The following is a 144,179-nucleotide window of genomic DNA, read 5'->3' as shown; positions in this document are numbered from 1 at the left end:
TTATCGATCAATCGAATGTGTGGTACCTATAAATCGAATGTGCGGTACCGATCAATCGAATGTGCGGTACCGATAAATCGAATGTGCGGTACCGATAAATCGTAAGTGCGGTACCGATAAATGGAATGTGCGGTACCGATAAATCGAATGTGCTGTACCGATAAACAGAATGTGCGGTATCGATCAATCGAATGTGCGGTACCGATCAGTCGAATGTGCGGTACCGATCTATCGAATATGCTTTAACGAACAATCGATTGTTCCGTATCGATAAATCGAATGTGCGGTATCGATCAATCGAATGTGCGGTACCGATAAATCGAATGTGCGGTATCGATCAATCGAATGTGCGGTACCGATAAATCGAATGAGCGGTACCGATAAATGGAATGTGCCGTACCGATCAATCGAATGTGCGGAACCGATCAATCGAATGTGCGGTACCGATCTATCGAATGATGCGTAACCGATTTATCGAATGTTCGGTACCGATCAATCGAATGTGCGGTATCGATCAATCGAATTTGCGGTAGATCAATCTTATTTGCGTAACCGATTTATCGAATGTTCGGTACCGATCAATCGAATGTGCGGTACCGATCCATCGAATTTGCGGTACCGATCAATCGAATGTGCGGTGCCGATCAATCGAATTTGCGGTACCGATCAATCGAATCAGCGGTAACGATCAATCGAATGTGCGGTACCGATCAATCGAATGTGCGGTACCGATAAATCGAATGTGCGGTACCGATCAATCGATTGTGCGGTACCGATCAATCGAATGTGCGGTATCGATCAATCGAATGTTGCGTAACCGATTAATCGAATGTTCGATGCCAATCAATCGAAGGCGCGGTACAGATCTATCGAATATGCGGTATCGATCAATCGAATGTGTGGTACCGATAAATCGAATGTCCGGTATCGATCAATCGAATGTGCGGTACCGATAAATCGAATGCAACATACGCAACCCACGGCACATTCCATTTATCGGTACCGCTCATTCGATAATGCGATAATGCGGTACCGATCAATCGAACGTGCGGTATCGATCAATTGAATTTGCGGTACCGATCAATCTTATTTGCGTAACCGATTTATCGAATGTTTGGTACCGATCAATCGAATGTGCGGTACCGATCAATCGATTTTGCGGTACCGATCAATCGAATGTGCGGTGCCGATAAATCGAATTTGCGGTGAGGATCAATGGAATGTGCGGAACCGATAAATCGAATATGCGGTGCCGATCAATCGAATGTGCCTTATCGATAAATCGAATGTGTGGTACCTATAAATCGAATGTGCGGTACCGATCAATCGAATGTGCGGTACCGATAAATCGAATGTGCGGTACCGATAAATCGTAAGTGCGGTACCGATAAATGGAATGTGCGGTACCGATAAATCGAATGTGCTGTACCGATAAACAGAATGTGCGGTATCGATCAATCGAATGTGCGGTACCGATCAGTCGAATGTGCGGTACCGATCTATCGAATATGCTTTAACGAACAATCGATTGTTCCGTATCGATAAATAGAATGTGCGGTATCGATCAATCGAATGTGCGGTACCGATAAATCGAATGTGCGGTATCGATCAATCGAATGTGCGGTACCGATAAATCGAATGAGCGGTACCGATAAATGGAATGTGCCGTACCGATCAATCGAATGTGCGGAACCGATCAATCGAATGTGCGGTACCGATCTATCGAATGATGCGTAACCGATTTATCGAATGTTCGGTACCGATCTATCGAATGTGCGGTTGCGATCAATCGAATTTGCGGTAGATCAATCTTATTTGCGTAACCGATTTATCGAATGTTCGGTACCGATCAATCGAATGTGCGGTACCGATCCATCGAATTTGCGGTACCGATCAATCGAATGTGCGGTACCGATAAATCGAATGTGCGGTACCGATCAATCGAATGAGCGGTACCGATAAATGGAATGTGCCGTACCGATCAATCGAATGTGCGGAACCGATCAATCGAATGTGCGGTACCGATCTATCGAATGTTGCGTAACCGATTTATCGAATGTTCGGTACCGATAAATGGAATGTGCCGTACCGATCAATCGAATGTGCGGAACCGATCAATCGAATGTGCGGTACCGTTCTATCGAATGTTGCGTAACCGATTTATCGAATGTTCGGTACCGATAAATGGAATGTGCCGTACCGATCAATCGAATGTTCGGTACCGATCAATCGAATGTGCGGTACCGATCAATCGATAATGCGGTACCGATCAATCGAATTTGCGGTACCGATTAATCTTATTTGCGTAACCGATTTATCGAATGTTCGGTACCGATCAATCGAATGTGCGGTACCGATCAATCGATAATGCGGTACCGATCAATCGAACGTGCGGTATCGATCAATCGAATGTGCGGTACCGATCAATCGAATTTGCGGTACCGATCAATCGAATCAGCGGTAACGATCAATCGAATGTGCGGTACCGATCAATCGAATGTGCGGTACCGATAAATCGAATGTGCGGTACCGATCAATCGATTGTGCGGTACCGATCAATCGAATGTGCGGTATCGATCAATCGAATGTTGCGTAACCGATTAATCGAATGTTCGATGCCAATCAATCGAAGGCGCGGTACAGATCTATCGAATATGCGGTATCGATCAATCGAATGTGTGGTACCGATAAATCGAATGTGCGGTATCGATCAATCGAATGTGCGGTACCGATAAATCGAATGCAACATACGCAACCCACGGCACATTCCATTTATCGGTACCGCTCATTCGATAATGCGATAATGCGGTACCGATCAATCGAACGTGCGGTATCGATCAATTGAATTTGCGGTACCGATCAATCTTATTTGCGTAACCGATTTATCGAATGTTTGGTACCGATCAATCGAATGTGCGGTACCGATCAATCGATAATGCGGTACCGATCAATCGATCGTGCGGTATCGATCAATCGAATGTTTGGTACCGATCAATCGAATTTGCGGAACCGATTAATCGAATGTGCGGTACCGATCTATCGAATGTTGCGTAACCGATTTATCGAATGTTCGGTACCGATCAATCGAATGTGCGGTACCGATCAATCGATAATGCGGTACCGATCAATCGAACGTGCGGTATCGATCAATCGAATTTGCGGTACCGATCAATCTTATTTGCGGTACCGATAAATCGAATGTGCGGTACCGATAAATCGATTGTGCGGTACCGATCAATCGAATGTGCGGTATCGATCAATCGAATGTTGCGTAACCGATTTATCGAATGTTCGGTACCGATCAATCGAATATGCGGTACCGAACAATCGAATGTGCGGTACCGATCAATCGAATGTGCGGTACCGATTAATCGAATGTGCGTTGCCGATCAGTCGAATGTGCGGAACCGATCAATCGAATGTGCGGTACCGATCTATCGAATGTTGCGTAACCGATCAATCGAATGTTCGGTACCGATCAATCGAATGTGCGGTACCGATAAATCGAATGTGCGGTACCGATCAATCGATTGTGCGGTACCGATCAATCGAATGTGCGGTATCGATCAATCGAATGTTGCGTTGCCGATAAATCGAATGTGCGGTACCGATTAATCGAATGTGCGGTACCGATCAATCGAATGTGCGGTATCGATCAATCGAATGTTGCGTAACCGATTTATCGAATGTTCGGTACCGATCAATCGAATGTGCGGTACCGAACAATCGAATGTGCGGTACCGATCAATCGAATGTGCGGTACCGATTAATCGAATGTGCGGTACCGATCAATCGATTGTGCGGTACCGATCAATCGAATGTGCGGTATCGATCAATCGAATGTTGCGTTGCCGATAAATCGAATGTGCGGTACCGATAAATCGATTGTGCGGTACCGATCAATCGAATGTGCGGTATCGATCAATCGAATGTTGCGTAACCGATTTATCGAATGTTCGGTACCGATCAATCGAATATGCGGTACCGAACAATCGAATGTGCGGTACCGATCAATCGAATGTGCGGTACCGATTAATCGAATGTGCGTTGCCGATCAGTCGAATGTGCGGAACCGATCAATCGATTGTGCGGTACCGATCAATCGAATGTGCGGTATCGTTCAATCGAATGTTGCGTTGCCGATAAATCGAATGTGCGGTACCGATAAATCGATTGTGCGGTACCGATCAATCGAATGTGCGGTATCGATCAATCGAGTGTTGCGTAACCGATTTATCGAATGTTCGGTACCGATCAATCGAATATGCGGTACCGAACAATCGAATGTGCGGTACCGATCAATCGAATGTGCGGTACGGATTAATCGAATGTGCGTTGCCGATCAGTCGAATGTGCGGTACCGATCAATCGAATGTGCGGTATCGATCAATCGAATGTTGCGTAACCGATTTATCGAATGTTCGGTACCGATCAATCGAATGTGCGGTACCGAACAATCGAATGTGCGGTACCGATCAATCGAATGTGCGGTACCGATTAATCGAATGTGCGGTACCGATCAATCGATTGTGCGGTACCGATCAATCGAATGTGCGGTATCGATCAATCGAATGTTGCGTTGCCGATAAATCGAATGTGCGGTACCGATAAATCGATTGTGCGGTACCGATCAATCGAATGTGCGGTACCGATCAATCGAATGTGCGGTACCGATTAATCGAATGTGCGTTGCCGATCAGTCGAATGTGCGGAACCGATCAATCGATTGTGCGGTACCGATCAATCGAATGTGCGGTATCGTTCAATCGAATGTTGCGTTGCCGATAAATCGAATGTGCGGTACCGATAAATCGATTGTGCGGTACCGATCAATCGAATGTGCGGTATCGATCAATCGAGTGTTGCGTAACCGATTTATCGAATGTTCGGTACCGATCAATCGAATATGCGGTACCGAACAATCGAATGTGCGGTACCGATCAATAGTGTGTGCGGTACGGATTAATCGAATGTGCGTTGCCGATCAGTCGAATGTGCGGAACCGATCAATCGAATGTGCGGTACCGATCTATCGAATGTTGCGTAACCGATCAATCGAATGTGTGGTACCGATAAATCGAATGTGCGGTATCGATCAATCGAATGTGCGGTACCGATAAATCGAATGCAACATACGCAACCCACGGCACATTCCATTTATCGGTACCGCTCATTCGATAATGCGATAATGCGGTACCGATCAATCGAACGTGCGGTATCGATCAATTGAATTTGCGGTACCGATCAATCTTATTTGCGTAACCGATTTATCGAATGTTTGGTACCGATCAATCGAATGTGCGGTACCGATCAATCGATAATGCGGTACCGATCAATCGATCGTGCGGTATCGATCAATCGAATGTTTGGTACCGATCAATCGAATTTGCGGAACCGATCAATCGAATGTGCGGTACCGATCTATCGAATGTTGCGTAACCGATTTATCGAATGTTCGGTACCGATCAATCGAATGTGCGGTACCGATAAATCAAATGTGCGGTACCGATGAATCGAATGTGCGTTGCCGATCAGTCGAATGTGCGGAACCGATCAATCGAATGTGCGGTACCGATCTATCGAATGTTGCGTAACCGATCAATCGAATGTTCGGTACCGATCAATCGAATGTGCGGTACCGATAAATCGAATGTGCGGTACCGATCAATCGATTGTGCGGTACCGATCAATCGAATGTGCGGTATCGATCAATCGAATGTTGCGTTGCCGATAAATCGAATGTGTGGTACCGATTAATCGAATGTGCGGTAACGATAAATCGAATTTGCGGTACCGATTAATCGAATGTGCGTTGCCGATAAATGGAATGTGCGGTACCGATTAATCGAATGTGCGGTAACGATCAATCGAATGTGCGGTGCCGATCAATCGATTGTGCGGTGCCGATCAATCGAATGTGCGGTGCCGATAAATCGAATGTGCGGTATCGATCAATCGAATGTGCGGTACCGATAAATCGAATGTGCTGTACCGATCAATCGAATGTGCGGTACCGATCAATCGAATGTGCGGTATCGATCAATCCAATGTGCGGTACCGATAAATCAAATGTGCGTTGCCGAAAAATCGAATGTGCGGTACCGATCAATCGATTGTGCGGTGCCGATCAATCGAATGTGCAGTGCCGATAAATCGAATGTGCGGTATCGATCAATCGAATGTGCGGTACCGATAAATCGAATGTGCTGTACCGATCAATCGAATGTGCGGTGCCGATAAATCGAATGTGCGGTATCGATCAATCGAATGTGCGGTACCGATAAATCAAATGTGCGTTGCCGATAAATCGAATTTGCGGTGAGGATCAATCGAATATGCGGTGCCGATAAATCGAAAATGCGGAACCGATAAATCGATTGTGCGGTACCGAACAATGGAATGTGCGGTACCGATCAATCGAATGTGCGGTACCGATAAATCGAATGTGCGGTACCGATAAATCGAATGTGCTGTACCGATCAATCGAATGTGCGTTGCCGATCAATCGAATGTGCGGTGCCGATCAATCGAATGTGCGGTACCGATCAATCGAATGTGCGGTACCGATTAATCGAATGTGCGTTGCCGATCAATCGAATGTGCGGAACCGATCAATCGAATGTGCGGTACCGATTAATCGAATGTGCGTTGCCGATCAATCGAATGTGCGGTGCCGATCAATCGAATGTGCGGTACCGATCTATCGAATGTTGCGTAACCGATCAATCGAATGTTCGGTACCGATCAATCGAATGTGCGGTACTGATAAATCGAATGTGCGGTACCGATCAATCGATTGTGCGGTACCGATCAATCGAATGTGCGGTTTCGATCAATCGAATGTTGCGTAACCGATTAATCGAATGTTCGATGCCAATCAATCGAAGGCGCGGTACAGATCTATCTAATATGCGGTATCGATCAATCGAATGTGCGGTACCTATAAATCGAATGTGCGGTATCGATCAATCGAATGTGCGGTACCGATCAATCGAATGAGCGGTACCGATAAATGGAATGTGCCATACAGATCAATCGAATGTGCGGAACCGATCAATCGAATGTGCGGTACCGATCTGTCGATTATGCTTTACCGATCAATCGAACGTGCGGTATCGATCAATCGATTGTGCGGTACCGATCAATCGAATGTGCGGTGCCGATAAATAGAATTTGCGGGACCGATAAATCGAACGTGTGGTGCCGATCAATCGAATGTGCGGTGCCGATCAATCGAATGTGCGGTACCGATTAATCGAATGTGCGTTGCCGATTAATCGAATGTGCGGTGCCGATCAATCGATAATGCGGTACCGATCAATCGAACGTGCGGTATCGATCAATCGAATTTGCGGTACCGATCAATCTTATTTGCGTAACCGATCAATCGAATGAGCGGTGACGATCAATCGAATGTGTGGTACCGATCAATCGAATGTGCGGTACCGATAAATCGAATGTGCGGTACCGATCAATCGAATGTGCGGTACCGATTAATCGAATGTGCGTTGCCGATAAATCGAATGTGCGGTACCGATTAATCGAATGTGCGGTAACGATAAATCGAATGTGCGGTACCGATCAATCGATTGTGCGGTTCCGATCAATCGAATATGCGGTGCCGATAAATCGAAAATGCGGAACCGATAAATCGATTGTGCGGTACCGAACAATGGAATGTGCGGTACCGATCAATCGAATGTGCGGTACCGATAAATCGAATGTGCGGTACCGATAAATCGAATGTGCTGTACCGATCAATCGAATGTGCGTTGCCGATCAATCGAATGTGCGGTGCCGATCAATCGAATGTGCGGTGCCGATCAATCGAATGTGCGGTACCGATTAATCGAATGTGCGTTGCCGATCAATCGAATGTGCGGTACTTATAAATCGAATGTGCGGTACCGATCTATCGAATGTTGCGTAACCGATCAATCGAATGTTCGGTACCGATCAATCGAATGTGCGGTACCGATAAATCGAATGTGCGGTACCGATCAATCGATTGTGCGGTACCGATCAATCGAATGTGCGGTTTCGATCAATCGAATGTTTCGTAACCGATTAATCGAATGTTCGATGCCAATCAATCGAAGGCGCGGTACAGATCTATCTAATATGCGGTATCGATCAATCGAATGTGCGGTACCTATAAATCGAATGTGCGGTATCGATCAATCGAATGTGCGGTACCGATCAATCGAATGAGCGGTACCGATAAATGGAATGTGCCATACCGATCAATCGAATGTGCGGAACCGATCAATCGAATGTGCGGTACCGATCTGTCGATTATGCTTTACCGATCAATCGAACGTGCGGTATCGATCAATCGATTGTGCGGTACCGATCAATCGAATGTGCGGTGCCGATAAATTGAATTTGCGGGACCGATAAATCGAACGTGTGGTGCCGATCAATCGAATGTGCGGTGCCGATCAATCGAATGTGCGGTACCGATTAATCGAATGTGCGTTGCCGATTAATCGAATGTGCGGTGCCGATCAATCGATAATGCGGTACCGATCAATCGAACGTGCGGTATCGATCAATCGAATTTGCGGTACCGATCAATCTTATTTGCGTAACCGATCAATCGAATGAGCGGTGACGATCAATCGAATGTGCGGTACCGATAAATCGAATGTGCGGTACCGATCAATCGATTGTGCGGTACCGATCAATCGAATGTGCGGTATCGATCAATCGAATGTTGCGTAACCGATTTATCGAATGTTCGGTACCGATCAATCGAATGTGCGGTACCGAACAATCGAATGTGCGGTACCGATCAATCGAATGTGCGGTACCGATTAATCGAATGTGCGTTGCCGATAAATGGAATGTGCGGTACCGATTAATAGAATGTGCGGTAACGATCAATCGAATGTGCGGTGCCCATCCATCGATTGTGCGGTGCCGATCAATCGAATGTGCGATACCGATCAATCGAATGTGCGGTGCCGATAAATCGAATTTGCGGTGAGGATCAATCGAATGTGCGGTACGGATAAATCGAATGTGCGGTATCGATCAATCGAATGTGCGGTACCGATAAATCGAATGTGCGTTGCCGATAAATCGAATGTGCGGTACCGATAAATCGAATGTGCGGTACCGATCAATCGAATGTGCGGTGCCGATCAATCGAATTTGCGGTGAGGATCAATCGAATATGCGGTGCCGATAAATCGAAAGTGCGGAACCGATAAATCGATTGTGCGGTACCGAACAATGGAATGTGCGGTACCGATCAATCGAATGTGCGGTACCGATAAATCGTATTTGCGGTACCGATCAATCGAATGTGCGGTACCGATCAATCGAATTTGCGGTAAGGATCAATCGAATATGCGGTGCCGATAAATCGAAAGTGCGGAACCGATAAATCGATTGTGCGGTACCGAACAATGGAATGTGCGGTACCGATAAATCGAATTTGCGGTACCGATAAATCGAATGTGCGGTACCGATCAATCGATAATGCGGTACCGATCAATCGAACGTGCGGTATCGATTAATCGAATTTGCGGTACCGATCAATCTTAGTTGCGTAACCGATCCATCGAATGTTCGGTACCGATCAATAGAATGTGCGGTATCGATTAATCGAATTTGCGGTACCGAACAATGGAATGTGCGGTACCGATCAATCGAACGTGCGGTATCGATCGATCGAATGTGCGGTACCGATCAATCGAATTTGCGGTACCGATCAATCGAATGAGCGGTGACGATCTATCGAATGTGCGGTACCGATCAATCGACTGTGCGGTACCGATAAATCGAATGTGAGGTACCGATCAATCGATTGTGCGGTACCGATAAATGGAATGTGCGGTACCGATTAATAGAATGTGCGGTACCGATCAATCGATAATGCGGTACCGATCAATCGAACGTGCGGTATCGATCAATCGAATTTGCGGTACCAATCAATCTTATTTGCGTAACCGATTTATCGAATGTTCGGTACCGATCAATCGAATGTGCGGTACCGATCAATCGATAATGCGGTACCGATCAATCGAACGTGCGGTATCGATCAATCGAATGTGCGGTACCGATCAATCGAATGTGCGGTACCGATCAATCGAATGTGCGGTACCGATAAATCGAATGTGCGGTACCGATCAATCGATTGTGCGGTACCGATCAATCGAATGTGCGGCATCGATCAATCGAATGTTGCGTAACCGATTTATCGAATGTTCGGTACCGATCAATCGAATATGCGGTACCGAACAATCGAATTTGCGGTACCGATCAATCGAATGTGCGGTACCGATCAATCGAATGTGCGGTACCGATAAATCGAATGTGCGGTACCGATCAATCGATTGTGCGGTACCGATCAATCGAATGTGCGGTATCGATCAATGGTATGTTGCGTAACCGATGAATCGAATGTTCGATGCCAATCAATCGAAAACGCGGTACAGATCTATCGAATATGCGGTATCGATCAATCGAATGTGCGGTACCGATAAATCGAATGTGCGGTATCGATCAATCGAATGTTGCGTAAACGATTTATCGAATTTTCGGTACCGATCAATCGAATGTTCGGTACCGATCAATCGAATGTGCGGTATCGATCAATCGATAATGCGGTACCGATCAATCGAATTTGCGGTACCGATAAATGGAATGTGCCGTACCGATTAATCGAATGTGCGGTATCGATCAATCGAATTTGCGGTACCGATCAATCGAATTTGCGGTACCGATCAATCGAATGTGCGGTACCGATAAATCGAACGTGCGTTATCGATGAATCGAATGTGCAGTACCGATAAATCGAATGAGCGATACCCATAAATGGAATGTGCCGTACCGATCAATCGAATGTGCGGAACCGATCAATCGAATGTACGGTACCGATCTATCGAATGTTGCGTAACCGATTTATCGAATGTTCGGTACCGATCAATCGAATGTGCGGTACCGATCAATCGATAATGCGGTACCGATCAATCGAACGTGCGGTATCGATCAATCGAATTTGCGGTACCGATCAATCGATAATGCGGTACCGATCAATCGAACGAGCGGTATCGATCATACGAATGTGCGGTACCGATCAATCGAATTTGCGGTACCGATCAATCGAATGAGCGGTGACGATCAATCGATTGTGCGGTACAGATCAACCGAATGTGCGGTATCGATCAATCGAATGTTGCGTAATCGATTAATCGAATGTTCGATGCAAATCAATCGAAGGCGCGGTACAGATCTATCGAATATGCGGTATGGATCAATCGAATGTGCGGTACCGATAAATCGAATGTGCGGTATCGATCAATCGAATGTGCGGTGCCGATAAATCGAATGAGCGGTACCGATCAATCGAATGTGCCGTACCGATTAATCGAATGTGCGGAACCGATCAATCGAATGTGCGGTACCGATTAATCGAATGTGCGGTAACGATCAATCGAATGTGCGGTACCGATCAATCGATAATGCGGTACCGATCAATCGAACGTGCGGTATCGATCAATCGAATTTGCGGTACCGATCAATCTTATTTGCGTAACCGATTGATCGAATGTTCGGTACCGATCAATGGAATGTGCGGTACCGATCAATCGATAATGCGGTACCTATCAATCGAACGTGCGGTACCGATCAATCGATTGTGCGGTACCGATAAATCGAATGTGCGGTATCGATCAATCGAATGTTGCGTAACTAATTTAACGAATGTTCGGTACCGATCAATCGAATATGCGGTACCGAACAATCGAATGTGCGTTGCCGATAAATCGAATGTGCGGTACCGATCAATCGAATGTGCGGTTCCGATCAATCGAATGTGCGGTACCGATAAATCGAATGTGCGGTACCGATCAATCGATTGTGCGGTACCGATCAATCGAATGTGCGGTATCGATCAATCAAATGTGCAGTACCGATAAATGGAATGTGCCGTACAGATCAATCGAACGTGCGGTATCGATCAATCGAATTTGCGGTACTGATCAATCTTATTTGCGTAACCGATTTATCGAATGTTCGGTACCGATCAATCGAATGTGCGGTAACGATCAATCGATAATGCGGTACCGATCAATCGAACGTGCGGTATCGATCAATCGAATGTGCGGTACCGATCAATCGAATTTGCGGTACCGATCAATCGAATGAGCGGTGACGATCAATCGAATGTGCGGTACCGATCAATCGAATGTGCGGTACCGATAAATCGATTGTGCGGTACCGATAAATCGAATGTGCGGTATCGATCAATCGAATGTTGCGTAACCGATTAATCGAATGTTCGATGCCAATCAATCGAAGGCGCGGTACAGATCTGCCGAATATGCGGTATCGATCAATCGAATGTGCGGTACCGATAAATCGATTGTGCGGTATCGATCAATCGAATGTGCGGTACCGATAAATCGAATGAGCGGTACCGATAAATGGAATGTGCCGTACCGATCAATCGAATGTGCGGAACCGATCAATCGAATGTGCGGTACCGATCTATCGAATGTTGCGTAAACGATTTATCGATTTATCGAATGTTCGTTACCGATCAATCGAATATGCGGTGCCGATAAATCGAAAGTGCTTAACCGATAAATCGATTGTGCGGTACCGAACAATGGAATGTGCGGTACCGATAAATCGAATTTGCGGTACCGATAAATCGAATGTGCGGTACCGATCAATCGATAATGCGGTACCGATCAATCGAACGTGCGGTATCGATTAATCGAATTTGCGGTACCGATCAATCTTAGTTGCGTAACCGATTAATCGAATGTTCGATGCCAATCAATCGAAGGCGCGGTACAGATCTATCGAATATGCGGTATCGATCAATCGAATGTGCGGTACCGATAAATCAAATGTGCGGTATCGATCAATCGAATGTGCGGTACCGATAAATCGAATGAGCGGTACCGATAAATGGAATGTGCGGTACCGATCTATCGAATGTTGCGTAACCGATTTATCGAATGTTCGGTACCGATCATTCGAATGTGCGGTACCGATCAATCGATAATGCGGTACCGATCAATCGAACGTGCGGTATCGATCAATCGAATTTGCGGTACCGATCAATCTTATTTGCGTAACCGATTTATCGAATGTTCGGTACCGATCAATCGAATGTGCGGTACCGATCAATCGATAATGCGGTACCGATCAATCGAACGTGCGGTATCGATCAATCGAATGTGCGGTACCGATCAATCGAATTTGCGGTACCGATCAATCGAATGAGCGGTGACGATCAATCGAATGTGCGGTACCGATCAATCGAATGTGCGGTACCGATAAATCGATTGTGCGGTACCGATAAATCGAATGTGCGGTATCGATCAATCGAATGTTGCGTAACCGATTAATCGAATGTTCGATGCCAATCAATCGAAGGCGCGGTACAGATCTGCCGAATATGCGGTATCGATCAATCGAATGTGCGGTACAGATAAATCGAATGTGCGGTATCGATCAATCGAATGTGCGGTACCGATCAATCGAATGTGCGGTACCGATCAATCGATTGTGCGGTACCGATCAATCGAATGTGCGGTATCGATCAATCGAATGTTGCGTAACCGATTTATCGAATGTTCGGTACCGATCAATCGAATATGCGGTACCGAACAATCGAATTTGCGGTACCGATCAATCGAATGTGCGGTACCGATCAATCGAATGTGCGATACCGATAAATCGAATGTGCGGTACCGATCAATCGATTGTGCGGTACCGATCAATCGAATGTGCGGTATCGATCAATGGTATGTTGCGTAACCGATGAATCGAATGTTCGATGCCAATCAATCGAAGGCGCGGTACAGATCTATCGAATATGCGGTATCGATCAATCGAATGTGCGGTACCGATAAATCGAATGTGCGGTATCGATCAATCGAATGTTGCGTAAACGATTTATCGAATGTTCGGTACCGATCAATCGAATGTTCGGTACCGATCAATCGAATGTGCGGAATCGATCAATCGATAATGCGGTACCGATCAATCGAATTTGCGGTACCGATAAATGGAATGTGCCGTACCGATTAATCGAATGTGCGGTATCGATCAATCGAATTTGCGGTACCGATCAATCTTATTTGCGTAACCGATTTATCGAATGTTCGTTACCGATCAATCGAATGTGCGGTACCGATCAATCGATAATGCGGTACCGATCAATCGATCGTGCGGTATCGATCAATCGAATGTGCGGTACCGATCAATCGAATTTGCGGAACCGATCAATCGAATGTGCGGTACCGATCTATCGAATGTTGCGTAACCGATTTATCGAATGCTCGGTACCGATCAATCGAATGTGCGGTACCGATCAATCGATAATGCGGTACCGATCAATCGAACGTGCGGTATCGATTAATCGAATTTACGGTACCGATCAATCTTAGTTGCGTAACCGATCCATCGAATGTTCGGTACCGATAAATCGAATGTGCGGTATCGATTAATCGAATTTGCGGTACCGAACAATGGAATGTGCGGTACCGATCAATCGAATGTGCGGTACCGATAAATCGAATTTGCGGTACCGATCAATCGAATGTGCCGTACCGATCCATCGAATGTGCGGTGCCGATCAATCGAATGTGCGGTGCCTATCAATCGAATGTGCGGTACCGATTAATCGAATGTGCGTTGCCGATAAATCGAATGTTCGGTACCGATAAATCGAATGTGCGGTAACGATCAATCGAATGTGCGGTAACGATCAATCGAATGTGCGGTACCGATCAATCGAATGTGCGGTACCGATCAATCGAATGTGCGGTGCCAATAAATCGAATTTGCGGTGAGGATCAATCGATAATGCGGTACCGATCAATCGAACGTGCGGTATCGATCAATCGAATTTGCGGTACCGATCAATCTTATTTGCGTAACCGATCAATCGAATGTTCGGTACCGATCAATCGAATGTGCGGTACCGATCAATCGATAATGCGGTACCGATCAATCGAAGGCGCGGTACAGATCTATCGAATATGCGGTACCGATCAATCGAACGTGCGGTATCGATCAATCGAATGTGCGGTACCGATCAATCTTATTTGCGTAACCGATCAATCGAATGTTCGGTACCGATCAATCGAATGTGCGGTACCAATCAATCGATAATGCGGTACCGATCAATCGAACGTTCGGTATCGATCAATCGAATGTGCGGTACCGATCAATCGAATTTGCGGTACCGATCAATCGAATGAGCGGTGACGATCAATCGAATGTGCGGTACCGATCAATCGAATGTGCGGTACCGATAAATCGAATGTGCGGTATCGATCAATCGAATGTTGCGTAACCGATTAATCGAATGTTCGATGCCAATCAATCGAAGGCGCGTTACAGATCTATCGAATATGCGGTATTGATCAATCGAATGTGCGGTACCGATAAATCAAATGTGCGGTATCGATCAATCGAATGTGCGGTACCGATAAATCGAATGAGCGGTACCGATAAATGGAATGTGCGGTACCGATCTATCGAATGTTGCGTAACCGATTTATCGAATGTTCGGTACCGATCATTCGAATGTGCGGTACCGATCAATCGATAATGCGGTACCGATCAATCGAACGTGCGGTATCGATCAATCGAATGTGCGGTACCGATCAATCGAATTTGCGGTACCGATCAATCGAATGAGCGGTGACGATCAATCGAATGTGCGGTACCGATCAATCGAATGTGCGGTACCGATAAATCGATTGTGCGGTACCGATAAATCGAATGTGCGGTATCGATCAATCGAATGTTGCGTAACCGATTAATCGAATGTTCGATGCCAATCAATCGAAGGCGCGGTACAGATCTGCCGAATATGCGGTATCGATCAATCGAATGTGCGGTACAGATAAATCGAATGTGCGGTATCGATCAATCGAATGTGCGGTACCGATCAATCGAATGAGCGGTACCGATAAATGGAATGTGCCGTACCGATCAATCGAATGTGCGGAACCGATCAATCGAATGTGCGGTACCGATCTATCGAATGTTGCGTAAACGATTTATCGAATGTTCGGTACCGATCAATCGAATGTACGGTACCGATCAATCGAACGTGCGGTATCGATCAATCGAATTTGCGGTACCGATCAATCTTATTTGCGTAACCGATTTATCGAATGTTCGGTACCGATCAATCGAATGTGCGGTACCGATCAATCGATAATGCGGTACCGATCAATCGAACGTGCGGTATCGATCAATCGAATGTGCGGTACCGATCAATCGAATGTGCGGTACCGATCAATCGAATGTGCGGTACCGATAAATCGAATGTGCGGTACCGATCAATCGATTGTGCGGTACCGATCAATCGAATGTGCGGTATCGATCAATCGAATGTTGCGTAACCGATTTATCGAATGTTCGGTACCGATCAATCGAATATGCGGTACCGAACAATCGAATTTGCGGTACCGATCAATCGAATGTGCGGTACCGATCAATCAAATGTGCGGTACCGATAAATCGAATGTGCGGTACCGATCAATCGATTGTGCGGTACCGATCAATCGAATGTGCGGTATCGATCAATGGTATGTTGCGTAACCGATGAATCGAATGTTCGATGCCAATCAATCGAAGGCGCGGTACAGATCTATCGAATATGCGGTATCGATCAATCGAATGTGCGGTACCGATAAATCGAATGTGCGGTATCGATCAATCGAATGTTGCGTAAACGATTTATCGAATGTTCGGTACCGATCAATCGAATGTTCGGTACCGATCAATCGAATGTGCGGTATCGATCAATCGATAATGCGGTACCGATCAATCGAATTTGCGGTACCGATAAATGGAATGTGCCGTACCGATTAATCGAATGTGCGGTATCGATCAATCGAATTTGCGGTACCGATCAATCTTATTTGCGTAACCGATTTATCGAATGTTCGTTACCGATCAATCGAATGTGCGGTACCGATCAATCGATAATGCGGTACCGATCAATCGATCGTGCGGTATCGATCAATCGAATGTGCGGTACCGATCAATCGAATTTGCGGAACCGATCAATCGAATGTGCGGTACCGATCTATCGAATTTTGCGTAACCGATTTATCGAATGCTCGGTACCGATCAATCGAATGTGCGATACCGATCAATCGATAATGCGGTACCGATCAATCGAACGTGCGGTATCGATTAATCGAATTTACGGTACCGATCAATCTTAGTTGCGTAACCGATCCATCGAATGTTCGGTACCGATCAATAGAATGTGCGGTATCGATTAATCGAATTTGCGGTACCGAACAATGGAATGTGCGGTACCAATCAATCGAATGTGCGGTACCGATAAATCGAATTTGCGGTACCGATCAATCGAATGTGCCGTACCGATCCATCGAATGTGCGGTGCCGATCAATCGAATGTGCGGTGCCGATCAATCGAATGTGCGGTACCGATTAATCGAATGTGCGTTGCCGATAAATCGAATGTTCGGTACCGATAAATCGAATGTGCGGTAACGATCAATCGAATGTGCGGTAACGATCAATCGAATGTGCGGTACCGATCAATCGAATGTGCGGTACCGATCAATCGAATGTGCGGTGCCAATAAATCGAATTTGCGGTGAGGATCAATCGATAATGCGGTACCGATCAATCGAACGTGCGGTATCGATCAATCGAATTTGCGGTACCGATCAATCTTATTTGCGTAACCGATCAATCGAATGTTCGGTACCGATCAATCGAATGTGCGGTGACGATCAATCGAATGTGCGGTACCGATAAATCGAATGTGCGGTATCGATCAATCGAATGTTGCGTAACCGATTAATCGAATGTTCGATGCCAATCAATCGAAGGCGCGGTACAGATCTATCGAATATGCGGTATCGATCAATCGAATGTGCGGTACCGATAAATCAAATGTGCGGTATCGATCAATCGAATGTGCGGTACCGATAAATCGAATGAGCGGTACCGATAAATGGAATGTGCGGTACCGATCTATCGAATGTTGCGTAACCGATTTATCGAATGTTCGGTACCGATCATTCGAATGTGCGGTACCGATCACTCGATAATGCGGTACCGATCAATCGAACGTGCGGTATCGATCAATCGAATTTGCGGTACCGATCAATCTTATTTGCGTAACCGATTTATCGAATGTTCGGTACCGATCAATCGAATGTGCGGTACCGATCAATCGATAATGCGGTACCGATCAATCGAACGTGCGGTATCGATCAATCGAATGTGCGGTACCGATCAATCGAATTTGCGGTACCGATCAATCGAATGAGCGGTGACGATCAATCGAATGTGCGGTACCGATCAATCGAATGTGCGGTACCGATAAATCGATTGTGCGGTACCGATAAATCGAATGTGCGGTATCGATCAATCGAATGTTGCGTAACCGATTAATCGAATGTTCGATGCCAATCAATCGAAGGCGCGGTACAGATCTGCCGAATATGCGGTATCGATCAATCGAATGTGCGGTACCGATCTATCGAATGTTGCGTAAACGATTTATCGAATGTTCGGTACCGATCAATCGAATGTACGGTACCGATCAATCGATAATGCGGTACCGATCAATCGAACGTGCGGTATCGATCAATCGAATTTGCGGTACCGATCAATCTTATTTGCGTAACCGATTTATCGAATGTTCGGTACCGATCAATCGAATGTGCGGTACCGATCAATCGATAATGCGGTACCGATCAATCGAACGTGCGGTATCGATCAATCGAATGTGCGGTACCGATCAATCGAATGTGCGGTACCGATCAATCGAATGTGCGGTACCGATAAATCGAATGTGCGGTACCGATCAATCGATTGTGCGGTACCGATCAATCGAATGTGCGGTATCGATCAATCGAATGTTGCGTAACCGATTTATCGAATGTTCGGTACCGATCAATCGAATATGCGGTACCGAACAATCGAATTTGCGGTACCGATCAATCGAATGTGCGGTACCGATCAATCGAATGTGCGGTACCGATAAATCGAATGTGCGGTACCGATCAATCGAAAGTGCGGTACCGATAAATCGAATGTGCGGTACCGATCAATCGATTGTGCGGTACCGATCAATCGAATGTGCGGTATCGATCAATGGTATGTTGCGTAACCGATGAATCGAATGTTCGATGCCAATCAATCGAAGGCGCGGTACAGATCTATCGAATATGCGGTATCGATCAATCGAATGTGCGGTACCGATAAATCGAATGTGCGGTATCGATCAATCGAATGTTGCGTAAACGATTTATCGAATGTTCGGTACCGATAAATCGAATGTTCGGTACCGATCAATCGAATGTGCGGTATCGATCAATCGATAATGCGGTACCGATCAATCGAATTTGCGGTACGGATAAATGGAATGTGCCGTACCGATTAATCGAATTTGCGGTATCGATCAATCGAATTTGCGGTACCGATCAATCTTATTTGCGTAACCGATTTATCGAATGTTCGTTACCGATCAATCGAATGTGCGTTACCGATCAATCGATAATGCGGTACCGATCAATCGATCGTGCGGTATCGATCAATCGAATGTGCGGTACCGATCAATCGAATTTGCGGAACCGATCAATCGAATGTGCGGTACCGATCAATCTTATTTGCGTAACCGATTTATCGAATGTTCGGTACTGATCAATCGAATGTGCGGTACCGATCAATCGATAATGCGGTACCGATCAATCGAACGTGCGGTATCGATCAATCGAATGTGCGGTATCGATCAATCGAATGTTGCGTAACCGATCAATCGAATGTGCGATGCCAATCAATCGAAGGCGCGGTACAGATCTATCGAATATGCGGTATCGATCAATCGAATGTGCGGTACCGATAAATCGAATGTGCGGTATCGATCAATCGAATGTGTGGTACCGATAAATCGAATGAGCGGTACCGATAAATGGAATGTGCCGTACCGATTAATCGAATGTGCGGAACCGATCAATCGAATGTGCGGTACCGATCTATCGAATGTTGCGTAACCGATTTATCGAATGCTCGGTACCGATCAATCGAATGTGCGGTACCGATTAATCGATAATGCGGTACCGATCAATCGAACGTGCGGTATCGATCAATCGAATTTGCGGTACCGATCAATCTTATTTGCGTAACCGATTTATCGAATGTTCGGTACCGATCAATCGAATGTGCGGTACCGATCAATCGATAATGCGGTACCGATCAATCGAACGTGCGGTATCGATCAATCGAATGTGCGGTACCGATCAATCGAATGTGCGGTACCGATCAATCGAATGTGCGGTACCGATAAATCGAATGTGCGGTACCGATCAATCGATTGTGCGGTACCGATCAATCGAATGTGCGGTATCGATCAATCGAATGTTGCGTAACCGATTTATCGAATGTTCGGTACCGATCAATCGAATATGCGGTACCGAACAATCGAATTTGCGGTACCGATCAATCGAATGTGCGGTACCGATCAATCGAATGTGCGGTACCGATAAATCGAATGTGCGGTACCGATCAATCGATTGTGCGGTACCGATCAATCGAATGTGCGGTATCGATCAATGGTATGTTGCGTAACCGATTAATCGAATGTTCGATGCCAATCAATCGAAGGCGCGGTACAGATCTATCGAATATGCGGTATCGATCAATCGAATGTGCGGTACCGATAAATCGAATGTGCGGTATCGATCAATCGAATGTTGCGTAAACGATTTATCGAATGTTCGGTACCGATCAATCGAATATGCGGTACCGAACAATCGAATTTGCGGTACCGATCAATCGAATGTGCGGTACCGATCAATCGAATGTGCGGTACCGATAAATCGAATGTGCGGTACCGATCAATCGATTGTGCGGTACCGATCAATCGAATGTGCGGTATCGATCAATGGTATGTTGCGTAACCGATTAATCGAATGTTCGATGCCAATCAATCGAAGGCGCGGTACAGATCTATCGAATATGCGGTATCGATCAATCGAATGTGCGGTACCGATAAATCGAATGTGCGGTATCGATCAATCGAATGTTGCGTAAACGATTTATCGAATGTTCGGTACCGATCAATCGAATGTTCGGTACCGATCAATCGAATGTGCGGTACCGATCAATCGTTAATGCGGTACCGATCAATCGAATTTGCGGTACCGATAAATGGAATGTGCCGTACCGATTAATCGAATGTGCGGTATCGATCAATCGAATTTGCGGTACCGATCAATCTTATTTGCGTAACCGATTTATCGAATGTTCGTTACCGATCAATCGAATGTGCGGTACCGATCAATCGATAATGCGGTACCGATCAATCGATCGTGCGGTATCGATCAATCGAATGTGCGGTACCGATCAATCGAATTTGCGGAACCGATCAATCGAATGTGCGGTACCGATCTATCGAATGTTGCGTTACCGATTTATCGAATGCTCGGTACCGATAAATCGAATGTGCGGTACCGATAAATCGAATGTGCGGTACCGATCAATCGATTGTCCGGTACCGATCAATCGAATGTGCTTTATCGATCAATCGAATGTTGCGTAACCGATTAATCGAATGTTCGATGCCAATCAATCGAAGGCGCGGTACAGATCTATCGAATATGCGGTATCGATCAATCGAATGTGCGGTACCGATAAATCGAATGTGCGGTATCGATCAATCGAATGTGCGGTACCGATAAATCGAATGAGCGGTACCGATAAATGGAATGTGCCGTACCGATCAATCGAATGTGCGGAACCGATCAATCGAATGTGCGGTACCGATCTATCGAATGTTGCGTAACAGATTTATCGAATGTTCGGTACCGATCAATCGAATGTGCGGTACCGATCAATCTATAATGCGGTACCGATCAATCGAACGTGCGGTATCGATCGATCGAATGTACGGTACCGATCAATCGAATTTGCGGTACCGATCAATCGAATGAGCGGTGAAGATCAATCGAATGTGCGGTACCGATCAATCGAATGTGCGGTACCGATAAATCGAATGTGCGGTACCGATAAATCGAATGTGCGGTATCGATCAATCGAATGTGCGGTACCGATAAATCGAATGAGCGGTACCGATAAATGGAATGTGCCGTACCGATTAATCGAATGTGCGGTATCGATCAATCGAATATGCGGTACCGATCAATCTTATTTGCGTAACCGATTTATCGAATGTTCGGTACCGATCAATCGAATGTGCGGTACCGATCAATCGATTGTGCGGTACCGATCAATCGATCGTGCGGTATCGATCAATCGAATGTGCGGTACCGATCAATCGAATGTGCGGTACCGATCTATCGAATGTTGCGTAACCGATTTATCGAATGTTCGGTACCGATCAATCGAATATGCGGTACCGATCAATCGATAATGCGGTACCGAACAATCGAACGTGCGGTATCGATCAATCGAATTTGCGGTACCGATCAATCTTATTTGCGTAACCGATTTATCGAATGTTCGGTACCGATCAATCGAATGTGCGGTACCGATCAATCGATAATGCGGTACCGATCAATCGAACGTGCGGTATCGATCTATCGAATGTGCGGTACCGATCAATCGAATTTGCGGTACCGATCAATCGAATGAGCGGTGACGATCAATCGAATGTGCGGTACCGATCAATCGAATGTGCGGTACCGATCAATCGAATGTGCGGTACCGATAAATCGAATGTGCGGTACCGATCAATCGATTGTGCGGTACCGATCAATCGAATGTGCGGTATCGATCAATCGAATGTGCGGTACCGATAAATCGAATGTGCGGTATCGATCAATCGAATGTGCAGTACCGATAAATCGAATGAGCGATACCCATAAATGGAATGTGCCGTACCGATCAATCGAATGTGCGGAACCGATCAATCGAATGTGCGGTACCGATCTATCGAATGTTGCGTAACCGATTTATCGAATGTTCGGTACCGATCAATCGAATGTGCGGTACCGATCAATCGATGATGCGGTACCGATCAATCGAACGTGCGGTATCGATCAATCGAATTTGCGGTACCGATCAATCCATAATGCGTAACCGATTTATCGAATGTTCGGTACCGATCAATCGAATGTGCGGTACCGATCAATCGATAATGCGGTACCGATCAATCGAACGAGCAGTACCGATAAATCGAATGAGCGGTACCGATAAATGGAATGTGCCGTACCGATTAATCGAATGTGCGGTATCGATCAATCGAATTTGCGGTACCGATCAATCTTATTTGCGTAACCGATTTATCGAATGTTCGGTACCGATCAATCGAATGTGCGGTACCGATCAATCGATAATGCGGTACCGATCAATCGATCGTGCGGTATCGATCAATCGAATGTGCGGTACCGATCAATCGAATTTGCAGAACCGATCAATCGAATGTGCGGTACCGATCTATCGAATGTTGCGTAACCGATTTATCGAATGTTCGGTACCGATCAATCGAATGTGCGGTACCGATCAATCGATAATGCGGTACCGAACAATCGAACGTGCGGTATCGATCAATCGAATTTGCGGTACCGATCAATCTTATTTGCGTAACCGATTTATCGAATGTTCGGTACCGATCAATCGAATGTGCGGTACCGATCAATCGATAATGCGGTACCGATCAATCGAACGTGCGGTATCGATCTATCGAATGTGCGGTACCGATCAATCGAATTTGCGGTACCGATCAATCGAATGAGCGGTGACGATCAATCGAATGTGCGGTACCGATCAATCGAATGTGCGGTACCGATCAATCGAATGTGCGGTACCGATAAATCGAATGTGCGGTACCGATCAATCGATTGTGCGGTACCGATCAATCGAATGTGCGGTATCGATCAATCGAATGTGCAGTACCGATAAATCGAATGAGCGATACCCATAAATGGAATGTGCCGTACCGATCAATCGAATGTGCGGAACCGATCAATCGAATGTGCGGTACCGATCTATCGAATGTTGCGTAACCGATTTATCGAATGTTCGGTACCGATCAATCGAATGTGCGGTACCGATCAATCGATGATGCGGTACCGATCAATCGAACGTGCGGTATCGATCAATCGAATGTGCGGTACCGATAAATCGAATGTGCGGTATCGATCTATCGAATGTGCGGTACCGATAAATCGATTGTGCGGTACCGATCAATCGAATGTTGCGTAACCGATTAATCGAATGTTCGATGCCAATCAATCGAAGGCGCGGTACAGATCTATCGAATATGCGGTATCGATCAATCGAATGTGCGGTACCGATAAATCGAATGTGCGGTATCGATCAATCGAATGTGCGGTACCGATAAATCGAATGTGCGGTACCGATAAATCGAATGTGCCTTATCGATCAATCGAATGTGCGGTATTTATAAATCGAATGTTGCGTAACTAATTTAACGAATGTTCGGTACCGATCAATCGAATATGCGGTACCGATCAATCGATCGTGCGGTATCGATCAATCGAATGTGCGGTACCGATCAATCGAATGTGCGGTACCGATAATTCGAATGTGCGGTACCGATCAATCGATTGTGCGGTACCGATCAATCGATTGTCCGGTACCGATCAATCGAATGTGCGGTATCGATCTATCGAATGTTGCGTAACCGATTTATCGAATGTTCGGTACCGATCAATCGAATGTGCGGTACCGATCAATCGATAATGCGGTACCGATCAATCGAACGTGCGGTATCGATCAATCGAATTTGCGGTACTAGTCAATCTTATTTGCGTAACCGATTTATCGAATGTTCGGTATCGATCAATCGAATGTGCGGTAACGATCAATCGATAATGCGGTACCGATCAATCGAACGTGCGGTATCGATCAATCGAATGTGCGGTACCGATCAATCGAATTTTCGGTACCGATCAATCGAATGAGCGGTAACGATCAATCGAATGTGCGGTACCGATAAATCGAATGTGCGGTACCGATAAATCGAATGTGCGGTACCGATCAATCGATTGTCCGGTACCGATCAATCGAATGTGCGGTATCGATCAATCGAATGTTGCGTAACCGATTAATCGAATGTTCGATGCCAATCAATCGAAGGCGCGGTACAGATCTATCGAATATGCGGTATCGATCAATCGAATGTGCGGTACCGATAAATCGAATGTGCGGTATTGATCAATCGAATGTGCGGTACCGATAAATCGAATGAGAGGTACCGATAAATGGAATGTGCCGTACCGATCAATCGAATGTGCGGAACCGATCAATCGAATGTGCGGTACCGATCTATCGAATGTTGCGTAACAGATTTATCGAATGTTCGGTACCGATCAATCGAATGTGCGGTACCGATCAATCTATAATGCGGTACCGATCAATCGAACGTGCGGTATCGATCGATCGAATGTACGGTACCGATCAATCGAATTTGCGGTACCGATCAATCGAATGAGCGGTGAAGATCAATCGAATGTGCGGTACCGATCAATCGAATGTGCGGTACCGATAAATCGAATGTGCGGTACCGATAAATCGAATGTGCGGTATCGATCAATCGAATGTGCGGTACCGATAAATCGAATGAGCGGTACCGATAAATGGAATGTGCCGTACCGATTAATCGAATGTGCGGTATCGATCAATCGAATTTGCGGTACCGATCAATCTTATTTGCGTAACCGATTTATCGAATGTTCGGTACCGATCAATCGAATGTGCGGTACCGATCAATCGATAATGCGGTACCGATCAATCGATCGTGCGGTATCGATCAATCGAATGTGCGGTACCGATCAATCGAATTTGCAGAACCGATCAATCGAATGTGCGGTACCGATCTATCGAATGTTGCGTAACCGATTTATCGAATGTTCGGTACCGATCAATCGAATGTGCGGTACCGATCAATCGATAATGCGGTACCGAACAATCGAACGTGCGGTATCGATCAATCGAATTTGCGGTACCGATCAATCTTATTTGCGTAACCGATTTATCGAATGTTCGGTACCGATCAATCGAATGTGCGGTACCGATCAATCGATAATGCGGTACCGATCAATCGAACGTGCGGTATCGATCTATCGAATGTGCTTTACCGATCAATCGAATTTGCGGTACCGATCAATCGAATGAGCGGTGACGATCAATCGAATGTGCGGTACCGATCAATCGAATGTGCGGTACCGATCAATCGAATGTGCGGTACCGATAAATCGAATGTGCGGTACCGATCAATCGATTGTGCGGTACCGATCAATCGAATGTGCGGTACCGATCTATCGAATGTTGCGTAACCGATTTATCGAATGTTCGGTACCGATCAATCGAATGTGCGGTACCGATCAATCGATAATGCGGTACCGAACAATCGAACGTGCGGTATCGATCAATCGAATTTGCGGTACCGATCAATCTTATTTGCGTAACCGATTTATCGAATGTTCGGTACCGATCAATCGAATGTGCGGTACCGATCAATCGATAATGCGGTACCGATCAATCGAACGTGCGGTATCGATCTATCGAATGTGCTTTACCGATCAATCGAATTTGCGGTACCGATCAATCGAATGAGCGGTGACGATCAATCGAATGTGCGGTACCGATCAATCGAATGTGCGGTACCGATCAATCGAATGTGCGGTACCGATAAATCGAATGTGCGGTACCGATCAATCGATTGTGCGGTACCGATCAATCGAATGTGCGGTACCGATCTATCGAATGTTGCGTAACCGATTTATCGAATGTTCGGTACCGATTAATCGAATGTGCGGTACCGATCAATCGATAATGCGGTACCGAACAATCGAACGTGCGGTATCGATCAATCGAATTTGCGGTACCGATCAATCTTATTTGCGTAACCGATTTATCGAATGTTCGGTACCGATCAATCGAATGTGCAATACCGATCAATCGATAATGCGGTACCGATCAATCGAACGTGCGGTATCGATCTATCGAATGTGCTTTACCGATCAATCGAATTTGCGGTACCGATCAATCGAATGAGCGGTGACGATCAATCGAATGTGCGGTACCGATCAATCGAATGTGCGGTACCGATCAATCGAATGTGCGGTACCGATAAATCGAATGTGCGGTACCGATCAATCGATTGTGCGGTACCGATCAATCGAATGTGCGGTATCGATCAATCGAATGTGCGGTACCGATAAATCGAATGTGCGGTATCGATCAATCGAATGTGCAGTACCGATAAATCGAATGAGCGATACCCATAAATGGAATGTGCCGTACCGATCAATCGAATGTGCGGAACCGATCAATCGAATGTGCGGTACCGATCTATCGAATGTTGCGTAACCGATTTATCGAATGTTCGGTACCGATCAATCGAATGTGCGGTACCGATCAATCGATGATGCGGTACCGATCAATCGAACGTGCGGTATCGATCAATCGAATTTGCGGTACCGATCAATCCATAATGCGTAACCGATTTATCGAATGTTCGGTACCGATCAATCGAATGTGCGGTACCGATCAATCGATAATGCGGTACCGATCAATCGAACGAGCGGTATCGATCAATCGAATGTGCGGTACCGATCAATCGAATTTGCGGTACCGATCAATCGAATGAGCGGTGACGATCAATCGAATGTGCGGTACCGATCAATCGAATGTGCGGTACCGATAAATCGAATGTGCGGTACCGATCAATCGATTGTGCGGTACAGATCAACCGAATGTGCGGTATCGATCAATGGAATGTTGCGTAACCGATTAATCGAATGTTCGATGCAAATCAATCGAAGGCGCGGTACAGATCTATCGAATATGCGGTATCGATCAATCGAATGTGCGGTACCGATAAATCGAATGTGCGGTATCGATCAATCGAATGTGCGGTACCGATAAATCGAATGAGCGGAACCGATAAATGGAATGTGCCGTACCGATTAATCGAATGTGCGGTATCGATCAATCGAATTTGCCGTACCGATCAATCTTATTTGCGTAACCGATTTATCGAATGTTCGGTACCGATCAATCGAATGTGCCGTACCGATCAATCGATAATGCGGTACCGATCAATCGATCGTGCGGTACCGATCAATCGAATTTGCGGAACCGATCAATCGAATGTGCGGTACCGATCTATCGAATGTTGCGTAACCGATTTATCGAATGTTCGGTACCGATCAATCGAATGTGCGGTACCGATAAATCGAATGTGCGGTACCGATCAATCGAATTTGCGGTACCGATCAATCGAATGAGCGGTGACGATCAATCGAATGTGCGGTACCGATCAATCGAATGTGCGGTACCGATAAATCGAATGTGCGGTACCGATCAATCGATTGTGCGGTACAGATCAACCGAATGTGCGGTATCGATCAATGGAATGTTGCGTAACCGATTAATCGAATGTTCGATGCAAATCAATCGAAGGCGCGGTACAGATCTATCGAATATGCGGTATCGATCAATCGAATGTGCGGTACCGATAAATCGAATGTGCGGTATCGATCAATCGAATGTGCGGTACCGATAAATCGAATGAGCGGTACCGATAAATGGAATGTGCCGTAAAGATTAATCGAATGTGCGGTATCGATCAATCGAATTTGCGGTACCGATCAATCTTATTTGCGTAACCGATTTATCGAATGTTCGGTACCGATCAATCGAATGTGCGGTACCGATCAATCGATAATGCGGTACCGATCAATCGCTCGTGCGGTATCGATCAATCGAATATGCGGTATCGATCAATCGAATGTGCGGTACCGATAAATCGAATGTGCGGTACCGATAAATCGAATGTGCGGTACCGATAAATCGAATGTGCCTTATCGATCAATCGAATGTGCGGTATTTATAAATCGAATGTGCGTTGCCGATAAAATCGAATGTGCGGTACCGATCAATCGAATGTGCGGTACCGATCAATCGAATGTGCGGTACCGATAAATCGAATGTGCGGTACCGATCAATCGAATGTGCGGTACCGATAAATCGAATGAGCGATACCGATCAATCGAATGTGCCGTACCGATCAATCGAATGTGCGGAACCGATCAATCGAATGTGCGGTACCGATCTATCGAATGTTGCGTAACCGATTTATCGAATGTTCGGTACCGATCAATCGAATGTGCGGTACCGATCAATCGATAATGCGGTACCGATCAATCGAACGTGCGGTATCGATCGATCGAATGTGCGGTACCGATCAATCGAATTTGCGGTATTGATCAATCGAATGAGCGGTGACGATCAATCGAATGTGCGGTACCGATAAATCGAATGTGCGGTACCGATCAATCGATTGTGCGGTACCGATCAATCGAATGTGCGGTATCGATCAATCGAATGTTGCGTAACCGATTTATCGAATGTTCGGTACCGATCAATCGAATGTGCGGTACCGAACAATCGAATGTGCGGTACCGATCAATCGAATGTGCGGTACCGATTAATCGAATGTGCGTTGCCGATAAATGGAATGTGCGGTACCGATTAATAGAATGTGCGGTAACGATCAATCGAATGTGCGGTGCCCATCAATCGATTGTGCGGTGCCGATCAATCGAATGTGCGATACCGATCAATCGAATGTGCGGTGCCGATAAATCGAATTTGCGGTGAGGATCAATCGAATGTGCGGTACCGATAAATCGAATGTGCGGTATCGATCAATCGAATGTGCGGTACCGATAAATCGAATGTGCGTTGCCGATAAATCGAATGTGCGGTACCGATCAATCGAATGTGCGGTACCGATCAATCGAATGTGCGGTGCCGATCAATCGAATTTGCGGTGAGGATCAATCGAATATGCGGTGCCGATAAATCGAAAGTGCGGAACCGATAAATCGATTGTGCGGTACCGAACAATGGAATGTGCGGTACCGATCAATCGAATGTGCGGTACCGATAAATCGTATTTGCGGTACCGATCAATCGAATGTGCGGTACCGATCAATCGAATTTGCGGTAAGGATCAATCGAATATGCGGTGCCGATAAATCGAAAGTGCGGAACCGATAAATCGATTGTGCGGTACCGAACAATGGAATGTGCGGTACCGATAAATCGAATTTGCGGTACCGATAAATCGAATGTGCGGTACCGATCAATCGATAATGCGGTACCGATCAATCGAACGTGCGGTATCGATTAATCGAATTTGCGGTACCGATCAATCTTAGTTGCGTAACCGATCCATCGAATGTTCGGTACCGATCAATAGAATGTGCGGTATCGATTAATGGAATTTGCGGTACCGAACAATGGAATGTGCGGTACCGATCAATCGAACGTGCGGTATCGATCGATCGAATGTGCGGTACCGATCAATCGAATTTGCGGTACCGATCAATCGAATGAGCGGTGACGATCTATCGAATGTGCGGTACCGATCAATCGAATGTGCGGTACCGATAAATCGAATGTGAGGTACCGATCAATCGATTGTGCGGTACCGATAAATGGAATGTGCGGTACCGATTAATAGAATGTGCGGTACCGATCAATCGAATTTGCGGTACCAATCAATCTTATTTGCGTAACCGATTTATCGAATGTTCGGTACCGATCAATCGAATGTGCGGTACCGATCAATCGATAATGCGGTACCGATCAATCAAACGTGCGGTATCGATCAATCGAATGTGCGGTACCGATCAATCGAATGTGCGGTACCGATCAATCGAATGTGCGGTACCGATAAATCGAATGTGCGGTACCGATCAATCGATTGTGCGGTACCGATCAATCGAATGTGCGTTGCCGATAAATCGAATGTGCGGTACCGATCAATCGAATGTGCGGTACCGATCAATCGAATGTGCGGTGCCGATCAATCGAATTTGCGGTGAGGATCAATCGAATATGCGGTGCCGATAAATCGAAAGTGCGGAACCGATAAATCGATTGTGCGGTACCGAACAATGGAATGTGCGGTACCGATCAATCGAATGTGCGGTACCGATAAATCGTATTTGCGGTACCGATCAATCGAATGTGCGGTACCGATCAATCGAATTTGCGGTAAGGATCAATCGAATATGCGGTGCCGATAAATCGAAAGTGCGGAACCGATAAATCGATTGTGCGGTACCGAACAATGGAATGTGCGGTACCGATAAATCGAATTTGCGGTACCGATAAATCGAATGTGCGGTACCGATCAATCGATAATGCGGTACCGATCAATCGAACGTGCGGTATCGATTAATCGAATTTGCGGTACCGATCAATCTTAGTTGCGTAACCGATCCATCGAATGTTCGGTACCGATCAATAGAATGTGCGGTATCGATTAATCGAATTTGCGGTACCGAACAATGGAATGTGCGGTACCGATCAATCGAACGTGCGGTATCGATCGATCGAATGTGCGGTACCGATCAATCGAATTTGCGGTACCGATCAATCGAATGAGCGGTGACGATCTATCGAATGTGCGGTACCGATCAATCGAATGTGCGGTACCGATAAATCGAATGTGAGGTACCGATCAATCGATTGTGCGGTACCGATAAATGGAATGTGCGGTACCGATTAATAGAATGTGCGGTACCGATCAATCGAATTTGCGGTACCAATCAATCTTATTTGCGTAACCGATTTATCGAATGTTCGGTACCGATCAATCGAATGTGCGGTACCGATCAATCGATAATGCGGTACCGATCAATCAAACGTGCGGTATCGATCAATCGAATGTGCGGTACCGATCAATCGAATGTGCGGTACCGATCAATCGAATGTGCGGTACCGATAAATCGAATGTGCGGTACCGATCAATCGATTGTGCGGTACCGATCAATCGAATGTGCGGTAACGATCAATCGAATGTTGCGTAACCGATTTATCGAATGTTCGGTACCGATCAATCGAATATGCGGTACCGAACAATCGAATTTGCGGTACCGATCAATCGAATGTGCGGTACCGATCAATCGAATGTGCGGTACCGATAAATCGAATGTGCGGTACCGATCAATCGATTGTGCGGTACCGATCAATCGAATGTGCGGTATCGATCAATGGTATGTTGCGTAACCGATGAATCGAATGTTCGATGCCAATCAATCGAAGGCGCGGTACAGATCTATCGAATATGCGGTATCGATCAATCGAATGTGCGGTACCGATAAATCGAATGTGCGGTATCGATCAATCGAATGTTGCGTAAACGATTTATCGAATTTTCGGTACCGATCAATCGAATGTTCGGTACCGATCAATCGAATGTGCGGTATCGATCAATCGATAATGCGGTACCGATCTATCGAATTTGCGGTACCGATAAATGGAATGTGCCGTACCGATTAATCGAATGTGCGGTATCGATCAATCGAATTTGCGGTACCGATCAATCGAATTTGCGGTACCGATCAATCGAATGTGCGGTACCGATAAATCGAACGTGCGTTATCGATGAATCGAATGTGCAGTACCGATAAATCGAATGAGCGATACCCATAAATGGAATGTGCCGTACCGATCAATCGAATGTGCGGAACCGATCAATCGAATGTACGGTACCGATCTATCGAATGTTGCGTAACCGATTTATCGAATGTTCGGTACCGATCAATCGAATGTGCGGTACCGATCAATCGATAATGCGGTACCGATCAATCGAACGTGCGGTATCGATCAATCGAATTTGCGGTACCGATCAATCGATAATGCGGTACCGATCAATCGAACGAGCGGTATCGATCATACGAATGTGCGGTACCGATCAATCGAATTTGCGGTACCGATCAATCGAATGAGCGGTGACGATCAATCGATTGTGCGGTACAGATCAACCGAATGTGCGGTATCGATCAATCGAATGTTGCGTAATCGATTAATCGAATGTTCGATGCAAATCAATCGAAGGCGCGGTACAGATCTATCGAATATGCGGTATGGATCAATCGAATGTGCGGTACCGATAAATCGAATGTGCGGTATCGATCAATCGAATGTGCGGTGCCGATAAATCGAATGAGCGGTACCGATCAATCGAATGTGCCGTACCGATTAATCGAATGTGCGGAACCGATCAATCGAATGTGCGGTACCGATTAATCGAATGTGCGGTAACGATCAATCGAATGTGCGGTACCGATCAATCGATAATGCGGTACCGATCAATCGAACGTGCGGTATCGATCAATCGAATTTGCGGTACCGATCAATCTTATTTGCGTAACCGATTGATCGAATGTTCGGTACCGATCAATGGAATGTGCGGTACCGATCAATCGATAATGCGGTACCTATCAATCGAACGTGCGGTACCGATCAATCGATTGTGCGGTACCGATAAATCGAATGTGCGGTATCGATCAATCGAATGTTGCGTAACTAATTTAACGAATGTTCGGTACCGATCAATCGAATATGCGGTACCGAACAATCGAATGTGCGTTGCCGATAAATCGAATGTGCGGTACCGATCAATCGAATGTGCGGTTCCGATCAATCGAATGTGCGGTACCGATAAATCGAATGTGCGGTACCGATCAATCGATTGTGCGGTACCGATCAATCGAATGTGCGGTATCGATCAATCAAATGTGCAGTACCGATAAATGGAATGTGCCGTACAGATCAATTGAACGTGCGGTATCGATCAATCGAATTTGCGGTACTGATCAATCTTATTTGCGTAACCGATTTATCGAATGTTCGGTACCGATCAATCGAATGTGCGGTAACGATCAATCGATAATGCGGTACCGATCAATCGAACGTGCGGTATCGATCAATCGAATGTGCGGTACCGATCAATCGAATGTGCGGTACCGATCAATCGAATGTGCGGTATCGATCAATCGAATGTTGCGTAACCGATTTATCGAATGTTCGGTACCGATCAATCGAATGTGCGGTACCGAACAATCGAATGTGCGGTACCGATAAATCGAATGTGCGGTACCGATCAATCGATTGTGCGGTACCGATCAATCGAATGTGCGGTATCGATCAATCAAATGTGCAGTACCGATAAATGGAATGTGCCGTACAGATCAATTGAACGTGCGGTATCGATCAATCGAATTTGCGGTACTGATCAATCTTATTTGCGTAACCGATTTATCGAATGTTCGGTACCGATCAATCGAATGTGCGGTAACGATCAATCGATAATGCGGTACCGATCAATCGAACGTGCGGTATCGATCAATCGAATGTGCGGTACCGATCAATCGAATGTGCGGTACCGATCAATCGAATGTGCGGTATCGATCAATCGAATGTTGCGTAACCGATTTATCGAATGTTCGGTACCGATCAATCGAATGTGCGGTACCGAACAATCGAATGTGCGGTACCGATCAATCGAACGTGCGGTACCGATTAATCGAATGTGCGTTGCCGATAAATGGAATGTGCGGTACCGATTAATAGAATGTGCGGTAACGATCAATCGAATGTGCGGTGCCCATCAATCGATTGTGCGGTGCCGATCAATCGAATGTGCGATACCGATCAATCGAATGTGCGGTGCCGATAAATCGAATTTGCGGTGAGGATCAATCGAATGTGCGGTACCGATAAATCGAATGTGCGGTATCGATCAATCGAATGTGCGGTACCGATAAATCGAATGTGCGTTGCCGATAAATCGAATGTGCGGTACCGATCAATCGAATGTGCGGTACCGATCAATCGAATGTGCGGTGCCGATCAATCGATCGTGCGGTGAGGATCAATCGAATATGCGGTGCCGATAAATCGAAAGTGCGGAACCGATAAATCGATTGTGCGGTACCGAACAATGGAATGTGCGGTACCGATCAATCGAATGTGCGGTACCGATAAATCGTATTTGCGGTACCGATCAATCGAATGTGCGGTACCGATCAATCGAATTTGCGGTAAGGATCAATCGAATATGCGGTGCCGATAAATCGAAAGTGCGGAACCGATAAATCGATTGTGCGGTACCGAACAATGGAATGTGCGGTACCGATAAATCGAATTTGCGGTACCGATAAATCGAATGTGCGGTACCGATCAATCGATAATGCGGTACCGATCAATCGAACGTGCGGTATCGATTAATCGAATGTGCGGTACCGATCAATCTTAGTTGCGTAACCGATCCATCGAATGTTCGGTACCGATCAATAGAATGTGCGGTATCGATTAATGGAATTTGCGGTACCGAACAATGGAATGTGCGGTACCGATCAATCGAACGTGCGGTATCGATCGATCGAATGTGCGGTACCGATCAATCGAATTTGCGGTACCGATCAATCGAATGAGCGGTGACGATCTATCGAATGTGCGGTACCGATCAATCGAATGTGCGGTACCGATAAATCGAATGTGCGGTACCGATCAATCGATTGTGCGGTACCGATAAATGGAATGTGCGGTGCCGATCAATCGAATGTGCGATACCGATCAATCGAATGTGCGGTGCCGATAAATCGAATGTGTGGTACCGATATATCGTATGTGCGGTACCGATAAATCGAATGTGCCTTATCGATCAATCGAATGTGCGGTACCTATAAATCGAATGTGCGGTACCGATAAATCGTATGTGTGGTACCGATCTATCAAATGTGGCGTAACCGATTTATCGAATGTTCGGTACCGATCATTCGAATGTGCGGTACCGATCAATCGATAATGCGGTACCGATCAATCGAACGTGCGGTATCGATCAATCGAATTTGCGGTACCGATCAATCTTATTTGCGTAACCGATTTATCGAATGTTCGGTACCGATCAATCGAATGTGCGGTACCGATCAATCGATAATGCGGTACCGATCAATCGAACGTGCGGTATCGATCAATCGAATGTGCGGTACCGATCAATCGAATTTGCGGTACCGATCAATCGAATGAGCGGTGACGATCAATCGAATGTGCGGTACCGATCAATCGAATGTGCGGTACCGATAAATCGATTGTGCGGTACCGATAAATCGAATGTGCGGTATCGATCAATCGAATGTTGCGTAACCGATTAATCGAATGTTCGATGCCAATCAATCGAAGGCGCGGTACAGATCTGCCGAATATGCGGTATCGATCAATCGAATGTGCGGTACCGATAAATCGAATGTGCGGTATCGATCAATCGAATGTGCGGTACCGATCAATCGAATGAGCGGTACCGATAAATGGAATGTGCCGTACCGATCAATCGAATGTGCGGAACCGATCAATGGAATGTGCGGTACCGATCTATCGAATGTTGCGTAAACGATTTATCGATTTATCGAATGTTCGTTACCGATCAATCGAATATGCGGTGCCGATAAATCGAAAGTGCGGAACCGATAAATCGATTGTGCGGTACCGAACAATGGAATGTGCGGTACCGATAAATCGAATTTGCGGTACCGATAAATCGAATGTGCGGTACCGATCAATCGATAATGCGGTACCGATCAATCGAACGTGCGGTATCGATTAATCGAATTTGCGGTACCGATCAATCTTAGTTGCGTAACCGATCCATCGAATGTTCGGTACCGATCAATAGAATGTGCGGTATCGATTAATCGAATTTGCGGTACCGAACAATGGAATGTGCGGTACCGATCAATCGAATGTGCGGTACCGATAAATCGAATTTGCGGTACCGATCAATCGAATGTGCCGTACCGATCCATCGAATGTGCGGTGCCGATCAATCGAATGTGCGGTGCCGATCAATCGAATGTGCGGTACCGATTAATCGAATGTGCGTTGCCGATAAATCGAATGTTCGGTACCGATAAATCGAATGTGCGGTAACGATCAATCGAATGTGCGGTAACGATCAATCGAATGTGCGGTACCGATCAATCGAATGTGCGGTACCGATCAATCGAATGTGCGGTGCCAATAAATCGAATTTGCGGTGAGGATCAATCGATAATGCGGTACCGATCAATCGAACGTGCGGTATCGATCAATCGAATGTGCGGTACCGATCAATCTTATTTGCGTAACCGATCAATCGAATGTTCGGTACCGATCAATCGAATGTGCGGTACCGATCAATCGATAATGCGGTACCGATCAATCGAACGTTCGGTATCGATCAATCGAATGTGCGGTACCGATCAATCGAATTTGCGGTACCGATCAATCGAATGAGCGGTGACGATCAATCGAATGTGCGGTACCGATCAATCGAATGTGCGGTACCGATAAATCGAATGTGCGGTAACGATCAATCGAATGTTGCGTAACCGATTAATCGAATGTTCGATGCCAATCAATCGAAGGCGCGGTACAGATCTATCGAATATGCGGTATCGATCAATCGAATGTGCGGTACCGATAAATCGAATGTGCGGTATCGATCAATCGAATGTGCGGTACCGATAAATCGAATGAGCGGTACAGATAAATGGAATGTGCGGTACCGATCTATCGAATGTTGCGTAACCGATTTATCGAATGTTCGGTACCGATCATTCGAATGTGCGGTACCGATCAATCGATAATGCGGTACCGATCAATCGAACGTGCGGTATCGATCAATCGAATTTGCGGTACCGATCAATCTTATTTGCGTAACCGATTTATCGAATGTTCGGTACCGATCAATCGAATGTGCGGTACCGATCAATCGATAATGCGGTACCGATCAATCGAACGTGCGGTATCGATCAATCGAATGTGCGGTACCGATCAATCGAATTTGCGGTACCGATCAATCGAATGAGCGGTGACGATCAATCGAATGTGCGGTACCGATCAATCGAATGTGCGGTACCGATAAATCGATTGTGCGGTACCGATAAATCGAATGTGCGGTATCGATCAATCGAATGTTGCGTAACCGATTAATCGAATGTTCGATGCCAATCAATCGAAGGCGCGGTACAGATCTGCCGAATATGCGGTATCGATCAATCGAATGTGCGGTACAGATAAATCGAATGTGCGGTATCGATCAATCGAATGTGCGGTACCGATCAATCGAATGTGCGGTACCGATTAATCGATTGTGCGGTACCGATCAATCGAATGTGCGGTATCGATCAATCGAATGTTGCGTAACCGATTTATCGAATGTTCGGTACCGATCAATCGAATATGCGGTACCGAACAATCGAATTTGCGGTACCGATCAATCGAATGTGCGGTACCGATCAATCGAATGTGCGGTACCGATAAATCGAATGTGCGGTACCGATCAATCGATTGTGCGGTACCGATCAATCGAATGTGCGGTATCGATCAATGGTATGTTGCGTAACCGATGAATCGAATGTTCGATGCCAATCAATCGAAGGCGCGGTACAGATCTATCGAATATGCGGTATCGATCAATCGAATGTGCGGTACCGATAAATCGAATGTGCGGTATCGATCAATCGAATGTTGCGTAAACGATTTATCGAATGTTCGGTACCGATCAATCGAATGTTCGGTACCGATCAATCGAATGTGCGGTATCGATCAATCGATAATGCGGTACCGATCAATCGAATTTGCGGTACCGATAAATGGAATGTGCCGTACCGATTAATCGAATGTGCGGTATCGATCAATCGAATTTGCGGTACCGATCAATCTTATTTGCGTAACCGATTTATCGAATGTTCGTTACCGATCAATCGAATGTGCGGTACCGATCAATCGATAATGCGGTACCGATCAATCGATCGTGCGGTATCGATCAATCGAATGTGCGGTACCGATCAATCGAATTTGCGGAACCGATCAATCGAATGTGCGGTACCGATCTATCGAATGTTGCGTAACCGATTTATCGAATGCTCGGTACCGATCAATCGAATGTGCGGTACCGATCAATCGATAATGCGGTACCGATCAATCGAACGTGCGGTATCGATTAATCGAATTTACGGTACCGATCAATCTTAGTTGCGTAACCGATCCATCGAATGTTCGGTACCGATAAATCGAATGTGCGGTATCGATTAATCGAATTTGCGGTACCGAACAATGGAATGTGCGGTACCGATCAATCGAATGTGCGGTACCGATAAATCGAATTTGCGGTACCGATCAATCGAATGTGCCGTACCGATCCATCGAATGTGCGGTGCCGATCAATCGAATGTGCGGTGCCTATCAATCGAATGTGCGGTACCGATTAATCGAATGTGCGGTGCCGATAAATCGAATGTTCGGTACCGATAAATCGAATGTGCGGTAACGATCAATCGAATGTGCGGTAACGATCAATCGAATGTGCGGTACCGATCAATCGAATGTGCGGTACCGATCAATCGAATGTGCGGTGCCAATAAATCGAATTTGCGGTGAGGATCAATCGATAATGCGGTACCGATCAATCGAACGTGCGGTATCGATCAATCGAATTTGCGGTACCGATCAATCTTATTTGCGTAACCGATCAATCGAATGTTCGGTACCGATCAATCGAATGTGCGGTACCGATCAATCGATAATGCGGTACCGATCAATCGAACGTTCGGTATCGATCAATCGAATGTGCGGTACCGATCAATCGAATTTGCGGTACCGATCAATCGAATGAGCGGTGACGATCAATCGAATGTGCGGTACCGATAAATCGAATGTGCGGTATCGATCAATCGAATGTGCGTAACCGATTAATCGAATGTTCGATGCCAATCAATCGAAGGCGCGGTACAGATCTATCGAATATGCGGTACCGATCAATCGAACGTGCGGTATCGATCAATCGAATGTGCGGTACCGATCAATCTTATTTGCGTAACCGATCAATCGAATGTTCGGTACCGATCAATCGAATGTGCGGTACCGATCAATCGATAATGCGGTACCGATCAATCGAACGTTCGGTATCGATCAATCGAATGTGCGGTACCGATCAATCGAATTTGCGGTACCGATCAATCGAATGAGCGGTGACGATCAATCGAATGTGCGGTATCGATCAATCGAATGTGCGGTACCGATAAATCGAATGTGCGGTATCGATCAATCGAATGTTGCGTAACCGATTAATCGAATGTTCGATGCCAATCAATCGAAGGCGCGGTACAGATCTATCGAATATGCGGTATTGATCAATCGAATGTGCGGTACCGATAAATCAAATGTGCGGTATCGATCAATCGAATGTGCGGTACCGATAAATCGAATGAGCGGTACCGATAAATGGAATGTGCGGTACCGATCTATCGAATGTTGCGTAACCGATTTATCGAATGTTCGGTACCGATCATTCGAATGTGCGGTACCGATCAATCGATAATGCGGTACCGATCAATCGAACGTGCGGTATCGATCAATCGAATGTGCGGTACCGATCAATCGAATTTGCGGTACCGATCAATCGAATGAGCGGTGACGATCAATCGAATGTGCGGTACCGATCAATCGAATGTGCGGTACCGATAAATCGATTGTGCGGTACCGATAAATCGAATGTGCGGTATCGATCAATCGAATGTTGCGTAACCGATTAATCGAATGTTCGATGCCAATCAATCGAAGGCGCGGTACAGATCTGCCGAATATGCGGTATCGATCAATCGAATGTGCGGTACAGATAAATCGAATGTGCGGTATCGATCAATCGAATGTACGGTACCGATCAATCGAATGAGCGGTACCGATAAATGGAATGTGCCGTACCGATCAATCGAATGTGCGGAACCGATCAATCGAATGTGCGGTACCGATCTATCGAATGTTGCGTAAACGATTTATCGAATGTTCGGTACCGATCAATCGAATGTACGGTACCGATCAATCGATTATGCGGTACCGATCAATCGAACGTGCGGTATCGATCAATCGAATTTGCGGTACCGATCAATCTTATTTGCGTAACCGATTTATCGAATGTTCGGTACCGATCAATCGAATGTGCGGTACCGATCAATCGATAATGCGGTACCGATCAATCGAACGTGCGGTATCGATCAATCGAATGTGCGGTACCGATCAATCGAATGTGCGGTACCGATCAATCGAATGTGCGGTACCGATAAATCGAATGTGCGGTACCGATCAATCGATTGTGCGGTACCGATCAATCGAATGTGCGGTATCGATCAATCAAATGTTGCGTAACCGATTTATCGAATGTTCGGTACCGATCAATCGAATATGCGGTACCGAACAATCGAATTTGCGGTACCGATCAATCGAATGTGCGGTACCGATCAATCAAATGTGCGGTACCGATAAATCGAATGTGCGGTACCGATCAATCGATTGTGCGGTACCGATCAATCGAATGTGCGGTATCGATCAATGGTATGTTGCGTAACCGATGAATCGAATGTTCGATGCCAATCAATCGAAGGCGCGGTACAGATCTATCGAATATGCGGTATCGATCAATCGAATGTGCGGTACCGATAAATCGAATGTGCGGTATCGATCAATCGAATGTTGCGTAAACGATTTATCGAATGTGCGGTACCGATAAATGGAATGTGCCGTACCGATTAATCGAATGTGCGGTATCGATCAATCGAATTTGCGGTACCGATCAATCTTATTTGCGTAACCGATTTATCGAATGTTCGTTACCGATCAATCGAATGTGCGGTACCGATCAATCGATAATGCGGTACCGATCAATCGATCGTGCGGTATCGATCAATCGAATGTGCGGTACCGATCAATCGAATTTGCGGAACCGATCAATCGAATGTGCGGTACCGATCTATCGAATGTTGCGTAACCGATTTATCGAATGCTCGGTACCGATCAATCGAATGTGCGGTACCGATCAATCGAATTTGCGGTGAGGATCAATCGAATATGCGGTGCCGATAAATCGAAAGTGCGGAACCGATAAATCGATTGTGCGGTACCGAACAATGGAATGTGCGGTACCGATAAATCGAATTTGCGGTACCGATAAATCGAATGTGCGGTACCGATCAATCGATAATGCGGTACCGATCAATCGAACGTGCGGTATCGATAAATCGAATTTGCGGTACCGATAAATCGAATGTGCGGTACCGATCAATCGATAATGCGGTACCGATCAATCGAATGTGCGGTATCGATTAATCGAATTTGCGGTACCGAACAATGGAATGTGCGGTACCGATCAATCGAATGTGCGGTACCGATAAATCGAATTTGCGGTACCGATAAATCGAATGTGCCGTACCGATCCATCGAATGTGCGGTGCCGATCAATCGAATGTGCGGTGCCGATCAATCGAATGTGCGGTACCGATTAATCGAATGTGCGTTGCCGATAAATCGAATGTTCGGTACCGATAAATCGAATGTGCGGTAACGATCAATCGAATGTGCGGTAACGATCAATCGAATGTGCGGTACCGATCAATCGAATGTGCGGTACCGATCAATCGAATGTGCGGTGCCAATAAATCGAATTTGCGGTGAGGATCAATCGATAATGCGGTACCGATCAATCGAACGTGCGGTATCGATCAATCGAATTTGCGGTACCGATCAATCTTAATTGCGTAACCGATTTATCGAATGTTCGGTACCGATCAATCGAATGTGCGGTACCGATCAATCGATAATGCGGTACCGATCAATCGAACGTGCGGTATCGATCAATCGAATGTGCGGTACCGATCAATCGAATTTGCGGTACCGATCAATCGAATGAGCGGTGACGATCAATCGAATGTGCGGTACCGATCAATCGAATGTGCGGTACCGATAAATCGAATGTGCGGTATCGATCAATCGAATGTTGCGTAACCGATTAATCGAATGTTCGATGCCAATCAATCGAAGGCCCGGTACAGATCTATCGAATATGCGGTATCGATCAATCGAATGTGCGGTACCGATAAATCAAATGTGCGGTATCGATCAATCGAATGTGCGGTACCGATAAATCGAATGAGCGGTACCGATAAATGGAATGTGCGGTACCGATCTATCGAATGTTGCGTAACCGATTTATCGAATGTTCGGTACCGATCATTCAAATGTGCGGTACCGATCAATCGATAATGCGGTACCGATCAATCGAACGTGCGGTATCGATCAATCGAATTTGCGGTACCGATCAATCTTATTTGCGTAACCGATTTATCGAATGTTCGGTACCGATCAATCGAATGTGCGGTACCGATCAGTCGATAATGCGGTACCGATCAATCGAACGTGCGGTATCGATCAATCGAATGAGCGGTGACGATCAATCGAATGTGCGGTACCGATCAATCGAATGTGCGGTACCGATAAATCGATTGTGCGGTACCGATAAATCGAATGTGCGGTATCGATCAATCGAATGTTGCGTAACCGATTAATCGAATGTTCGATGCCAATCAATCGAAGGCGCGGTACAGATCTGCCGAATATGCGGTATCGATCAATCGAATGTGCGGTACCGATAAATCGAATTTGCGGTATCGATCAATCGAATGTGCGGTACCGATCAATCGAATGAGCGGTACCGATAAATGGAATGTGCCGTACCGATCAATCGAATGTGCGGAACCGATCAATCGAATGTGCGGTACCGATCTATCGAATGTTGTGTAAACGATTTATCGAATGTTCGGTACCGATCAATCGAATGTGCGGTACCGATCAATCGATAATGCGGTACCGATCACACGAACGTGCGGTATCGTTCAATCGAATTTGCGGTACCGATCAATCTTATTTGCGTAACCGATTTATCGAATGTTCGGTACCGATCAATCGAATGTGCGGTACCGATCAATCGATAATGCGGTACCGATCAATCGAACGTGCGGTATCGATCAATCGAATGTGCGGTCCCGATCAATCGAATGTGCGGTACCGATCAATCGAATGTGCGGTACCGATAAATCGAATGTGCGGTACCGATCAATCGATTGTGCGGTACCGATCAATCGAATGTGCGGTATCGATCAATCGAATGTGCGGTACCGATAAATCGATAATGCGGTACCGATCAATCGATTGTGCGGTACCGATCTATCGAATGTGCGGTATCGATCAATGGAATGTTGCGTAACCGATTAATCGAATGTTCGATGCCAATCAATCGAAGGCGCGGTACAGATCTATCGAATATGCGGTATCGATCAATCGAATGTGCGGTACCGATAAATCGAATGTGCGGTATCGATCAATCGAATGTGCGGTACCGATAAATCGAATGAGCGGTACCGATAAATGGAATGTTCCGTACCTATTAATCGAATGTGCGGAACCGATCAATCGAATGTGCGGTACCGATCTATCGAATGTTGCGTAACCGATTTATCGAATGTTCGGTACCGATCATTCGAATGTGCGGTACCGATCAATCGATAATGCGGTACCGATCAATCGAACGTGCGGTATCGATCAATCGAATTTGCGGTACCGATCAATCTTATTTGCGTAACCGATTTTTCGAATGTGCGGTACCGATCTATCGAATGTTGCGTAAACGATTTATCGAATGTTCGGTACCGATCAATCGAATGTTCGGTACCGATCAATCGAATGTGCGGTACCGATCAATCGATAATGCGTTACCGATCAATCGAACGTGCGGTATCGATCAATCGAATGTGCGGTACCGATCAATCGAACTTGCGGTACCGATCAATCGAATGAGCGGTGACGATCAATCGAATGTGCGGTACCGATCAATCGAATGTGCGGTACCGATAAATCGAATGTGCGGTACCGATCAATCGATTGTGCGGTACCGATCAATCGAATGTGCGGTGTCGATCAATCGAATGTTGCGTAACCGATTTATCGAATGTTCGGTACCGATCAATCGAATATGCGGTACCTATCAATCGAATGTGCGGTACTGATCAATCGAATGTGCAGTACCGATTAATCGAATGTTCGATGCCAATCAATCGAAGGCGCGGTACAGATCTATCGAATATGCTTTACTGAACAATCGATTGTTCCGTATCGATAAATAGAATGTTTGGTACCGATCGATCGAATGTGCTGTACCGATCAATCGAATGTTCGATACCGATTAGTCGAAGGTGTGGTACCGATCAATCGAATGTTCCGTAATCTCCTGTCGTCTTTGGTGCTCATAGCATGAACATTAATGAGGTCACAGGGTCAAATGTGAAAATCTTCAACTTGTGTTAACTCAGCAACCGGATGTAGGATTGCATTCAAATTTGGTGTGATGATGGTGAGTGATAACAGGTACACGGTGGTGTATGTTTAATTCGTTCTCATGAATGTTTTCGAGGTTGTGCTGCAAGAAAGCTTGGTGGGGATCCCAGACAGAACTGGCATATTCCAATACTGGCAGGAGGAGACCTTTATACGCAGCCAATTTACATGTTTTCATGATGTGATTGGGGAATTCCAGTTGACAAGATTGCATAAAGGATGAATAGGATTAATCAGTGAAAGGTTATTTAGGCTTTTCTATGGAGGTGGTGGTGGCATAGGCGTACGAGGCGGGGGGGGGGCAGGGAAGCAGACTGCCCCCCCCCCAAATTTCCAGAGGACAAGAAATTCGGGCAAAAGTCCTGAAAAATTCGGGCAGCCTAAGAGGAGAAAAAATATATTTATATATATATATATTTTTCTCCTCTTAGGCTGCCCGAATTTTTCAGGACTTTTGCCTGAATTTCTTGTCCTCTGGAAATATATATATATAAATATGCAGTAGCTTGCCCGAATCTTTTTCAAATTTTTGCCCGACAATTCTATGATTTTCGTTACTAAGCATCATGATGCCCGAATATTTCCGTGTAACACCACCGTAAGCGCAGTTCATCTGGGCTACCACGCTTTTTGCACGATCATTTTTTTTTCTAACTAGTCAATTGTATAACCTGGACCAAGGGCGGCGGAACCGGGGGCACAGGGGGCACGTGCCCCCCCCACCCACTTTTCCTCAGGTTAAAAATGTGCCTTTTTTCTACATAAAAATTGAGGTGCCTCAAGTTAGCAAGAGGCCAGGGAACCAGAATGAACACTCGGGAAGGGCCGTTTCCGGCCATCTGAGGGGTTTGTAACATGAGTGTATATAAGAAACATTTTCCTTTTCATGGATGGTGGGGGGGGGGGGGAAGTGCCTACAAGCCTAGAAGTACAGGGTTATCATATTCTTTGTTATATTTTATACTTTTTTGTGAGACAAATTGCAGTCTCACCCGACACAGCGACATTATCCCGCCTACGTGTCGTTGAACAATGTATGTTTTTCTGGAGGTAGCTGAGTACTGTGTTAAAATAATAAATAAGGTAACTAAATAGGAGCTTAAAAAATATACTGTCCCATTTTCAGGCGCGTATCCAGGGGGGCGTTGGGGGCGCGCGCCCCCCGGGTAAGAAAAAGAGGAGAGAAAAAAAAGAGAAGAAAAAAGGAAAAAAGAGGGGGAAAAGGGAAAAACGAGGGGAAAAAAGAGGAGGAGGAGAGGAAGGAAGGGAAAAGAAAAAGAAGGAGAGAAAAAGGAGAAAAAGGAGGGAGTATAAGATAAACGCCAAGACACCGGGAAGAGAAAGAGGAACAGTGACATCATTACAGCGCTGAACCCTATTATATACACATGGCCGGGTAGCCAGTGACGGATTTCGGAAGGGGCGTGCGACTCACCCTACCCCTTACTCCGACAACTCCATTTTTGACGTTTCCATTTTTCCTCTCTCACTAATGTATCTATATATATATACTATATATGGTCTATCATAACGCGCGTGTGTGTGTATGGACGCCTTAAACAATTGTGCTATGAAACCAACTGTGGCTGGTCTCGAACTCGACCGAGTCGTCGAGGAACATGACGCATTTCGGGAATGGGGCGACCGCCGCCCCCCCCCCCCCCGAGCATATTTTTTTTTGTGATATCGCTAGTAAATTCAAAATAGAAAATGCTTAGATGCAACTTACAAGGCATGGGAAGTGTCATTTCCAGCGATCTGGGAGGCATTTTCGGCCAAAATTTTCTTGTACGCTTCGCGCCAACTCATGGTGGCGCTACGCTTAGATAGTTTGCCTACAGGCTTCGCCCCTCCCTTGGCAGATTATTCGCTACGCGCGTGTTCGAATTTGTAAAGCAAACAGCAGATATCACATCATATCAGTAAGCATGAAAATGGCGTTCCAGGCAGAACAGCCTCGAAACTGTCTATGTGTGTAGTCAAAGGCGAAGGAGCCCAATTTGATTTGGGGAGCTGTAACGACTTGCCCGAAAAATATAACCAACATTTTCGCGCGTTCCGCGCGCGTTCAACATGTTAATGTCAATACCATATAAGCAAGCATCGGTTATTACATCGCATGCCATTATGTACCGAACGGTCACTGAAAGTTGCGCAGTATACCGCGGGATGCTCATATAAACAACGAATTGTCCTATGTAGATGGAGAGAAGGCATGGAGGTCCAACTATGTCAAAATTCTCTTTTACATTAGTAATGGCGAATAAGTCGGCCAAGCTTAGAACTATATTTTAATTACCAAGGAGATAATTTTTAAACTATTCATTTCCTTTAGCTACATCATTGCAATGTATTTTTCTTTCAGTATAGGTGCCCGAACAATTCTCAGCATATTGCCCGAATTTTCAGAAAGAAATATTTCGTTAGCCCCCCCCCCCCCCCGCCTCCTTGACCTATGTGTGTAGTGTTCGGAGGTTTCAATACTTGTTCACAAATAAATTAACTGTGTCTGAATTTTCGAAAATTTCTTGACCAACATTCTTTTATCATACTTCCCTCTACTCGTGCAATTTTGACCAGTCTGTTAGGGGTTCAAGGAGGTTTTTCTATATTGGTTGTCCATAGATGAAAATTTTGGCAACATTATGGGTATGTTTTGAAGTGAGTTTAATCACGAGAAATGTGAATTTTGAAATTCTGAACAAAAAATGGGCTTAAAACCTTCAAAAGTGGGGCTGTCGGGTATTGAGGGCCGCGACGTAGAATCACCTACAAAAAGCAATGATCCACAGGAAATGCGATGAGGTCGAACATGATGTGTGACTGGTGACAATCTTCAAAAAGGTTATGGATGGGACAAAAGACTATTGGGAAATACTTGGTTCTCAGGCAAAAGTGTACATCTGGTTGGTCATTTTCAAGCCCGAGAAGTGTCATTTCCGGTGATCTAGTGTGGTTAACCCCCCCCCCCCCCCCCGCTTAAAAAAAGAAATAAAAAAATACCTGAAAATCAAGCTTGTAAAAAAAATGGAAAAGAAAGGTTTTAGGAGCTATTTAAAGCTTATTACCAAAACTTTTTGGATGAGGGTCTTAATACTATCCATGACCATTGTGGCAGCACTGCAGTTCGCAACGTCAGAGAGTGTTCAGCTACAGTGCAAGCTGTTTGCACCACCCCCCCCCCCCCCTTCACGATTTGTTTTATGCAGAGGCACGTGAATGCAGGCATTGTCACTGAGCATTCTAAAGATGTCTGAGTTTTGCCATTTGGAATCTTAACAACATTTTTGTATTGATTAGTTTATTTATTTATTTTTCGAAGTCATGACTGAGTACATACTACACACTGTTCCATCAACTGGAAGACAATGTATTACTTGACATCTGCGACGAATTTGATCTTTTCTGTCTGCACTATGTGTTAATCCCTGAGATCAATCACCGTCTTAATTCATTTAAAGAGACATACATACACCACAAGATCAGAACAGCTGGAAACAAGACCACCCTTCAACTATGGACAGCTGGAATGTGCAATGGGTCCCCAATTGATTTCATTAATGAGGTAATTAATACAGTTTTGTTCATGCCAACACTTGTAATTTGGATAATCCTTCATGGTATATTACAAATACAGATATCTAGCATACTTTACATTTACAAATTTTGCAGTATGCCATTGGAGGAGGATGTGATCATCCATATTTCATGCTATTGGCCTGCAATAATTGTCACATATTTGTGCAGGATATTGATGAATGAAATTGTGACAAAGTGGTCTTGTATGGGCAACCATATCAAATGATTTTTATGTCAAAGGTCCTTCAATAATTTGTGTCATCAATCAATGTCTACACTCAAAACCTCCTCCAATAGTAATGCTAGGAAGCAATTAAATGTGATGTTGAGCTAAAGATTTCCATTCCCTTGATCTGGGATCAATTGTCGCATACTGCTGTATGGTGTTGAGACCAACATATTACTCTGGATGGTAAGGGATCACAAAGACTGTTTAAGGTCAATAATCATTTGTAGTTAATGAGAAATTAAACCTAGTAAGCATACTTAACACATGGAACACATCTTTCATGTACATGTTGTTGGTTGAGGACTATTTGAATAGTAGTGGGAACATATATATTTAACAATTTTGTCACCAACTTTCGCGAGTTCCTGCTTGCGGAAAGATCACTATACATACATACATACAAGCATACATACATACATACATACATACATACATACATACATACATACATACATACATACATACACACACCCATACATACATACATACATACATACATACACACATATATACATACCATTTCACCACATCTTAATGCATTTGTATTGTGACCAAGTATGAAAGATCCATTTTTTTTGGCAATGTCAAAGCCTTTCATATATATGCCTCAATAGGCGCTATTAGTTGCTACAATCATACAAATATGGTCTAATTCTTTACAAATAAGGCAATTGAATTTATGGTATGAAAGCTCATGGAGGCTTTTAGTCATAACTAACCATGGAAAGCATTGCAAAACCTTTTGGTGAAAGGGTAATCTCAGGCCTCAAAACCCTGATAAGTGCTTTTAACTGTTTAATTGTGAATATTTCCATGTGTTATAATCTGACTGCAACCCATTTCATTAGTTTCATAATGTTAAAAATTTAATTAAATTGTTCATCTTGTAGGAGACAGCAGCTGATTATGGCATTGATCATCTTGATGAAGCAAATGAAGAAGATGATGTTGGTAAAGTCCACTTTTGCCTGGACTGTTATTATTGTTTTCTTTTATGTACTTACTTTGTTTATCTGTTTAACTCGTATATATATGTATAATTGTACAGTAAGCAAGTCCTCTAACCTATAAGGAGATAGTTTGTTTACGTGCTACTGTACGATTGCGAAATATCATATTGATATTTCGTCATGTTTGTTTTCCATCTACATGTTCCAATGCTGAAAACCTTCCAATAAGAAGCAGTGATTAAATAAACACTTTTATTGTTTTTGAAGCAAACTACAGTTACGTGTTTGACTATTTAATCTCTTCTGGAATCGTTTTATACTTCTTTTAATGCGACAAAGTTTCAGTCAACTAGTCGTTTTTGTTGTCTCTGCGTTCATCTCTGCCAATAGGTTATGGGCCCAGACTGCGTGTTAACGTGAGTACGTAGCGTATCAAACTAGTGTGACGGTTAACCATTGCTGTGTGCTATTTAAGTGGTTTCGCTGAACTGCTGTACTCCCTTTGTGAGTGAAGATGTCGTCAGACGTGAAATCTTCGATTGTAGTTGCGTTGAATGGGTCGAATTATGCGACTTGGAAGGTGCAGTGTAGAATGACCTTAATGAAGGATGGACTTTGGAATATTGTTAATGGTGATGAAAAAGCTCCCCCTGCGAGTGATGCTGTTAAACTTGCTAGCTTTACAGCTAGGGTGGATCGAGCATTGGCAATTATAGTTCTGTCCATCGAGCCATCATTGTTGTATTTGATTGGGGACCCAGTGGATCCAATTGCTGTCTGGGGGAAACTGGCGGAACAGTTCCAAAAAAAGTCATGGGCCAACAAATTGGAACTCCGACGAAAGCTCTATTCTCTGCGACTGAAGTCTGGTGGTTCAGTTAATGAACATATCAAGGCGATGACTGATATTTTTGAGTCACTCTCGATAATTGGTGACCCAATGTCTGAAGAGGACAGAGTTGTCCATATCCTTGCTAGTTTACCAGAATCATTTAACATGTTGGTGACCGCTTTCGAGGCCAATCCTGAAGTCCCCAAGATGGAAACTGTAACAGAGAGATTACTTCACGAGGAGCGTAAGATGCAAAATCGTGACCTGTCAAGCCCAAAGGCCGAGATGGAAGCAATGTTCGCTAAACAGCAATCAAGGCAGAACTATAAAGGTCCGAAGTGCTATAACTGCGGCAAATATGGGCACATTCAGCGTTACTGTAATAGTAATGATAAGGGTAAAACTCAAACGAGTAAAAAGAGTGGTAAATCCAGACCTAGAGGTGCTAAACATAAGGTTAATAATGTTAAGTCTAAGAAAAGAGAGAGTAGTAGCTCCGATAGTGAGAGTAGTAGCTCCAATAATGAGAGTGTGGGTCTTGTAGCCCGCCATGCACTCTCAGCTAGTGTCATGGGTTCACATGATAGCTGGATTGTGGACTCCGGAGCAACTTGTCACATGTGTAATGATGAGAAACTGTTCACTGCACTTAGTGGTTTAGAGCAGCTAGTGACAGTTTCATTGGGTGACAATCACTCTCTTAAAGCCCTTGGTCATGGAACAGTTATGCTTAAGATGAACCTGTCAAATGGCAAGACACAGATATGCAAATTGCATAATGTTTTGTATGTTCCTAAACTGTCATACAACTTGCTAAGCGTAGCTAAGGTATCAAAAGCTGGCAAAATGACCAGATTTAGTGAGGCAGGTTGTGAAATTCTTGATGAGGACCTGAAACTAATTGCTGAGGCACATAAGGTAGGGAACCTATACTATCTGAGTTGTCAAACTGCTCATGCAAAAGTTAATGCTGCTAAAGGTGTCAGTCGAGAATTTCAGGACATATGCCCAGACAATCATGCAAAGGTTAATGCTGCTGAAGGTGTCAATCAAGGGTCAACAGAAAATCTTTGGCATAGGCGCTTTGGTCATCTTGGTGTACAAAATCTAAAAAGGCTGGCCAAAGAAAGTATGGTTGATGGTTTTAACTATGGAGTGTCTAAGGGGGTTGATTTCTGTGAACCCTGTGTTCAAGGTAAACATCATCGTAGTCAGTTTCCAACCAGTAGCAACAGAAAGTCTAAGCAACCTCTTGAGTTAGTCCATAGTGATGTGTGTGGAAAAATGAATGCGCAATCACTTAGTGGGGCTGAATATCTGTTAACATTCATTGATGATTTTACACATTATGTTTGGGTGTGTGTCCTCAAATACAAGAGTGAAGTGTTCAGTAAGTTTCTTGAGTGGAAAGCCCTTGTTGAAAAATCCTCAGGGTACACCTTGAAAACCTTACGCACTGATAATGGTGGTGAATTTGTATCAACTGAGTTCGAAGATTATCTAAAGAAAGAAGGAGTTAAGCATCACCTAACTGTGGCAAAAACTCCAGAACAAAATGGGGTAGCAGAGAGAATGAATCGCACTCTTGTTGAAACTGTGCGATCAATGTTGTGTGATGCAAAACTTCCACAGCGCTATTGGGCGGAAGCTGTATCTACAGCAGTGTACCTACGTAATAGAAGTCCAACAAAGGTTGTCAAGGGAATGACACCCTTTGAGGCTTGGACTGGGGAGAAGCCAAATGTTTCCCATTTCCGATCATTTGGGTGTGTTGCATATGCTCATGTCCCAAAGGATGAACGCCAAAAACTTGACTCCAAAGCAAGAAAATGCATCTTCTTGGGATATGGTACTGAAACAAAGGGGTATCGACTTTACGATCAGAAACGTTCCAAAGTGTTCTTTAGTCGAGATGTTCAGTTTAATGAGCAGATGCATGGAGTTGAGAAGGAGTCCACTGACTCGCATGAGGATCGTCACATACTGATTGATAGTATGAGTAATGACAAGTTAGTTGCCGATGATGGAGCTCCAGAGGCACAACTTAGGCGATCAGAAAGAGATCGGAGACCTCCTGATCATTTTGGTGAATGGGTAAACTTTGTTGGAAGTAATCCAAAAGAGCCATTTACTGTAAGTGAAGCTCTAGGTAGATCTGATAAATCAAAATGGGTGGATGCCATGGAGAAAGAAGTTCAGTCTCTCCATGATAATAATGTTTGGGTCTTAACTGAGCTGCCAGAAGGTAGAAAAGCAGTTGGCAGCAAATGGGTGTTTAAGGTTAAGTCCTGTGCTGATGGGTCAGTCGAACGGTATAAAGCTCGACTGGTAGCCCAAGGTTTTTCTCAGAAGTTTGGTGTTGATTATGATGAGACGTTTTGTCCAGTCATACGTTTTGAGTCTGTACGAAATGTTTTGGCACTAAGTGTTCAAAATAACTTGAAAGTTCATCAGATGGATGTAGCAACGGCATTTCTTAATGGTAACCTCAACGAGGAAGTCTATATGAAACAACCAGAAGGTTTCGTTGTCGAAGGCAAAGAGCACCTTGTATGCGAACTCATGTATTGTCCAACCGAGGACATGGTGGCTGACTTGCTAACGAAAGGACTGAGTAAACAACGGTTTGAAAAACTAAGACAAATGTCTGGGTTAAAAGAAATGTTTTAAGTCCAACTGCAAGTGAGAAGGAGTGTTGGTAAAGTCCACTTTTGCCTGGACTGTTATTATTGTTTTCTTTTATGTACTTACTTTGTTTATCTGTTTAACTCGTATATATATGTATAATTGTACAGTAAGCAAGTCCTCTAACCTATAAGGAGATAGTTTGTTTACGTGCTACTGTACGATTGCGAAATATCATATTGATATTTCGTCATGTTTGTTTTCCATCTACATGTTCCAATGCTGAAAACCTTCCAATAAGAAGCAGTGATTAAATAAACACTTTTATTGTTTTTGAAGCAAACTACAGTTACGTGTTTGACTATTTAATCTCTTCTGGAATCGTTTTATACTTCTTTTAATGCGACAAAGTTTCAGTCAACTAGTCGTTTTTGTTGTCTCTGCGTTCATCTCTGCCAATAGATGATGCTATCATTGTCAACATACCAGAAACTAATGCTCTTTCTGGAAATCAGCTGCAAGAGCTAACTGCAAACCTAACCACACCTAACCAGAAATTAAGAGATGCTAATGAAGCATGTGAAAATTATAAAATTGTAAGAGACTTTTTAAAAGCACTACAATAAAAGTAGTTAATTTTTGCTTTTGATGAAAATTGTAATCTTTGCATTCAAGTTTGTGTGTGTGTATGTATGAGTGTGTGACGCATGCTGAGTAGGTGATGAGTGACACTGTTTATTCTTCCAAGAGCATAGCAGAATTGAAAATAAGCTACATGTCCATAAACCATATCATTCAGTCCTGTTTTTATAATAGTAGTGTACAATTCCATGGTGTAACTTATACCACAGCCATGTCCACAAATATTCTATAAGCAGAACAAAGTGTTGAATGGAAATAGTCAGCAAATCTTGCCCACAGCAATTCATGTTCCACAAGGACAGGGAGTGTTTAAAGTGATGGGAGGAGGAAGCAGTTATTGTAGAAAAGAGAGGATCAATTTAAACAAATTGTTGACAGACAGGATAGATGGATGGCAACATAAATAGATATATGATCTAGAAGGAATTGTGGGTGATCACAAAATAGCTCAACCAGCATAGCATACACACATACAAACACTCACACGCCATCATGATTGCATAGGTTTACGACTTCATCGAAACCAAAAATCTTAATGTACACTGAGGTTTCATACGTTTGTCTGAAATCAGGAGCTTTTCTTTGAAATTTATTTTAGGGCGCTCCAAAGCGCCTACTGAATTGTTTAGCATACTTCTTTCTGTGGCTGTACGTCCTTAGGTATTGAAGCGATTCTGGTCAGTGTGGTGAATACAAGTTTAGTTTCAACATTTACAGCTGTGTTGCCAGTTTGAGCTTTAACCGACCAAAACAGTGGTGAAACAGTCGCCCCACTCCCTTATTGGGGGTTTTACCAAAAATTGTACAACCTAAACATACATAAGGAGATGGAAATAATAGCCCATCTAGCATCTAAGCCACCATTTTCCATAGTGGACCCCTTCGCTTAGAACCCTCACCAGGACAACAATTTTTTAATAGCTGTGCCCCCCTTTTAAAAATCCTGAAAACAGCACTGTGTAGCTGTCAAAATTTGTCACTGATGAGGTAACCTCTTGAATCGTTAACTCCAGAAAAAGCCTTGGTTGTCCAAAGAGTAACTAACTGGTATATCAATAGCCATGCTGGGGCCCAGGACCCTCAGTGTAGGCTTCAGTTCCCAATGCTTCCCCATTTCTCAAACCAAAAACTGCCATTATCGTTGTGCTCCCTGTGTTATTATAGTGCATGCTGCACCCTTCAGACGTTGTGACCCCTCCCCATACCTTTTGACATGTTGCTACACCCCTACTAGACATCACTCATATTAAACAGGTTGCCTATTGCATGCTTTGAGCAGTTTGCACATAGTATACTACATATGCAGTGCAAAATTATGAAATGCAATTCTAAGCTCTTTTTTTTGTATATATCTTACAGTGCTTTTCATCTACACCGGCAGGTATCAAATGAATATATATTTTACTACTGCTGTTTAACATACTCATTCACATAATATAATCAAATCAGATTTTGTGTTTAGAATTAGTATATTTGCAAATAAAATATAGAAAATACAAAAGCAAAAGGCAAGAAGTAATGCTAGCCTTCAGCTGATAATATGAAAAAACATAATATGAAGGGTTTTTCTTATTAGATATGAAGATAAGATGAAAAGTACACATTTGCATGAAAGACTCATCTTAAACATATAAATATACTGCACTGAACATTCACTGGAGTAACTGGCAAGAATACAAATCTGTCTACCTGGAAGAAGTAAATGTATGCATAAATACTAGAATTGAAACTAAAACTAAGTGAAAACAAAAATAATAGTCTTATGGACAGATCTACTATGATGAAGGTATTAATATGTATGTTTGGTGTACTTAAAAATAAATAACAAGTTGTGAAGTTTCAAGGTGTAATGCTATCTTCTTATGGCAAGAGCTTGAATACCAGTCCCCCCACCCCCGCCTCCACATATACAAAGAATTAAGTGTGAACGTTCTTACTAATCCAAGTTAGCATCATCCGGATATGCTTAACTAGTGAGAATTTCCCAAGAGGTTTTGCTGTCCCAAAAGCCTCCTGAATACTTACGAGATGGAATAACAACATTTAATTTAGTACTTGATATTTTACAGAATGGAACTATGGGACAGACTATAACTAAGATCATTCAACATCTTCCATGCAACCAAGACAACATACCAACAATGACAATAAAAACTTTCAAAACCATCATTTCAAACTCACATGCAGCCCTACTCCCAAGTCAAACAGTTTTAGATTCTACGGATGCCCATAAGCTCATTACCAATTGCCAATAGCCTCCTATTCGTATGAGGCGTAACGCACATGTTATCTGATAGGCTGGTATGTGGGAGATACGGTAGCTAATAAAACAATGTTTCAACAATTTGGCATCTGGTGACTCCAACTGACATTTGACCTCAATAAAATCTTGTACTGAACGTGTACCAACTACATACTATATATGAGATTCGTCCAACCTTAATTCCCTTCTTGAGTAATCGTGTTTACAAGATTTTCACAATTTGACCTCTATAGTGACCCCAAATAGAATAGGACCTCCACCAAAAACAATAGGGATCTTGTACTCAATGTGGTACTCCTTCACAAGAAATGCGAGATTGATCCAAGCTTTTCTTCTTAAGATATCGTGTTTACAAGGTTTACTCACTTTGACCCCTGGTGACCCCAAATGACCTTTGATCTCCACAAAAAAAATAGGGACCTTCTACTCAGCGTGGTACTCATATACACTAGATATTAGATTGGTCTAAGCTTCCCTTCTTGAGATATCATGTTTACAAGCAAGGCGTCACACACTCTCCGCCTGCATGAATGCATAGTTTACGATTATCATCGAAACCAAAAACTAGAAATAAAGCCACAAAAAAAAAGTAATGGAAGGATGTACTATCATGAAAGTATATGTTTGGTGTACTTAAAAATAATAAATAACTTGTGAAGTTTCAAGGTGTAATGCTACCTACTTATGGCAAGAGCTTGAATACCAGCCCCCCCCACCCCTGCCTTCCCCAACACAAACATGGGTAGCGATCATGGGGGGACATGTCCCCCCAATATTTTAGGTGGGGGATATAGTATCTAATATCCCCCCAATATTTGGTGGCATAGTTTGTTGATCGTATTTTTGGTTTATGATATTGCTAGTAATTTCAAAATAGAAAATACTTAGATGCAACTTATAAGGACTTGGAAGTGCCATTTCCAGCGATCTGGGAGGCATTTTTGGCCAAAATTTTCTTTTACGCTTCGCGCCAACTTATGGTTGCGCTAAGCTTAGATAGTTTGCCTAAAAGCTTCGCCCCTCCCTTGTCAAATTCCTTGCAAGGCGCCTGTCTAAGACCGTGTCACAATTTGTTACTAAATATCACCATAAAATGTCACAGACTTTCACCTAAAGTAGTTTTTACCTTTTTTTTCCAAATTTCCTTTTTGCTTAAATTTCGTCGCCAATGATGGTGGTGCACGGCCTAAGTGACGTATAAGCTTCAGTTGTACATCACCATATAAATTCTTCTATCCGTCCTCCCTAAATTTACACACGTTCATTAATTGTTTAGATGCAACTTAAAGCCTATATGGGAGTTAATTTTACCGATCTAATGGCACCTTTTATCAAAAATTTTGACGCTCCTTGCCAACCAATGATGGCGCTCCGCTTAGATAGTGACGTATAACAAAAGTTGTACATCAACATCTGACCATATGTTGTACTATCAATCCTCTTCAAATTTTTAAACGATAATTGACTATCTAGATACAATTGCAGTTCATGCAGCTTAGAGCACTCGGGAAGTGCCGTTTTCAACCATCTGGAGGGTTTGCAAAGCCAAAAATAATTCTTGTATGCCCCGCGCCAACCGATGGTGGCGCTCCGCTTAGATAGTCTTGCTGGCAGGTTTGCCCCCCCCCCCACCTTTTACAACTCAAATCCTGCCCCTGGCGCAAACAATTTTTGGGATGAAAATTGCTACACGCCTGCACCAAAGCAAATGTCCCCCCCAATTTTTGAAACAGATTGCCGCCCCTGAACACACATATACAAAAATTAAGTGTGAATGTTTTTACAACTGTGCGATACATAACATAGATAGAGCTGACTCGTACTGCAGCTTTCTGGCAGAGTCAGGACGAGAGAAAAGGTCCTTTAAGCAAACCCAAAGCCAGGTGCCGACTGAATCCTAATTTCCATCTAAGTTTTGAACAACTCATATCTGGGATGCAACGGTATCTTCAAAACACATGAGCAGGTATGTGCCTTTGGAAATTTTGAACATTCCTGTTCACCCACATCCGGTTCGTGAATGAACTCCAGTCTGGGTGATGGATCAAATCCTGTTACTGGCACCTTATCTAGTCCAGTCGCAAAGACCAAGATATTTTCAAACGTGACTGAGGAGTTGTTTTCTGCAAAAGGACATACAGATCCCATTAAGATAGTTGTACAACTTGCATGAAACATGCTGTGTGATATTCATGTTGTTTAGCTGATAACCTAACCCGTGGATATAATTAAGTGGTATGTCAGTAGGGATGGCACAACATTTGCCCATTTGTCCATGGTGTAACGTAAACTTGCATAATAATTTTACATCACCATAAATTGACAAAGAAAAGCTGCACTGCCCACGCTCTCCGGCCTCACCCCTTAGAAGCAAGCCCTGACTGTCAGACCAGAATATCATACATATTAAAACCAGAACACAAAAATGCGATGAGGTATCGATGACACAACATCACATTTTATTGTTGTAAAGGTCATTAATAATTGGCATGTAATGTATCAAAATGACAGTCATAGTAATGAGTTCAAAAAGTAGATGGTTACATAATGATCATTGGTGACCACAGAAAGCAACAGGCTTCAAGTAGTTAATGTGGTTTAGATATTGTGTTTAAAGATTTTCAGGATGTCACACCTGCAGACCTTGTACCTAGCTACAAGAAAATGCTTCTTGTACACAATGTGGTACATCCAGTCATCCACCTACTAAATACAAAGATGTCTAGGTTTCCTTCATGTTTAACAGCAAGGCATCGCACACACCAACATGACTGCTGAGGTTAAGAACTATCATTGAAACTAAAAATCAATAACATTTTTACATGCTTACTGTCAAACACACATACACACACACATGCATGTGCAGTCAAGATTACATATGATTTCATACCTTGGATGTCCAACAAGAAATCAAGCCAAAAAGCAACTGCATTTTCTTCCATTGCCCTCTTGTTGCTACCCTCTGGGCTTAAATCATAAACAAAAATGTTTTCCATGATATCTGCAGTAATTTTTACGGCCTCTCCATGGAAACATGGCTCAAACACTTTTGGACTTTCATGGATTGCTCCAAGAAGGTTCATCGCTTTCATTCCTTCCAGAAAACTATGGAATGTAAATACAGACAATCATAGGTTGTTGGGTGTTATTGATATAGATTGTTGGGTGTTATTGATATAGGGTGGGATTCTTGTTATTGATTAGTCATTATTTCACTTTGATTGATATATATCACATAATAATCATATATTTTTTTTAATTCCTTGGAGTTTTATATTTATTCATGTTCAAGCACACAATTAAAGGAATATTCATTTCAGTAGGGATCTCATGGCATAAATAGTTATGATGGTGTTGGGATAGATTTACTTTTCATCAATGTCAAAAGCATGGTTTAATGCTTATTCAAGCAAGCTTTTGTCTCTTAGTCGGCTATTCGGTTCTAAGGCTATATCCGGAAAACCACAACCAAATCAACATACACATGTAAGGGGTCCACAAATGGACAGCTTGGTGGATGCACACATTCATTCAATCCTGAGTGTCAATGGTGATTTACCATTGAGGTGTCAATATTCACACACCCAACAGAGTAACATGGAAACCATTGCCACTTTCATCGCCAGTTGCATTAATAAACAAAACAGCAAACTAATTTATCTCATCTACACCCATTGTTGAGGGAGGGGGAATTTATACACTCAGTGTAAGCAATCATCTTTACCAAGAATGAGATTGATTGACCTGGTACTGATTAGGAAATATGGTTCCAAGCTCATTATTTCATGTACTTGTGAAATAACAAAGTGTCCCATATGTTTTTTTTCTTCTTTTGGCTTCATTACTTATGTCCATACCTCTCATAAGCTGATCTAACCCGGTTAACCAAATAAAACCTGGTCAAGTCGCACCCCAACCCAATTTGGTCAAGTAGGTGTTTGATCTGCCGGAAGCATCCAGCCATTGCTATCAACACTTTTGCTTTTGAGATAGCGTTCTCCAATTCCTCTTTAGATGTTGCCTTCAATATCTGCAGCAAAAAAAATACATATATTAAGGAATATAGTCAGATTTTCAGTGACATATGCACAACTCACATTTGCATAAAACAGTTACAAAAGTTGGACATTTCAAACTGTACATTTTGCATGTCGGTTCCTTCCAATGTGGCGGAAAAACTTTTATATATGAGATTAATTTTTTCTTAAGTTGCAGGGTCGTGTAAGGTCAAAAATCCATGCAGTTGTTTTACATTAGTGAATACTACCAGGGGCGTCAATCCGATTTGAAACGTGGGGGGACGTAATCGATTCGAGTATTCCAGCCGTAAGTACTATCGGTTGGCGCGCAACATACCAAGAAAATTTCAGATTTCAATACCTGCCAGATCGTTGGAGATGGCACTTGCCAGGCTGGATAGCAGCCATCTAGTTGCGTGATATCGGGTGAAAATTACAAATTCGTCACTTAGGAAATCTGCAAGAAAGTTCATGCGACCTTCATTTTTGGTGGATTATTTCTTTCATTAGTGATTCCAATTGACATGAACATTAGAACCCAGTGCAAGTTGACAAATGATCCGGCGAACTGAAACCCCAGCCCCATTTTGCCCTATGTTTTAGGATAGAATACCTCTCAATTGTTCGAACCCATGACAACTAACAATCTGTGAATAAATTTATCGTCAGACTTAGAATAGGTCCCATGTGAGTGGTGGCTAAAGTGATGAAGGCATCCAAATAAATCAGTGGTTGTTCGTTGGAGTCCTCACGCAAGTTACCTCGGTTGCTAGGTGGATCTGCATCTGGTAATCGGGTGAATTCTGGTCGGAGCGTACTATGTCACCACCGTGTAATCAGGAACGTAGCTAAGGCCTGATGATTGAGGGGGGGGGGGGGTGTAGTGGCTGAAAATCCAACTGGATGCATATGGTTTAAGCCAGAAAATTCCGACTGCTGCTTTGTACCCCACATCCCCCCCCCACCCTCGCGCTACTCGTCAACGATACGGTCAGTGTCAGTCAGACACCCAATCTTTCGCGACTGCACTTTTGTTCCGAACTTTTTTTCGATACATTTGTACCCACTGGCACTCATTTCACAAATTTATTAGCCCCCCCCTACCCCAACCAAATATTTTTGTGAAAATTCGGGCAAAATGCTGATAAATTTTCAGGCACCTACTGAAGGAAAGATAATTTGCAACAGGTGCGTAGCCAGGAATTTGCCAAGGGAGGGGCGAAACTGTAGATTCCGCATTGCAAACTATCTAAGCGTAGCGCCACCATGGTTGGCGCGAAGCGTACAAGAAAATTTTGGCAGATAATGCCTCTTCGAAGAAAGAGAGCTTCGAATTCACCAAACATAGCCCGTACCGCTGGATTCATCAACTTGAATATTTGTCTATACCCTTCAACTGACAACAACTGGAACTGGCCTCAAAAGAAAGGCAGACTAAGCTTAAGATTGTCGGAGAGCTCAGGGTACCAACTCATGAGATGTGGGTAGAATTCTCCATTCAGCAACATTGAGCGATATTCGATGATATGAATCCTGAGATGTGTAAGTCCTAACCAAATAGAGACACGACATTACTCTTTTCCAAATGTGTGGGGGGACATTTGATATTGTTTCCACCACCCATCGAAATGTGGGGGGACGTGTCCCCCGTCCCCCCCCTGGATTGACGCCCATGAATACTACACATATGCCGATCCATGATTTTTTAAATAAAAAAGATTTTTAAAAATGCATCCCACCCATTTATTTATTATTTTGAGGAAAATGAATAGTCCACCACAGCAATCAGGGGGGACATTAGGAGTTGCCCTATTGGGCATGGAATATCATTGCAAACTATGCCCATGAAAGTGTATCAAGTGATAAAAAGATGTAAGTTCTCTTAATAAACATGTTGTAGAATTAAGGGATATAAATGGAATCTTTTGGGGTTTTACATAAGCAAGTTAGTTGTTTCAGAGTTGCTCCAAGTTCATATGAGGTCAAACACAGAAAGATTGATAGGTGGTGGAATGATAGTTGAGGAATGTTGTACATTGACCACACATGTATGGGAAAATTTCCCTCTGGAGTCAGATAGGTTACAGAGTTATGAAAGGGCAAGGGCAGCGGAACCGGGGGGGCACAGGGGGCACGTGCCCCCCACTTTTCCTCCGGTTAAAAATGTGCCCTTTTTCTACCAAAAAATTTCTAAATAAAAAAAGAGTTAACAAAGCGAAACCCACGTCGAATGAAATATTTCGGGAATTTTTAAATGTTTACTACCACAGGCATAGGAGCCCAATTTGAATTGGGGAGGCTGTAACAGCTTGCCCGAAAAATATTACCAAAATTTTTCGAGCGCTACGTGCGCGTTCAACATGTTAATGTGCATATCATATAGGCATGCATTGGTTATTACATCGCATGCCAATAACATACAATCATTTGCCGTGTTATAACCCTTCCAAATTGGTTAGAATTATTGGGAAAGTCGTTACAATAATAATGATCATAATAATTTAACCATTGAAAAACACATTGAAAATTATTTTTCTTTCAGTATTTTGACATATTTCATTTCCTTTCATGCATGTATCGATCGCGTGTGCAGGGACTTGGACTTTATAATGATTTCACCTCATTTTGTCTTTTTCCTTGTTTCCCAATTTGCACATTAGATATTGCAGTGCTAATATGCATTGTTTCCTTGAGGGGGGGGGGGGGGGTGGTGGCATTGATGGAGTGATGTGTATACGCAAATAAGATAATACAATAATAGTTATAAAGGGTACTAAATATCAGGCTGCATCAGTCCAATGGAATTTCTGCTAAGTGCCCTTCGACGTTGGTGCCCCCCCCAGATTGAAAGTGCTTCCGCCGCCCTTGTGAAAGGGTCAGCAGAGGGCAAAGACAGTGTCCAAGCGACGTGATTAACATTCCTCTATGTTTTCAGTTTAAGAACTTTTCTGTAAAAGGGGTTATTCATATTGGGTTTTCAGCATGTTCAGCAAACAACATTGCATTCCGCCTTATGTACCACACACAGTATCTCAATCAGCTAACGTTTTCGACATGGCTCAATTAGAGTCTGTAAGTAATTTCTCTTTTTATATAGCTGATGGGGTATTGTTGTTTGACATTGTCTAGCAAATACATGTTATTTTAGATTATAGACATTTAGAATCTAAATTGTTTACCAAATTAAGAAGTAATTTTCCTTGAAATGCAAAGAGCACATAATATGTTATTTTTCAGATTTGTAGTGATTCCATAATCTTATCTATTTTGATAACAACATGAAATGTTAATTTAGATGTTTGGATTGAATTTAATCACTTTTGCTCCTGTTGAAGCTAGCATATTTGTATCCTTAAGCATCTACAATTGTGTTTGATGTGTTGCTACCATTGGTCATAATGATTTAGGCTAGTGCACACAATCTAATGTATTGTAAATTATGCCATTAATTATTCGTCTTAAGAAAAGTTAAGAGAACTAATTAATTAAATCCCTGAGTGACCAGACTCTCATTCGCTACACACAATGTAGTTATTCAGCAGAATTAATTGCATTGCAGTGACCTTCAGTTTGACTTTTTATGTTCAAAGTTCACCCGTTTAACAAGCCTAAATTTGTAGCATTGTATTATTATTATCAAGTTCATGATATCTTTTGTTTCAGTTTTACCACAAATACATGCGTGAGGGTTAGTCTCTTCTTCATCATTTCGCTGGTTAGCTAGCTGTCCATGTCGCACATATAGACACATATACGAGGGCAGCATACTGACCACAGAAAGCAATAGTTGTCAATTAGTTAATGTGGTTTATGTAGAAAGAAAAAAATATGATAGATGAAAAAGTTTCTGTCCTTCAATATCCTGTATACAAGGTTTCAGACTATGACCCTACTGATCTTTGGAATTCTGTAGTCAAACATCCATACACTAAATACAAGAGAAGTCAAAGCTTCATACCACTATAATTTGTGTTCAAAGATTTTCATCCTGTTACACCTGCTGACCTTTGACCTATGAGAAAATGCTTTTTGTACTCAGTATGGTACATCCACACACAAAATATGAAAGATGTCTGCATTCCCGTTTTAAAGGAGGATATCATGTTTGGAAAAACTGTTGATGAAAGCTAGAACATGTTAAACTGTTCCATCTTTTGCTCGTTTGATCCCACATGTTGTCACGTCTTGTATTAGACCAATTGATAGCTCTTTTTACATGTAAATTCCTCATTTGAAGGGAAGGTAGAGTCATGCAAGCAATCATCATTACTATTAAAGTGGACGTCCTAAAATTAAGGCAAAGTGGAATAAAGACTGACCTTTCTACTAAGATAGGAAATTTCAACACTATGCAGTTTTTAATAAACATTTCATCAGGGGGCATATGAATAGCTGATTTGGAACAAAACTGCACAGAGAGTTATTTTTCTGATACCATTTATGAAATAAGTAAGCAAAATATAGTTTCCCTGAATTTTATGCAAATTTCCCAATTATTTTTTTTTACCCATTTGAACAACGGCCATTTTGTTAATTTGAGGATTGAGGGCGCTTCAAAAGTGACGTAGCTAGCCACTTCGTAACATCAAAACAATGAAGCTTTGCACACGAGTTATAGTCTATTCACACTATGTTCGAGCATCTTGCTTCGCTTATTTCACCGGTTATAATGCCAAGCCTTTGGTTGTGTTAAATGAAGAGTGGAAGAGGGAGCAGAAAAAGGAAAAAGATATTTCGTTATTCCAGATGGAATAAAAAATCCGGAAAAGAGTGAACTTTCACTGAGGTGTACAGTACCTGTTCATTATGTTCTCAGCAGCCGTAGGAATAGGATTCTCCTTCTTGTACCTCAAGAAATTTACAAAACATTGTTCTAAATGAACTGGCTGCAAAAATATCTGGGAGAATTCAGGTCTGTTGGTCAGACATTCTCCTGCGTTCAACAAAGCTTTTTCCTCGAACAATCCATAGCAGCATACCTACCCCTTGTCACTTTCCAATGGCAAACAGAGTGCTCACAGACACCATTCTTCGCAGTGGCTCGCGGAACCGGTATTCATATCAGCAACGGAATTCGACCCAACATCACCAACAGTCGCAGACTGATTCTTTGCACAAACTCCTCCTCTCGATGTCTCAGTTCTTCCTCTGAATGTTCTGGTTCGAAAAGATACGATTCCAATCCAAAGGCTTCTATTTTCTTTTTTGGAGATATTTGCTCAACAGTAAATTGGAGTGCAATGATGGACGTAAGTAACGCTATCGCTAGGACTGAGTATGCGTGTTGAAAGCATTCTAAACATGTTAAAAATCAAATCCTTGAAAAGTTCCCAAAATATATATTTCTACTGATACTTGTTACAATAACAAATTTCACACACTTTTTAAGCATTTTTACAGATCAATAAAGACAAAAGATATTTTTGGATCGATATTTTATTCATTACTATTGTTGAAAGTACAATTCTAATTATTTTAGGGATTGGCAACTATTTTGTCTTGAAATACGCGAAGCAGCTCGCTTTCGTCACGTTACATCCGGGAACTGGCTCAATTCAAACAAAATGGCGCGACACATGAACTACATTCAAACCGTTTTTTCACCTCAAAGAAGGGATTTTTATGCTTTTCTTTTGCTTTTACTGGAAAGACCATCTGTCAAAACGTAAGAATGGATGCAAAAAAAAGTAGGGTTTATTTCTCCTTTAAGATATGGTGTGTACAAGATTTTCATCCTATCACACCTGCTGACATTTGACCTACAAGAAAATGCTTCTTGTAAGGGGAAAGATGTCTGGTTTCCATTTTAGGATATGGTGTTTACAATATTTTCAGACTTTCATACCTGTTTGACCCCGCAAAAAACAAAAGGCCACTTGTACTTTATAATATGGTACAAACAAAATATCAAATATGAAAAATGTCCAAGGTTCCCTTCTTCAGATATCATGTTTACAATGCAATTCTAATGCAATTAACAGAATTAATTTTGCAAAGAAAATCTCACCAGATGCATTGAGAGACAGGCTCAGTCTCTCCATGGACCCCTCAAAGATAGGGCTGTTTTGGAGTGCCTTTGCCAGGAGCCTGAGGAACTCCCTTCGTGGTCCACCTTCGTCCACTGCCCCTTCCATGCTACCCATTCTGTCAGTGAAATGCACAGAGAGGCACTTTGTTGGCTCAAAAGGCAAACGTTTGAAACCCCTGACAGCACACTCCCACACCTTGGCCCTGTTAACATTAAATCTTGATGAAGCCTGACTGTCAATGGCCTCAGCTAGAACCTTGAGAATTTCAGCAAGGGTCTTTCCAGTTTCCAGTTCTGCCCTGTTGTAGCAATGTAAATACAGAGACACAAATTCTGAAACATTATTTGTTGAAATGGGATTTAATTGCTATCAACAAAATATGACCGGAAAATCATCAGCTGTGAGATTCCTTGCATTTAAACATTTAGATCAACATGGCAAGCAAAAGACTGTTAGAATTTATATTAGATAAAACTGTATGCATTTTCAATATATAACAAATGCTCTACTTCTTTAACCTTCTATGTTCTCCTCCATCACCAACTGTGATGATGCACACATCATGAAGAACTTCGATACTAAGTTATCAAAGTTGAAGTTCTTTACATGGTTATCAGTCTTGAACAGCTGACCACATATAGAAATTTTCTGATCAATACGGACAACCTACTAGTATATGTCACCTATCACTTTAACTTTAAAGGTGGTTATAGGTTTCAGATATGATCTGTGACTTATACCAAATTCAATAGCATTCAAATGAGTTCTGACTGTCACCAAAATCCATGGGGATTAGGGACCATGAGTTATGAGAACTTACACACCAAGTTTCAAATAAATCACACATACACAGACATACAGACATGTACATGCCATCATAACTTAGATTCCTTGACTTGTCAGCAGTGAATCAAGAACTGATTGTTGGGATGTGCTAACACAAATGAACAGGTAGTTTGTATACATACCTGGTAGTCTGCAGGCTCTCTATAATGGCAGCGCTGAGAGCACCATCTTCATCATCTGATGACAAATCACCTCCAGATATACATTCTTGAACATATGACCTAGACCAAATGAGAAATGAGAGGTTTTCAGTCCATGATGCATAAAACAATTTATTGTATGGACTGCAATGTTCAGTTCACTGGACTGTATGGACTTGACTGAAATGACATCCAGGTTTCCAGATTGAGGTTGTTAAATAGCCTGCTTACAAAACTTTGTATCTTTCATCTATGTTACCCTTAGATGAACAGTGTGTAACTATGGTACGATGAATGGTTTAAGTGCTTGACTTCTGATGATTCTGAAGACCATTGGTCTTGGTATAATTGGAAACTGAGATACACAAAGAGTCTTTTGTAAATAAAAAGCATTCACAAACTCAATAACTTCTCTATAATGAGACTTACTGATTATATCATATGACAATGCATATAGACCAAAGTATTACTTTGTATAAAACAATAATTTAACTTACATGTATGGCATTACTGAATGTTGGTCAGTTCTTGAAAAAGTAGAGGGTTGATGGCTCCTTGATGAAGATGGCAAATCAGATCTGCCCCTATCATCTAAACTGTTTTCAAATGTGTTAGAACTGTAAATTATAAATATGAGATGATTAAATATATTGAAATAAATAGCATTGTTTCTGGTTGACTTGATCAAAATTAAGACACTTTTGATAAATTGAGGTATAGAATGTTTGGCATTTACTTTGAATTTCAAGCATGTCATCTACTCACATTCACTACTACTCACTGCATAAATTTCTTGGGCATTTAGCCAATGTATCAAAAGAAGGTATGCATTGGATCCAAATTTGTGGATCTGGCCGGGATCGGATTTGGCTGAAATTTAGCGAAGTGTTTGTAAATATGTGAATTCTTATCGGTTTTTAGATGCTCAGAAATCCGTGTAGAAAGGTGCCCATGGGTTTCCCCTATATATCAAGCATTACAGCTTGTGCAGATGAATTTATAGACCACATGAGATTTAAGGTATGATGGAATCATGTCTTTTACTACACACATATTTTGAACTTTAAAAACCAATAAGAATTCACATATTTACAAACACTTAGCTAAATTTCAGCCAAATCCGATCCCGGCCAGATCCACAAATTTGGATCCAATGCATACCTTCTTTTGATATGACCTTGTTGACTATCTAAGCGTAGCGCCACCATGAGTTGGCGCGAAGCGTACAAGAAAATTTTGGGATTAACAAACCCTCTAGATGGCCGGAAACGGCACTTCCCGAGGTTTCCAAGCGGCATATACCCAACTTTAAAATAGGGATGTCATGTCCGAAATATCTCATAATCAGGATCCAAAATACTTTTTTTTTTAATTTCGGGTGTTATTTTGGGAAAATTGCCCCTGTCAATCTTGTTTCAGGCGCAACGTTAGAATGTTCGAGAGCTCTGTTATATTATTCGATGAAGAAAATGGCCTCATGCAGGCTATTATAGGCCTATACACATGCAATACACAATTACACATAGTTACATTCCTAGGTACCGATTGCTAGGGCATCCAGGTGAAACGTGTATTAAGCATTACCCTGGTTACATGAGATTCTCAGCTGTTCGAGGGAACATGTACGTGTGTAGGCCTACTATAGGGCCTATATGAATACTATGAGGGTGCATATATGTACTATATCAATACCGTGGGCGCAATAATACATTTTGTTGTTATAGGGCCAATGAAGCCTACAGTCAACTATTTTTGCTTTATAAAGACGCTTTATTTGAAAAGATCGCACTGCGTTTATGGTAGGCGAGAAAGGAAGCTAAAAAAGAGCCGTACATTAACGAAGATGCATAAATGTAGGCATGAAAATATTCTTATCCCTGGCATTTGGTGGGAGGGGGGGATATGGTGCATTACATCCCCTCCACCCATTTTCATGGGGGGATATATCCCCCTCCACCCAGGATCGCCGCCCATGGCCATATGTGATCCATTTTTCGACCTTAATAATAAGCAACATTTCCAGTAAATATGGACACAAAATGCACAATTTAGTATGGCTGGCATGTCATTTAGTGTTTATAGTGATAATACAAACACAATTACCATCATGTTTCTAAAACTATTATGCCGCCGAACTTCGCAAGAACCTTTTTTTGGCAAACAAAAAATAAAGCATACAGGAGGGGGAGGGGGGGGGTTGAGCGATCACAGACATCTCACATAAAGGTCGTCATCAATTTTTTTTTTTTTTTGCTAAACTTCTTCTTTTTTTTTGGTGACGGCCAATAGGGGGGGCGCACGCCTGTTGCGCCCCCCCTGGATACGCCCCTGGGCTATGTGACAACAACTCATTCAAAATTATCGACTCAGCTCCCACTAAACTAGGCTTAGGCTAGGCTAGGCTAGGCTTGGGCTTAGGATCAAAGAAAGCCTACATATCAATTGGGATAAACCTAATCTTAACAAACAGCTTGACTGTCCAGGGGCGGATGCAGGATTTGTGACAGGGGGGTCTAACTGGTCCAGCCACACCTAAACGTAAGACTATCTAAGCGGAGCGCCACCATCGGTTGGCGCGGAGCGTACCAGAAAATTTTGGGCTTTACAAACCCCCCAGCTGGCCGGAACCGGCACTTCCCGAGTATTCTAAGCTGCATGTACCTAGCCTGAAAATATGGATCTCATGTCTGCAATTTCTCAATTGATGAGAAATATGGTAATACATATCAGATGAGTTGAGATGATACAAAAATCATAATGCCTTTAGCCCCCAATCCCCCTCCCGTTCCGTCACCACTGTTTGATGCAGGGCCGGATCCAGGATCCTGGAAGGGTGAGGGGTTTGGCCTCCAGTGATCCTAGGGTCTAAGGGGAGTGGGTTTCCCTCTATCCATTGTATTGGAAATTCTTTGATATTTAAGTACAACAGGGAACCCCCTTCAATTTAGCCATGCAAAGCATCTACAAAAACTCACTGCATCTGCATCAGTACGAGTTAGCTAGTTTTATTGATGATCTATTCATGGTAGATTTGAGAGAACAAACGCCGTGGATGTTTCTCAATGTACTTTCGGACCACTTCGTCAGTGATATCGTGACACAGAAATCTGTGATATCGTCATGCATATACTTGAAAACCAGATTTTACCGACAGATAATAAAATCTTAAAATGGCTCATGCTCCGCTATAGAGATGACATTCTATTGCTCTACTACGGTACACATCAGGAACTTGAACAACTAGTAAACATGTTGAATGAAATTCACCGCTTCTTAAAGTTTACGGTAGAAATATCACACACCGAGGTAACATACCTAGATTTGAAAATCTTCAAAGGTCCAAGGTTCGAAACCAATGGGTTATTAGACACCAAAGTCTACACCAAACCCACGGAAACCTTCCATATACCTCGACAGAAACTCTGCACACCCACTTGCCACTTTTAAAGGCTTCATTAAAGGGGAAATATTACGATACGCACGTCTCTGTAACAATGAGACTGATTTCTTACAGAAAAAGAACGTGTTCACAGAGAAACTGTTACTCCATAACTATAAGAAAGAGGAATTGCCTCATGCAGCCACGAAAGGCATAAAATTTGAAAATCGTGGGCAATACCTCACTACCAAACCTAAACAAAAGGAACCACCACTGGTGTTCAAGCTTACCTATACACCCCATATCAAAACCACGCATTTGAAAAAAGCACTTTTGAAACATTGGCACTTAATCTCGCAACACGCGGAATTATCCAAACTGTTACCAAAAGAACCGATTCTAGCCTACGAAAGGGCCCCAAATCTCAAAGATTTACTTGTTAACTCAAGGTTTCGTACTAACGAAGAATCAGCTAACTCTCAAGGTTCACACGAATCTTTTTTAGATGCTCTTATATCTGCACTATGAGTCCATAAAAACTTGTGCACAGAAAATAAATGCATTTTGAGAACGAGACGCCCAGGCTGAATATAAAATATTCAAAGGCTACTACTGATGAAGCTCCTCCTATAAAGTTTGAGGGCAGAAACCGGTCTAGTTGGTCATAAGAACCTATACGCTAGTCTCTCCTTCTAACAGTACACTCAATTCACCTAATAGGTGCAATTATGTTTCACCATGAGGAGCATGCTATAAGTTCATGTTCCTCGGGCCCACCCTTAAAAATACTTCAGGTTCTTGGCGACTACGTTGCGTTAGATAGTGTAACACCGCCTACACCCCCCTTTCACTTTCTTTTCACTCAGTCTCATGAAGAATTCGTTGGCGCATCCTATGCAGCCTACCGCTCTGCCACCTCACCGCCCAAAAAAAATCGAACACCACCTCAATTTTGAAACTTTTTGGTCTGAAAATTTAGATTTTTAGGCATTTTTGGCACGTGTAGCACGCCATTTGACGGAAAAGACACACCTGGCTGACTTGTAAGGATGACCGCCCTTCTGACGTCCTACATGTTTAAAATTGGCGTTTAATGTAATTATTTTTTTCTCTCTCTTTTTTTCTCTTTCTTTTTTTTGGCCAAGAGCAGGGGTGTCCGGACCCCCTGGACCCCCCTCTGGATCCGCGCCTGCTGTCCAGTGTTATCTTTGTTGAGTTAATCTACTTGTCCTTGTGTGTTATTGCTAGTGTACATTTGTTTGCTATTACTTGTTCATTTTGTGTCTGTAACCTGATGATGAAAGTCGCTACTTTTGAAACATGTCATTCTTTTTGTATGAATTTTGGTAAATAGATTTATAAGTTAAAGTCTGTGGTGTTTTCAATTTTTTTAATATCGAGATTTGTGCTAGGTAGACCATTTGGAAATATATATATCTATATATATATATATATATATATATATATATATATATATATATATATATATATATATATATATATATATATTTATATATATATATATATATATATATTTATATATATATATATATATATATATATATATATATAAATATATATATATACATATACATATATAAATCGAAACTACACAAGATATTCAACAGAAACACCGTGAAAGTCAGTTACAGCTGCATGCCCAACATCGCTAGCATCATCAAGGACACAACAAAAGCATATCAACCACCCACACAACGAAAGAAAAGGAAGCTTGCAACTGCCGACAAAAGGACACATGCCTAAGTGGAAACTGCCAGGCATCAAACATCATATACAAGGCCGAAGTAAAAACAACCGACAACTACAAGACTTACATAGGTCTAACGGAACCCCCTTTCAAGCTTAGATATACAACCACAAGATGTCGTTCAACCACCAAAAACACCAAAATGCAACAGAACTCCGAAGGCACATCTGGCAGCTGAAGCAGAACAACAAGCCAGTCACCATCGATTGGTCGATCGCCAGCAGAGCTAAAGCCTACAACAACGAAGCGATGCAACCTCTGTCTCACAGAAAAATTTACCATCATCAACGCAGACAAACAGACCCTCCTGAACAAACGCCCAGAACTCATGTCGAAGTGCCGCCACAAAAACAAGTTCCACATAAACAACTCCAGCCCAACCACCAACACCGACAAGGGAACCATACACAAGAAAGGAGTGAACTAATAAGAAGAAAGGCAAAAAAACCCACCAACAGAACGGACGCAAAAGAGCATACACCGACAGAGGAACAATACACCAATAACCCTATAATCCCCACGATGAGCCTATATATTCATGGAGCATAACTTGAAGCTATCAGTTGTCTGATGATCGCTCAACGCGTGAAACTCTGAGTAACAACTACTAGTGTTCCAATAGTCTCAACTAGTCTCAACATATATTTCGCTGTCCACCGGACATAGAGAACTCTGCGCCAAGAAAGACGCCAACCAACCAACTTTATATATATATATATGTATGTATATTATATATATATATATATGTATGTATATATATATATATATATAAATATATATATATATATATATATATATATATAATTATATTCAAAGCGCCAGGGGTGCACTCTGTACAATTATAACACTTGGGTAATACGCCCTTCATGACAGTTATTCAAAGCCAATTTAAACGCTTTAATCACTGTGGTCGAGTGGTACGGACTTTGGTTCGTGACACAAAGATCCGGGGTTCGATTCCTTCCTTCGCCTGATGAGTCCCAAAAGGCTGAAACCGGTCGGGAAGTGGAATTTTTCTGGTGTGTTATTCTTTATTGATTTACTATATATATAACTTTATAACTATATATATATATATATATATATAAATATATAAATATAAATATATAAATATATATATATACATATATATAAATATATATATACATATATATATATATTTGTATACATATATATATTTGTATTTGTATCAGGAATTGCATTTTAATTGTTATTGTTGTATGTAGGCCATGCATGATATTTGGGAAATGATACCACAACTGACAAAAAATTTCAATCATACTGACCACACACCCATGCATGAAATGGTCCAGAAGTGCCATCAATATAAGACATACCATGTAAAACATTCTTCATCTACTGCCCCTGCTCACATGTTACCCCAAACATGCAAAGCAAGCTATAAATATTATAAGTATATGTTTGTTGACATATCAACAGATACTGATATATTTATATTATTTCAATTTATATTTTAGTACATCATTTATAATACCCACATTTGTGATATATTCAAAAGATGTTGGAATTTATGACTTACATCTTGAAGATCTTCCCCAATGGCTGTTTTCAAGTCATCTTCCAATACAGGTAAAGTCACTTCAAAATCGTCACCACTGTCATGAGTTTGCTGGTGAATAGATATTAATGGGACACTGAAGTTCAAGGACTGCCTTGTAGTATGGGTGTTGTAAATATGAGTATTTTTTTTTTTTTACTGTGAAATACTGTTAAGTGAATGTGCACAGCAAACTTGATCTTTCTAGTACAGCAAAAAGGTCATAGGTGTCACTAACAATATACTGACACTGGCAGTTACTGACCTCAAGTGACCATCTTTTCAAGCTTCCCTGTCTTGAAATATCATGTTTACAGTTTTCATTTCTAACCCCAGGTGTTGAGAGGACCTTTAATATCATCAGCCGAGAAAATGCTTCTTGTTAATCAATGTTCTACACTGAGACCTGTACAAGCTTCTCTTCTAGCTCTGGTGTATACAAGGTGTTCAAAATTTAATCCCTGTTGAACTCAAATGAATTTTGACCATTACCAAAACAGTAATCAATATGGTAAACCTATATTACAAATATGAGATCTGCCAATGATTTAAGTATATACAGATACAATGAGATTAGTACACTTACATTGATTACAGAAAAAAGTACTCCAGGGGTACCATATGTTATCATCAAGTTTGTAAATGAGTTTGATGTGCCTGATGGGCCAGCTACCTGTGAAGCGTCATCTTCTCGAGGGTTTCCAGCTGTAGTTGGGTTTTTCTGGTTCCACCTACAGTGAAGTTAGTCTCAGAATCTGTTGGCACACTGGGAAAGTAAAACCATTTGGTTAGCTGCACAATTAACAAATGTTTTAAAAATGAACAACTTCCTAGGTATTTTCAGGCCAGTAGTCAGCTCCTTTTTCTTGCTAAATTTACGTTGAAAATAACATGCTAACTAAACTTTGTCTGATTTTAATGGTGTCTGTACAGTGTGCAAACTTCAATCAAAATCAACTCTGCCGTTGAGATTGAGTGCCAATCATACCAATCTATCACTGCTGTAGGACGTGGGCCTTTTTCCTGTGGACGCAGATTATGTTTGGCCTAGGGATGTAAGGATTCGGACTTGCCCTCGACTTGGGATCCCCTGGAATTGATTTGTGACCATGTAATAATAATATAATCATAATAAATGAGACTTATATAGCGCCAAATCAGTAAACAAAAGTTACTGCTCAAAGCGCTTTACAAAGAAAGTAAATTAATTTACAAAAGAACAAGTGAAAAAATGGGTCTTAAGTAGACTTTTGAAAGTAGAAAGTTTATAGCATGTTCGAATGTGATCTGGTAACTTGTTCCAGAGATAAGACCCAGAGTATTGGAAGCTGCTGTAACCATAGTTCTTCAATCGTGGTTTTGGAACAGTTAAATACAGTTTGTTGGAGGAACGAAGTGTGCGAGTTGGAATATATGGCAAGAGAAGTTGTGACAGGTACACAGGCCGTTCAAGATGATGAGCATAGAAGGTGAGAAGAAGTATTTTATACTGGATTCTGTAGCTGATAGGGAGCCAATGAAGTTCCTTCAGAAGTGGGGTGGTGCGGCACTTTCTTCCTTTCCTTTTCACAATACGGGCAGCGGTGTTTTGGATCTTTTGGAGTTTCTTGATGGTCGAATCAGGAAGGCCAAATAAAAGTGAATTTAGAAAATCAAGCTTTGATGTCACAAACGCATGGACCAGTATCTCGCAAGTTTTATTATCGAGGTAATTCCTCATCAAACTGATTTTCCTAAGTTGCCAATTTGCAGAACGACAGAGATTAGTAACATGATTTTCAAGTGACATGGTCTGGTCAAAATATGCACCAAGGTTAACAGTTGAGGAGATATTAATAGTCTTTACCAACAGTAAGTGGTGGAAAATTAGGTGTAACTTCAGAGAAACGTGATCGAAAACAATAAACTCTGTTTTATCACAGTTTAGTTTCAACTGATTAGTTGTAAGCCAAGTGTTTACAGCACTTATACAGGTTTCCATTTTATGAAAGCATTTGGCACATCATCCTTATCGAAAGCAAGAAGTAATTGAGTATTATCCACATAATGATGGAAATGAACACCATGGTGCCGAATAATATCACTCAACTCCGCAAGATATAAAGAAAAAAGAACAGGTCCAAGTATAGAGCCCTGTGGAACACCAGTAACTAAGGGACGAGGAGACGAGAGAACATCTTCAATTTTCACCTGTTGATAACGCTCAGTAATATAAGAATTGAACCAGGATAGAACTGTACCACCTAATCGATACTTGACTGCAGTCTTTCTAACAAAATGGAATGATTAACTGTATCAAAAGCTGATGATAAGTCTAAAAGAACTAAAAGGACAAAGCAGTCTTCATCAAGTTTGGATGTAATAAAATTATGAACTGTATTGAGGGCAGTTTCCGTACTGTGACCAGACTTATAAGCTGACTGGTATGGTTCGAGAAGATTCTCCTGTGTAAGATAATCCATTAAGCGAGATAAAACTGTCTTTTCCAAAACTTTTGAAACAAAACTCAAGTTCGAAATAGGGCGATAATTTTTTAAACAGTTTCTATCTAAGCTGGTCTTTTTAAGTACAGGAGTCACATGAGCAACCTTAAAGGAATCAGGTACGGTTCCTGTTGACATAGAAGTAATGACAATATTTGTGATGAGAAGAATGAGTTCTGTTGAACAACCTTTAGCTAACCATGTTGGCAGCGGATCAAGCATACACGATTTTGATGGAGAGTTTTGGATAATTTTAAGTATTTCATATCTTCAGTAGCTTCAGAGAAACTGTCGAACGAAGATGCAGGCGATGGCTCAGTCAAACAATTTGCAGAAAGATGAAGGCCTCGACGATTTAACATAGTACAAAGTTCCGAGATCTTCTTGGAAAAATAAAGGGAGAATCTCTCAGATAACTCTGTATGGCAGTCTTGAAAAGATCTTTAGGAGATGATGTATAGGCCTGTTTACTCGTGTTGTATCATAAGGATAGATCAAATCATTTCGCTATTTTTATTTGACTTATTGATTATAAATGTCTTCTGTGGTTAGTGATTGAGCTGCAAGTAGGTATAACACATTCTCAATCTTGTCCAAGAATGTCAGAATGTGTATGAACTAAAAAAGTTGTACATATGTGGAGCACCTTTGTTACATGTGTGGTTTCATACATATAACACTTCAAATGGTGATATACAACAGTGGCTTGATACTGATATCAGATTATGGCCAAATGTTAGAAGTAGTTGAGAAGCTGCTGTGTCAAAGCAAAGCCTGGAAATGCACAGAAAAGGTAGAAATGTACATGTAAAAATTAAACTGACATGTAAATTTGCTAGATGAGTATTATGCAAGTCAGATTAGAGTGGAATGCTAGGGGATGTGAATTGTTGTTAAACATGATGACAATATAAGTAAGGACAATTTCACTGACAGTAATGTTCACAAATGTACTGAAGCCTAGAATTTAAAATGTGAAAATAGAATAAAAAAGAACACTATGACTGGCAATAGTGTCCCAAAATGTACTACAGAAGAGAATATTTAATGTGAGGACACTATAAGTTTGGACTCTGTGACTGATAATAGTGACCGCACATGTACATAGGAAGAGCACCTAAAACATGAGGACAATACAAGTAGTATGCTATGACTGACAGTAGTGTTCTAGCTGATTTTAAAGCATACTGAATCTAATGATGTAAGTGTACATCCAAGTGAGTGAAGAGACTGTAAGCCACAAATAGAATATGAAACAGTAGACTAGATACAAAGATTTGACATATTATCAGATATATAAGTTATAAAACAATTGGACAGAAGAATACATGATTGAACTGGTAGCTGGATCATCCATATTGTTGGATGCTCCTTCAAGAACTCTGGGTACTATGATCTTATTGTGGTGACACCCATGGGTGGCGATCATGGGGGGACGGGGGGACATGTCTCTCCAATATTTTAGGAGGGGGATATAGTATCTAATATCTCCCCCAATATTTGGTGGCATAGTTTTTTGTTTTTTTTGTGGCTATAAATAGGAAATAATGTGTGAGATTATTTATCCAAATCATATTTGGCAGTGGCTTAAACATACTGCATGAGGTAAATGACTCTTCGTGGTCGTGGGCCTGTGACCTGTATGTTGTCACTCATGATTATGATCATAATGTCTGTACGTCTCTTGTGTATGAATGTAAGTACATACAATCATACATATGATCCAAATCGATATGGGTTCACTGGGTTTCCATTTTGCCTGTTTCCTATAAGATTTCCAACTGCAGGTGCGTAGCCAGGGGGGGCAAAGGGGCGACCACCCCCCTCCCCCCTCGAGCATATTTTTTTTATGATATCGCTAGTAATTTCAAAATAGAAAATGCTTAGATGCAACTTACAAGGCCTGGGAAGTGACATTTCCAGCGATCTGGAAGGCATTTTCGGCCAAAATTTTCTTTTTCGCTTCGCGCCAACCCATGGTGGCGCTATGCTTAGATAGTTCGCCTACAAGCCTACTCCCTTGGCAAATTCCTCGCTACGCACCTGTCTAACCTTATGCCATATGTCTACATATGTCTACATATGTCTACGTATGTATACATATGTCTACATATGTCTACATATGTATACATATCAGTGTATAAATTTAAGAAATTTGAAATGGTTGTCCCCAGGACAACCAGCTCACCAATTTTGGTTGTCCTGCTGAAACTTTGGTCGTCCTGTAAAGCTATAGTAATTTATCTTCAGAAAAAAAATACTTGTTTGGGACTCCTAAGGAACTGTGAATGTTGAGCGATTTCATGGATTCTAGATAAGTAGCAAATTCTGTGTTTCTTTCCGCGGCCTTGCTGGATTTTAGTAGTAACGCTGACTGTAGCAAAGATTGTGTACATTAGTTAGGTTCATGATGTTTTGCTGCAGAGCGTAACGATACAATAACCACGTGGTAAGCTGTAGGTGCATCATAGTACTGGCCAAGTGTTTCAGTAATGTTATTAACGAAAAAAAAGCCCCCGAAAAAGTTTGTGTCCCGTAAAAAAAGCTTGCGTCCCGATCGAACATACATTACGTTTATTGTATGACCTACTGTACTAATACTAGTGTAGTATCACTGCCTGTACTTTGTGAACGTTATACACAATATTATAGGGCAGATGGCTCAGTGTCTTAGCTTCGGTGTTTGACAGGGGCGGCCCGGCCCACTCCTCCTTTCGCCCACTCTGCCGTTTAAAAAATTACCCCCAGCCCCCTCCTTCATCCGCCCTTGTACTTCCCTACTCGCCAACTCAGTAGTAGCTCCATGCTTTGAACTTGCAGCGCTTCCAACAGCCAAACTGTTCAAAATCACTGTACCTACAGTGTGCATATCTCTCGCTAAATTCCACACAGTTCACTGTACTACTGCATTTACATAGGCCTGTTCGAACTTTATTTTCAACTACACATGCGCAAATCATCAAAACCTGATCCAACATTAATCCTGGGCTCTTTGCAAACAATCATCTGTGCAAATATTACAGTAGGCCTATGTGAATAGCTTTTTACGCAATGTCGATTAAAAAATCAAACTTCACTGTACTAAAGTACAGAAGTTTACACACGAATGTTGCTCCAAAATAAACTTTACTGAAGCACCATGGTCAATTGAACCGCGAAAAAGTTTGCAACAGAAACTACTGTGGTATGAATGCACATTTCACATTTGCAACTCTTATTGCAGAGAAAAGAAACATACTGTGAGATAAAATATCCTTTCAGGATCAGATATGTAAGCTTCCCACAAAATTCATAGATTGTCTCAACAAAAAACATTTTCTGATCAAAACAATGATTAAAATATTACGTGATAGTCTCAGAAACAATTCAAGTGCATCTTCGTACCACCAGTGATTGTTGTCAAAATGTACGTTACAAATATGAGACAAGGCCTAACGTTATAATATTTGAGTGCACACATATGATAGCCTTTACCACAAACTTTGTTATCTCTACACAGGGGAAATAAATGTTGCAAGTAATTGTTGTTAAAACAACTTACTTTGTGTTCATTGAGCACTGAAAATGCAAGAATGTTTGCAGACAATCGGTAGGGACTATTAGCCAATCAAATCACGGAAATCTTGGTAAAGCATCATTGTCTATTTTAAGCATGAAAATCTCTGTAATGAAGTTACGGTAACCCTGTACCTTGCAATTGATTGTTATGATATATTTATTTTCAAACAAATTCAATGAGCTGTAGGAGTAGGAGAACTTTTGGTTCTTGTCAGAAGAAGTTGTGGTTTTTTGAAAAGAAATAACAATGAAAGATGTTCATTCAAAATGTGTTTTGTTATGTTTTCCGTTGACCTAGTTGTGAGTGTGTACTTGGTGTTTGTTTCTCCCAAAAAATGTGGTGGATGGGCGGGGTCTTTGTCCGTGGGGGTAAACATGAACTCTGATTGGCCTTGTGGACTAACGGACGGAACAGAAAATACCATGAATCTTGGTCTGAGTGGTCCATGTCAATGTGAGGGCTTGGCCTTCCTCAGGCTAATAGAACGTGTGTATATGTCTACGTATATTATTTATTAGATGAAGGTGGAGTTTGGAATGAGTTTCTTCTTAATCTTATGTGAAATATCATTTTACGTTTTTTGTTTAATGCTTGTTTCCGTGTCTTTTAACGTTTGTTTCACGGAAAATTAACCAGCCTTTTCGAAAGTTTTTGGTTGTCCGCCGGGCAACCAGTACTTCACGATTTGACAAGTTTTGGTTGCCCCGCAGGTAATTTGGTCGTCTCGGACAACCGGACGACCACTAAATTTACACACTGCATATGTATACATGTATACATATATACATATGTATAATAATATATAATATATAAATAATATATAATATATATATATATATATATAATGAAAATCGTAATGAGAACAGTGAAAAAACTTCCAACCTCCACCGGGATTCGAACCCAGGCCTTTCGCTTTGTATGCGGACACCCTAACCAACTAGGCTATGGACGCTTATTGTATGTCCAGAGGTTTGAAACCGGTAAGGAAGGTGGTAATTTCACTGTAGGCTTTTGTCACCTGTATCGAACAATACTAGTTCTGTTTTTAGTGACATATTTTGCCTTACTCCAGAGATCAAACATGATGCTAACCAACTCGAAATCATTTGTGATTCCCAAAGCTGGATCTCGAAAGAGATACTTTGAACAGACTATATATATATGTATGTATGTATATATATATATGTATGTATATATATATATGTATGTATATATATATATATATATATATATATATATATATACATATATATATACAAATATATATATATATATGTATATACATATATACAAAATATCACGAAGTACGCAAACAATTTTGCGGATGAAATTTGCTACGTGCCTGCATCCAAGCAAATGTGCCCCCCCCCCCAATATTTTTTAAGCATATGGCCGTCCCTGGTGACACCCATAAAGGATGAATCCATTAACAGGTCACAGTGTCCTTATAGTGCAATGAATGACAGTGCACTATACTAATTTGTGAGTGGGGGTGGTTTACCTCAGCCATACAGTGTAATGAATGTTAAGATACAGTAGTATCAAAAGAAAAAGACAACATGCATGCTGGATTAAATATGTCACTTTAATATTACTTAATTGCAAATTGTCACATAGTGGAAGACAGCAACAATTATGGAACTCACTGAAATTTGATATTTTGCAGTAACTTCATAATTTTAACAAGTTTATAAATATGCCTTCTTTCAGTATGCAACTACACTTTCATTCACAAATTGTTGTTCTGAATGACGTCATTAGCTATAACAAAAATTGAGATATCACCAAAGTTGCTTGCAATTAAAACTTACCCATAACACATTTACTAGGCATCATGCCTCAAGTCCAATGTCTAGTAGGGTTTTGGATGCAAATTTCCTATCCGTATTTGATATCCCCTCATTATATTGATGGTGAAGTCTTCTGTAGCATCGTTTGATGATCCAATCCAGTTGACTAAGTCCTGAATAAAGAAAAACATTTTAACAAAAGAGTATATAAGGCATATATGTGGTAATTACACCCTGCAATTGATCACTCATGCCATCTGCTCTTTACTGACGTATATATAAAATCTTGCCATATCTTTTGACACTTAGATGCCATGTTCTTGGAGTGATGTATTATTAGAAATACCTCATATTGCAATTACTGATACATTTACTTACAGACACAGAATCCTCTTTTGTGAATTTTCTTTGAAGGATATCACCACTAGGGAGACGGCACTTTATTTTGAACCCATTCTCAGGTTCCACTATGTTGAATATTGGACGGTGGCGCATTTCTCTAACCTTCAAAATTAAGTGATGAAACAATACACAAAGTAAAATTTAAGACATGCTTATGACATGACAGAAACAGTCATCAAATGAAGGCAACATAGCTTATTCTTTTTTAATCAGTTTTTGTGTGGGAATGCACAAATGCCCTCACTGGAAATACATCATTCCATAAAGATGTTCTTTTGCATTTTGCCAGTTCTATTAGGTGCTTTCACACTAGATCCGGATCAGATCACTGTTGTAGCCTAAATGCAGTTCAAATACGGATCTGATCCTCCTATTTTGATGATGGCAGAGACTAGGATCTGATCCAGATGTCGAGATCAATTTGCAATGTAAACACTCTCACATCAACAGTGACCAGAGATATCCTGTGGCCTCAATAAGTCACAGGCATTCTCACGTGAAATTCCAGTCCTGTATCATGCATGTGCTAAATCCTATGTAGATTGGGTGCGTGTGGGCCGTGCATAGTCTAAGGCTATGCAACCATGACAACGACCATTTTTGAGTATACGTACTTGCGATCAGCAGCTGCGTATGATTTTTTTTACCAACATCTGGTGAATAGCTGGGGAGGATCAGAGTACAACTCAAGTGTAATGCGTCCAGATCAATGCATAAGTTTTCACCCCATGGAGAGATGATCATCTGATAACATCAGGGGATCTGATCAGGATCATTATGAATAAAAGATAAATGTATGATGAATGTTAAGTTTTTCAAGAACTTCTGGAAAGATTACTTTGTGGATCTCTGCAGTGATCCACTGTGGAAATAGAAATATGTAACTTTATTATCATGATAGAAACAGTGAGGAATATTGGGGTTTCACCAAGTTTTTATATCTTGCTAATGTCCCTTTGTCTACCACAGAAATATCCACTTTATAAGCAAACACATACCTGGGCTAGATGGCTGTTGTTCATGTAAGTGAAGAAAGTTGCAGCGGGTATAGTCATTTAAAGCGTTTTTACAATTTAACACATCTTTCAGTTGGTATATGTGCATTGTTGAATTGGTTATGACACTCCCCGTGCTTAGCATGGAAACGTACCCGTAGATTGCTCCGCAAAACTGCATACATGTATGTGCATATTGATGTTTCACCAGTTATTTTAAACAGTGTACATGTTGATCTTATAAGTGGAGAATGTACTGTACTTTATGTAAAGTACTGCCAAACTGTGGAAATATCCTCACAAAATGAAAGAACAATTACTGGAACTTGGGATAATCTGTCACTGTAGTATCCCATATATAAGGAAGCCACATCATAAGACATAATCAGCTTGACAAGGTTCAGTGACCTCTGTCTACAAACTTGCATGCACCCAACTGGCACATACTTATTATTGGACCTGTTCAATACCCACCAGGATATATGTAGATTTATTAAGTGCCATGAAAAGAATTTCAAGTTGGCACCAACAGCACATTGGTAAGAATTTAAATTAATTGTCTAATGAGATAATCATGAAATATAATTGGACCAAAATTGCAGTAAAACTTGTTGTTTGCATGACATTTATTTTATTCTATGGTTACTTGGGTAAAATGCGCAGCTAGGTTTGCTAGCCATCTGTAACAAAACATTTCTTCAGAGAGAAAACTCTTCATTTGTGTGGATGCATGTGCACACCTGTTAATGTGTGACACTGTTTATTTGTATCATTTATTTATTTATTATTTAGGTTTACAGTCTTGTTCAGGGCCAAAGCCCTCTCACACGACTTTACAACCCTGGTAATTGGTAACTTGACACACCTTCAACACCTTAACTTGACACGCAACAAACCAGCGCATGCAACTGTATTTACAAGTTACCTCGCAAGTCCCCATTTATACACCTGGCTGAAGAGAGGCAATGGAGATAAAGCGCCTTGCCCAAGGACACACCGCAATGATCTGGCCAGGGCTCAAACCTGTAATCCTTTGATCACAAGTCCACTGTCTTAACCACTTGACCACAACCACTCATTAAAGGTATTCTCTCAGCTAACCTTGTCTCAACGTATTCACCGATTTAAAAATAAAAGGAATGCCGCCCTCTGTTATAGCAGCAACAGAAACATTCCTTTAATGTTGCATTCTCATCCTTAGCTATAAACAGGATATGGATCTGGGCATTGTTACCGCATAGTTCTCAGGTGTCTGAAATTCCAATCCGTATCTCAGTTCTGCATACCCTATAGGCCTACTGTGTAATCATAGTGTGCGTTATGTGAGAGCAACCAGCCGCTGGTTCACAATGGTGCTAGTTGTACACAATTATTCTATTGGCTATGAAACATGCATTTGTCAGAATAAAACAAATCCTCCATTTGACGGGGGCAATTCCTTACTCCTGATTTTCGCTGGCATGTCGTACGACAGCTTCAGACCAAGGGATCTGCTGCACTTGAAATATTCGCATCGCTACTTTGTGATAAATTACTCTAATTCATTAAAGGTAACTTTTTGATAGATAAATAGTACTAAACTAAGGGTACACAATTTTTTAGTTTTGCTGCTGGCTAATCCACATGAAAAAAAGCAAACTAATAGTGATAAATGGCCCCAGCACAGTTTGGATTGGTCTAATTTACGGTAGCCAAAGAGATAGGCGCGTCATGTATTCAATTGTTTTGATGAGCAAGAAAACAACAATATTGATAGAACGACTTGCGCTAGGTAATGAATGAGGTCATACGAGAACTTCTCACATTAGTTCAGCTGAAGATATTTAGTCACACGACAACTTTTGACTCTTCAGGCTGTGCATTGGTATACATTTCTTCTCTTTTCAGTTAATTGAGGCTTCATATCATGGGATCTGTTTCTGTAGTAAGGGCTGATAAGATATGGGTAAGATCAGGGACTCCCTGTTAAGATTAAGGCCTGTGTGTGTTGGGGTGTGTGAGTGTGTAACCATTTTGCCAAAATGAGGCAGTGGGAGTACCAATCCGAGGGAAAGGTAAGGGAGAGAAAACCCAAAAAGATGAATGACGGGGGTAAACTGGACTCCTGCAGCTGCCTTTACCAACTTTTACTGCATTGCCAGGGGCGTATCCAGGATTTTCTAACCCGGGGGGCGTGAATTACTATCTAAGCGGAGCGCCACCAATTCCCCCCCCCCCCCCGGATACGCGCCTGATTGCTACAAACATATGGTGACTTCCACGGCAACTCTCAACCAGGTATGCTGTATTGGCCCCAAATATACCAGATCTTCAAATATGGTTACCTTTGGTCAAAGTTTGAAACTGTTTTATTACCACCATTTAGGAAATTTACCTCACTGAGACATTTAGGCATCTTGTACTTTCAATTTGAATGCCTAACTATAACAACAATTTGGAAAGTAAAGACCTCTAGGAACGTTCTTTTTGAAATCTTCTATCAATTATAGCATGCTAAATAGGGGCCAATACTACATAGCCTGCCTTTAAAATATCCTGTAACCTGCTCTGGATAAACACTATCAAATACGGAAGAAATGTTTTAGTAAAGTATGAATATCAAGGGCGTAGGAACTGGGGGGGCTGGGGGGCGCCAGCCCCCCCAGTGAAAAATGTGGAGGGGCGGAAGTATCATTCCGCCCCCCCACTTCGCAAGTCAAAAAACCCCTTTTTCATTTCCAAATGAGAAAAAAAATCTCATTTGGAGCACCAAATTGCATCTAAGGCCAGGTGAAAATACAAAATTAAGTTTACAAAATGGAGTGGGTGTTGAAGTGTGCTATATTGCACCAAATTGCATATGAGGCCACTTGGAAATGCAAAAAAATCCAAAGGGGAGGGGGACACCCCCTCCCCTTAGACCCCTCCCCCAGGCCGGCCATCAGTCTTCAGCCCCCCCACTCAAAAGTAACTTCCTACGCCACTGATGAATATGGTCACTTTAACATTAAAAAATTGCAAGTCAGATAGTGGTATGTTTTCACTGATCATGGTTATTGTAGTTGAACTCAATGTATAGAACTGTACAGGTGCAATCAATGTGTTAATAATAAAAACATGTTACAATACTGACAAACTTAACTTTAGAATAAGCTATACAAACAATAGTAGGGCAGTGTTCCAAATACGGAATGCAGGAACAGATATCCAAATAAGGCTAGGAGACGCCCTGCCTCTCTTGTGGACCTTTCCATGATAAGTATAGCAGCTTTACATCCAACAGAAACTTTGCCAAAACTTCAAACATCTCCATCTGCCACTATCTGTCACTGGGGTTATGAGAGCACTGAATAAAACTGTTTTATCACCTAATACTACAGGGGCTGCAAGTTAGAGTACCTCTTCAACACACCATGACATCACAATATCTTTATGTTAAATTTAAGGTGACCATATTTTCCTGACTGGAATCAGGGACATTTATTGCATGACTGATATGGGGGAGGGGTAACCCCCTCCCCTTTGGAAAATTTTCAAGTGAATAAGGTGCTTAGATGTAAAATGGTGATACTTAGAAGCACTTTTTAAATCAATTATATTTTTAAAAATGTAGCTTTTTCTTAGATGAAATATACTTACTTTACGAAAGAGTGCTAGGCTAGATCGATCTAGCATATTTTAACAGTGTTTCCACTTTACACTGGCCCACCTGAAATACTCGTTATTTTTACAATTATTTTACTAAGGGGACATTTTCGGGGACACTTGTTCAACAACACACTGTAATCGGGGACTGTCCCCGAAAATCGGGGACGTCTGGTCACCTTAGTTTAATTGATCTCACACAATACAAAATAAGGACAAATTATTCTGTGCCAACAGTAAATAACCCAACATCAATGTCACATTAGAACTACTGGTATGACTGAACAAACTACACTAATAAAACAGATCAGATATTGCTATCACTGAAAGCCACATGGTATACAATAAAGTATTCAGTGAAACCAATATTCAATCATTTAGTTTATTAATATGACACAGTTGTAACTTTGATGACATCAATTATGTACTTTACATTACACTATGAATGAACATGCAAATCAATGCTAAATACTACAGAAAGGAGTTAGATACATAACGCACTGAATGCAACAATCAATGTTTGACACCATAAAAACGATAAATTCTCATGATACATTGCACTAGCATAGTAACATTATTTCACTGAGACACCATGGTTGTTGTCCGTTACAGTACAGTTTGTTTAATTGTCTTGAAGGCTTGTGATATCTACATTCTGGATACTTGTTGCTTCCATTGTCCACTCTTGTGTCCTTGATGTATAGTATTTAAACAAGCTTATGGAACTGCTTTGACATCAGCTATTTCAAAATTGTCCTTATCCATTTTAACAACGTTCACTATGCAAATCCCTAGCTCTCACTGGAGAACAAGATAAATGACAATCATCTTACATAATAGAAGTAGAGAAGCACACGTTTATTAATGAAACAATCGAACACAAACACTTTCAGTTCCAACCCTTATATCTGCTTGTAAAACATGTCATAACACTACGCTGTGCTGTAACTGCTCCTCTAAAGGATGTACTGTACATCTGTAATGTGAAATGAAAAGGCAAAAAAGACATATTTAAGGCTTCGTGTGATTACAAAAGTGTTACAGATTGTTGAAGATTGAATTAAAATGATTTTCCAAGATATGATTCATTTGATTTTAATTGTAAAAGAGGCTCATAGCCAACTGGGTTGTAACTGGGTTGGAGCCAGCACAAATGTCATGTTTGTTTATTCACTGATATTGTAAACTTGCACTCATTGTAATGACTAAAAATTATTGTTCGAATCTGGGAGAAAATAGACCCCTAAATGATACCCCTCAAATGTTAAACTAGAAATATAGCTCACACTCAAAATTTGCCAAAAATGTCAATGTCTTTGCTGATATGAACTATATGCACATAACAACCTGATCAGATGACAACTACAGTATAGGCAGTTAAGAGTAACCATCTTTAGGCAGTGTAAGTATGTACAAATGATGCCACATCATCATGAAACAAAAACAAAACATAAGAAAAGAAAAGAATAAATGTGCAAGGTTTGAACACAAACTGCTTCAGACAGGTAGGTAGCAGTCTACACGATTGGTACATGTCTTTATTTTTCAGAGATAAGGAAAAATACTACTGTTATCATTAAACTGTGGAGTTTGAACATTTATGAGGGTTCCTTGCATTTACAGACCTCCAGTGGCTGTATTAGCACCATATTTAGCACTATATGTCTATGTCATTTAATATTACATAATACAATAAATGAATAAATGTGTCCAATGTTCTAAATCCGGTTAGTCATATTCAGTCCTACAATAGTAGACTGCAGAAGACCTAGTACATCAACAAATTACCTGTCTCCAATGGGGTACAGCTGCTGGAGTGCATTGCTGCATCAGCCTCTGTTGGGCATAGCCTTTTGTTGGGGAACTGGTGTTGTCTTTCTGGTAGATCAGTTTGCATACCAACCTCTCGAGTCTCTTAATTGGGCTCACCTTTTAAATGAAAAAGACAAATAATACCGGGATTTGCAAAGTTAATAATATATCAGAATGCATACTGTGCAAAAAGTGAAATATATAATTTACAACTTAAATAACTGAATACCACATTATGCCCTTTACTAAATAGTCAACAATTCACATCAATTTTTGCAAACACAGTACAGTAATTACACTACTAGTTACAGAACTTTGCTATTGGCAGCATAAATTCATCACATCTGCTTTATGATATACAGTATGTATAGTGTCAACTCTGCAACAATTCAAGAAAGGTTCATTTACTAATCTAGTGCAAACATAAAGTAGTGATGTGCAACAATTTCAATTATTTCTTTCATTTCTATGTAGTATACACCTGCAGCATTATAACTTATCTACTATTACCTTACATACACTAAATGTCATAACGTTTGATGATGATCAGGGATGCATATTCTCAGACGAATTTAAGGCAGGAAAACCCTGGAATATAAGCCAGGAAAAGCCTGGATCTAACCCAGGGAACTCCGGGGAAATTCCTGGGTCTGAAAATGGTAATTCGGACAGGAAAAGCCTGGTTTATATAACTTATTTAGACATAGGCGTAGGAGGCGGGGGGGCTGGGGGGGCTGCAGCCCCCCAACCAATTTTTTTGGTGAGAATTCGGGCAATATGCTTAGAATTTTTCGGGCACCAACTGGAAGAATAATAATTTGCAATGTGTTTTTCATTTTTTTTGGTGAAAATTTGGCAATATGCTGAGAATTATTCGGGCATCTACTGAAAGAATGATAATTTGCAATGTGTTTTTCAATATTTTGGTGAAAATTCGGGCAATATGCTGAGAATTTTTTCGGGCACCTACTGAAAGAATAATAATTTGCATTTTTTTCCAATTTTGTTTGGTGAAAATTTGGGCAATATGCTGAGAATTTTGCGTGCACCTACCAGTGGCGGAGCGTCCATATAGTCAAAGGGGGCGGATGCCCCCCTGACGGACTCAAATTGACTGCTGGCGCCCTTTCAGCTTTTTACCACTTTTTACTTATTCGCGATTATTGACTTTTTTATTGCGCTCTCAAATACCTATTGACATTTGTCACATTTTGTTGGTGCAATTTTCTGACAAATGGCGATGACACCTATTTATTCTTCGTTTATCTGCAAATTAGCAAGGCCCGGAAAGGGTCATTTCCGGCGATCTAGGGAGTAACTTTACTCAAAAAATTTATGTACGATCCGCGCCAACTTGTGGTGGCGCTCCGCTTAGATAGTGTCAAAAGCGCCCCTACAGACCATTCTCCCCCCCCCCCGACCAATGCCCCCTAGCTCCGCTACTGGCACCTAGTGAATGATGAAGAATTTGCAATGTGTTTTTCAATGGTTAAACTTATATTATTATTATTATCATTGTTGTAACGACTTCCCCAATAATTCTAACCAATATGGAAGGGTAATAACACGGAAAATGATTTAATGTTATTGGCAGGTGATGTAATAACTGAGGGATGCCTATATGATATGCACATTAACATGTGGAACGCGCGCGGAGCGCGCGAAAAAAAATTTGGTTTTATTTTTCGGGCAAGTCGTTACAGCCCCCCCAAATCAAATGAGGCTCCTACGCCTATGTATTTAGAGCCAGGTTAAGGCCGGACAAGGCTGGGATGGTTAACCCAGGTTTACCCCAGAAAAGCCAGGTCTCTAGTGTGTGAGTGAAGAGCCAGGAAAAACCAGGAAAAGCCTGGTATGCACACCCAGGATTACCCCAGAAAAGCCAGGTCCCTGTTTATGTCAGTGAGGAGCCAGGAAAAGCCAGGTATACATACCCAGGATTACCCTGGAAAAGCCAGGTGTCCATGCTTACCCTATATAAATTATCTTGCTGGCTTAGGTAGGCAGTAACTTTTAGCTTATAGGAGGTTAGTGTGTTTTTGGTATAGGAAATTTTCATAACTTTAAAATCATGAATTATATGTATCTGTTAGGGTGTTAGCGACTGAAAATAAATGTTTGTTCTTGATCAGAGAACTCTGGGTTTGGTGTGATGACCAAACACAGAACAAGACACATAAAAATGGAAAACTCAACTGGATTAGATCAAAATAAATTATAGTTATGAATAACAAACAATATACAGCTGATCTGGGCCCAGCCAAAGAATTAAATAAAACAACTTAGAGTCGTGAGGTGCACCCAAATGTTAAAGTAAATACACTTAATTTATAAATCTGTTCTGGTGAGTTGGCATGCTGGTGACATCAGGTACAGATCTTCCTCGACATCAGATCTTCCACGACATTAGTATAGTTGAACAGAATAAATTGTATGATAAATATCCGATCCCAACAAAATAGTATCCTTTAATTAATAAGCAATAGTGTCCCAGGGTATCCTTCAGTAAAATAATGTCGGTTATAACAAATGGTGTCCCCGAATATCCTTTATGGTAAAATAATATCCTCTAAGTAAATAATATCCTTTATAGTAAATTAGTAAATAATATCCTCTATAGTAAATAGCGTGCCAGACTGTCAGGTGAATATCACTCCTTCCATAAAATAATAAGGACTACAGTAACTTGATTTTGTAAATTAAAGTTTAAAACAAACTATCCAGCATTAAAACTATATTTCAGTTATAACAAATGGTGTCCAGGAATATCCTTTATGGTAAGATAATATCCTCTAACTAAATAATATCCTTTATAGTAAATACAGTAATGTCCTCTATAGTAAATAGCGTGCCAGACTGTCAGGTGAATATCACTCCTTCCATGATTTTGTAAATTAAGGTTTAAAAACAAACTATCCAGCATTAAACCTATATTTCAGTTATAACAAATGGTGTCCCGGAATATCCTTTATGGTAAGATAATATCCTCTAAGTAAATACTATCGCTTTATAGTAAATAATGTCCTCTATAGTAAATAGCGTGCCAGACTGTCAGGTGAATATCACTCCTTCCATAAAATAAGAAGGACTACAGTAACTTGATTTTGTAAATTAAGGTTTAAAACAAACTATCCAGCATTAAAACTATATTTCTCTTCTTTTGCAACTGTCTTGCTCCAGAACTCATGGCCAACTGCCTAACTCCCTACACCCTCACAAAACTCCTTTGTTCCTATAATATATATACACAGACCCCATTTCCTGTGAGGGCTAATTTCCAGGAAGAACAAAGATAGTTGCTTAGCAACCCAGAAGAGAGATGGCTTTATCCCCCTACCACAAGACAACATACAAATATACTGTACAAATGTATAGCCCTCTGCACAGTGCACTAATAAACAAGTAAAACTATGGTACAAAAGAAAACTTTATGTAAGAGCTGACCATCTTACAACTAGCTAATACTGGGTTAATTAAAGGCAAGCTTGGCTTTTCCTGCCTAGCCAGGACAGCATTCCACTCTTTTCCTGCCTATTGTGGACTTGTGAGGCTGGGTGAAGCCAGGAAAAGGCTGGACTTTCAAAATCCTGGCTTTTCCTGCCTAGCCAGGACAGCATTCCACTCTTTTCCTGCCTATTGTGGACTTGTGAGGCTGGGTGAAGCCAGGAAAAGGCTGGACTTTCAAAATCCTGGCTTTTCCTGCCTAACCAGGATAGCATTGCCCTCACTTTACCTGCCTAGTGTGGACTTGTGAGCCTAGATGAAGCCAGGAAAAGGCTGGACTTTCAAAATCCTGGCTACCTGAGGCAGGAATAAAGCTTGAATATCCAGGGAAACCCAGAGTTTTCTTGACTCTTGCTTAAAAGCCAGGAATTATTTTCGTCTGGGATTTGTTTTTAAAAATATAGCTAGACTTTGCTTATTTCCGAGACTAAAAATTACAGAATATTCTAAAGGTGTGCCCTGAACAATAAAGTTTCTAAAGATAACATAGAAACATGATATGGTATTTTGTGGGGACCATTCTAGTTCTCTCACAAATCAGTAGTATCACTTTCCCTTTGTACAATTTTTAGAACTGCATGATCAGATTTTGTGTAGAGCTATGAAGCCTATGATAATGTTATATTTTGGCAAATGTCTTTAATTTCTATATCATGATGAAATTATCAATTATTGTAACACGGACTCAACAACCCCCCCAGAATGGTGTGTCATGTCCGATGAATTGTGTAACTAAGGGGTCCTTCAAAGCATACATTTGATGCGTCATTACAACTACAATATGTGCGTCAGTGTGGGTCAATGTGCCATGAAGAGTCCATCATGGTCAGCAAACAATCAGTCTAAATGTTAATTTGGTGTATGTCAATGACATACAATGATGTGTCAATTTTACTATGATGCAGGGGTGAATCAATGTTCAAACTTAAGTTTAACTTAACCTATTCCAGGGGTCGGAGGGTGCGTCATAAAATTGCTAGACCTGTGCATTATTGGCATCTGCAATCCTGATAGTCCTTTTATAATCAAAATAGATTAAAAAATACAAAGGAGAAATAATGATTCACTCCTATTTGGAGTTAAACAGATAAGTCCATTAGAACGATCCATAATCTGTCAGTTCAACCAACACTGAGAATTGAGTAATCCACTAGACAATGTTTCTACTGCATTGTGCAATATTTGACTTAAATAGTACACACAATCACCATGGTAACCACATAAATTATTGGAACAATATGAGAAGAATATAATAGACCCAGCACACTTAATGGTAGATTAGTAGTTTAGTATTACATCTTAGGTTGAGTAGATTATAAGACTAATTGCAGAATACTGTACCATGTAACTAAATATCATGGTGTATCCTTTAAATTAAATGTGATAAATGTTGTCGAACATAAAATGGTGGCATTCATAATTATTGGTGACTTTGATTTGCTTATGTTGTCCTTGATTTTCTGATTAAACAACGATGATAGCAAACTATCATGTTATGAATGCATAAATATGTGAACAGTATTTACTATCCTTCACTAATTCAACAAAGGAGCCTGTAGAGCTAATGAAGCTTCTTTCTGAGAAGGCTTTTTAGTTTTGACTTCCATTTGGAAAACTTACTTATATCACTTTACACTACATTACCAGGAAATGAGGTAGCCGCTACCATTTTTAAAGTTACTACCAAGTTGGGGGTATTAGGCAATACTCTTTTTTGGGATAGAAAGAGTTTTAATGCCTACATTTTTTCTTTGCAAGTGAAGAATCATCCACAGCTAAAGTGGCTATACAGATTGACAAGCAATTGAAGCAAAGTAAAAACCCTAGCCTATGCATATTAGACTTTAAAAAGTAAAAAGAGCCCAGTGCCTTAGAACTTAATTCATCTTGGAGTAGCAAACAGTTACTTTAGGCTAGTTCTACTTTTGCTATTGCTCCGCTCATGAGAAGTTGCATTTGTTTCAAGTTTAATTTTTTATTTTCTTGTGGGTAGATCTCCCTACCAATCCATGTCCATATTATACTGATGTAGGCTAAGGCCTATTCATATTTGCAAAGCTACCGAATCATAAACCAAACACATATGATACCCCAGTGTTCCATACTGATAATGCTTACTAGGCGAATATATGTAGAAAAGCATAAATAATACTTCATAAAAATGTTCGAACTAGGCTAGGCTACAGTAAGTAGCCTAGCCTAGACTGCAGTACTACTAGCCCATGCCGGTGTATTAGTTGCCTTAGTTTGTCGGCCTAGCTACTCCTAAGTAGGTATAGCTAGCATGATCTATTGAACAATATAACAAGGAAGCCTACAGTAGACCAAACCCTTCAGCCGGTAAACAGTATACTTTAGCCTAAATAGTAACAAAACGTTAGTCGTAATAGCATAATTTGCTGCCAACCTTCTTGTACAAGTATGAACTGCCAGTAAATGCTCCGAGAAGGTAGCATTGGTCATTTTGTCGATCCCCAATCTCTCTTCCAGTAGATCGTCCACGTTGCACCAGCTCAAGTACACTTTTGATGCCTGCATTTCTCTGCCCCTTTTTCACTCACTTGCTTTTGGCATCTGGACTCACAATAAAGCAACTTGGGCCTTCCACCGGCCCGACCTGCATTTAGTGTCCGGATATGGCCGTTTCTTTGGAGAACCACAGAATACAAGATATACACTGTACAGTGGCAGTATATTATATATACCGTATCACGTGATCAAGTCAGAGGGTGGAGTAACGGTGTACCAGCGAAACCTTTGAAATTGGCCCGCCATCTAAAAATTTCCTAGCTGAGAGAATACTTTTAATTGATACTATGCAACCTTTGGGTTCCAAAAATTCTCTTTTACTACTGATTGGTAGTCAATAACCATGTTATCTTCTTGATGATTTCCTTCATTTCCAACAAAATTGCATTGTACATTGAAATGGTTTTGCAAATTAATCTAAAAGCTGACCACAATTAAAGAGTCTACATTCAGGGTTTAGGAACAATGAATCTGAATGTTGACATTCAACAACAAAAATTGGAACTGTTGCACCCTGGTCTAATGCTTTATGTCACCTCTGACCCTCCCCTATATTCTCAGGAAGTTAAAAATCTGCTGTATATCAGCCCAAAATTGATTTTGCTAACAGTGGAAAGTTTTTCAACAATGAACCAGTGGTCCAACAGCTCAAGGACACATTGCTAGTGCCAGTGTGTTACAAAAGTATCTCAGCAAACAGTGCAGGCTTATTTTTACACTGAAGTCATTTCATGACCATGGAAGATAGATTAAGAAATCAAAACCTAGTTTCTGTTTGCAGCAAAGGACTCATTAAATTCCTCATCTTGCTGGCCATCAAGCAATCTGCACCATTGAGGGTCCTTGATCATACCCAACAAATGGTCTATGATGGAAAAGTAACAGTGTCATTAAAACATACACAACTCAACAGACACAAATATGTAGTCACTAGAATACTATGGAAAGTCTGGTTCATGTGTATCAAGTACTACATACCAAAAGAGTATGGAATTTTAATGGTCATAAGTGCATGATCACTATAAATATCATGGTATTAGTATTGTCACTGTGTCATGTAAATAAGATTTGATAAAGTAATGATCATCTACGACAGGGTTCTATGAATCAAACAGGTTAAAAATTGAACCAGGGAACACCAGTTCCCACCACCACATTCATGTTCATGGAATTGTTCAACTATATTTTGGAACGTTGATAATTGGTTAGAACTTGAAGCATACTTACTTCTGAATATATGGATGGTACAGATATTGGCAGAACATATAACCAATGTCTGCTGCAATCTTTCATTTCTGCTGGGCAGGTGCTCCCCTCAGTAAGATCAATTAAGTCCCCCTTCGCATTGGCCCTTGTGAATGTAAGGTCCAACTCATTCCAGATGGAAACTGCCCCCACAGAAACTGTTTGAACTCATTGATATCCAGATGAGCTGGTATGGTGCATTCTCTTGGCAGATGGTCTGAAGATAATGTATCATTGAAATTTCTGTCATAGATGAAAGAAATAGAAAACTTTACATGGTGCCATTGGAGGAGGGCATTGGGGTTGAAGAAATAGCAAACTACATGATATTGGAAGAGGAAAAAAATAAAAAATAAGAAATGCATCAATATTGTACATTCATGTAAGGTTTCTACAGCAAGTTTCTGTCTATAATGGATTGAAAAGGTGCTGCGGTTTATACCTTTGAAAAGGTTTAGTATTTGTGAAAGAAGGTCACCTGTTTAGTTGTATAGAATATTCTGGTAAAGGTTACAATTTTGTTTTAATGAGCAAACCAGTTCATTATGACAGAACATGAAATGATATATCTTCTGGATAAGTCATTTTGAATTTGAAAGTAGACTAGTATTTCTCAAAGCTAAAGACATCATTATAACGTTATTTTGTTAAATACTTCCAATATTGATACCATACCAACTTTGAAGAAATTCCAACTTATGGTTGCTTAGTTACTATAATTTGAAAGTTTTAACTTTTGACCACAAGAACTAAATATAATGTTCTATCACTACCCACATTAAAACTGTTCACAACTGTTGTCCAAGTTGCATAGAATTCTGAAGATTAATTTTAACAAACCTAAGCCAGCATTGGACAACCATTCAGTGCTTACCATGAAGAAGGCTTTGTTGTTTCTTTGGGATCTGACAAAGCGACGATCTTCATTTTATACGCCTTTGCAGGGCGACCACGTTTAAGCCTCTTCGTGGGGTGCCTACGCCCTGGTGGTTGGGGGTCCTCCCCTGTCCTGTTTACATGAAACCTGGAAGTTAAAATATGGATTAAAACTGTTGGGCCAACAAGATGACATACTGTACTAGCTGTCATGGTTTGTTGAAATACAAATTCAAATACTCACAGATCCATGTTAGTCCAAAGTCACACTTAGTTTTAAGTTGTCATTTTTCAAAAAATTCACACCTGCTTAGACATTGTTACATGTGTAATCACATATATATTTATACATTTGGAGTGAAAAGACATCTAAGTTTAGAACTGTAGCATGGTTCGCTCATAACTGACGCAGTTAAGGATCTGATCAATCATTTGTCTATCAAGGAAAAATTAAATCACTCAACTTTATGCGTTTTTCATTTTTGTAGTTCCTCAGAAATCCAATGATTTCAAAATATTTATTGTTCTGTGCCTACACAATGTACAATTGAGCAAAATTTGACCACAAAATGTCTGCCGTGTCAAGTTCTTCCATACCCCTAAATTGTCACATTCGTTGATAAGCTAACTGTAGTGTAGGCCTTAGTACACATCCATTGACTTTGGATGCTGTTTGCTATGCTCTGAGCTTCTTAGCTCAGACAGGTCAGGTCCCAGAGAGTAGTGTTATCATATCGAGGTAATGTTGGTTATTGTGGGTGTAAGATTTCCAAATGCCCAAAAAACGTGCAAAACTGGGGAGAGGGTGTTAAAAGCTTTAAAAAAACACAATTTGGCCAACAAATAGCTGAAATGGATTTAAACTCATTAAAATGTATTTCTGCTTGACTGCAAAAAGTTTAGTTTGCCTGCTGTATCATCGCTAGAAATATTTGAAGGTGCTTCAATTATGAAGGTGCGTCAATTATGAAGCCATTACTATACTACTACTAGTACTAATTGTATTGGGCCTGACTTTAGAATCCGTACCATATTAATAGGAAAGCTTACTTCGAATCGGCAGAATAACAACTGTATAATCCGGCTGAACGTGTTCGTTCGCATCAGCTTGGTTTCTGTCAATAGCAGCCTCCCAAATCAATAGAATTACAGTCAGTGAATAGGTGCGCCGCGTGAATGATTCGCTTGAATGAATTAAGGGGTAGAGTTCCAAATGATATATATGAGCCAAATGAATTAAATGTGCTACTGTAAACTGAAGACTCGGAAACGGAATACAGGAACTGAATGAAATGGTCCTGACCTTCATGCTTTACTTTAGAATGCCACAAATGTTCTGCCAAGTAGCCATTCATATGTGAATGTTTTGTTCCATATGCTGGTCAACTTTTTTTAGCGTGCAGCCATTCATTCTCAATATGGTTCGTACAGGCTCCTGTTTCTGCGTTGACAAATTCAACAGAATGATTGACCTTCAGATGAGTATAGCCCTCTTTACTGAGGCAATCATAGGCCTTCCAGCAGTTGCTGTGGATGATTGAACCTGGCCTTATCCATTTTTTTATGAGTGTAAGAAGGGTGGTCTCATCCCTTTTCTCAACTGGCACCATAACATTTTGCCCTTCTTCCACCTCTCGGCCTGAGTGTAAGAAGGGTGGTCTCATCCCTTTTCTCAACTGGCACCATAACATTTTGCCCTTCTTCCACCTCTCGGCCTCCAAAAACCCACTGTCCGTCTTGGATTCTTCCCCTATTATACTTCCATTTCCAAACTTGCTTTCATCGATCTCTACATGTATGCCGCTTCCACCTATCTGTGAACTGGTGCTCATTGCTACGGCTTCGCAGACCTTTCTGGCAAAATAAGACCAGTCCACACATGTTGCAGAAGAAAACCCCAGCTCTTGCTCAAGGAAATCCTGGGGTACTTTGCGACTCCACCATTACGTGAATTGGAGCTCTTAAATAGTGAGGTTAGCCTTCTCGAACGAGGAGTTTTTTCTTATGGACATGGTGCATTGGTGCACCATTGGTTTACTGGAACGACATCTCCATCTATGTACGTGAAGAGAGATATTAACATAATTAAATAGAGGTTAGGAAGGTCTATAGGAGGCAAAGAATAGGGTTAGGGGTTAGGAATTACCGTTAGGAAGTAGGGAACAGGGTTAGGAAGTAGGGAATAGGGTTAGGGGTTAGGAAGTATGGTAAGGAAGTAGGAAACATGTTTAGGGGTTAGGAATTAGGGGTAGGAAGTAGGGATAGAAGAATGGGAGATGGAGATAGGGAGTGATTACATGAATGTGGGAGAGAGATAGTAAGCGGGATATGGATTAACAGAAGTAACTATCAAACTATTATTAATTCTTATCCATGCATCCCAGGTTCAATTACTGTTATGTGTTTCTCATGTTATTAATCATGTTCTCTCCTCTCTTCTCTTTTCTTCATAGATGTGTAGGTCTCATCCGAGCAAACTAGTGAGGAATACAGAGAGAATTAAGGTTGAAGGTGTGGGGGATGTGAAATGGGTACAATGAAGGGATTCAAGCACAGTCAGCTGAAGCTACTGTACTATTTTCATTAAAACTGACAAACACTTTGTCCCCCAAAATATCCAAGCCCCATTTAAAAACGCTCACCCCATCAAAAAGAGCACCATCTTTTAGCCTGTCGGATGGTACGGATTCTAAATTAGTACCTTGTATTGATTCTATACTACTAATTCACCGCAAAAGATCCTTTTCACTTTCTTAAGTTCTTAATCAGTTTGTATTCTCCTCTATCAAGACTGATATTCTAATTTTCTGCATGTTTACTTGAGGCTTTAATAGCCTTCTCAGGGAGGGGGGTTAAGTCTACTATAACCCTAGCAGTAGGCTACATGATTAACTAAGCCATGGAATTATTAATACTTCCACGGCTAGGCCCCAACGTTAATAACTATAGTACAGTAGTAGTAAGGCCTAGTACTGAAGTGGCTATGGAGCTAGACTATAGGCCTACAAATTTACACCTGCTTTCACTAATCATAAACAAAACTAAGGCAAAAGGTTGGAGTAATTGAAAATGACCATTGCCTACCGTTGAGCGAATGACGACACAAAGCTGCTTCGATTGAGTCCAATATCATCAAACGCTATATTAATATTATTCTGGGCACGTAAAATTGCTGGTAGCTCATCCATCTTATCAAACGTGTGATCCTTCCAGTTGTACATGTGCAGTCTCGTGTTTTAAACCCGCCACTGAAACATCTATCGCGGATGTGTGTACACAGATATGCGTATATATGCGTATTAATCTGTGCATATATTTGATTTAATCCCATATGTATTCGAAGGAATGCACAGATATGTTTGATTTAATGCATGTATATATTTGAATTAATGTATTAATTAATCCTCATATGTATTGGAATTAATACAAATATGTATTCGAATTAATGCGCGTATGCATATTAATATGCGGATATATTGTGCCGTGTTTGTCCCACATGGCTTGCCATAAAATAGTACTAGTTGTTAGCATTTTACTTGTATTTGGATGTATCCTTGTTGGCAGGCATGGCACCTAGATAGGCCGGTCAACCCCATTGGTTACAGATCATCATGATACTGCTCAAAATGCTCTGATATTCAAGTCAGCCATATGCTATCACACATTGTATGTATGCCTTTGTGTCTGAATGGGCCATTTCCTGGATCTTTAATTGATTTGGTAATCTCCCATGAGTTATAAGGAAATGCCATTGTGTATTTAGCTACTGTACATGCTTCATACTGTGCCTTGATTCCAACTTTACATACTGTGATGACAGAAATTTAAAACTTTATAAAAAATACAGGATGATGCGGTATGACTTTTTGAAGTTTATATTTGGTATTGCCTGCACTCTCAAAATAATTATTTTACCACTTATACATTCACTAATGTTCACTAATGCATTACTACAATAAGTTGGTGAAAGTAAAGTGGACTAGTATACAAGTAATGAATGGTTTCCATTCGTGCAATAGTGCAAATATTTCATGAGTTGAAAGATGGAATGTTCCATTCAACGAGGCGCAGCCGAGTTGAATGCAACAAATTACATCTTTCAACGAATGAAATATTTGCACTATTGCACGAATGGAAACCATTCAATATTTGTTTTATACAACACCTTCAAATTTGGATATAATTGGATGTAAAATGCACTCATGCAACAGATTGTTTTGAACAGACAGGTTTCTCTGCTCTCTTACCATTGAAAAAAGTGCTATCAAAAAAGTATAACGCATGGTTCTATCATCATAGCGTGCAATAGAGCGGATTTTGCATGCAATCGACGAGCATCTGACCAATCAAATGGCCGGAATATAAGTAGGTGTTGTATAATACTCTATGTTACACCCCTGGTAGTCAAATTGGGGTCACAACCCTTTTAATGGACACCAAATGTTTTTTGGGTGGCCAAATGTAAACAGTCAATTGGAAAAATGTCAGCCAGTGTTTTTAGTTACTAGGAATTCAAAACGCGCGTTCCAGGGACGCATCTGCCCGAAAAAGTTTGCATTCCGCAGATAAAAACTTATGTCCCCCAAGACAAACCTGTGTTAAAAGCACAAGCCAAGCTATGACCTTTACGTTCTTTGAAGTCAAGTATAACATCCCTAGATCACAATTGCTTGCACTTTGAGACTAAATAGTATGGTTGAGGCCTATATATACACACAAACCAATTAAAAAAGATAAAATTAGTTGCAGTACATTTCAAGAAAATGTACAAATTTGAATGTTCACCAAAGCTGATGTTTTTCCTGTTCTGGTAGACTTAGCCTAAGCTAAGTGTAACATGCACAGTACGACTTCCTTGAGTACTGTAGACAAAAAAAAAACTATATTTGGCAGTACTTTACATCGTGACTAACAGCAAAAAAGTCTTTGGATTGTTCTTTGCAAAACAACTTCTGTCATCCACCCCTACCCCCCCCCCCCAAGAAAAAAAAATAGAACGGCAACCTAAGTGTAATTGTTCTTCCTTCTGAGCACTGAACACGAGCCCTTCAATCTAATTATTCAGGTAACTCTTGCACCGTAGAATAAAGCGGTAAAGGTTTGACAAATTTCCAAAGAGATACGCAATGCCCTCTTGAGTCAAAAGTGAACGACAGCCATTAAGGCAGAAAGAAAGATGAGAGGCTTACCACAGCAAGTTACAACAAATACTTTTCAAATTGATTTAACCTACTGTACAATGAAGAATAACATTCAGATTACTATGAAATTCCTTACATATAGGAATGCTTGTTGAAATTATTGTTTCACAACAAAAAGGTCATAACATGACCTAACCTTATGGATTTTGTGTACAAACATATTGCAGCTTATAAATAGAATATAAACGATTGGTGTCTTTACACAGTAAAAAACAAAAACCACAAACAGCTCATTCACTTGAGCCTAAAATGACTGACTCTTCTAACTCATTGGGGTTAATTACATTCAAAATTTTGCCAATATTATGATAGGCAAACATATGAAAGGTGGTACATGTAAGCAAAAGTCTAGTATACCCATAGATATCGTTTTACATAGCCAGTGGTATTTTGAGAAAGTTGTCAGAGCTGGTAAATATTGGGTCTCCATGCAAGCAAAAAACCTGTGACTACCATACCATTTACTGTACTCATGTTACAGTACTTATATTATGCATCTCTTCGACTGGTGTGAACCATTCAATGAACACAATTAGTATATGTAAAAATTAAATAACTATCAATAGAGTTTGAAAATCAATTGTCAACAAGAATAACATTTTTCTGCATTGTACTGAATTCACAATTTTATTCATATAGTCATTTATATATCTACAGTGTTCCTGTTGTGTTAATTTCTTTCTTTCTCCAAACAATACTGATCAGAATCAGCTTTCAAATAAAAAGATTATGTTATACGTAACTTAAACAGGGCCCTCTGTTTCAATCACTTTCAATCAGATTGGGAACCTCAGCAATGTAACTAAATCCATGCACACACAAACAGCAACCAAAATCATACACAGAAATAAAATATCTTTGGTTGGGTGGTGCAACGTCAACATTAATATGTGTTAATTTATTGTTGGATACATCATCCTTCGTCAGAGAAATTGGCATTTTTTCCACGTTACACACAAGCGCTATATACCTGCTACTGCATAAACAAAACTTCTGCTTTACATCGTGACTCACAGCAAAGAAGTCTTTAGATTGTTCTTTGCCAAACAACTTGTTTTCCACCCCTACTCCCCCCTCCCCCCCAAGAAAAAAATAATAGAATGGCAACTTAAGTGTAACTGTTCTTCCTTCTGAGCACTGAACACGAGCCCTTCAATCTAAGTATTCAGGTAACTCTTGCGGAGAGTGAAGTTAAGAAAAGGTTCACTGTCTTACGAGAAATACGTGGAAAGTCCATTGTGATTGTGGTACACTCCGCACAATGACGTCACAGAGTGACCTGTACGTTCATGTGCATTTTGCACCACGTTTCTGGTCAGTTCGAATCTGCTACTGTAACTTTGACATCAAATAATGTCTCTTTGGACTAAACGGGAACCACGGTATTGTTTGTGTACTATTTACTACTAAAATACTTTAGACTAGTATGATCTAGCCCCCAAATTTTTTTTTCCCGCCTCCAGCTATGCATTTTAAGGGCAGTTCCATGCTCCTAACTTTAAAGAAGCTTAATTGTATACCTTGCACATGTAATTTTGGTGGACTAGGCTACAGGGCTAAGCCTAGGTATGGACCAAGACAGTAATAGTAATACAAATAAGATATACTGTAGCCTAGGCCTATTCAAAATATTACCCTACTAATAAAAAGTACTAGGTTTTCTGTAGGCAGCCTATAGCCTTACCAATACCACAGGCTGTATACCTTTTTGTTCATGGTGGGAAAAACATCCAGTTCCATCATAACTGAAGTAAAAAAAGTCATTTTAACAACCTTTCAGCTCCATTTCCTCCATTGCTTCCTTCTGTTGGGAGTTGAGTGGTACCAACGTTAGTAGTATTCAGACTAGTCGTAGAACTAGTACTAGCTGGGCTAACGGCAACACTAACATGAGTAGTGTCACTAATATTGGGCCTAACGTAAGGCATCTCATCACCATTGTCTAAATCGTCTAACTGAGATGAGCTTAGTCCCCACCGTGTGGTTCGTGGCACACATTTAAACGGGTTGCTTGTCCTGAAATAGTCTCTATATTTAGAAGGCATTGTAGGCCTCAATATTGATCGACAAAAGTTCCGGAATTTTCTTAGAGCATAGAAGTAACGTCGTCCGTACATACTCTAAAAGTATAAGGACAAGGTCTATACATATCGCGCGATATACGCACAGTAGCCTACAGTAGTAGGCCTAGTAGTAAGTTGAGTCTCGTGTATCCGACATGCTCAGTGATTAACCTCCGCCATGTATCACGATACATATATATATATACAGTATATAAATATATATATATGAAATGATTCACAGCTCCTACCCCCCCCCCCCCCCCAACAAAAATGGGGTGTATGTTAACCTCTATATATATATAGTGCTATCAGATATCGCACTTATGTTTGTAAGGTTTAAATCTGGTGTAAAAAAACATAATTATGCAATCGATATAGGTGGCAGCTCCCAATGTGCTTCTACATGGCAGTGGTGGTTGGGGCGGGTGGGGGGGGTTGGGAGTAAGGGTGGTGACTGGACACAAAGGGGCAAGTGGAGTGTTAAAACAGTACAGTATAGGCAAAGCTATTGTAGTGAAATTTCCTGGAATACTAACTTTGATGCAATGTACAGGTTACCCATAGACAATAGGTAGGGTAGGACACCATGTCACATTAACTGCATGCAAAACAAAGGGAAATTATTCACTGTCCTTACAAATGGGGTGTATGTTAACCTCTACAGATATATATGTATATATATAGTGTTAACAGATATGGCATTAATGTTTTAAAGGTATATATCTGGTGTAAAGGAAAGAAATGCAATAAGGGAGGCAGCTCCCAATAGTATTTTGCATTGCTTCACTGCACGCAATGGTTGGAGGAGGGGAGGTTAGGGTGGGGCTGGACACAAGGGAGAAAATGTATCAAAGTTGTGTAACATTATATATAGGCAAAGTTATTCTAGTGAGATATCCTACAATACTAACTTTGATGTAATGTCAGGTTACAAATAAACAAAAGGAAGGACAGCACCCCCCTCCCATTAACAGCATGAAAAAAATAAAGAACAATAATTCACAGCCCCCAAAACTGGGGTGTATGTTAACATCTACATACATTTAGCATTTGCAGTTATGGCATTAATGTTGTAGGCTGGTCTTTATCTGGTGTGAAGGAAACAAAATTATGCAATTATCTAGGGAAGAAGCCCCAATGTGTTTTTGCTTTGGTTCACTGCATGCTAGGGGGAGAGGATGGGTAAGGGTGGGCCCTGGACACAAAGGGGCAAGTGGAGTGTTAAAACAGTACAGTATAGGCAAAGCTATTGTAGTGAAATTTCCTGGAATACTAACTTTGATGCAATGTACAGGTTACCCATAGACAATAGGTAGGGTAGGACACCATGTCACATTAACTGCATGCAAAACAAAGGGAAATTATTCACTGTCCTTACAAATGGGGTGTATGTTAACCTCTACAGATATATATGTATATATATAGTGTTAACAGATATGGCATTAATGTTTTAAAGGTATATATCTGGTGTAAAGGAAAGAAATGCAATAGATAAGGGAGGCAGCTCCCAATAGTATTTTGCATTGCTTCACTGCACGCAATGGTTGGAGGAGGGGAGGTTAGGGTGGGGCTGGACACAAGGGAGAAAATGTATCAAAGTTGTGTAACATTATATATAGGCAAAGTTATTCTAGTGAGATATCCTACAATACTAACTTTGATGTAATGTCAGGTTACAAATAAACAAAAGGAAGGACAGCACCCCCCTCCCATTAACAGCATGAAAAAAATAAAGAACAATAATTCACAGCCCCCAAAACTGGGGTGTATGTTAACATCTACATACATTTAGCATTTGCAGTTATGGCATTAATGTTGTAGGCTGGTCTTTATCTGGTGTGAAGGAAACAAAATTATGCAATTATCTAGGGAAGAAGCCCCAATGTGTTTTTGCTTTGGTTCACTGCATGCTAGGGGGAGAGGATGGGTAAGGGTGGGCCCTGGACACAAAGGATAAAATGTTTTGGAGTGGTGTAAAATCATATATATAGGCAAAGTTATGTGTTAAATTATCCTGGAATACTAACTTTGTGCAGGTAACCCTTAGACGAAAGGAAAAGCAGGACACCCACTTCCCCTCAGTTGCATAAAAGACAAATGGAAATGATTCACAGCCCCCCCCCCCCACCAAAAAAGGGGTGTATATTAATCTCCACATATATTTAGTGTTATCAGATTTAGCACTTACGTTTTGAAGGTCTATATCTGGTGTGAAAGAAACAAAATTATGCAATCAATAAAGGAGGCAGCTCCCAATGTCATTTTGGATTGCTTCAGTGCATGCCGGGGATGTAGGGGTGGGGGTGGACACAAAGTGGAAAATGATTTTGAGTGGTGAAACATTATATATAGGCAAACTTGTTAGTTAATGCTTTAGGAATACTTACTTTTACGACAATGTACAGGTCATAGAAAAAAAGTAGGGCCAAAACCCCCTACGCCTAGTTGCATTAAAACAACAGGAAAGGCTTCACTGTCCAAAAAGTGGGGTGTATGTTAACCAGTATATTTATTGTCATCAGATATTGCATCAAAATTTTCAGGGTCTATTTCAGTTGTGAATTACAGTAACAAAACTATGCAATTAATACGGGAGGTAGCTCTCAATTTGAGTTTGCATTGGGTCTGCATAGCACGAGATGGAGAATGGGTAAGGGTGCAGATTGAAGAAACAGGGGATGGTGTCTTGGAGTTGGGTAACATAAGTAAATGAAATATCGAACACTGTTAATGAGTGGGCAGGCTTTGTACCTCCCCCTTTTTGCAAGACAGATACATTGATTCACTGCATACCAGGGGTGAAGGATGTGTAAGGGCAGCGATTAAGAGAAAGAGGAAGATGTTTTGGAGTAGGTTCATTTAGTTTACAAATGGTATAAGTGAAATATCCAGGACTGCTACTACCTTGACCTGAATGGACAGGTCAGCCACTGAAAAGGGAGGATGATACATAACACCTCATTAGGTACATAGCCAAGGTATATTGGACAGTTTTAACACCCCTCTCCTATAGTATAGGGTTCAATCATGGAAAACAAACAATGAAGCTGAAATTATTTGTTCCAAATGAGTGTTTGAAACTTTGAAGAAACACATTCCTCTCCAGTCTAAATGTAGAAAAAAGACAAGGATGGGGAAATGTACTGCAAAGTGAATTACTACATTTTCCATCTTGTTCCATCTGGTTGCCTAAATAATCTACAAAAGATTACAAAAGCACAAACACAAATGAAGACATACTTCATGCTTTTTTAATTGTCACATTTATTAACCTACACAAAGGGTTTTACTTGTGTTATGTAATCCCAAGAGGATTAAACTTATGCAAAGCACTTGGACTGGCAAGATGTTACATAATATTTCAATTGTGAGTTAACAAATATATTCAAAAGTAGGACAGGTGGATGAACCATTAATGAATGGGTCTATTATGCATATAGGACAATACCAATTTGTGACAGTTCACTTTAAACAATACCTGAAACAGAGGATTCCATCACTATGAAATGCTTAATTTAGGCAGAATTCTGGCCTTGAAATCTTATAGTACCGGTACTACAAAATAGCAGAATATGAGCCTAAGTTGTTTCCTTCTGTCTTTTATATAATTTTTTTTTATTTTATCTTTTACTTTCAAGCTTTCATGCTGCTTTCTTTAACCTGCAAACCTAAGGGTAAAATGTTTTATCAGCGAATCTGGCTCCACAAGACCACTTAGGCTCGACTACAATGCCTTTTGTCCTTCATAAATTGTGAATGTCTTTGAACATGGGATTGTCAGTGCAGGCCATAGAAGTCCTAGTGGGGTATGTGTGCTAGACTGAGTAGTACTCCAGCTACTTGGAATGATTAGACAACAATGCTTAAAGCGTAATTTTTCAGCCAGTTATTTCCATTTCAATTGTTAACTCTACTGTTAAAAGTGCATACATGATCCTTAACATACCAAGTATAAAGGCACTTTCAGTGTGCATTTAAATAAAAAAATTACATCTGAATGGTGGGACTATCTATATCATATTTTATAAAGTCATTCTCAATACTGACTTTCACAGTAGGTTTGGTGATTTCTTTTCATGCGAAGGTGATCAAAGATAGCTGCAATACATATGCATGAAATGAAGAATGCACCAGTATGCTATTTCTTTAACATTAAGTGAAGTACATGGTGGCTACAGCACAAAATGAATGAAATGAAGAATTCCAATGCTTGACACTATATGCTTGGTTATTTTATGCATAGGAGGTCAAAGATACAACACAGAATGCATTAGATAATTAATTTCAATGTGTGACAGTATATTAGGTGATTTTTTCATGCAAAATTATGTCAATTATGGCTACAACACTGAATGCAAATGTCATATATTTTTAGGAAAATCCTTGTTGAATAATTGAAGTCAACAATGCAAAAACAACTCCAGAGATCAAAATGATCCAATGAAAAATGAAGATTAAGATTAGGTCATTTCATTACAATAATTCAATACAATTCAATATAATATAATATAATAATTCAATTTATAGAATGAAGACAGTTATACTGGTGATAATTATCTTCAGTGACAAGAGTCTCAACATAACACATGCAGACACTTATGATTAACAAACAAGAGCCAAACTAAGTGTCATACAATAGGGTATCAATTATTATTGGTTTTATCGAATTGACAGATTTGGTTTCTCCCTGTTAATACAGCAAATTCCAATGAAACTTGTTTCAACCTGTTGTGACTTAAATGATAAATACAGCAGGAGCCACTACTGCTTTCTATTGTATAAACTTGTAAGTATCTTGTTGAACTTGTTGTGACTAATAACAGTCAATTGGTGTTGAACTTGCTAAACCTTTTTTTCTTTTTTATTTTTTTTTAAAGTCTCTTTTCTTATTCCAATGTGGCACATTGATTCCACTATTAAGAAGGGAAAATAAACAAAACTCTCTAAGAAAAATGTGTTGTGTGAATATTGTGTGTTGAAAAATAAGTAAACTTTGATAAATAATTTAGAAAATTGGCAATGAACAGTCACATAACAAAAAGAGAACAGCTAAAGTAGAAAGGATTTATGCTCTGCAAGAAGGAAGATTGTGCTGATGATCAGATATACACATTTTAATGAATCACCCATGGTACAATGTTTGTAATGTGCATCGTGTAACAACAATGTATCATGATGATATATTGATGAAAAACTAAGCTGAGTAAAGCCATGTGAAATTTACTTTAACTATTATTTAAGATTCATCCAAATGGGCATCACATTTACAGTAGACTGTCAATTTTGCTTTTATTAAACATGAAAGTTGTACTGATAAGAAATTAAATTTCACATTAATGAATCAATGGAGGTAAAGTGATAGAAATGAACAGTGTATCAAAGGTATGCTCTATTGGCCCCAAATATGCTATATAGTCAAATATGGTCACCTTTTGTCAAAATTCTTAATTGAAATGGTTCTTGATTTCTTTTTGTCGAGAAAGCTGAGATCCAGCCAAGGTCTTTGAACAAAATGGGCACTGTGACAATCTCTGTGGACATCCTTGCCTTTGCTGAAGCGGTTTATGAGCTGTAAATAAGAAGTAAAAGAAATGACAAATTGCACTTAAACCATGGTTGCAAATGCATTGGTAACACCCACGGTCACCACAAACTGCCCAATTACATTCACTGTACACAGAGCCAATCATTACTGATATCAACATTGATGTCTTCTTTAATTAAAAAGAAATATAGATTTCAATCAAATCAGATGAAGACACTTTCACAACTTTCACAAAGTGTTCCCAGTTCCATGCTTCTTTCATCAGGTTCTGGTGTAAATTTTCTTGTGGTATATAATATATATATGATAACAGCCTAAATGACTTATGAACTCTGGTTGGATTATTCATCAACATAGCCATATTGTGGTTCAGAATGATTTAAGGGACAAGGAGTTTTACAGTGTAGTTAGTCCAGTCTTGTCTTACAGTGTAGTTAGTCCACTCTTGTCCATTCTGTGTGTTTCACCACTTGATTTCACATTGCAATAAACCAATATTACATGTGAGTGACAGATTAGCAATGTTGTGTAGCAACGGTACATAACGATGAAGAGAATGAATAATACAGGCTTCTACATTTTAAAGGAAAAACAAAATACTTCATTTCTGTTTTACTACACTTAGCTGTTTCAAACTTTCATTCTGGCTGACAGAAAACAAACTATGACGGCAATTAAAGGGTGTGAAGACTCGCGCAAAAAGAACATCTAATGCCGTTAATCTGACCTAGTTTCGAATGAGGTGTAACAGAAGTGTTAGACACCACCATCGATGCCAGAAAATACACACACAGCTTGCTACTGTCGGTAATAAGACACTAGTGTACAGTCAGTACATACAGCTGCGGTCAATACCCATGGCACAGTGTATACACGATACAGCAATGGACATCTCAGGTCCAGCTAAAGATAACACAGTATCACGTTTCATTACTGTCGGCATTTTGAAGCGACACGAACAAAACTTCACTTGCAAGCAACAGAAAGTTAAGTTTTGCAGATGGCCGCACGCGGTTTGGGGCGAGTCTTCATTGCCTTAAATCTGAAGTAACATAGACATAAAAACTCTGGGCTATGAGCTTCCTGGTTGACTATGGTTTTACTTCTTGACATTTCCAAAAGCAAAGCAAGCTTTTTTCAGTCAATATGGTGCAAAAACACATGAGTTTAATCAAATTCAACTCTTGTATGAGACATAACTTGGAAGTTAAAGAGGGGATGAAATGGTGGATTTTCATGTCTTAGAAATATTTATCTACATTACTTCAACACCATGCATTCACTACTTCCCGTAAATGCAGCTGCCAAAGCCAGAAATTCGCTGTCGAAGTATTCCCTAGAGAACTCCCGAGCAGACACTTGTGAAAAAAACCTGCAGTTCATATGACGTCAGTAAAGGGACCATTTCAGCCAAAGCCGACTGCCCGATATTTACTGTTACGGCGTCATTCAGTTTACTACGTACAGGTAACTACAACACACTCTCCTCATCAACTGAAAAAGTCATCTCCCGAATCTTCCGATTCCGAGGAAATGGGCCTTTACCTCTCAGAACATTCAAAAGCATTGACAACAATTATTTTCTTGAGGAAGAAGAAGAGGAAATAGTTTTCGAGGGTGATGAAGATATTGGTGTTTTATCCTATCAATTGAGCCCCTTGCAGAAGAATTGTAATATGTTCCCGATGGCCGAGACGCGTTGCTGCCGATGGAAGTCCCCGAGCAGAATGGTTGGACTATCCTGAACCGAAATTGGACGGTTGAGCATAAACAAAACCACCATTATTAAGACCATAATATGAGTTAAATTTACTCGAATGTCGATGATCCTGCTACTTAACATAGTAGCAAATCTTCTAGAAATTGTGTTACTTACAGTGCAAGTGCAACCCTATAGTACTAGTAGTAGTAACATGGGTCTAGACCTAACTAATAGACGTTCTATAACAGGCTAGCCTGTGTAAGTTGTATCATCCAATTGTTACGTTAAAATCATAACACAACGCCAGTCACCTAATCTCAATTACTATAGAGCACTGCAACAGTGTAATGTTGTGTGTACTCAGAAGTTTAAGAATGTAAAAAAAGCGTCTCGGAAGTGAGCTGGGTTCCTCGACCATACAACAATTTTTTGGAAAGATTTTATTGCCCGAGAATTTTTGATTGTTTATTCCTGGAGGATGCAAGCTTTGTTTGACACAAATTGTGTATCATTGGAAAGCTACGAGTGTATATAAAATGATGATTCATAAATATGTCCATTTCACCCCCTCTTTAAGTGTCATGTATGCCTACAGATTGTGTCTTCTTGTCATTATGTAAATGAGTATTAATGGTTGACCAGCTTACTGTGATGAGGATGAATTTCCCCATGCTCTTTCTTCTCCTCATATCGGACATGCTTCAATGTGAATGCATGATTATAGTCTGACTAAATTTGTATATGAAAGGATGAATTCAGGCAAGTTTTTGAGTGGAATTCTTCTTTATAAATTGATCAATGTCTAAAGATAAAGAGTTAATATCTAAACAATGTACCCACTGCTACTTGAGGTTTTCAGACTTTGGCCTTGAATTTCAACTGAACCCTCTAGCCTTTAGATGAAAATGGTCCCTAAATAGCCTTAATTGTTGTTTCCAGTTTATTACCAAAGTAAGAAAAGTTTGTATTTCAGTATGTGTAAATGCTACATTGCAAAATCTGTTGTGTTGTGACCAATTATAGCACGCAATAGCTAGGAAAGTTTCGTAATTATGTTATCAACCTGCCACCTTCACTGATGGTCACCATCGAGGTAAATGAATCTGGAGGATTCATGTCAATTGGGCGCGCGCGTACCATGCATGGAGGGTCATGTGATGTGTTCCAGGGTGGTACCAAACTGATATTTCTGTGTAGCAGTTCGAGAATAGTGTTAGTGACTTCGTGAAAGATTTGTCGGTTCGGACATGGGAACTAACGGCATAAGAAGGTACTGGTACTTCAGGCCTACGAAATAGTGCTAATATGCTAACGTTAGACATGCTGGCACAGAACAAGTACAGATACATTGGGCTTGCAGCGGGAAATGTCGATGTCTGAATTGTATTATCAAGAACGATTTTTTGTCGAAAAGGATTGTTGAACTGGACGTGTTGCTGTGGGGAAATGTTTAGTTCAGTGCAACCATGGAATTCTCCATGGGACAGAGCCTAATGCTGCTCGACAGGAATATAGCTATCACGTTAGGCTACATGCACGGTTATTGCTAGGTAATGGGTGTCGTCTGCTGCTCTAAGCACGCGTACACATTTACGTACTAGTTGGGTGAAATCATCATGCGTAATGGGGAGAGTAATATATTAGTACCACCCTGGAACACATCACATGACCCTCCATGCATGGTACGCGCGTACGCGCGTATTTACTGTGTGATAGTTTCTCCAGATTCATTTACCTCGATGATGGTCACTATGAAGTAGTCTGCACAGCTTGACACGGTGAGGTTCTTCGTGTAGTAAACACTATGTAGTAATATATCGTTATATGTCGACAGTGTAGTTTACAAGACAGTGTCTATACACAAAGATTCTGATACAAGAAAAGATATGTGCCAGGCAGTGCAGGCTAACTGTTAAAATGAGGTCATTTTACGACCATGGCAGGTGGATTACATAATTGTAGGAAATTTTTTTTGGCGGTAGCATGCTATATTTGGGGCCAATACAGCAGTATGACCTATAAGATTATATCTTCAACAGTTGTTCTGTTCTAGTCATATACCTCACTTTTTTATATATGGTTTATTGTACAGTAACATAAAGATGACATAAAAGCAAGCAGAGTGCAGTTAGCTGGAAATTTACAAGGTACTACATTTAGTTAGCCGGCTAAGGACAATCCTGTGGAGAAACAGTCAAACTCACCATCCTCATCTGATTCAGAGACTGAATACTTTCCATCTGTCTTGTTGTTGCAGTCAGTTTGTGTGTGTTTCTGCAAAACAAATATCCAACACATCATAATTTTGGATGATCAGGAAGATTGAACATAACTAGCTGAATGAGATGAAATCATGTACAATTAAAATAGTATATGAAGTCAAAAGTCCTATATACAACATTTTAAAATCAAATGGTAGATTATTCAAAAACTATTTTACACCATATATGATTAGCTGTTATCAGCATGTTTCTATTCAATTGTGTGACATGTCAGGGTAATTGCTTACTCTACAGAGAGTCATTGCATTTTTTTTTGTACAGGAGAGTCAAATTCTTATAGCAAGAGAAAATAGGTGGGACATATACTATGTGGTATGTACATCCCTTCAGCTGAAGTGGAAGCCAAGAGATACAAATTTACAGCCCATTTGCCATCACCATTCCCCCTACCCTTCAATGGGGTGTATACTAAACCTATACAGGTTATAGCAAAAGTTTCAAGGTATACAATATTTTGTGTGAAAGTAACAAAATTACAAAGGGAGTTATCTCTCAATGTGATTTGGCATTGGTTCAATACATACCAGGAGTAGATGATGGTAAATGTAGGAATTGAACAGAAAGTGGGAGGGTTCTTTAACGCGGGTTAAAATAGTACATAAATGAAATACTACTATTGCTACCTTTAACCTCAAAGTACAGGATAGCCAAAGCAATGGAGGTCAAGGCAACTCCAACAAACCCCCCCCCAACATCCTTAGCTTCAAGACAGAACGGAAATGTTTCACAGCCCAGCCCCTACCAATGATTCTCCCATTGCAAACAGGGTAAAAAGGGTCTATGTTAAAGGTATGCTGTATTGACCCCAAATATGCAAAATTTTCAAATATGGTCCATTGCATATGGTCATAATTTTTATACTCTTCATATTACCACCCTGAAGGTAATTTACCTCACTGGGACATCCAGCCATCTTCTTTGCTTATTTAGCATTATGGGAAAAGTTTAGAGGGTAATGCCTTCAGGAAAAGTGCAGTTTGAAATCATATAGCAAGTATAGCATTTAGTTAGGGGCCTATACATCTTTAACCTCTATACATTAAGAGTGATCAAGAGAAATATATTGGGTTGGGATAACTTAAGTACATATAGGCAAAGGTATTAGTAAGTATATAGGAATACCACCTTTGAAATTAATTTATTAGCCAGGCAACAAAAAAGGAGGGCAGAGGATATACCCAGTAGCTTATCAAAAGGAAGGGGATCAAACGGGGATCAGGACCGCCAAGAAGTCATCCCTTAGCTTCCAGATGGAAGGTATAACAGAAGTTTTTTAAACAATACCGCTGACATTTGTTCATCCCTTAGGTAGAAAAGAACAGGGCAGGAATATGCCCAGTAGCTTGGACAAACAAGGGGGGGAGGCAAAGCATCCACAGGGAAGACTTAAAAACATAATCAGGACCACCAAGAAGTCTACCCTCAGCTTCCAGATGGAAGCCAGCTGGGGGTACACTTCAGAGCCCCAATGATCACCCCCCCCCCCTCCGATCCTTCCGTTGGAAACAGTTTAAAATAGGGTCTATGTTAACCTATACACATTGAGTATTGCAGTTATCAAAATTAGACAATCAATAAAGGAAGCACCTCTCAATTTGATTTTACATTGTTTCATGCATACAAGGGCATGGAGAATGGGTGAGGGTAGAGATTAAAGGAAAAATGTGACAAAGATATTTGGGAGTAGGTTAACATTATTACATATAGGCAAAGGTATATTGGGAAGTATATCTAAGAATACTACCGTGAAATTAAATCGGTTAGATAATAAAAAGAAGAATAGTAGGGTAGGGATATATCCTGTAGTTTAGCCAAACAAGGAGGGGAGGATAAGGGGGGGGGGGATAAATCAGGACCACCAAGAAATCTACCCTGAGCTTCCAGATGGTAGCCAGCTGGGGGAATATTTGATAGCCCACAATAAATCCCTGTGGCCCATTGCAAATATGGATAATTGGGGTCTATGTTTACCTCTTCATAATTGAAAGTTATCAATAACATAATAAGGCAATCTAAAAGGGAGGAAACTTTCAATGTTATCTTGCATTGGGTCTGCTTAACAGGTTTAGAGGAGGGGTAGGGTCGAGATCGAAGAGAAAGGGGGAGATGCTTTGGAGTGGGGCAACATTATTAAGTATGCTATATTAATAGTGAAATGTCTAGCACTGCTATTTTTGACCTTAATGTACGTACAGAGCAATACAGGACAAGAAATTCCCCATCCCCTTGCCATTTGTTGCAAAACAGAAGCCAAGTAATTTTTCACAGCCCCAATGTTTCTCCCCATTACAAACAGGGTCAAAAGGGGTCAATGTTAACCTCTGCACATGCAGTATTGCCTGCAGTAACAAAATTAGGCAATCAACAGAGGAGGCAACTCTCAATGTGGTTTTAGAGTGAGTATTCTAACTGGGCATACACAATTTCTTAAAGTTATTGAATGAATGAACAAACATTTACAGATACACAATGAACATGAAGTTTACCCACTAAAAATCCCAAATGCATAAATGGCAATAAGATGTATACAGATCAACCTCACTATAGTGCTTTAATACTGGATTCTATGCAGTACTCTTTTTGCCTTTTTCCAATTTATTTGGTATTGACTTGTCCGCTTTCTAGTGAATACTTTAGGATATATTATTCCTTTCAACATTTCATCATGGACTGGTTTAACTTTAAGTTATGAGTAGGGGATAATTGCTATCTGTATGGAATAACATATGAAGCAAGCATGAATGAGTTCTGACACATTATTACAATGTCAACATTAAGTTTATTTAAGGTGATCCTAGCAGGTTAGGGTCATGTACCATAGATCCTATTGCTCAATTGACACATGCTTTTGCAATTTGCTTTCTTGCATTGCAATTGCAAAGAGATATCTTATAGTTTTAACACATTGACATAGTCCTAGATTTATCCATTTTATTAAATGTTTTCTTTTAATGGGGTTGCAATAAAAATAGATATTTAAATAATCAAACATAACCAACTAATCAACCAAGTAAACAATCAATCAATACTGTAAAATAAAAGCAAGCCTTTGTCAAAGTTAATGTACAGTAAAGGCTGTTAAACAAACTACAGTATTGATTAGATGAGCATGATTTATATTGCTCTGTTTTACACAGCCTTAATTTCTATTGATGAAACTTTCTTAGATGATCAACAAAGCAGAAGGATTACCTTCAAAAGGCCACAAAAGGACATGTTTTCCAGGCTGGAACTGTCATTGGTCGCTGCCTGGAAGAAATTTCATTTTGTAGATTTGAATGAAGTATAATGAAAGAGTATTTTAAATAAAGGGCAACACTAAACAAAGTGTATTTTATATGAAATAGATTTGTGGTTTCAAACCAGTGTACTTAAACCAGCAGTCAGCCAACTTTTGACTGCAAGAACTTTTGACAGCAAGAAATTCAGGCACTCAGCCATGAACAAACTGATTACCAGCCAATCCCATGCTATCCCCCCTCCCCCCCCCCACACTCACACCTCCACAGAAATACAAAGTCTTAACTCTCCAGAGAAGGGCTTATCAGAGTATCACTTTTCTGTGTGGTAAAAAGAGCTAGTGCACAGGTGCAATCATATCCATAAATGTCTGCAACTTACCTGACTTATAAACAAATTTGTCCGAAACAACAGAATGGAAAACAAGTGCAACAAAAACTTACGGGTACTACAGAGTTATCTCTGACATCACTGTCTGTAGCTTCTTCCTCATTCTCTGGCTGCTAAAGAGAAACAAATACTGCTCAATTGATTTTAATATAAATGAAATTCAATGCACTTTAAAGAATTGATGTAAGTAGAGATATGAAGGAGAAGGGGGTGGGGGGGGGGGGAGTAAAGGCTGTTAAACGAACTACAGTATGATTAGATGAGCATGATTTATATTGCTCTGTTTTACACAGCCTTAATTTCTATTGATGAAACTTTCTTAGATGATCAACAAAGCAGAAGGATTACCTTCAAAAGGCCACAAAAGGACATGTTTTCCAGGCTGGAACTGTCATTGGTCGCTGCCTGGAAGAAATTTCATTTTAGTTTCAGGTACCTAACGGTACTGTGGTAACTTCTCTAGAATTACTGTAGAACATTACCAGACAGAACATAACATAAAGAAATCATAACAACTAAAAACTACTCCAATGTTGCTTTTTAACTTGGGAAGTTCGCACTTACTTGTGCATCAGTACTTTGAGCAAAAATATTGGCCATATTCCGAGGCCTGTCCTTATGTTACAACTGAACATTAGGCATAACATGTATCAATTCTAGAAGAATCAGACGTGTTTACTGATGAAATACAGTAGCAGCTTGTGACTATGGTGACTATGGATTCGAGTCGTATCAACATTTCTACAGTAACTGTAATTTATTTTTTGGGGGCATTGTGGCAAACATTAAACACAATGCGGCAATAGGTTTCCTGAACAAACTTATACATTTTGTACAAAAATATAACTTTACATTTTACGTCGGAACCGGGTAGTATGTTCGGAACCAGGTAGCAATCAGTTGGGTGGGTACTTGGGTTACTTGTGCAAACACTAGTTTATATCAATCTCATATCAAAGCTTTAAAGAGACTATTGCAGCCGGATCAAGACCTTTTCTGTATAATAACATGACACAAAATCTTAAAATTTTGCAAGAAAATTGGTATGTGTAGCAATTGAGATGTGAGACGTATACATCTCCCATGATCACAGAAACTGCAACAAATCAACTAATTGTAGCTTAAAGATCTGTACTTACTGGCCCCATATTAAGCATGCTATCACTTTAAAAGCTTATGAGATTACATTCTAGCTGTAGACTGTAGAAGTTAAAAAAAAAAGCTCTGACTTCAAATTAGCCTGGAAATATATACATCATTCTTCTTATGTTTTTCACTAGTATGTGTTCTTCTGGTACAGTTCAGTTTGCAAAGATGATGAAAAAATAAATGTTGTTAAACTGATTGATTCTGAGAGGTTCAGATCATGTCTAGCTTGGCTTGAGCATTATCTCTTGTAGAGTTGGCATGTTGAATGTTGGAACTTGGAATACAGCAAGCACACTTTAAGTTACATATAAACTCTGACAAAATGCTTTGTACTAAGTTTAACTGGAAAAGATACAAAATTTAACAATGTACTGTACCTATTTTGTCATCTATCCAACAAGATGTCAATGAAGTGTGATCTGTTTTCTCTTTGCAGTAGTTAATAGCTGCATGCAAATGGCTAGTTTTTCTTAATCTTGGACATAACTTCATCTACAGGTCTGAAATACAAAATAGGTGTAAGATGGATGGTCACAACTCTTCTAAGACTAAAGTAACAGTATAGGCCTAGGATATGTTATGTTACTCTATGAGTATTATACATAGATGTGACTGAGTTCAAAGACACCCTTCTCTAATCTGCACTATTTGAACAATTGTGTCTGGCCATAAATGAGTAAAAAATTCTAGACTAGTCAAGCATAGCAGGCTGGTGGGCTTTATCTCCAAAAGGTAGGTTGAAGCGTGAGCATTCTCATTATGTTCCCTGTTGATTGAATATACAATCTTATATGGACTAAATTGAAGTCAATCCACTTCCATAAGTCATGAAGATTTTGATTAAACAATTGTCCAGCCTAAGCTCAAATTTATTGACAGCCAAACCTTCCAATATTTCCCTATCAAAGCATTGTTCAATTGAAATTACACCATATCAATTCCTTCACCCCCCAAAACGACACTAAAAAGTACTGCAATATAAGCTCTTTGAAGGACTAAGTGTGACTCATCGCTCCCATACGTGAGCGCTGTGGATCAACGCGGTTAGGAAGATTGGACTGATCCATTCTGTTGCGGGTTTTTTTTATATTGCTGTGACGCAAACTATTGCATTGGCAATGTATATGGGAATTTGGGTGAAAAAAACTACCAATAAATGTGTTTTTAAACTAATTTTGAGAACAAATTTTAATACAATTACACATAAACGATTAAACAGTGCGTAGTTACAGTCCCCTATACTAGGCGCTACCACGCGGGCGTCTACAATAGCGTCTCTCGAGGTTGGGCTAGAAGGTCGATATTTTCTAACGAAGACTCTCATTTGTTACCCCTAGGTCCGATTGAAAACTTGAACCAATCACAATAATTTTTATATGTACAGAATCTGTCACTCATTTGTAATGCATATTCAATTTAGACAAAGAGGAGGGCCAGTGTTATAGTGACACAATTGAACTTTCAAAAATGGGAGTTTCAAAAGCCACACGACGCTACAAGTTGCCATGTGTGTTTTACGTGTGACTTTTGGTTTTCAAAAGTTACGTATTTTTACATTTTTAACCCCCAAAGTCCGATTGTGCCGTGATAAATAGAAACTAGGAAACAACAGAGATATGAAGAGATTTATTCCACCTTTCTAAAGATGTTTTAGACAAAGTGTAATGAAATGAGGAAAGAACTGTTATCAGTGGAGAAAAACATGGCCTAACAGTAAGTCAACGAGGGGTGTGGGTAGTAACTGTTGTGACTTTCCACCGCTGCACAAGGAAGAGCGCTAAGGAATTGATATGAATTCACATTGCACTAACAAATCAAAAACCAATTGCATTTCATCAGAAAAATATGATGATTGAGAACTCCTTGGGTCCTTTATTCAAAGAAAATGGCCCAATACCACGGTAGTACTTTATTGTTCAAATTGTTGAGTGGTAATGGCAGTGGTGACAGCTGCTTTGATTTGCCAGCATGATAAATGTGATACTTACTTTCTTAGTGAGGATGCATTGAATTAGTTGAATTTGCGATTGATTAGCCTACACGTAGTTTGTAAGTTGTAGGACTACCAGTACTGCAGTACCTAGTACTAGGTATCACCATTCAATACATTACACGTGCAGTAGTAACTCTGTAGTATAGTAAAGGCTTCATGATTGACGCACCCTCGTAATTGACACACCTTCAAATATTACTAGCAACGATACAGCAGGCCACCTAAACATTTTGCAGTGTAGCAGAATTACATATTTCATCAGCTTGAATCCATTTCAGCTATTTGCTGACCAAATTGTGGTTTTTCTTAAGCTTTTAACACCCTCCACCCAGTTTTGCACGTTTCTTGGTCAATTGGAATCTTACACCCTAAAAATAACCAACATTACCTCAATATGATACCACTTATCTCTGGGACCTGACCTGTCTGAGCTTAGAGGCTCAGAGCATAGCAAACTGCATACAAAGTCAATTGATGTATACTAAGGCCTCACTACACTACACTACAGTTAGCTTATCAACGAATGTGTCAATTTAGGGGTATGAAAGAACTTGACACGGCAGACATTTTGAGGTCAAATTCTGCTCAAATTCTGTACAGTGCATAAGCACAGAACCCTAAATATTTAGAGATCATTACATTTCTGAGGAACTACACATATGAAAAACACATACAGTTGAGTGATTTGGATTTTTCCTTGATATACAGTACATCGTTGATCAAATCCTATAGGCTTAAGTGCATCAATTATCCCACCATGATACTAGTAGTAGTAACACGTAAATTTAGGCTACAATTCTTTAGAACAGCAAGGAAGCCCCAAAGCCCCCTACTCATGACCTTCAAATATAAACAAGTAGCCTAATGAATGAGATAGGTATTTGTTCGGCTCGGCACACTCGATACCTCCTACCCTATAGTACCTAGCTTAGGCTTGCCTAAGGTACAGTATGCCATACAACCGGCTAATATGCACAATTTCCATCCAATAATACTGCTGTTATAAGTGGCGACAAGTTTCACATAAAGTATATTGGATATTCAGGCAATGCGTAAGCCTTGGTTTCAAGTGAGCACCTTATCGGTAGTCTTTCACCGATAAAATTACAGCTAAAATGAGATACTTACGTTGCTGGATGATATACAGAATGTGTACAACAGTCGTAGCCTACTTCGCGTACGTACGAACAGTGTATACCTCTGTGCTGTGTCTAAACAGTTGATGGCGCCATGTCGTTACAAGTCTCGTACTGCGATGGTCTAAAATTGCCAATTTTCGTTATTTTACATCCAGAATATTCCAAATTTCACCAAGAATAGCAATCATGTGTCTTTAATACAAATTCTGGATGTCGCTGATATATATATCCTAGTTTTCCCGTATATTGCGCGGAAAGTTGAGGTTAACATATATCCTACCTACACCGTATGCGAAAATAACGTTATATACACTGTTGAGTGAGGCTCAGATTTGCACTGAAAATGCTCTTTATAGCAAGAACATACAAACAATTCTAAGTTAATTTCTGATAAATACCATCATGTTGGCTACATACGAAGAGAAATTTGTTTACACAACGCACGATATTTGAATTGGTAATGCCTCAGACTTATGTTTACCAAGAAGTTGGTAAACAGATGCCCAAGGTACACATAGGCCCCAGCTACCATGCACGAATGTAAACATATGCCCGCATTAACTATATATATATATATATATATATATATATATATATATATATATATATATATATATATATATGTATATGTATATGTATATATATATATATGTATATGTATATATATATATATATATATATATATAGTGGAAAAATAGTAAAGTTTGCTAGTGCTAATGATAAAGAAAAGAAAAGAAACACGACGTTTCGGGTATAAACCCTTTAACAAGGTGAGCAAAAAGACTACTAAAACTGTAAACAGCGAACGAAGAAAGATAAAATGGTCCAATGCACACACATGAAAGAAGCGAAAAGTAGCAGGGTAAAAGGACTTACAACAAATCAAATTTAGAGTTTAAATCATAAGGGGATAAGGTGCCAAGTCCGAAAATTAGTCTATTTTCGGATTTAAGACGATCGATATCAGTGCCTCTGGGGAACAGAGCACACGTAACTGAAAAGTCAGTGATCTTACAGGGGGAGGGGGAATTGAAGTGAGAGGCAACAGGGTAACCAGGAAACTTGGATTTGATGGAGCGTAAGTGTTCGGTAATACAATCTGCCAGTCTTCGCTTGGTTTCACCTATGTAAAGTAAATTACAACGTTGACATATGATAACATAAATTACATTAGTGGAAATACAAGAAAAGTGATGTTTAATTATAAAAGAGTTTTTAGGGCCAGTGATACGAAGCACAATATTTGAGGTGACATATTTGCATGTATTACATCTACTACGGTTACAAGGGTAGGTGCCGGGAGTGTCGACAGGGATGGGCTGAGGATGCGATGCCCTCACCAAATGATCCGCCAGGTTGTTCAGTCGCTTGTAAGCTGTAATAGGCATCTCCGTGAAAACTTCCTTGGTGGTGGGGTCACGTGTGAGAGCTTTGAAGTTCCTGTATACGGTATGGCGAATGTGTTGTAATAAGGGATGGAAAGGAAGTGTGAGGGGAATGCGGTCGGTGTTAGTGACGTCGTTGGTGGGTTCCAGAGTCGATTCTCGGCTAATGAGGTTAATGCGTTGATTGGCGGTGGTTATAACTGAGGGAGGGTATCCCCGAGATCGGAAGAAACCATTGAACATAGAAGCTGCGTTGTCGAAGTCAGCTTCCTTGGAGCAGATTCGTTTTGCTCTCAAAAGTTGAGATGAAGGAATTGAGTTAATGCAACTAGGGGGATGGCTGGATGAATATAGCAAGTAGCTGTGTGAGTCTATTGGTTTGAAATGAATATTGGAAACGATGTTGCAATGCTCGATAGAGAGTTCCATGTCCAGGAAGGTCACCGAAGACTCGGAAATGGTATGTGTGAATTTTAAGCAAGGATGGAAATTACTAACAAAATCAATAAACTGTTCAAGGTCAACTTTCGAACAAACTGAAACTCCCACGATATCATCGATATAGCGTTTATAAAGAATAGGTACGGTGCCATGGAAACTAGATAAAACACATGAAACTATTACATGCTTGCAGATAAAACAGTAAGATATAAAAACGATACTATACAACAATAAGAGAACAAACAGTAGGACAAGTACATATATATATATATATATATACTATATACTATATACTATATATATATACTATATATACTATACATATATATATATATATATATATATATATATACATATACATATACATATACATATACATATACATATACATATACATATATATATATATATATTATATTATTATTAGGCAAAACCAGAGAACTACGATATGATTCATAATTGACAAATAGGGAGTAATGTTTTAGAAAATACTATATCCTATTTCCTAAAACACTACTCCTTATTTGTCAGTTATGAGTCATATCTTATTTCTCTGGTTTTCTCTAATAATATTTTTCTTTGGAGTAAACGTGGATTTTCTCTATAATAAATATCTGTAGCCTATATTAAGGTGACCAGACGTCCCCGATTTTTGGGGACAGTCCCCGATTACAGTGTGCTGTCCCCGATGAACAAGTGTCCCCGAAAATGTCCCCGATTCGTCAAAATGTTCAGGAATTTCGAAAATATCCCACATTATTAGTAATATAATTGATAAAACAAAAAATTTAGTCAAGTGAGCAGTCGCAGAACGGAATAGATGGGCCAGTGTAAAGTGGAAACACTGTTAAAATATGCTAGATCGATCTAGCCTAGCACTCTTTCGACCGTATAATTGGCAACTACAGTGACACAACGACACTTATAGTGTGAGCATGAGCAACTCACAAGCTCTCAAAGAACCACGTAAAGTAAGTGAATTTCATCTAAAAAAAGCTATATTTTTGAAAATAAAATTGATTTAAATAGTGCTTCTAAGTATCACCATTTTAACATCTAAGCACCTTAGGCACTTGAAAATTTTCCAAAGGGGAGGGGGACACCCCCTCCCCTTAGACCCCTCCCCCATATCAGTCACGCAATAAATGTCCCCGATTCCAGTCAGGAAAATATGGTCACCTTAGCCTATATATGTTTGTTTTTGTTCTTTTCAGATTTCTGTCATGGAATTGCCCCACGCCTTGATGCCTACAACAGTAGAATACCGGCTGCGAACAGCATGATTCATAGGGTCTGCAAGCAGCATGGGGTCACGTTTGTCAAGTGGTGTAGCGGGCGCATTTTCAGTGCAGACGGTACAATGCACCGGGAAATGTTTGCCATGTATGTACAAACTTTACAAAAAGTGTCAACTCTGATATATAATTGAGAAATACTGTAGCTTGTAAACATAATATCTGACATATACTGCATGTGGGGCTTGGGGAAATGTATGATCCCTATTGTTTTGGGTCATATGAATATTTACAAAATATGCCTTAATCTTGATATGCCAATATCTTTGCAAGTGTAAATGTAGAGTTTAATTAATATGAACTTTGTTTGTATGTGAGTTTATGTGAAGTAGATATTCCCTATTTGCCCTGGGAGGAGTTCACAGAAATTGATGAGTTGCATATGCTGTAAAAATCTTGAAAAGCCAGTGTTTGGCTTATAGGTACCTGCTAGAAAGTTTTCTACTCTGTTCTTAATTTGCTATTTGGCTCCACAAATTACCAAGCATATAGGAATAGTCAGCAATGGACCAAGTTAGTAATTTGTTTTATGTTTTACACCAAATTTAATGCTTTTAGAATGTTCACATATTTTTTATGTAGCCTAACTATATTAATGTTGCTGATGTTTTCTTTTTGCCTTAATTTTATGACAAATATATATTCTATATATGTGCCTTATAGCATACAGAGTGGCCATTCTGTGATGCAACATTCTGTAAGCTTCCAATCCATTCTTTAATTGGATAAACATTGCCAAATTTTATGACTTGATCAGTGTTTTGAGTATCCAGATCTTATCTTTCAACATGATTCATTCATTACTACCTTTACAACAGTATACTTGTGTACTATACTATAATACTATAACACTACACATCTATAGTGAGGAAAATGTAGTCACAATTAAGGGTGCCCAATGGGCATATGTAATGTTTTGATATACCATTTTTATTACACTTGTATAATTGCATTTAAGGTGCTTTCTTTCTTAGTTCATCTGCATTATATTTTTTATCAGCTATATATACCAGTTCATAATTATATCTACCGTTCATTATCTACATATGACCAACTCCTTATTTTTCAGTTTCGCATATACTTTTTTTAGCTTGCCAGGATAACTCTAATTTGCCTTTCTCACTACACTTGTTAGTATATGTTTTCAACATTAATAAAACTTTGATTTTCCATGTTCGGTGCTTTCAGTCCAGATTTTGCATTTCATCCTAATTGTTTCTTAACAAGTCTATTCTTCACATTTCTTGTAAGTAGTCTATTCTTAACCAGTATTTTATTTAATGTTACCTTATTTCTAAGCATTGCCTCATTTGTGAGACTTATTTTATGCATAAATTTGCAATCTTACTGCAGATCCTGCCAAAAACTTGTCACAATTCAATTCTTGGATTTTCACCGATTTTATACTCATCAGCAATATTAATACAAATACTATTAACACACAAATCAGTTGTCATCCATGTACAACCATGTAATTAGTATTTCAATAAATTAACTTTCAATGTAACATTCAATATTTGTTTCTAAAAGTGTGTCATTACATCAGAATTTAAAAACATGTTTACAGCATGTATTTGTCACACAAAGCAACCAAAACTATAATGTTTAAAAACATTTCCTCATGCATGCATTCATGGAATACTTTCATGCATGTATTTCCATGGAATACATGCATGTATAATTCCTTTGCATTAGTGCATGCAATGGATTTAAAAACATGCTTCAAGCATGAATTGTTTCAAATCCGACGCAAAAAACATGCTTTAAGCATGTACATGTATGAAACATTTCAAATACATGCTTCATGCATGCCATAGTGCATGTGAGGGCATTTTAATACATGTATTGTTTCAAACCCCGCACAAAAAACATGCTTTAAGCATGTACATGTATGAAACATTGAGTTATACATGCTTTAAGCATGTATTTGCTGGAGCATGTAATGTAGCTCATTTACATGCATGTATTTTTTCAAATACATGCTTCACGCATGCCATAGTGCATGTAAGGAGGGCATTTTCATACATGTATTGTTTCAAACCCCGCACAAAAAACATGCTCAAGAAATACGCATGCATGTAAAGGGTACTAGAAATTTGTGTAAGGGATAGGTTTAACTCGATTGATGTAAAGCTAAATCATATAACGTATATGCATTGCCTACACTACGATGGTTCGCAATACCAGTGTAGCCTACCTTACATTTGATTGCAACAGGGTCAGAAATAAGCGGGGCGACGGGTGATTCGCCCTAGCAAGTGCTAAAAAAAGCCCTCCGAAAGCACAATTGCGAGGGCGAAAAAGAAATACAAGAAAAACGGCCTCTTAATATCAGATGTCTGTGTAAATTTAATTGTGACATGCTTTTTGCTTTAGTTAGGGTTTGCAATAGCAGCGCGAATCGCACAAACAGTTCTCATAATCCCCGCATCACATTTGATCAAATTTGAAGCAGTGCGGGAGGGTCGTGCACAATCACCGGGAAATTCCCGCGCAATCACTGGCAAATTACGGCCTCTACTAAGCAATTTCAGTACCAGCGACAATAACCTCAAATCCCCAAAAATCTCCGACCACATGGTAGCCTAACTGCAAACTAAGTCAACATGGAACTCTAACCTAGCCATCTGTTTATTTGCTCAAGTTGTGTCCCAAATAAAAAATAAAAATATCCAAGAAAAACTGCGATCTCAGACAACATGTTAGCCTAACAACAACACTAAGTCAATGGGAAATGTAGCCTAACCGTCGGTTTGCAAAAAAATATAATAACAATACTTTGCGTAGCTTTGTTTTCATACTTTCCTTGCTGCTATTGTCGTGCAAGGTAGCCAAACACCACACGTATTCAACGGGAAAATCTAGCTTAAGCATCTCTTTATTCGCTGAAACTGTGATGCAGTTAGCTAGAACTAAAATATCCATGAAATACTGCAACCTTCGACCACATGTTAGCCTAACAACCACACTAAGTCAATGGGAAATGTAGCCTAACCATCGGTTGCAAAAAAAAAAAAAAATGCTGGAAATCGACAGTTGTTTGGAAGGTATGTGCTATGTCTTAGAGAAGGACTGTTGTATTTTACATACACCGCTGTGGCGATGAATTGAAGGTTTCAACTTCGATTACTTTTCAGCGGTAGCCTATAATGGTTTGGTATTTGGTGGTGGGTGATTTTATCAACACATGAAAAAATACATGATTAAAGGAAAGGGCACCTTCAGTTGAAGCATTGGCGTAGGAAGGTACTTTTGAGTGACTGATGGCCGGCCTGGGGGAGGGGTCTCAGGGGAGAGGGTGTCCCCTCCTCTTTGTTTTGTTTTTTGCATATCCAAGTGGCCTCTGATGCAATTTGGTGCAATATAGCACACTTCAACACCCACTCCATTTTGTAAATAATTTTGCATTTTCACCTTAGATGCAATTTGGTGCTCCAAATCAGATTTTTTTCTCATTTGGAAATGAAAAAGGGGTTTTCTGACTTGTGAAGCAGGGGATAGAATGATACTTCCGCCCCTCCATATTTTTTCACTAAGGGGCTGCCGCCCCCCCCCAGTCCCCCAGTTCCTACGCCCTTGAGTAGAAGTAAACCTGTGTTTTCTATTTCAGTTGATGGGTTATTGGGTTTTTGTCATATATTCAATGGATTGACGTTATTTGCTAAACGATCGCAAATTTTGGCAATTAAACTTTCAATGAATTTGCTATACGGTTGCAGCTAACTAGGAAGAGGGTAATTGTGCTTACTTGACTTGATGAAGCTCACAACCTTTTCCATAAACAGCATATTGAACTTTGGAAAAGAGCCCCTTAAACCTTAATAAAGCCCTCGTAAATACATTAAGGGGGGCGTTTTTAACTTTTCATTTTCCAAAACAGCCCCCCAAGCCAAATCTAAATTCCTACTCTGCATTGCAAATGGTGCACTATATTTGAGCCAAATTTAGCTTGTAAAAGTAAAGCGTAATATGCAACGAACTAATTTATTATTATTTAGCAATCATCGTTTAAATAAAGCTCAGGGTTCCATGCCTCAATTTAAAATCAGACATTTGATTGGCCGATGTTTAGTACACAGGGGCGTAGCCAGTATGTAGCACTTTAGGCCCGGGCCTACACTTTTTTGGCCAAGTTTTCCTATTTTGTAAAACACCCATAACTCAAATCCATAAGCTTGCTGGACGAGTTTTAGAGTATAGACAGGAAAACTATTGCAATGAACGTAGCAAGAATATGTCTAAATTAGGTGACCTATTCTTCTGTCATCTAGGCTGTCATTTCTATTGCGTGCCGTTTTAATCAACACTCTACCTGCTGAAAAAGACTAGGATCCGATCTTGTCAGTTTTTTAGCATCTAGTTAAGAACCCGTTTACGCATATTATATTTTAGTTGAGAAACATTCCACAGTCAAATAAGCCCATCGTTGATTAACAGACTTTATAGAGCTGCAGCACTTTGTTGCCTGTTGTTACTGGCTTACTCTGTACATGTACCTTGCATATGTTAAATACATTATGTAGTATTGAAATTAAGTACTTTTTTAACTCCTTTGTTTTTGGGTTTAAAAGTGATATTGTATGAGGTTATGAGGTGTCTCAAGTTACCAAGAGGCCAGGGAACCAAAATGCACTCGGGAAGGGCCGTTTCCGGCCATCTGGGGGGTTTGTAAAACCAAAAATTTTCTTGTACGCTCCTCGCCAACCGATGGTGGCGCTCCGCTCAGATAGTCGTGCCTACAACTTTGAAAATCCTGGCTACACCCCTGGTACTATACTATCGGCAAAAACATACGAAACATTGACCAATTGTGTTTTTGGTTCAATAAAATAATTTTCCCGGAATTTTACCCCGCTCCTTAGACCCCTCCCCCAGGACGGGGTGAGTCAAATATTCAGATTTTAGCCATTTTGACTCAATGAGAAATTTCTTAGAAGAAACACTGCTCACCATAGAGCTTTTGTACATGGCTGCAGTCATTATGCAAGCACACAATAGCTCACCTTTTTTAATAGCTTCTGAGGTGTCATTTATCATGTTTTGAGGTGAAGATGAAACTGTGGGCTGCTTTTCAATAGGGCTTAAATCCATGGGTTGTTTTCAAGACTAGGGAGTTCCCCACCTCTGGAAGTTAAACAGCCTTACATATAGGCTAGTAAGAACAAATGAAGTGCACCACATGCAGGGGCTGATGCAGGATTTATGACAGGGAGGGTCTCACTGGTCCAGACGTGCCTGAACGTAGGACTATCTAAGCGGAGAGCCACCATTGGTTGGCACGGAGCGTACCAGAAAATTTTTGACTTTACAAACCCCCCCAGATGGCCGGAAACGGCACTTCCCGTGTATTCTAAGCTGCATGTACCTAACCTGAAAATATTTTTTTTTTTTTTTGTGGCCAAGAGCAGGGGGGTCCGGACCCCCCTCTGGATCCGCACCTGACATGGCAATGTGGACAAGCAATAGCAACAGTATTCTTACACAAATGTAGGCAATGGAGAATCAACATCAGTGACCAAAATGGGCATCCCAGCAACATAATGCAAGGATGCAGTCAAAAGAGATCTTCAAAATAGGTAAAAGTGTACCAACCTTGTGATATGAGCATTTAGAAGAGTTATTTTGTCTAGGATCCTCAGTAAGGGCTATTTCAAGGCTAAAAGAATTAAATTAGTAAAGGTTTGCATTCATTCAAATTGGACTAGAGAGATGAGTAAACCTTCCCCCTGTGATAAGGAGGGAGGCTGTGTTTATTACAAAATAGCTGGCTTTGTTTTAATATCATAAAGACCTTGGATGAATCATCGTCTTTAAGACTATAAAGGTAAACAATTTGAAAATTTCAAAACCAAGCTAAAACACACCTGAGTTGCTGGTAGATGTCAATATTTTTGACATAATTCCATGTGGATTTGGAGACTGTCAACATAAAAACATGTGATGACAAAATATTACTAAAAAGATAAAAGGGTTGCCAATCCCTTCTCTATAAATGATGTTGGAATTAATTCATTTACTACTTTGCATATGCATGCAGTCATCATCCAAATAGATAAATTCATGAAGTTGGCCCATGATTCCTTTGTGATATATTAAAACTCGAAGACAGCTAAAATTGCCTGTAGTTGCAGGCAAATACATGTTGAAGCTTCGAGAGACAATTTTTGGAATTCTTATTTGGAAAATGCATGAAGATCTTGCCACTTGAGACACATACCGGACTGCATTACTTGACTACTCAGAAAACACTTGTTAATCAGTGGCGCACATCCGTTCCGAAGAATGGGGGGATGATATTAGTAGACTATCTAAGCGGAGCGCCACCATCGGTTGGCGCGGAGCGTACAAGAAAATTTTAGGCTTTACAAACCCCCCAGGCTGCATGGGTTCAGCTTTGAAAAATAAATTTCATGTATGCAATTCCTCAATTATTGAGAAAATATTCATTCTATGAAAAAAGTAATAAATGTCAGATGAGTTGAGATGGTACAATAATCATAATGAATTGTGCATCCTGTTTCATTTATTCTGTCTGCCATGCTCCCGTATTCACCTTCTGTATCTCTATTACCTTTGTCCATCACCCCATCCATAGCCCATAAATGTTCATTACTCAAGTGCCTCACCATCCATAGTCGGTGTTGTGGTCAATATAGACGGTTCTCTGTAACAATCCCTTCCTGGCGGCTAATGGCTATCAGTGCTCGTCGATTTGCAATCTTATACATACACTACAAACAGCAAAATGTAACCGATAATCTTCCGATATAGAACGCACCTGGGCGTCAAAGTCTTATTACAATAAAGAACAAGTGAAGTGGTTAAGTGTAATACCTTTTTGACATCTAATGCCCTTCTTAGAAACACCTAAGTTTTGAGCGCTTGAGGTGTATAGTGTTCAAATCCTGAACGCCTACTGTTCAAATGCTTTACACTACAGCGCTCAAATTGTGAACGCTGGCGTTCAAATTATGAACGCTAGCAAATATATGTAAGTGTTTAAAGAGGCATTTAGACGTCAACATGATGCAAGCTCTTCAAGTAGGCTAGGCATATCACTCCACAAGGGCGGCGGAACCGGGGGGCACAGGGGGGCACAGGGAGCACGTGCCCCCCCCCACTTTTCCTCAGGTTAAAAATGTGCCCTTTTTCTACATAAAAATTGAGGTGTCTCAAGTTAGCAAGAGGCCAAGGAACCAGAATGAACACTCGGGAAGGGCCGTTTCCGGCCATCTGAGGGGTTTGTAAAACCAAAAATTTTATAGTATACGCTCCGCGCCAACCGATGGTGGCGCTCCGCTCATCCTGGCTACGCCCCTGTCTTTTAATGAATTTCTGTGGGTCAATCTCAATGCTATTTCCAATGGAAAAAATTTGTTAAGATATTAGGAATATCTCTAATTCGGAAGATTCCTACATTAGCAACTAGCATGATTTCACCTCATTTTGTCTCAAAAGAAAACTTGTTCCTTGTTTCCCAATTTGCACATTGGACATTGAAGTGCTAGTATGCATATTTTCCTTGAGGGGGGGGGGCTTTGATGGAGTGATGTGTATCCGCAAATAAGATGATACAATAAGAGTTATAAAAGGTACCAAATATAAGGCTGCATCAGTCCAATCGAATTTCTGCAAAGTGCCCTTTGATGTCGGTGCCGCCCCAGATTTAAAGTGCTTTCGCCGCCCTTGTCACTCCATCCTCAACATGTTCTGACGCCCCGACTCGTTATATCATAGGCCTTTATTCGTTACATTTTGTTGTTGTTGTTCGCTTGCAGTGTATCCTGGAGTGAGAACAGCTTGCAAAAATACTGAGGTTGGAACCTCAGTATTTTGACCTAACCTAATTTAACTTAACTTTGAATTATTTTATTTTATTTTAATTTGAACTTTATTTTTTTTTATATCTGACTGGAAAGTGGGGGATGATTGTGTAGACCATCCCCCCTTGACCAAAAAGTGGGGGGATATATCCCCCCATCCCCCCCATCCCCCCGGGATGTGCGCCCCTGTTGTTAAGACAGTTTAATGTCTTCTCATTGTCAACACCAGCATGTCCATACGCAGTGGTAATAATCCAGCGCAATGCATGAAGATCACACCACACTGAGAGATATACTAGTCAACTGTATAGCAGTTCCTACATTTGCAATGACATGTAGTATCAATTGCAGGTGACTGCAAATTGATTCATATGCAGCACCGGCCAAGAAGACCAACCTGTATGTGTAAGTAATGCCAAGAATTGAATCTGAGTTCCACTCGGAAGCAATTAATTCAGTCATTAGACCCGCGACGTAGCCAGGAATTTGAAGGGGGGGGGGGGGGGAGCACCTTTTGCAATTGATCTGGATTTTCAAAGTTGTAGGCTCAACTATCTGAGCGGAGCGCCACCATTCGCGGAGCACACAATAACATTTTTGGTTTTATAAACCCCCAGATGGCTGGAAACAGCCCTTCCCCGAGTGTTCATTCTGGTTCCCTGGCATCTTGCTAACTTGAGACACCTCATTCAATATCACTTTTAAACCCAAAAACAAACAAGTTAAAATACTACATAATTCAATACTACATAATGTACTTAAAGTTAGCAAGGTACATGTACAGAGTAGTCTTACTGTTCAACTTCTGATACTTGTAAATAAAAAGATAGGCCGGAAATGTCTTTTGTACAACTATAGCCAGTAACTGTCTTTGATACAACTGTAAATGTTTAAGTTTAGCCTAATAAGAGAAGGCAAGAGCTATCCGACGATTGCCATCTGATGCAAATTTCTCAACTGTTTTCTCAACTGAAATAATATCTGCGTAAACAGGTTCGTAACTAGATGTTTAAAAACTGACAAGATCGGATCTAAGTCTTTTTCGGTGGGTAGAGTGTTGAATGAAACGGCACGCAATAGAAATGACAGCCTAGATGACAGAAGAATAGGTCACCTAATTTAGCCATATTCTTGCTACGTTCATTTCAATATTTTTTCCTGTCTAGACTCTTAAACTCGTCCAAGCAAGCCTATGGATTTGAATTAAGGGTGTTTTTAGAAAAAAAAGATAACTTGGCCAAAAAAGGTGTAGGTCCGGGCCTAAAGTGCTACATACTGGCTACGTCCCTGATCATATGATATCATATATATTCTCAGCAGATTTTGTTTCCTGTTTGAATTCCTTTACATTTTCTTTTACATAATATATTAGAAAGACAAACATAGTCCTCTTTTACAATTTTTCCAGTAGGATGATTCTTGTTTATTGTCCAATGTCTGGAATTTAATACATTTGACGAACTTAACTGATGGACAATATAAACTTTCATATTTTGTATAATAGCCAGATATGCAGTGGCCTAAAAAAACAAATATCGTTATCGCAGTGTATTAGCAGTGTAATAATTATTTATAGGAAGTGCGTGTCACGTACAATTGCTAGCTTAGCTTCATAACATGCTGTTCGTGCAACAACTTAGGACGAATCATAGAAAGGATGAGAACGAACGTTGTCGACGTTGTTTTGCATACATTTTGTGACATTCCATAGAGTGCGGTGAGGTAGGCAATATGTATTTTATGACGCAGTGGCCAACTGTAAGCTTGTAATAGGCTATAGGACTAAATTTAGCTAATTGCATCTGCCAAACTAAGTAAGTAGTTGAATCAGTAGGTGTGAATGTTACTACGATTATAATCGAGTTAACGGAGCTGACGAGTATTCAAGATTAAAAGAGCACTGACAAAATACCATGCTAAAAAACGACAGTTTTTAAACATTTTTTCGACACTGAAAGGGGGGAGCAGTCGCTCCCCCTGCTCCCCCCCCCTAGCTATGTCCCTGCATTAGACTGGAACCTGAATGCAACTTTAACATTTGTTCAAGTCTTTATATTGAGATAAATAGATTCACGTTCTAGAGAGTTTTGTTATTAAGATTACCTTACATCAACTGCTGTACATATATGGAGGGTTACTTTCCTCAATGAATTTCTCTTGAGAAAAGCTGCACCTGTAGCATTGATACAGAAAGCAATTATCACGAAAGAGGAAAAGGATGGTCTGGAAACTAACCTGCTTTCTTGTTGAAATTCTGTGGGCCAGAAAGATCCTGACAACTCCACTGCCTAATAGTGTCAGTAGAAACACTAACTATAGCGGTGATGAAATGGGGTAAAGGCAACAAACACCAAGCCAATATGAATTATTTAAATCACAACTCTCATGTGTAGCAAAGGGACTGGCAGTTACGCACAAGTTTGGGATAGCTTGTTGTCTGACGACTTATGACATGGCATAATACATCTTGATGCCAGATTGTATGTTAGCTATAGGACATATGTCCCTGTTATTATGGTCAGTGCTTATTCACAAAAAAACTGACAATGCAGACCCATAACAGTTTATTTGGGCAAGCGAACCGCAAAACATTTTATTCCTAACACTTACTCACATAAACCCCTTGGTTGAAACATGGCTATTACAATTTGAGTTGGGCATCATGCACAAGTGTTGGTGTTTACATATACCAAAACAAGGGGGAGGGGGTAGTGTATGGTCGAAACGCCAAATGAGGGCACAGCCCACAATTGCCATTTTTGAGCATTATTGAGGAACCTAATAAAAAAAGGCCCTGCACATGTGTATGTTTATGTATACATACAGAGTTTGTATGCCTCTTAGGTACATGCATTCATAAGAACTGCATTGCACTTTATTACACATCAAATAAAATGAAGCATTATAGAAACCATTGACAACAATTGCTTAATGAAAACCCAAAAAGTGACCATTCTGGTAAGCTCCTGTGAGCTTTGCTTACAGTGTCAAGCATTTATTGCATTGACATTTAAACTATTGTGCATCACAAAAATGTATAAATCTACCACACTCAAGTATATAAAGGTCAACACAAATTATATGTGGAAAATTACATTAAATAATATTATGATGGATTATTATCCTTCAATGTCCAAAGTATACCTTTCTCTAATCCCAAAATATAGAACAAATTGAATGAAGCAACTTACCTGGCATGAAAACTTATGGCCATATGCATGGAACACTGGAAGGGCAACATCATATCCAGATAAGTCAGGCATGGTTTTCTGTCAAGTGTAAATGAATGTTGGTACTACACACTGTACTCATTCCAAATGCTGCATATAGTTTGATTTACAATATCTCTCACAATTAGTTGTTGGGTTGACCAAAGTGAATTCTAAAATCTTTGGTCAATTTCAACATGCACTTATGATTTTTTTGTATTATACTGGCAGGTTATTGCATTTTGTCAGCCTTATGATGGTATAAATCTTCTAATGATGTCTTGTCAGCAGCACCTACAGATGAACTACTTTTAGTAAAGTAGTTCAAAGGAGTTTTGGTCACTGTTCTATCCAGGTTCACCGTGGTAAGTGAACAAAGAAGCTTCTGCTTTTTGGCTCTCTTGCATATTATCTGCGCCGGGAACAAATACATTTTCGTCATATTAATCAATATGGACACGCCAAAATGTCTGTAGGACCAGAAACTATGAAATCCTTTATGATTAAGTAAAGGGATATAGCAACAAATTAAGCAGATTATTAATTTCTTTAAGATAAGAGTAACTAAAATTTTGTCAAAATTCTTTTCTTCACTGAATCAAATCATGATGCATAGTATCACATATAGATGGGTGGTGTACAGCTGGGCAGTGGATTGCCAGGGTTACTTTCCAATTTGTCGTGCCCATAGGCGTACGAGGCGGGGCAGCCTAAGAGGAGAAAAAATATATATATATAGGCCTATATATTTTTTTTTTAGGCTGCCCGAATTTTTCAGGACTTTTGCCCGAATTTCTTGTCATCTGGAAATATATATATATATTAATATGCAGTACTTAGCTTGCCCAAATCTTTTTCAAATTTTTTGCCCGACAATTCCATGATTTTCTTTACCTCGACAAACAGGCAGTGGGCGCTAAAGGCAACACTCGCAGGATGAAGTGTAGCCTGCAGAGACTTTTCGTGGCAAAGTAGCTTAAATGCAAGTTCTGTATTTGTTGTACCATGATTGATATTGATAATTGTAGAGACAGAGCAAAGATATGAAACTAGGAATTGAAATTAGAACTTCCAGTATTGAGATACTGCGTCATTGATGCTCTTGTCTTTATTTAGCATCATGATGCCCGAATATTTCCGTGTAACACCACCGTAAGCGCAGTTCATCTGGGCTACCACGCTTTTTGCACGATCAATTTTTTTTCTAACTAATATTGTATACCTGGACCAAGGGCGGCGGAACCGGGGGACACAGGGGGGGCACAGGGGGCACGTGCCCCCCCCCACCCACTTTTCCTCAGGTTAAAAATGTGCCTTTTTCTACATAAAAATTGATTCATTAAAAATTCATTAAAAATTTTTATAGTATACGCTCCGCGCCAACCGATGGTGGCGCTCCGCTCAGATAGTCGTGCATACAACTTTGCAAATCCTGGCTAAGCCTGTGACTTTTAATGAATTTCTTTGGGTCAAACCCAAAGCTATTTCGAATGGAAAAATTTTGTTAAGATATTAACAAGAAAAATACTCTAATTCGGAAGATTCCTACATTAGCAAGTAGCATGATTTTACCTCATTTTGTCTCTGCTAGTATGCATATTTTCCTTTGGGGGGGGGGGCTTTGATGGAGTGATGTGTATACACAAATAAGATAATACAATAAGAGTTATAAAGGGTTCAAAATGTAAGGCTGCATTAGTCCAATCGAATTTCTGCAAAGTGCCCTTTGATGTCGGTGCCCCCCCCCCCTCAGATTAAAAGTGCTTCCACCGCCCTTGACCTGGACATCCCAGACATGAGTGTATATAAGAAACATTTTCTTTTTCATGCTGGGGGGGGTGCCTACAAGCCTAGAAGTACAGGTTTATCATATTCTTTGTTATATTTTATACTTCTTTGTGAGACAAATTGCAGTCTCACCCGACACAGCGACATCCTCCCGCCTACGTGTCGTTGAACAATGTATGTTTTTCTGGAGGTAGCTGAGTACTGTGTTAAAATAATAAATAAGGTATCTAAATAGGAGCTTAAAAAATATACTGTCCCATTTTTCCCCTTCAAAGTGATGTTACCATTTTTTCTTCTTCTAATTTACCAAATTTTTGGGGAAGTGTAAATTTCTAAAACATGAGATTATAACATAAAGAATGTTTAGATGCAACTTGCAAGGCCTCAGAAGTGCCGTTTCCGGCAATCTGAGAGGCATTGTATGCCAAAAATTTTCTTGTACGCTACGCGCCAACTGATGGTGGCGCTCCGCTTAGATAGTGCCACGGGAACTTTCGGGCACAAAAGTTCTGCCCCCCCCCAAACTGAAATGGTCCCGTACGCCTATGGTCGTGCCCAATTATTAAGTGCCCTGAGCTAATTCAAGTTTGATGCCTATAATTGGAAATTAAAATTGCTCCTTCCATACATTACTGGAGAAGGTATAATTTTGCTCGGAAATTTAATTGTCCAGTATCACCATGGAGGCTGTCAAATTTCAGAAATGTAAAAGAGTGCATGGGATATACAGTTAGGCTAACAACTAGGTGCTATGGCTTAACAAACTTGCATGGACAAAATAACAGTAACACTTCATGCATGTGGAAACAAATATCTGTTTTCCTTGTCCGGTGCCAATTATGCATGGTGACATACTTCATTAAGCAGTTAATCTGGACCTGCATATAAGATACGACTTAAAAATCCCCATAAGGAGTTTGAATGTACAATATATAAATATATATAATCATCTCCCTCAGTACTGATAGATAGTCCACAATTTCACTGAGTAACTTCTCATCTAGTTCCACATATCTTGGCAATAATTCAAATTATGAGGAAATATCTTCAAAATAATGAGAACAGCTGGTGTGTTTATATACAGTGCAGTGCTCATGCAGAGAATGTGCCAGTGGGCTTCAGCAAATGTACACAGGAATTGTATAGATCGAAATATCATTTGAACATGGTTTTGTTTGTAAACAGAGCTTGCTTCAGCTAGTTCAGTGCTAAACTTGCAAACAGCCAAGAAAGAATTATCAATAAGAAGGTGTGGTTGCAGGCACTGAGGTTTGTTTACACCAACTGCAGGATGGGGCTTTAAGTTGAATTTAATGCCAAGACCTAAAATATTGGTCAAAATTCTTGAATCAGTGTTTTAATTACCACCCTGGAGAAATTTACCTCGCTGGGACATTGTCATCTTGTGTGTTCATTAAGAACTTACACATTTAAAACTAAAGGCCTAATCCAGGTACTCAGTAGGCTACATTTTGAAGCCTACAATTTTTACCATGCTATAATTTGGGGCCAATGCATCAATCATTCTTAACTCACAGAATGCTGTTATACTTATATAGCCATTACAATATTGCTAGAAATGTTAATGCAATGACTATACCACTACCAGGTCTATTTTACTACATGGGCCAGTTACATAATCTAGCTGGCCTAAGAAATTGCAGTGAGTCTGCTTACATTTTTGTTCTACAGTATAGCTAGTTCTGGATGACCTACCTAAGGCTAATCCTAGGCTATATAGCCTACTGTATAACTTAGTGTGAATATTTTTACAATTATTCCATTTAGGCTACCCAATAATAACAATTTAATTTCTCATATATCATTACTACATGGGCCAGTTTACATAGTCTAGCTGGTCTAAGAAGTTGCAGTGAGCCTGCATATATTTTTGTTCTACAGTTGCGCTAGTTAAAGTTGACCTAGCTAAGGCTAATCCTACGCTATATAGCCTACTGTATAACTTAGTATGAATATTTTTACAAATATTCCATTAAGGCCTAGGCTACCCAATAATAAAAATGAAAATTCTCACATACCGGGTGTAGTTCTAACTTCGATTGAATATTAATTTTGATAAAAAGCAGAATCTCTCGGATTTGCCAGCAATACTACTGGAAGACGATGGACCTGCACGTTGACAGACGACAGAATTGCTTGATTACAAACGCATTTACTCCCGATAATTCTTTGACTTTAGTTATACAGCATGGGTCCAGTTACCTACCGTGTATCTCATAGAACATGCTGCGGAATTACGAGCACGAACGAGTTCTTACCGTGGTACAAAATGTAGAGATGTGTATCGGTTCCCCAGTGAGGTAACTACGGAAGCGTAGAAGTGACATTGCATTGACGAGCTACCAACTTGACAAATCGTCAATTTGCAGATAATTGTCGTTTTGTGAAGTCGGTAACTCGTCAATGCAATGTCCCTTCTACGCTTCCGTAGGTAACTTTCCTCCAGGGTGGTAAAAAAAAATAGTTTAAGGAGTTTGACCAAAGGTGACCATATATGAAAATATGGCATGTTTGGGGCCAATGCAGCATATCTTAAACATAGGCCTATGCAGGGTTGGAGTCAAAATATAATGCACTGGGCAAATGAAAAGTAATACATTTTTTATTGACAGAGTCACTTAGGAATATGACTGTTACAACGCTGTTTCGCATACGGTTTGTTGTTTAACTAGGCCTTTATTTTCTTTAATGAAAGTGATAGTAAACGCATCACACAACGGACGTACATGATTTGAAGGATAGTACATTTCAAATTTTCAGGGAATCAATACCTTACCTTCTTTCAACACTGCAGCTTCATAAACAAAAACTTCAATTGTTTGGGCCATATGTAGTACTCGTAGTAAAGGCGAGCTCAGGAGAAAAAGTTGTGTATGCCAAAAGCGATTTTACTGATTATTGATGTAGATTTATACACTTAATATGATTGTACTAGTGTTATGATGTCTGTGCATTCTATTCAAGGAATGTACATCTGTCGTACGTAGTTTAATTGTGTGCCTTTTGAATGAATTATAACATTTATACATTGTACGTAGCTATGTTTAATTTATTGTGTAAACCTTAAGAATGTGTTAATACAATGAAAGTGTTACGTAATCGCTACGCCGTGCTAGCTCCTCTTTGATAGTAACTGTGTTAATACAATTAAAGAGTTACGTAATCGCTAAGCCGTGCTAGATCCTCTTTGGCAGTAGCTGTGTTAATACAATTAAAGTATTACGTAATCGCTACGCCGTGCAAGCTCTTCTTTGGTAGTAGCTTTAACTGAATTGGTTCAGTTCAATTCACTCCTCCCAAGAAGGGTGTCTTCTCTTCACTACACATGTTGCCTATCTTTTCATTATCTGTCAACGCCGTTCTACTTTGCTAAATTTTACATTGCCGTTCTGCCCGTACCTGCTTCCACGTGGTTGTTATTGTATCATACGCTATGAATACATCTATGCTGATTCATCTCTCTCTCGCTAGTTGAACTTACTTTCCGTCAATCCATTTACCTGGAGAATACTCTTTCATTTTGATGTTCTCGATTTGGACTGTTGTGTATTACCTTTACCTGGAACCTTTTCAAGAGGACCTTTTATACAAAATATATATATTGGTCAATTTCAAAACCACGCTCTTCCGAAAACCTGACTAGCCAACTGTACAGAACAGCTTTCGCCGACCTACCAGGAACCACGCCCTGTTTTCAGCGACTTCATTCTATTGTAAGTAATTGAAATGAATTTGTTATGTGTTAACTTAATGTATGATTTAATGATATTTTAACAGAAAAAATTATCCTTTCCCGTCTTTTCTTTTATGTTCGTGACTAAGGGAACCAATACGTTAACCACTTTCAACACCAGCTTTGTAAAAATGTTAAATGTTTGAATGTCCCAGTGAGTTAAATTTCCTACAGAATGATAAGGAGAAAAATAGTTTAAGAAGATTGGCTAAAGGTGACCACAATAATTTGAAAATCTGGCATGTTTGGGGCCAATACAGCATACCTTTCAACATGTAAAATGTAAGTGTAAAACTAAATTGCACTGAGCTCATGAAAAGAAACGCTATTGATAGACGGATAGTACATTTTACATTCCCGGGTGACCAATACTTTCAACAAGTTTTCTAAAGAAATTCTTCAAAAGTTGTTTGCCCTTTCGAGTATTTATGGTAATGAAAAGCTTAAAAATACAAATTGTACATGTCAAATAGATATTGCCTGATTATTGATGTAGATTTTTACATTTATTATGTATGGGCCCCAGATTATATCATGCTGTAATTGCTACGAATTTTCAAAAGTACTTTGCTGGCGGTCTTCACTCTCCGAATTGTCTTCCGACGATTATAAAGAACAACAAAAGATGTTTAAATGTCCCAGTGAGGTAAATTTCCTCCTGGGTGATAACAAAAATAGTTTTGAATTTCGATTAAAGGTGACCACCATAATTTATCTGGCATGTTTGGGGCCAATACAGCATACATTTAAACATATAAAATAGTTTTTTCACGGGTTATCCGGGTTCCCGCCCCACGCGATACTACCCGGTTCCTAATTTGTTACCCAAATCCTACGCAAAGTGTTATTTATTTACTTTGGGGGGGGGGGCGCAAACATATGGCTAGGCTAGTTTATCCCATTGACTTAGTGTAGTGTTAGGCAACGATATGGTCGAACGTAAGAGCAATAATGAAAATAATCCATGGACATCTTATAACTGCGTCACAATTTCAGCGAATACAGAGATGGCTAGGCTAGTTTACCCCATTGACTTAGTGTAGTGTTAGGCAACCATGTGGTCGAACGTAGGAGCAATAATGAAAATAATCCATGGATATCTTATAACCGCGTCACAATTTCAGCGAATAAACAGATGGCTAGGCTAGTTTACCCCATTGACTTAGTGTAGTGTTAGTCAACCCTGTGGTCGAACGTAACAGCAATAATGAAAATATTCCATGGATATCTTATAACTGCGTCACAATTTTAGCTAATAAGCAGATGGCTAGGCTAGTTTACCCCATTCTAAGGTGAAGTGCTAAGCAACCATGTGGTCTAACCTAACAGCAATAATGAAAATATTCCATGGATATCATATTACTGCGTCACAATTTCAGCCAATAAACAGATGGCTAGGCTAGTTTACCCCATTGACTTACTGTAGTGTTAAGCAACCATGTGGTCGAACGTAACTGCAATAATGAAAATATTCCATGGATATCTTACAACTGCGTCACAATTTCAGCAAATAAACAGATGGCTAGGCTTGTTTACCCCATTGACTTAGTGTGGTGTTAGGCAACCATGTGGTCGAACGAAACAGCAATAACGGAAATATTCCATGGATATCTGCGTCACAATTTCAGCGAATAAATATATGGTTAGGCTTAGATTTCTCATTGACTTAGTGTGGTGTTAGGCTACCATGTGGAAGAAATTTATTATTTGCTATTTAGCTAGACCTTAAATTTATTTAATGAAAATGATATTTACAAGCATCACACAACATAGGTACATGATTGGAAGGATATTTTAGTTGGCATTCTTCTGAAACAATACGTTAACTGCTTTCAAAAGCAGCTTAGTCAAATGGTTTTCATTGTTGTTGTCCTATGGAGTACTCGAGTTAAGAACATTAGAACAAAAAAAGTCGTACATATCTTAAAGATATTGATGTAGATTTAAATATTTAATATAGCTGTTCTAGTGTGTAGGGAAGAGCTTAATTTTAATGATTTTGTAATATTTGAAGTAAAAAGTTAATACTGATGCTATTCCAGGTTTTTTCTATGGTTGTTTGCATTTTTCTTTACCCGATTGTCTGTAAATAGTTTGCTTTTCTAGTTTAATTTAACTATTCATAGTTATAGCCTTCAAGCAATTTCAGACATAGATATAAAAAATGTCCTCTTTATTCAATTTTGTACCCAAAGTTGATACCTCCTGGTTTGGTTGGGGGCGTGCTTCAAGGTCTCTGCAACTTCTATCTCTTCGAAAGACACACACGTACCATTGTGGAATCGTACACCAGCTTCTGCAAGAAATCATCCCGTGAATTGTTCGCAAGTATATTAATTTATTTACATTGTTTGAATTGATTTCCATCAAAAATGAGGGTAAACATTTTGCTTCAAATTCACTGGCTTACGTCAAAAAGATATTTTCAATTATTGATGGAGATTTATTCATTTACATATATATTGGCCCCAGATTATAATCTCGGGCATAGTATAATTACTACAAGTTTTCAATAAGTACTTTGCTGGAGGTCTTAACTCTCCAAATTGTTCTCCGACGATTCTAAATGAACACAAAAGATGTTTGAATGTCCCAGTAAGGTCAATTTCCGCCAGGATGATAGATAACAAAATTAGTTTAAGAAGTTTGACTAAAGGTGACCACCATATTTGAAAATCTGGCTTGTTTGGGGCTCATACAGCATACATTTAAACATATAAAGTAGTGTTTGAACGGGTTATCCGGGTACCCGGCCACACGATACTACCCGGTTCCTAATTTATTAACCGAATCCTACGCAAATAGTTATCTATTTATTTTGGTGTTTTGCAAACCAATGGTAAGGCAAATTTTCCATAGACTTAGTTTGGTGTGAGGCTACCATGTGGTCGAAAATAACAGCAATAACGAATGTATTCCATGGATATCTTATAACTACGTCACAATTTCAGCTAATAAGCAGAGAGCTAGGCTAGTTTACCCCATTGACTCAGTGTAGTGTTAGGCAACCATGTGGTCGAACGAAACAGCAATAATAGAAATATTCCATGGATATTTTATAATTGCGTCACAATTTCA

General features: G+C 40.5%; 2 protein-coding genes across 15 annotated transcripts; both read right to left on the bottom strand.

Annotated features, from left to right (window-relative positions):
• Window positions 1-53,708: 53,708 nt before the first annotated feature.
• Window positions 53,709-104,702, bottom strand: LOC139979471 (G2/M phase-specific E3 ubiquitin-protein ligase-like). Of its 2 annotated transcripts, XM_071990301.1 has the most exons (15): window positions 99,097-104,702; window positions 97,753-98,757; window positions 96,701-96,850; window positions 95,809-96,069; window positions 82,732-82,879; window positions 82,094-82,219; window positions 81,737-81,888; window positions 74,470-74,649; window positions 73,866-73,955; window positions 67,676-67,795; window positions 67,161-67,259; window positions 66,171-66,307; window positions 60,002-60,174; window positions 59,035-59,249; window positions 53,709-58,267 (listed from the first exon to the last, which is right to left on the bottom strand). In XM_071990301.1, exons 12-15 carry the CDS (start codon window positions 66,177-66,179, stop codon window positions 58,053-58,055), a joined length of 612 nt encoding a protein of 203 aa, XP_071846402.1. In that variant the 5' UTR covers window positions 66,180-66,307; window positions 67,161-67,259; window positions 67,676-67,795; window positions 73,866-73,955; window positions 74,470-74,649; window positions 81,737-81,888; window positions 82,094-82,219; window positions 82,732-82,879; window positions 95,809-96,069; window positions 96,701-96,850; window positions 97,753-98,757; window positions 99,097-104,702; the 3' UTR covers window positions 53,709-58,052. The 2 variants fall into 2 exon arrangements, with proteins under 2 accessions (XP_071846402.1, XP_071846403.1); XM_071990302.1 differs by lacking the exons at window positions 66,171-66,307; window positions 67,161-67,259; window positions 67,676-67,795; ... (7 more) ...; window positions 97,753-98,757; window positions 99,097-104,702 and adding an exon at window positions 65,147-65,762.
• A 2,344-nt stretch (window positions 104,703-107,046) lies between these two features.
• On the bottom strand, window positions 107,047-141,079 carry LOC139979470 (uncharacterized). 13 transcript variants are annotated; one of them, XM_071990293.1, is made up of 8 exons: window positions 140,145-141,079; window positions 135,542-135,619; window positions 134,586-134,663; window positions 117,474-117,530; window positions 117,179-117,238; window positions 116,688-116,744; window positions 113,418-113,487; window positions 107,047-109,535 (listed from the first exon to the last, which is right to left on the bottom strand). In XM_071990293.1, exons 2-8 carry the CDS (start codon window positions 135,611-135,613, stop codon window positions 109,411-109,413), a joined length of 519 nt encoding a protein of 172 aa, XP_071846394.1. In that variant the 5' UTR covers window positions 135,614-135,619; window positions 140,145-141,079; the 3' UTR covers window positions 107,047-109,410. The 13 variants fall into 13 exon arrangements, with proteins under 13 accessions (XP_071846394.1, XP_071846389.1, XP_071846390.1 ...); XM_071990288.1 differs by lacking the exon at window positions 140,145-141,079 and adding an exon at window positions 139,627-139,710; XM_071990289.1 differs by lacking the exon at window positions 140,145-141,079 and adding an exon at window positions 139,627-139,710 and having other exon boundaries at window positions 117,179-117,235.
• Window positions 141,080-144,179: the final 3,100 nt, after the last annotated feature.

Source organism: Apostichopus japonicus, chromosome 14 (genome assembly GCF_037975245.1).
Source record: "Apostichopus japonicus isolate 1M-3 chromosome 14, ASM3797524v1, whole genome shotgun sequence".
Classification (NCBI taxonomy): domain Eukaryota; kingdom Metazoa; phylum Echinodermata; class Holothuroidea; order Aspidochirotida; family Stichopodidae; genus Apostichopus; species Apostichopus japonicus.
This window is presented reverse-complemented; position numbering and strand designations above follow the sequence as displayed.

Excerpts from the sequence above, each read along its gene's own strand:
- LOC139979471 (XM_071990301.1), bottom strand. Across the intron at positions 59,250-60,001 it reads GTTAGATCAGCTTATGAGAG|TTTTCTGGAAGGAATGAAAG; the intron begins GTATGGACATAA and ends TACATTCCATAG. Across the intron at positions 58,268-59,034 it reads TTTCTTGTTGGACATCCAAG|AAAACAACTCCTCAGTCACG; the intron begins GTATGAAATCAT and ends GTCCTTTTGCAG.
- LOC139979470 (XM_071990287.1), bottom strand. Across the intron at positions 123,163-134,585 it reads GAATTTCAACAAGAAAGCAG|ACTCACACAGCTACTTGCTA; the intron begins GTTAGTTTCCAG and ends TCAAACCAATAG.